At 38.7% G+C, this 144179-nt stretch overlaps 1 long non-coding RNA gene across 1 annotated transcript; it reads left to right on the top strand.

The window, feature by feature from the left end:
* Positions 1–83024: 83024 nt before the first annotated feature.
* Positions 83025–143405, top strand: LOC126061647 (uncharacterized). Its single transcript, XR_007513860.1, has 3 exons — positions 83025–83155; positions 142908–142966; positions 143205–143405. It is a non-coding gene; the product is annotated as an uncharacterized LOC126061647 (long non-coding RNA).
* Positions 143406–144179: the final 774 nt, after the last annotated feature.

The following is a 144179-nucleotide window of genomic DNA, read 5'->3' as shown; positions in this document are numbered from 1 at the left end:
GAAATTTCCTTCCTTCCTTCCTTCCTTCCTTCCTTCCTTCCTTCCTTCCTTCCTTCCTTCCTTCCTTCCTTCCTTCCTTCCTTCCTTCCTTCCTTCCTTCCTTCCTTCCTTCCTTCCTTCCTTCCTTCCTTCCTTCCTTCCTTCCTTCCTCCCTCCCTCCCTCCCTCCCTCCCTCCCTCCCTCCCTCCCTCCCTCCCTCCCTTCCTTCCTCCCTTCCTCCCTTCTTTTCTTTCTCTGTCTCATACTTTCCTTCTTTCTCTCCTCCCCTCTTTCTTTTCTTTTTCTTTCCATACTTCCTTTCCTTCTTCTGGCCTTTTTTATTTCTTTTCTCAATTTTTTTTTTCCTTGTCTCACTTCACCAAGACAAACATTTTTAAGCAAAGGTAGCTTTAGATGGAAGTTGGGATGGCAGAAAAATAACTCATTTATTTATATTTGGGGCTTTGATGTGCAGTTGCTAAATTAGCAATAGAGGTGAAGCATTTGGTTTTCAAGTTTGCTTTTAAAGCTAAGAAAAAGTGGGTTGCTCCTTGTTTGGAAATTTGAACTTCAGCTTCCTGAGGACTTCCTTATTTTTCCAAGATTTTGTAGCACTAACATACCTTATGAGAATTAACTCTAAAGCAAACTCTAAAGCTATAAAGTAAAGGAAGTGATGGGGCCTTCAAGTTCATCCTTTTCATTGTAGGGACATATTTTAAAACCACTCTAGTGTATATTTTACATATCAGTCTCCAAAAAATATAAAAATCAAGGAGTGAAGGCTGAGGGAGTATCCTATAATACATGTACAAAAGCACAAAAATCAATCAGCTTAAATCATTAAACTTTCTTCACTTAAATGTTCCTTCAAATGGAAATACTTGGCAATGATGGTAAAAACACAACTTTGTGTAGTTTCATCAAGTGTAGAACTTGGAATAAAATGTATTTGCCCTATTCCACCATCCTCCCACTTCCGTAGATAAACACGAACTTTCCTTAAGAAGAAATGTCATGTTTTGGAAAGATATACTATTTACAAACATACAAATATACTGCATTTTAGAAGACATCTGTTTTGAATTTCTCAGTATGCTGTGTATATATTTATTTTATTATTTTTTCCAAAATATTCCACATTTGTGATAGTGGGCATACATCTCATTTTAAAATTTGTCCATTCCTATAAGGTATCTTTAGTAACCATAGAGGTTTACAAAAATTGTTCTGTCAATATAACGTTAACTTTAACTAAAATAAAAAGTTACATTTAAAGGCTGTAGGAAAATTGAACTCTTTGCCATTACTTCTGCCGTATGCCTCAGGCTATTTCCCATAATAGAAATGAAAGTTTATTTGTTGATATCTTTTGTCTCCAGTAGATATTTCCAGCTGTTTAGTAGTAATTATTTATCCTGAAGAAATGATAACATTTTTCTGGAGCGCCCCAAATGTTTTTAGTATAGGATGGGAAAGCTGCTGTAATGCAAAAGTGCCTCCTGAAAGATATTTCATGACACTAATCTTGCCATTAGAGATAGAGGGTCTAAAGAATTGTGTACTTTTGTGGTTGCTTTTAAATCAGTATAAGTTAGTAAAAGTTTATATCATTCAGGTGATTTTAACATAGCTGGGCAGAGTGTAGAGATGAGAATATGAAACAATCTATTTTTAAATGAATATTTAGATTAAAACCTTCCATTTAACAAACTGTTCTTGTTATCCTAAAAAACTGAAAGTACTAAGGGGATTTTTTGACAAATAATTGCCAAAATTATTCTTTTGGTCAGAAAATAAAGCTGAAAATAGACTGAAGCAAAGTACAGTTTTATAGCTCTCCCCAGAATGGCAGAATTTCTTTTTAAATCTCATTATGTAAAATACATTTTCCCATGGTTAAGTGTGAGGTATGGAGAGAGACTAATTGGGATTGTGTTTTAAACTACTTTGGGAATACTTAGCATTTTAGGTGACGATATAATTCCATTTGTTATTTTCTGATCAGTATTTTTTTTGTGTGCAACAAACAGAAATCCAATATAACATTAAGGAAGGCAAATTTAGGCACAGTACAACCAAAACCAAACCTGTTACCGGTGAACTGATTCAAACTCATAGCAACCCTATAGGACAAAGCAGAATTGCTCCATAGGGTTTCCAAGGAGCAGCTGGTGGATTCGAACTGCCAACCTCTTGGTTGGCAGCTGAGCTCTTAAACATGGCACCATGAGTGCTTCAGGCACAATATGTTGTTGTTGGTGTTGTTGTTAGGTGCTGTCAAGTCAGTTCCAACTCATAGCGATGCTATGTACAACAAAACAAAACACTGCCTGGTCCTGTGCCGTCTTCACAATCGTTGTTATGTATGGCACAATATAATGACCGCAAATTACCACAATGTCAATAGGTGTCTTGAAGAGAAAGTTCTACCAAAGATAAAATGAGAGATTACATGACAATATAATTATCAGCTTTTCAGACATTGATATAAATTGAATTTCATAAAAGCAAAAGAAGCGTTGGAAAAAGAAGACTCTAAAAACTGTTATTTTTATGGCATTTTTTAGTGGTGTTTCTAATGGTATCATTACATGAAAAAATCTAGCTAAAATTATTTCAATAAAAAAATTCAAATAAAAAGAATACTAGGACATTTCCCTTAAGAACATTATATTTGGCAGTATCTTCCTTCACGTCTAGTAAATAAGCCTCTGTGTTTCTATAATTTGGCTGTGGAACGAATTTTTCTATTTGCTGATTTATATATATATATATATATATATATGTCAATGTTTATGATAATATGACTGGTTTTTGGGTAAACTTATCCCAACACATACATCCACATAACAATGAACTCTCAGAGGCAATTGCCTTGGAAGACAGCACCATATGCCAGGGAATCAACCCCGAATCACAACTCTTTGTAACTGTCTTCAAAGAAGCCAACTTCACACTTCTTTTGTTAATCCCACTTTTTAAAGATACTCAGTGAAGAATAGTCTCCATTCTTTGAGAATTATTCAGTTTTCAAGAATAGCTGAAAATCCCTCAATGTTACAACATTTGATGAATTAAAGTCATTGATCAGACTGGTTCACAAAGATTAGAATAAAAAATAAAATAAAACTGATTTTTATTTGTGATTAATGAAATACCTCTGAATGTCATCCCAATGACCAGGGCCAGATTATCTGGCTATCTGTCCTGAACGCCCAGGTATAAAAACAAACAAACAAATAAAAAAAAAAAAAAAAAGTTACAATCCAGTTGATTCAGACTCATATTCACCCTATAGGACAGAGTAGAATTGCCCCATAAGGTTTTCAGGGATTAAATGGTGGATTCAAACTGCCAACCTTATGGCTAGCAGCCAAGTTCTAGGAATACAAAAAGCAATGCCATGGGATTTTTTTTTTTTTTTTTAAATCAGGCCTTACCTCAATGAGAGAATTGTTTGTGATTAAAAGTAATCCTTAGCTACCTTAGCAGGAATGAAACCCACTACCCAAGTTATGTTTTGGTAGGGACCAAAAAAAAAAAAAAAAAACCCATTGCCATCAAGTCAATTCCAACTCATAGTCAATCCTATGGAACAGAGTAGAACTGCCCCACAGAGTTTCCAAGGAGCACCTGGTAGATTTGAACTGCCAAACTTTTGGTTAGCAGCCATAGCCCTTAACCACTACACCACCGGGGTTTCCTTGCTAGGCGTAGAAGTAGGTAAAGCCATTCTGAGGAGAGCTTTGTTTAGATGGAGCGTAACACTACCTTCTCTGCCCTCCTGACACATAGTATTTTCTCTAAATAAAACTTGGAACAGCTAATGAATAAGTATTATTTTGAGTGGACTCCAAATGATTAGACTTTCATAGTACTCATGTATCCTGATCAACAGAGATAATATAAAAATGTTTTCAAAACTGAGGTTATTATCAGAAGGAGTATTAAAAAAAAACCAAACCCACTGCCATCGAGTGGATTCTGACTCATAGCGACCCTATAGGACAGAGTAGGACTGCCCCATAGAGTTTCCAAGGAGCACCTGGTGGATTCCAACTGCTGACCTCTTGGTTAACAGCTGTAGCACTTAACCACTACGCCATCAGGGTTTGCAGAAGGAGTATACAGTCTGTAAAAATCAAATGGCAATAATCATTTTCATCACTGTAGATTTTAAACTTGTGGTAAATTTGATCATATAATTAGAAGAAAACATATAGTCTAAAAGAGTAAAATTAGGGATTTTAAAGAATTGAGTCACTTCGTTAAAGAACAAGAGTTGTCTTTAATTTGACCCTGCATGTTGCCATATATGGATGATTCTGGAGGTGAAGTTTTCCATGTCTGAGACTTTGAGGATAATTAGATTCTATGACTCAGACTTTAGATTCCAGCACAACCAGATGCATAGGGCTCCACCAAGAAAGTTAGCTGGTTCTACACTTTTCCACATGAAGTCAGTTAAATGGGGGGAGGGGAGTTACAGGGATATAGACTGTGTCCAGTTCAGTGTCTAGCTATTGATGAGTGCCAGGGAATCAAAGAAGAATCACATTTTTCAACAAGCACACATTGAGCACCGTCTGTATTCTAGGAAATTTATGAGATCCTCAAGGTTCATAGATGACTAAGAGACAGTCTCTCTGACCTCAAGGATTTCATAGTCTAGTGGAAGAGACAAACAGAAACATAGAAAGTAAAAAAAAAAAAGAGAAAGTACTTTAGTAAAATTACTGGTGTAATTATTTTTCATTTTTAGAGAAGATTTCACTAAAAAAAAAAATTATTCTAAAATTCAATATCCTGTCTGTGTATATGTATTCCACTACCTTATTATTCCCTTATTTTAAAGATAAATGGGAAATATACGATGGCCATGAAGTCTAATGATGTACAAATGGAACAAAAAAGTTTATTCTCTTCTTGTGCAATTTTGAAAAACTTATTCTTTGCTAATAATGAAGGAGTCCCTGGATGGTACAATGGTTGACACACTTGGCTGCTAACCAAAAGGCTGGTAGTTCAAGTCCACCCAGAAGCACTTCAGAGAAAGAGCTTGGAGTTCTACTACTGAAATATCAGCCACTGAAAACCCTAGGGAGCACAGTTCTACCCTGACACTCGTGGAGTTGTCGTGAGTTGGAGTCTACGCTATGGCAACCAACAACAGCAGCAACAGATAGCAATTAAGAAATAAAAGGGTTGAAGAAAAAGCTAATACATAATATGCATAAAATGATGAAAAGAGGAGTCCCGAAAACCCAAAACCCATTACCATCAAGCTGATTCCAACACATAGCCACCCTATAGGACAGAATAGAACTGCCCCGTAGGTTTTCCAAGGAGGGGCTGGTGATTTGAACTGCTGACCTTTTGGTTAGCAGCCTGAGCTCTTAACCACTGTGCCACCAGGGCTCCAAAAAAAAAAAAAAAAAAAAATGGGGGGGGGAGAGTGGGGAGCGGGAATAGAATTCTGTCACTGTCTGATAGTTTGTCACAAATCATCAGTATTTCTGAGTCTCTATCAATTTGAGTGGGAAACCCTGATAGTGTAGTGGTTAAGCACTACAGCTGCTAACCAAGAGGTCGGCAGTTCGAATCCTCCAGGCGCTCCTTGGAAACTCTACGGGGCAGTTCTACTCTGTCCTATAGGGTCGCTATGAGTCAGAACTGACTCAACAGTAGTGGGTTTTAGTGGTTTGATCAACTTGAGTGTACAATTTAATTTTTTAGAGAATAAATATTTCTTTTCTGCATTCTATGGATATATGATCTGTTTATTTCTACAGTAATAACCACCTTCTTTTCCATAAAATGTTTAAACTACTTATGGGCATATTTATACTCCTCTGGCTGAAGAGCTTTGGCAACCAAGCTTTTTTCAAAATCTCGGCATCTCTAGACCTTTTTCCAGATGAAATTTAACTGTATTTGCATTTGTATAATTCACTCATCACTTAAAAGCATTAGCCTCACGGTTGGAATGTGGCAGCTGTTTAACAGGTTCCAGGCAACACTAAAAACTAGCTTTAAGACAGGAAACTGGGAAGAGTAGCAAATTTAATTGGAGTTTCAGAGGGGATATAAAAAAGCACCAAAGTTCATTTGATCCAAAATTATCTGGTTAGTACCCTCGCTCGTGCTGACTTAAAAAATAAAAGACAAAGCCACTTGGTTGGGAATGGCAAATAACAAATTGTTGAAAAGAGTTCTACAAACGAGTCACTGTGTCTGTTTCTTCAGCATTCATCTCCCATAACCATTTATAATGAATACAGGAGAGCTATTGCTCATAAATTAAATTCAAAAGGAATAATTCTGAAAATTAAGATATATTACTGTCTTTGCAACTAGGTGCTGTCTAGTTGATTAGTGGTGGTGGGAGGGTGTGCTTTCGGGTTTGTAAATAATAAACTCATAAAGATCACTTAATTCAAATTATAATTTTTCTCTTTTATCTCATAAAATCAAAGATGATTTATCTTCATCTCCAATAGATTTTCATTTATCAATGGTACTTTCTGAAATTTTGTTAAGCCATAAAAATTTCTGCAAATATATAAATATTCTTTTGTATTGTGAAATCCCTTTCTCATTTATCTCTGTCAGTCTATCTTCTGTGTACCTATCTATCCATCCATCCATCCGCCCATCCATCCATCCATCCATCCATCCATCCATCCATCCATCCATCCATCCATCCATCCATCCATCCATCCATCCATCCATCCATCCATCCATCCATCCATCCATCCATCCATCCGTCTATCTTCTGTCTGTCTATGGAAACATATTTGAACATTTAACAACATTTCATGTAACGTTTCTGGAGGAGAAACAGTTGTAAAGCATATAATGAGTGGCTTAAAATTGTTAGACTATCTGGATTATTGGTACACATCTCATAGGAACATTCTTATGCTGACGTTGACATCATCTCTGAATGAAGTCCTTTGTTTTCTCTTTCCTCAGTTATGATTTCATGTATCAAGTTGCCACATGGTCCTATTGTTCAAAGAACAAACAGACCTATTAATATTTTTAAAAAGACAAAGTACTATGAAATGTTAACTAAATACCAGAGTTTTTGCCTGTTTGTTTCTTCTAAAATGTAGAAATGAGGACATGTTAATAAAGTCCTCTAGAATTATTCTAACTAAGAATAACTAAAAATAGAATAAAAACTATAAAAATCATAGACTCTCTGGGCTAGAAATGTAATTTAACAGGGTCCAAAATCAATGCATACATCTTTTAAGGAGCCCCAATATATCATACCCATTGTTGTCGAGTCAGTTCCAACTCCATGTGTCATAGTGGCACATATTTGATGAGTAACCTGAGATGAGATATTGTATTTTCATAGGATTTATTTAGAAACATAATGTCTAACTGCAAAGGAGTCTTATCTTCTGACTGGAATCCTTCCTCAGGTCATAAGTCACCCACCTGTGAAATGACATACTAGATGGTTGATTACATTGGGTGTTGCGTAGAAGATCTTCTGGCATGTCCGAATCTACTATAGATTATCCATTCTTAGATGAGAAATTCTTATAAGAGTCATTTTTATGGAGTAAATAAAAATCCATGTAATATATATTAGAATTCAATATTTTTTTTAATTTTTATATTTTCTAAATATAGTGTCATATAGAGTATTAAAGCCACAAGAAATACTCTTTTATTAGAGAAGCAGCTTTGAACTAGGAAATTTGTCGAGTTCTGCTAATCTCATTGATTTTTACATTACTGTGCAGAAGAGGCAACTAGAAAACTGTCATAACTACTTTTATATCACAAATTCCACTCAAAAATTCCCACAGTCATGCACACTTTGTAAAATATATTTTTGTTTATTTGTTTTCTTCCCTTTTCTACCGTCCTAACCAGTACTTACTCAACCCTCATGGGAAATAAAATAGTGTTATATACATTGCTTCACACAGATTGATGTAGAAAACATTTGGTACCCTGTTGATTGAAAGAACAGATGCTCGTATAATTTATGAAGCCAGAAATACATTCACAATATCTTCCAAAAATAGAAAGATAGTCTAATAACATAGCTAGTGGAGAACGCAGTCAGAACCTTGGGAGACTCTAAGGGGCAGATTAAGTTTTGAATGGAGTAGAGAAAATTTGAAAGATGTTATCAATTTTCTGAAAATACGATTGTAATCACTCTGTATACTAAGTAATAATATTTTATTGTTTCTAGAATATGTTTTTTGATTACGCATTTCGGGTCTCCTTCTGGTATGTTTTGTGCAATTTTTGTAAGCAAGAGATCTGCCTTTTTTCAAAGGCTGATAGGTTTTCCCCAGAAAATACTTATTTTCTCTAACACACATGTTACTCCTACTTTTCCAAGATTAATTTACATAATACTTGTCAGAAAAGTTTAGAGACAAATACAGTATTTACCTGGGGTTAATTTTAACATTTTTCTGAATATCAACCAACATGTCTATCCTTTCCAAACTGACAGATTAATGTAAAATTAATGCAAAGTCTTGGCTCAAGGGTATCTATAGTTCTTTGATAAGATAAAACAAAACAAAACACTGCCTACTATGGTACCAGATGTGAAAGTCAAGACGGTGATACTGTTGTCATCATGACTCTTCATTATGAAAAAAAAAAAAAAATCCTAGCTTCAACTATGATTTAGATTTTCATTATAATCAATTCATTCCAAATTCACTCTATCAGCAAAAAGACAATTTTTCTATAAAAAACACTATATTTCTTATAAATGATTCCTTTAAATGGTTAAAATTACTCATAAAAGAATACTTTTGATAGTCCAATATAATTTATCTACAAAACCAACTCATGGCTTTTGAAAAAAATGTAGTAATATATGTATTTTCTTTCCTTTCTTTGTTTCAGATAGAAGGCTATTTTTCAGAATAAAGAAATGCTGAACTATTTCCCCAGTGGACAAACCTTGAAAAATACCAAAAATGAGGACTAAGCTAAATTTAAAACAGTACCAAAATATTTAAACACGAGCCTAATTCTACATAGAGCCAATGGCATACTGGTTTGATTTTAAATGATTCATGACATCAGCTCAAAGACAAACTATTTTAATTGGTGAACACATAATCATCCCATCATCCTGAAAACTCTGTAGTCCTCATACTCTACATTAATGTTGGAGATTAAGGCAGGGATGCATTAGGTTAATCAAGGGTTCCTAACTTGAAGAAAGTTTAATTAAGGTTAATTGCAACTTTTAAGGAGACACCAATCCTCCTTAGAACTATCTGTCTTGGAAGAGTTCTCCCAGCCTGTCAGTCAGTACCACCTACCAGGTAAGAAAGCAGAGTGCTGTATTTCACTGGGAATGCTGTTTGCTTTTTTTTTTTTTTTTTAATTTGATATATTTGGAGGCTATTTAAGAAAGAAACATTCTTTTTTTGTTGTTGTTTGTTTATTTTAAATTTTAGAAGTGGGAAAGCAGCTGCTCTTAAAGGGACAAAGCATTAGAAAATTAGAACTGGATTAAAATCTCTGTTCCTTAAATAATGTTGGTTTTCATTCTAATCCTTACTGACTAGCTCTTACAAAGAATTATTTGGAAATTAAATGTACTGGAGTATATGAGGATGATTTTATTATCCAGATTTTGAAATGAGGAAACTAAAGCTCAGAGAGGTTATGTAATCAAGCAAGTTACTGGCACAGCCCAGGTCCATTGACCTAGTTCTGTTGCTCTTTATGTAGCTGTTACACCACGCTGCTCAATATAATGCATTTCTTAAAATGCCTCAATTTACCATGCACAGAAAAGTTTTATACATGTAGAGACAGTTTTTATGTTTGCATTCTCTACCGAAAAAAAATTCTAATATAGCTTGTGATAATAAATAGTTAATATAAGGAAAGTAAGATAAGGAAAACTATCAATAAATCTAAACTATTATTGAAAGTGACCTTCGTGTTAAAATTATGGTGTTTTGTTTTGCTTTTGTTTGTTTTTTCCTTCTCGACTGGATTAAGCTCTGTAAATATTGGAGGCTATACATGGCTTTTAAATAAACAACACAAAAACATTTACATCTATGAACACTTACAATAACAAACACCACGAAGAAGGATAGTACATAGATTTCCAAATCTTCTCAGAGCTTAAAGATGCTTTCAAATTTGTAAATGCTCAATAAGTGTCAGTTGGGTTGATTTGTCTCTGGAAAATATTTTTGTATGACTTACAGTCTGTTTTGGAACAGATATATAATGTGGGTTTCTGAGATTAAACCCAGTTAGTGTGTATATTAAAATAAACCCATGATTATTTTTCAGTTGCTAATAACTTTGCCAAATAGTGCAAAGGTTGTACTGGAAATTCCTCTCTTCTCCAAACTAAATTCATAAGATTTTAACAAAGGGACTAATTTAGAATCATTCCCGCAGTTTTGGAGGGAAATTTTGGGGAGAAGGAAAGCCAGAAAATTTTCAAGCCCTTTGCTGTCAATAGGTGTAACGGCTGTCAGTAATTATGAAACTTGTAAAACAAAATCATAGTCCCTCTCGAGTGTCTGTTCTTCAGTAGTAAAAGACGTGTACTCTGAGCCAAGCTTTGGCATAACCGGCCTAGATTTTTCTTCTTGTTCAGTGGAGAACCATGTCCAAGTACTCAACATGACTCATAGTGCATTTAGTCAGTTTCTGATACCTTCAATACTTTAGCTCTTTCAAGTGAAGTAGCCAGAAGCCCCAGTAATTACAGTCATAGTTACCCAGAACGAGCATTTCCGTGGTAGGCACTTAACTGGTGTAATTCAGCAGGTAAAAGTGCCAGTGTGGAAACATTTCATGAGATTTCATATCCTGAACAGAGGAAGAAATCTAAAAAATTAAAAAAATGGAGATGGACCTGAGAAAGACATCTTGGGGCTACCACCCCAAAATACCGGTTAGTCTGGAATCTCATTTCTTATAGATGTTGTTGTTGAGTGCTGCGGTGTTGATTTGGACACATACCAACCCTATACAGCAGATCAGAACTGCCCCATAGGACTTCCTAGCCTGTAATCTTTACCTGAAGAGCCCTAGTGGCTAGTGGCACAGTGGTTAAGAGTTTGGCTGCTAACCAGAAGTCTGGCAGTTCAAATCCACCAGCCTTCCTTGGAAACCCTATGGGGGCAGTTCTACCCTGTCCTAGAGGGTTGCTATGAGTCAGAATTGACGGGTTATGGAAGCTGATCTTCAGGCCTTTTCTCTGTCCGAGTAACTGTTGTGCCACTGGGGCTCCTTATTTCATAGATAATGTTATTTTATTTCTTTTTAAAAAAAAAAAAAAAAAAGGCGGCTAACAGCAATGACTTTTTTTTAATGTAAAATTTTTCGCTTTTTAATTTGAAAAAAGATTTATTTCTATGAACAGAAAGTAAGCTGATTATAAATCTGTTCCTGGATATATGGCACCACCAAAATGTTCAAACTGACCAGCATTAAAGATGAAACTACAATGGCAACAAAGTCTTAGTCCCTTTCATTTGTCCAGATCAAAGCCCACATGCTCAATTTAGGTCAAGCATCAGGCAGAGGAAAGGACTAGAGGCTGGCATTGAGATGCTCTATTTCACACACTTGCCCTTTGGAAGAACTGGCAGAGGCAGTCACTTAAATTAAATCTAGGTCATCAGACAAGATATGTAATCTATTCCTAAAACAGACAACTTCAGCATCCTGAATCCCTATGGCCTTTTATTGAGGCTCTCTGTGCTACTTCTTCATGCTCCTCTGTCAATTCAGGTTAGGGTTTGTTTTGCTTAAAAGTAGTATTTCGTGTATTCTGTGACTCTTGCTCATAGCAAATAAATCGCTTTGGTTTATTTATGACCTACTAACTTAAGCAAAACTGAGATGCTTAATCTTCCCACAAGCCTAGGGATGAGAAATAAAGTTAAAATAAATCTGCCCTTGATGCGAGTTGGTCTTATTCTGCTGACAGAACCCTCCAAAATTAGGGGAAGGTGGATCCAAAAACCAAACCCATAGTCCAGTCGATTCAGACTCATAACAACCCTAAAGGGCAGAATAGAATTAGCCCCCAGTTTCCAAGGAGCACCTGGTAGATTTGAACTGCCACCCTTTTGGTTAGTTGTCAAACTCTTAACCACTATGCCACCAGGGTTTCCTGAAGGGGTGGGGGCTTCCTGAAGGGGTGGGGGCTTCCTGAAGGGGTGGGGGCTTGAATAGGGGGTATTTATTCATAAATGGTTTATCACTTGTGGCTCTTTTGATTCAATGAAAACTGCAAGAATACAGACTGCTACCATTAGCTTAGAATTTTGGAATTACAATTAGTGTGGTCTAAAAAAAATAATGGTACTGCACATTTTCTTACAGAAAATGTAAAACCTCAGGAGTGTTGATTCTCAGTGTTTTAAAGAAAAATATTGTATAGCCAAGGATTAAGACATGAAAATAAAGTGGTGGGAAACAGGGTTAGAAAATACAAAACACATGAAAGAATAGAAAACTGAGTTGAACCAGAAAGTGGAGTAATTTCTCTGTATGGAACATAAATAATCTTGACTATAGACCCCCTAGAAACTCTGGTGGCATAATGGTTAAGTGCTATGGCTGCTAACCAAAAGCTCGGCAGTTCAAATCCACCAGGCATTCCTTGGAAACTCTATGGGGCAGTTCTACCCTGTCCTATAGGGTCGCTATAAGTCGGAATCAACTCGATGGCAAAGGGTTTGGTTTTTGGTTTGGTAGAGACCCCTGAAATTTATTCTCTTCTCTGACACTAGGCTAACTGCAAGCAAGAACCCAGAGATCCTATTTCATTCAAGTTGTGGAGAGCTCGGGCTGTTCAGAGATGAAGTTTTGTCTTCAACAAACTATGGCTTCATAAACTATGATTTTATTCTGAGGGAAGAAGAAAAAAATAGTAATTTTTTATGTGTAAATGACAAGACATTTAGTGCAATTTCTAATTATTATAGACTACTTTTATTTATACTTTTATTTTAAAATTTTTATTTTATTATTACATGAAAGAATTTAATTATGATCTTCAAAGGACTTCTAGAAAAAATATTTTTAGAAAACAAATAATAATATGGTTATTCATTGAAATAAATTGAAACTTCCCTAGAGCTTTACTTATTAGTAAGCCAAATGCATATTTTGTGTTAATGCAAAATACACAGCTTAAAGTCATTTATCACAGAGCATCCTTATTATACAAATGTTAGTAGATGTAACAAGAGATGAAGAGGCGTGATTGAAAACGGTTGTATATTGGCCTGACACTAATAGGCAGGCAACAGAACAGGAATGCTAACGCCTTCAACTGTACTTGGCAATGCAAACAAATGAATTCCCCAACTCTGCGATAGTACCCTTTCCAGCAGCAAACACAGAGAAGACTGCTTATACAGAGTTTTATTCTGTAGGAAAAGTTTGTTTATTTCAAAATAATTAGATAAACACTGCAGAATTCAGAGTCATCGTTTTTTACTCTGTGACTGTCCCCTCAATACCTACTTCCTACAGATCACTAGCCTCTCTTTCCCCAAATGATCTTTTAATTAGAGTAAACAGTTTGTCTACAAGTATTTAGAGGTCTTAAAATTCTCTAAGTATATGAAATGTCAGAATGTCTAAAAATTTAGAATATCAATTTCACTAATATTTCAAGAAGAATTTTCTTCACTTGTATAGACCGTAGTCACCTTCAAAGTAGTATTCCAAATCATCTTGGCTTTGTCTAACTTTCAGATAATTAAAACCACATTGAGTGCCATTAAGTGTATGAAATAATGACTTTCAATCCTGGTTTTGAAACATCCAAAGTGGCTTCCCTTTTTAATTGATGATTGAAAATGGTTCTAAAAATATGTGTAATAGTGGTCACAATAATTAAAAAATAAGAATAAATCAAAAAACACTCTTGAAGAAAGATCTGAAAAGAATCAAAAGAAAAAAAAGGTATTATGAGTTTCATAACTAACAAAGTTGGAAATGAGTAGTAGTGGACATGCATAGATTATATTTATCTTTCAGAGTATTAGTGAAATCTTTGTACAATAAGCTAAGGACAATGGATTGTGCTGGTTTCTTTGTGTGTAATTTGTTTAGTATTCAGTATTTCTCCTGTAAGAATTATATTTTTGTGTAAATTATAGTAATCTTAAAACTTCATTCTAGAAAAAAATTACATTAAATATGAAAACGTAACAAAAGACCAAATCCATTGCTGTCGAGTCGATTCCCATTCATAGTGACGGTACAAGACAGAATAGAACTGCCCTATAGGGTTTCCAAGGAAGGCCTGGTAGATTCAAGCTGCTCACCTTTTGGTTAGCAGGTTAGCTCTTAACCACCACACTGCTCAGGCTCCAAAAAGTAACGCTGAGCAATATTTACTTAATTTGAGGAAATCTAAGAAAATTCTGCTAAGTTGTATAACCTACATACCTCATGTTTACCTATTATAAGCATACCCATTTCCACCGAGTCAATTCCAACTCATAGCAACCCTATAGGACAGAGTAGAAGTGCCCCACAGAGTTTCCAAGGAGTGGCTGGTGGATTCGAACTGCCAACCTTTGGTTAGCAGCCGAACACTTAACCACTGATCCACTATAAGCATAGCAATGTTTAAGTAATGAGATATTGTTTGGATTTGATACCTCAATATACTTTGAATATCAGTTTCTCCCTGTCACTAACAATGAGATAATCCCATTTTGAGGTCTACACTAAGATACGCATTTTTTAACTCAATGAAATAGATCCTTTTCTCTCATGCCATGTGATGTGGAGGCTTGCCAAACCCTTCGTTGGAAGAATTATGTTTCTTCTGTCTTATTCTTACGAAATGGCTTAAACTGCATGAAATTTATGATGAAAACTACTGTATTGATCTCCCCTCACCCTTTCAGATACTTACAGATACTAAAAAGTCAGCAGAATTCTGAGTTTAGAGGTTGCTTCAGTGAACATTCAACGCTGTCGGTGAGTTTGGAATTAAAATCAAAACCATCGACCGTTGATTGTACCCTAAGGCTAACCAACATCTACTCCATGACACTCAAAATCTGCTGAAGACAAGAAACCAAGGCAGGACGCACCCGGGATTTCTCTTCTCTGTGCAGAGATTTCTTTTTTAAAAGGTCACAATCAACATTCATTGCTGTCGGTGGGTTGAACTGTATGGACAAGCTCACTGAACAATGAATGCAACTGTGGCCCCGCTTTTTGCAGTCACCATCAAGAGATATCGCATCTTTGAAAGATGTATTGACAGTTGTAGCAGTGTTCTTAACTTTAACTTTTCCAATGTGTCAGAGTCTTCAGGTTTCTGTGTTCAATGTATAGCATATGATCACATTGCAATGAAAAAAGCATCAACTTTAACAAAAATAAGACTTCTCTACATTTCCATGAGATATAAATAGAGCATTTTTTAAAAGGTAAATGGTTTTGTCTATGAAATCTACAAAGTAACCACAGAGGATAGCATCGCTTCCTCCTGCTGCAGTGTAGGTGAAAGTGAGGACGCGAAGGGAGACGACAGCAGCACCCATGCCCGGGCCACCTCTGTCGTTAAAGCAACAGCCCCAGTAGCGGTAGGAACAGCGTTTAGAAATAGCTGTTCTCTACATCTTTTACTAGATTTACTGGTCAAATAAACATCAGGTAATTTTATCTTTTCTCAGAGTAGGTGATCTTTTTCTTACCTTTTCTGGGTGGAAACTCAACTAATACTTCCTATTGCTATGACATTTGCCAAAGAAGGAAATGTGTATAAATAGCTACGTAACAGATCACTTGATGACAGTCATATAGTAGATTAATTTCCTTTATTTCCCACTTTAAGGCAAAATTCTACCCACTTTCTCTGGGGTTAGCCTTTCGAGAACCTCATCTGCATCGTTAGACTTGTATCTGTGGCCTGTTACGTTGCCTCGTGTTACTCATCTGAATTTTCAGCTAAAAGGCTGTGTATATCATGGCTTTTCTTGCCTGGTTTGGCTCTATATTTTTATAATATTTGTCATTGAATTTGATCATTTGTAATAATACTACTCATATAATAACATCATAATAAAATGCTATGGAGAATCTAATTATGGTTGGAGTATTCTGGGAGGCTTCATGTTCATTTTGAAAAATCTATCAAATACATTATCCTTTCAGTTCCTTGATCTTTTCAAACCCACTAAACTTTAACTTCCATTGCAGAAATTCAGTCATGGGACCCTGCTCTAGACCTCAATATGATCCTAAAATGTTGTACCATGTCTAAAATCCAAAGTATGATACCGTATTCCTGACTATTACTTCCTATCATCCTAGATTGTTTTTTTTTTTTTTTTTTCATTCTCTTGTATCCAAGACAACTGTCCTTTCAGCTTCAGTGGGTCTAAAAAAGCAAAATAAAAACCTCACAATTATACGGATGGGTGTTAGTACATAACTTCATTACTTAAAAAAACTCATTGCTCTCGAGTCAATTCTGACTCATAGCGACCCTATAGGACAGAGCAGAAGTGCCCCATAGAGTTTCCAAGGAGCACCTGTTGGATTTGAAAGGCTGACCTTTCGGTTAGCAGCCGTAGCTCTTAACCACTACACCATCAGGGTTTCCCTTTGTTACTTAGGTCTGCTGTAATACAAAACCCACAACTGAGTAGATTTTAAAGGACAGAAATTTATTTTTTCACAGTTCAGGAGGTTAGAAATCCTAATTCAAGCCTTTGGCTCTGGGAGAAAATTCCTGGAAATAGCTACGATCATTCCTTATTTTCTTGGTTATTCTCACATGGCATCTGTTTTACCCTAATTTGTGCTAGCTTCTGTGTCTTTTTTTTTTTTCTTCTGTGTCTTATCTGCTCTTTTTGTAATTCAGAAGTGACTAGGTTTAGGACACTCCCTATGCTAAAAAAATGGGCTTATTAACATAACAAAGAAAACCCTATTCTCAAACAGGATTATATCCACAGGTATAGGATTTAGGATTCCAACACCTATTTGGGGGACACAATTCAATTCTTAACAATTCGTTTTAATGTCTTCCAAAATCCTTGGTGCCCTCAACTCTCATCTAGCAATTCTTTCACCCTATTCCCCAGTAGTTCATCCAAACTTTTACCTCTTTCCTCAAGTGATCCTCTCCACTCTCCACCACTCCACTTTCAGCAGATGAACTGGCCTCTTTTTTTATTGTGAAGCTTTGGTCAACCTGATTGCTCCTTCTAATTCCTAGTGTACAGCCTACTGTCTTCAGGCCCCATAGTTATCTCACTTCCTCCTGCCTTCTTCAGGTCATGTCTTCCTCTGTGATAGCCCTCTCCTCTTTTCTCATCCTATTGGTTCTTTCTATTTAAACCCATAAGGAGATTCCATTTTCTCTCTTCTCAAATAGAAACCAAATGAAATGTAAGGAAAACCAACACTGTACTCACTCTCATAGCCTAGCTCATCATCCTATTTCTTTCCTTCCTTTGGAAGCTGAGATTTTGGAACTAGTATGTGGTAGCTTGCAAGCACTGTCTACATTTGTTGACTTTCCATTTTTTCTCCCCAGTTACTGTTAACGTGAAATTTGGCTTCTTCTGTCATTCCTCTCTCCCACTCATGAATAACATTAATCTGTTGGAACTGCTCTTGACCAAATCATCAGTGAGCTCCATACTGCCAAATACAAACCACACTTTTCTGCCAGTTTTCCTACTGGAACTCTGCTTGATGTCTGACCCTATTGTGCACTTCTTCCTTCTTTGAGTCCTAATCTCCACTGACTTTTTTACCCTATTCATTTGGATTTCTTTTTGCCTTTATAGTAGTGACTTCCTTTCTTCCTTTTTAGAGGCTTCTCTTAATCTGCCCAATCTCTCAACACCAGTTTTCTACAGGCACATATTTGGCTTTCGGGCTTTCTTCTTTTCTCACACTTCAAAATCTTTGAAGGAATCTCAAGCACGTGCGTGATTTTTGCAGCTACTTAGACATTGCTGATGCTCAAGTCTTATCTCTGGTCTACCAAACCAAAACCCACTGCCAACAAGCGGGTTAGTGACCCTATAGGACGGTAGAACTGTCCCATAGGATTTCCAAGGCTGTAATCTTTATGGAAGCAGACTGCCACATCTTTCTCCTATGGAGCCAGTGGTGGGTTCAAATTGTGGACCTTTTGGTTAGCAGTCGAGAACTTTAACCACTGCCCCACCAGGGCTCCCCATCGCTGGTCTATATACCTCAAATCTATTTATCTGTTCTGCCATGAACCAAGCATATCCATGACCACAATTAACTCATCATCTTTCTCCCCAGGAGCTAATACTTTTCATACACTTGCAATCAAAGGCAGTAACCCTGGAGTCATTTCACGCTCCTCCCTCTTGCTTCCAGCTTTTTTCTGCGTTTATACTCACTGAGTCCTAAAGATGCTCACTTCTCGTTATGCTCAGTGCCTCTTTCTGTGTATTTCTACTGCCTTAGTTCAGAAACTCATTATTTCTGACCTGGACTATTCCAACAGTTTCATCGCTAACTCCCTATCTGTTATCAGGTATAACAGATGCTTTATTAAAGTGTTTTATTTAACTTCCTCTTAGTCCAAAACCTGAAATAAATTAAGGTCCCAAACCTTAAGGTACAGTAAGATAAATATAAGAATGAGGTCGTTTGAAATTTTAAGTAAATTATTAACTCTAAACATTTGTATTTCTTCTGAAGGAATTTAGGAGTGCTTTATATCAAATGACATACTCTTCATTCATGAAAATCCTTTTCAATAGCATAATTTTCATGCACGTATGTTTGCATTACTAACAGAAGTCATTTAAAAAAATACAATTAACTAGTCTTGAACATTGCTTTTAGTTTTCCACAATGTACACATGCTGTTATTATATGAAATAGAGGATACAATGACTAAATTATTATTTCTATAACTTTCTCAATTTTAAAATGTAAGATAGGAGGAAGTAGGATAGAAGTCATATTCTAGCAAGCGTGATTAGGTAGTGTTAGGCAGTCATCATTCAACTGGTACATCAAGATATCAAAAGAAAAATATATGAAAAATTGTAATTATTTCATATATTTCAAGAAATTATTACCTTACAAAGTGGGCAAATTTAACAAATAATTTTCCTTCTGTAGATAGTTTGGAAAGAAGGGCTAATCCAATTTTTACTTTATTTTGTGCATTCTCTCATAACTCATTTACTTAAGGACTTCCTTTGATTTGTAACTAAATTTTTCTATTTTTTTAAACTTATTTAAAAGTTTTCTCCTATTTTGCTTTGCTTTGTTTTGTTGTCTGCTGCCAAAACACACCTAAATGACTGCAGGTCCTGGTTCCAAAAAACCACATCACAAATGATCCTTAACTGTTGGTCAGTTGTAGAGAGACACGAAGTAAGATGTAACTACCATGTACTTTGTGGAGCTCCACTGACTTCTTTACTCCTTGCAAGAACCATTAAGGAAGGAAACGCTGTCTGTATTTTAGATTGGGATGAGACAAAAAGAATATGTTTAATGTTACAGAACTGGTAGAGGGAGGCTAGCTTGATGCTAAAACTATACTGCCTTTTGAATAACTATTTCTAAGAAAATAAAAATTAGCATATTCATTTCAAAACAAAACCTTGCCTCATTATCTTTTACTGGGGTTTAAGTAAAATGTAAAGACATGATCTGAAAAGAAGATATATATCCCTAGACTACATATTTGGAAAGATGAAAGTAGAAGGTAAGTGATTTGAGAATTGTTATTTATTTATTTATTTTCTTGTTTATCAGAGAAAGTAAGCTCATTAAGGCAGAGGCTTTGCCTGTTTTGTTTGCCGCTCTGTACCTGGCATGAGGTACAAGGTCAAGCACATGAGAGGAGCTCAATAAATGTTAGTTGAATGAATGAGTCAGGGACATGCTTATTCATCAGGCAGTGTCTTCAGCAACTGATCAATATAATCACATGCTTCAGGAAAGATGCTATATGCCAAACCTGACTCTTGGATCTCTAGGAGTCCCTGGGAAGCACAAATGGTTAAGTGCTCAGCTACTAACTGAAACACTGGCAGCTCGAACCTACCCAGAGGTGCCTTGGAAGAAAGGCCTGACTATCTGCTTCTGAAAGATCTCAGCCACAAAAACCCTATGGAGCAAAGTTCTACTCTACAACACACAGGGTCACCATGAGTCAGAATCAACTTGACGGCCACTTGTGGCAATGGTTGTCTCGGAGAATACATGCACACCCAGGGCCTCCAGTTCTAGTCTGCAGAGTGGAGTCGCAGCATTTACTTACTTATTCATCATATGTGAACTTAACACTGTATTTCTTTAAATCTAAGACATAATGGCAAGATGATCCATCATTTCATGATCTACTAAGAAAGAAACAAAACAAAGGAACAAGCAGAAAACCCTGACCATTATAATCTTAAAGCTTGTCATCAATGTTAGTACACATCTCAGTTTCAGAGAGTTAATAGCATGAAAAATATACATCTTAAAATCAGTGGAATACAGTATTTACCCTCAGAGCTTCACCCTTGCTGGTTTCATTGCTTATACTAAATAATGGACACAATAAAACCTGAAAAGGTTAATGCAAGTAAGAGGAAATCTATGGAAAGGTTCTGGAAATGATTTTAAGTTTTCCTACTAATGACCACAAATGAAATGCATGGTTAGCACTTTATGGGTGTTTTCAGGATTTTCAAGGGTTGTTTTAGCATATACATAATTTTAATCCTAGATGCTGACTTAAAAACTTAACTTGCCCCCTTCCCCATAGGTAATAATAACTTTTAGATACAAACCAATTTTTCTTAGGTTTCCAAAACTATAAATTACAGCTAGTAAGAACTAGTATTTATTTAGCAGCCAAACTTGTATACTTAAATATTCTTTTATTTTACACGATGCCATAAAATTCTGATACAATTTTAGTAAGCTTTAATCATGTTTTCCATGTCACGCCCCCAACCTCTTTAGAAAAATTCATCGTTCTTCCTGCTCTAAGAAATCAGATTGTAAATACCTTCAGAGTCCCTTAAATTGCCTCCCCCAACCAATGCCAATTTTTCTGAAAAATCAACACCAAGTTAGAGAAATAAAAGATTCCACTGTGTTCACTGCCTGAGTCTCGCCAGGCCCCTGACGGACAGCTTGGACCCATGAACATAAAGCTTTAGCCTGTGGCGCCAAATCGCACAAGGCCGTTTTAAGACGCCTGGTCTCTGCTGTCGGCCCTCGTACCAGCCGTTTTAAGACGCCTGGTCTCTGCTGTCGGCCCTCGTACCAGCCGTTTTAAGACGCCTGGTCTCTGCTGTCGGCCCTCGTACCAGCCGTTTTAAGACGCCTGGTCTCTGCTGTCGGCCCTCGTACCAGCCGTTTTAAGACGCCTGGTCTCTGCTGTCGGCCCTCGTACCAGCCGTTTTAAGACGCCTGGTCTCTGCTGTCGGCCCTCGTACCAGCCGTTTTAAGACGCCTGGTCTCTGCTGTCGGCCCTCGTACCAGCCGTTTTAAGACGCCTGGTCTCTGCTGTCGGCCCTCGTACCAGCCGTTTTAAGACGCCTGGTCTCTGCTGTCGGCCCTCGTACCAGCCGTTTTAAGACGCCTGGTCTCTGCTGTCGGCCCTCGTACCAGCCGTTTTAAGACGCCTGGTCTCTGCTGTCGGCCCTCGTACCAGCCGTTTTAAGACGCCTGGTCTCTGCTGTCGGCCCTCGTACCAGCCGTTTTAAGACGCCTGGTCTCTGCTGTCGGCCCTCCTGCTGCTTAAGTGCTAACACATGCTTTGCACTGCAGAAAGGGATACGGTTTACAGGTTAAAATTAGATGCAGAATTAAATTGCTTGAACACAGCAAAAAAAGAAGGGGGTAGTAGTTGGGGTAGAGAAGACAATTTGGCCATGCCAATACTCACACACACTTAATTCCAAGATTTGGATTTCCATGCATTTCCATTCAAATTCTTGGATTCAGGCTCTGCTTTCGTTCCTGAGACTCATTTTCAGAGCAATAACACATAGAATCTGTCAAAGAATACACAGCCCCATGAAAATGCATGTTCAAATTGTGGAATTGACAGCCAGGAGAGACCGCTGAGTCAAACACCAGAGCTCCTTTGAGAAAGCCAAGCAGAGTAATTTAATGACCACTAATGACATTTGTAACTTTGCAGGCTACTATAATAAGAGTAATCAGATCTCAGGCATTAGGGTGCAATATGATCACCTGTGCTTTTCAGAAAGGCATTTCAGTACACATCAACAGCCTTGCACAGCTGGTCAAGCACACTACTGGCAATGCTAGAAAAAGGGGAGGAGGGAATCGCCTTCCTCCAAATCTCTAAATGCCCCTGCAACTGGTGAACACAAGCTAGCACAGCAGTTATGAAAGGTGCATCTTCATTAAATCAAAAATTTTGGCTGTTGCCCTAAAGCCTAAGACCTAAACCACCGGGAAGCAGTAAAAAAACAAAAAACAAAAAACACAGTATTCACTCTCTTTGTTTAGAAAATAAGGTCATAGAATAAAAAGTAATTTACTCATTCATTCAGCAAATATGTGTTGGGAGGCTACTCATGCGCTGATGCTTTGCTGCATGCTGAGGATACTTGGTAAGCACAGACGTCGCCAGCTTCCCTGGAATGTGATGTCTAGTGACAGAGAAAGATATCAGTCATGTAGTTACAGAATTAACACCTGTTGCCGTCAAGGTAACCCCAACTCACGGCAGCCCTGCGCGTTGCAGAGGAGAACTGTGCTTCCCAGGGCTTTTAAAGGCTGGTTTTTGGGAAGCAGATCGCCAGGACTTTCTTCCAAAGTGCCTCTGGATAGACTCCAAACTCTGGTTACACCTTAGAGGGCTCTAAAGTAAAAGGAGGAGTTCCTGCGTGGTGCGAACGGCTGAACACTCGACTACTAGCTGAAGGGCTGGCAGTACAAACCCATCCAGAGGCACCTCAAAAGAAAGGCTGGGTGTTGTGGCTCTGAAAGATCAAAGCCTTGGAAATGCTACAGAGAAGTTCTCCTCTGCACGCATGGGGTTGCCACGAGTCAGAACTGACTCAACAGCAACTAAAAGCAACAACAAAGTAAGAGCTTGGAGAGTAATATGAAGACCACCAGAACATTAAGGAAAATAAAAAAGATCAAAGCTGAATCTTATTAACTTGCCAAGCAATGGAACATGCGCCAGTGAAAAAATTCATTGAACTGTTCACCGAGGGAGAAGTTAAGAGTTTTTAAGTGCTAATAAAAAAAAAAAAAAGGGTTATTTAAGGGGATGAAGGGCTGAAAACTAGCCCTCTGGATAAGATGAATGACAACATTGGGTAAAACAAGTCTTATAGTTTATTTGGCAGTAAAGAGTCTTCAGTTAGGTCCAGTACAGGCTCGGTGTACTCAGGTCATTCAAAGTTTGTGACCCTTCACCAGCATAGCTGGATAGAGGTAGTTGTGATGAGATTCAGTTTTGGTATCTCCCAAGCAAGTACTCCTCTAGAAGAAAATTTTCTATTTATAAGTGTAAAAGATGACTAGGTGACCCAAAACTAAACCCATTCCCGAAGACAACTCTTCAGACAAAGATTAGACTGGACTATAACACATAAAATGATACTGGTGAGAAATGTGCTTCTTAGCTCAAGTAGACACATGAGACTATGTGGGCAGCTCCTGTCCAGAGGCAAGATGAGAAGGCAGAGGGGGACAGGAGCTGGTTGAATGGACATGGGAAATATAGGGTGGAGAGGAGTGTGCTGTCACGTTGTGGGAAGAGCAACTAGGGTCACATAACAATGTGTATATAAGTTTTTGTGTGAGAAACTGACTTGAATTGTAAACTTTCACTTAAAGCACAATAAAGGAGAACAAAAGGCACTAGGTGAAGGGGTTAAATGTGGAGATTGGGAAAGAAGACAGAGGGTATCCCAAGCAGAAAGAATAGCATGTGAAGACACCCAATAGTAGGATAGGAAATCATTCAAGAAGGGAGAGGCCAGTGAGGTGCGGCTGGAAAGGAGCCTTCAGGGAGAGCACTACTACCTAAAATTGAGAAGGTGGACTATGGTTAGACTATCCAAAGAGGTGTTGAAAAATTGGTCACTGTCTTAAGAGCAATTGGAAACCACAGAAGGATTTTAAATCAAAGAATATGGGTAGAAGGGGTTAGATGGATGATCTGAATAGTATTAAAAAAAAAAAAAATCACCCTGGGGTTGTTAACCAATGTGATAGAGCAATATGTATACTATCTGTTTGATGAGAAACTAGTTTGTTCTGTAAACCTTCGTCTAAAGTACAATAAACAACTTTAAAAAAAGGAAATGCAAAGACAACTCACAAAATGAGAGAAAATATTTGCAAATAGTGTATCTGATAAGGAACTTGCAGGATATACAGGATATATACAAAACCCGTAGAAATCTATAATAAAAAGACAAATAACTCAATTTAAAAATAGGCCAAAGATTTAAATAGAGAATTCACAAAAAAAAAAAAAGATATACAAACGCCTAACAAGCACATGAAAAGATGCCCACATCATTAGCCACTAGGGAAATACAGATGAAAACCATAGTGAGGTACCACTTCACACCCACTTAGGATGACTATTAAAAAAAGGCAGATAATAACAAGTGCTGGTGAGGCTGTGGATAAACTGGAAACTTCATACATTGCTGGTAGGAATGTAAAATAGTGCAGCTGTTTTGGCGAACAGTTGGCAGTTCCTCAAAAAGTTAGTTTCCATATGACCCAGCAATTCCACTCCTGGGTACATATTCAAGAGAAATTAAAGCATACTTTCACACAAAAACTTATACACGAATGCACATAAGCAGCATTAGTTATAAGAGCCCTCCTTCCCCCCACCCCCCAAAAAAAGAAGTCACTCTGGGTAAGGTGTACATGATGACTAAAGCATTTGCTAGTTGAGTTGCTTTTACACTATTTAGGCAGCAATTACCATTGTCCACAGGAAAGATGATGGGATCAAAAACGAAGAGTTCCAGTAATTCTGGATGATTTCTACCACGAAAGAGAATGATAGTGTTGAGGGGAGAAAATAATTAAGACACCCAAATCTCAAAGTGTCCAACCGTAGTTAAACATAAACTTTACCTTTGGTCCAAAGCTTTTCCTGTCTTGCAGACTATAGTAGGCCTCTGAGATGGGCCTCAATGGTCCTCATCTGATATTTATGCTCTTGTGTAATTCTCTTAGCTTGAACGGGCAAGACTTGGTGGCTTAACTCTAAGGAATAGAATGTGGCAGAGGTGATGGCATGACTTTCAAGACTGGGCTACAAAAAAGGCTGATTGCTGTCTTAGCTGTTCTCTTTTGCTCACCCCTGGATCCCTCTCCCTGGGGAAAACCAGCTTCCATGTCTGAGGCAGCCCTGTGGAGAGACCTTTGTGGAGAGGGACCAAGGCCTGCCAACAGCCATGTGAGTGAGCTTGGAAGTGATCTTCCTGCAGTCAAAGCTTGAGACAACTGAAGCCTCAGCCAACACCTTGATTATAGCCTATGAGAGACCCTGAGCCAGAGGGCCAAGCCTATCAGATTCCTGATCCACAGAATTGTGAATCTCTTTCTGTTAAACAACTAGAGTTCGGGGCAATTTGTTACACAGCAATACATGACTAATACAGAGAGCTTGCCAGTTAAGCAAGCAGCTTGCCCTTCTTTATATCACTTAATTTTCTTAAAATCTCCAGATTCACTTTACTCTTCTTGACTATTTTAATCCTCTTCACATTTCTTGCTAAAAATTTTTAACAGTGTTATTTCTTACATCCATCGGTGTACAGACAAAATGGAAGTTTAAATAGTTTAAGTTTGAAGGTTTAGAGATTGATAGCAAGAAAGAATAGGAATCTGACGTCTTTACAAGCAACTAACTGGGAGATAAGCTTCGGTAAATTTGGCACTTGGAAAGAAGAGATACGCTCAAAGTACTAAAAACATATTTATTTCCTCTGTTTCATTAATTTTGACTTAAAAATTCTGTTTGCACTAATTAAATAAAAAATAACAGCCTTTGTATTTTCATTATAATTATGTAATGATAGGAGACATCCTTCTATATATCGTATTCATGGAATTTGCTACTACAAAATAAGAGTGGACAATGGGACTATATAAAATATGAGCTTAACATATTTCCATGAAAGTCTTTCCCCCGGGGATTCTGCAGGGCTTCAGCCTTTAGTAGTTCCCTTCCCATACGCACCCCTTCCCTAAACTATTTCAGAAAAAATCCCAGAAGATTTTGCAACTCCAACAATTCTTTGCAATGCACTGCCATCTCTTCCACTTCTTTCTGTTGAATTATAATCATTCCCATTTAGCATCACTGCTGCTCTGGCTGCATGTAGTCACACCCAGCAGGCACTGCTTTCTTCTGTTGACAGGACAGTCTCATTGGGTAACAGCAACATGGCTGCCAAGTTCTGCCACTTCTGCGTACCACCACTCTGTTGGAGCACTGACTCAAATTGCCAGAGCTTCACAATGTGGAGAATCAGTAGAGAATTTTTGTATTTTACTTTTCTGTATAACACCATGGTAAAAAGATACCAAAGAACTAGTTTTTCCCAATATCGTACAAAGCTTTTAATGGAGTAGTTAGGTTTGCTTTTCTATATATTCAGAGAATCAAGCATAAATCCATAAGGTTGAGTCATAAAGCTAATCTGCATGTCAAATACCTCCCTAAATGTAGAACAGCTGCTCATGTTTATGACTGAGCCAAACCTAAACCTTTTTTTTAAAAAAAAATAAGGTTCTCCGCAAGGAAGTTTTTCAATTCTCCCTACAAGAGATTCTGGGGGAATCATGGCCAGAATCATGGGGATCAGCAAAGGCTGGAGTCACCCTTGGGCTTGGGCTCAACCTGGTACCCAGACCACACCAAATTAAAATAACTTTTAGTTTCTTCCTCTTAACAGCAACAACAATAATAAAAAAGTAAATGCCTCGAGTTTTTGGTGGTAAAAGCGCTGAAGAAAGGAATTGGGAGATCTGTGTTTCAGCCCAGTTCTACCACAAACTACTTTGATGTTAGTCAGTCTGATTATTCTTTCAGAACCTTCCATGTTGGATGATTTCCTCATCTCTAAACAAAGCTTCTGGAATAGTTGAGTCTGAAGTCCCTCTCAATTCAAAATTTCTTCAGTTTCATGGAGGAAAAAAAAAGGAAAAATTTGGCAAAATTATTTAGCCAAAAATTATATAAGTTTTGCTTGAAAATATTGGTTTACATTTGTGTTTATCAATATTGTGATTTTAAAAATTCTCATCAATTTTTAATCACATGCCACTTACTCAACTGAAAAAATAGAACAGAGGTAAAAGCCTCTGTTGATTTGCATTAATATCAAACTGCTAACTTCCAAACATAAAAGACATGAACAAAATAGTCAAAATATGAAATAGAAAAATATATATTAAGGCAGGACTGGTATAAGAGATGTAAAAAAAAAAAAAGATAAGAGAAACAGGAACAAAAGTAACCCCCGATGTTTCCATTTTTTGTTCCATCTCATTTCCACTCTTTGAGAAAGATAGTCCACAGTAGACTATCTTTTATGGTGTTTTCCTTCAGACTAGTAATTCCCAGTGAAGTGGAAATCTCATTCCAGGCATATTAAAAAGACAGGAGACTGACTCACATTCTTGATTCCTATTGCTGACATCCAACTTCACTCCCAATGCTTTTATTGCCAACTAGTCTATATTTCACCAAAAGAATACCTCCAATGCAAATAAAACATGCCAAATGATTATATATGTAAGCTATAGAGAAACACATTTTCATTGCTAAGTATTTATTTGATCTTACATAGGATTTGAACGAGTACATGAACTCTCCCTGGGTAGCAGGCATAAAATATGTCTTCCACTTTATTTGACTCAATGCTCTCAGAAGGCACGGTCAGTCACCTGGAACAAGATGACTGATTCCACAAGGGCTTTCACTGAAATGGCCAAAGAAATTTAACAGTAGAAGAAAACTGAGGCTACAGGGAAGGGTGCAACTTACATTAGAAGATTTTTTTTTTTTTAATAATTTTTATTGTGCATGAAGTGAAAGTTTACAAATCAAGTGAGTCTCTCACACAAAAATCCATATACACGTTGCTAACAAAAAACTTGACAGCCTGCTCTCTCCCTCCACTCTCTCTTTTCATGTCCATTTTGCCAGCTTCTAACCCCCTCCGCTATCTTATCTTATCATGTCCTCCAGGCAGGACATGCCAACATAGTCTCAAGTGTCCACCTGATCCAAGCAGCTCACTCCTCACCAGCAACCCTCTCCAACCCATTGTCCAGTCCAATCCATGTCTGAAGAGTTGGCTTCGGGAACGGTTCCTATCCTGGGGCAACAGAAGGTCTGGGGGCCATGACCACCAGGGCCCTTCTAGTCTCAGTCAGACCATTAGGTCTGGTCTTATGAGAATTTGGGGTCTGCATCCCACTGCTCTCCTGCTCCCTCAGGGGTTCCCTGTTGTGTTCCCTGTCAGGGCTGTCATCGGTTGTAGCCGGGCACAATCCAGTTCTTCTGGTCTCAGGATGATGTAGTCTCTGGTTCATGTGGCCCTTTCTGTCTCTTGGGCTCGAAATCACCTTGTGTCCTTGGTGTTCTTCATTCTCCTTTGATCCAGGTGGGTTGAGACCAGTTGATGCATCTTAGATGGCTGCTTGCTAACGTTTAAGACCCCAGACACCACTCTTCAAAGTGGGATGCAGAATGTTTTCTTAATAGATTTTATTATGCCAATTGACTTAGATGTCCCCTGAAACCATGGTCTCCAGACCCCTGCCCCTGCTACGCTGGCCTTCAAAGCATTCAGTTTATTCAGGAAACTTCTTTGCTTTTGGTTTAGTCCAATTGTGCTGCCCTCCCCTGTATTGTGTGCTGTCTTTTTCTTCACCTAAAGTAGTTCTCATCCACTATCTAATTAGTAAATGACCCTCTCCCACCATAACTCCCTCCCCTCTCTCGTAACCACAAAAGAGTGTTTTCTTCTCAGTTTAAACTATTTCTCAAGTTCTTATAATAGTGGTCTTTAACAATATTTGACTTATTGCAATTTACTAATTTCACTCGGCATAATGCCTTCCAGGTTCCTCCATGTTATGAAATGTTTCACAGATTCCTCGCTGTTCTTTATCGATGCGTAGTACTCCATTGTGTGAATATACCATAATTTATTTATCCATTCATCCATTGATGGGCACCTTGGTTGCTTCCATCTTTTTGCTATTGTAAACAGTGCTGCAATAAACGTGGCTGTGCACATATTTGTTTGTGTAAATCCCAAGGAGTGGGATTGCTGGATCGTATGGTAGTTCTACTTCTAGCTTTTTAAGGAATCGCCAAATTGATTTCCAAAGTGGTTATACCATTTTGCATTTCCACCAGCAGTGTAAAACTGTTCCAATCTCTCCACAGGCTCTCCAACATTTATTATTTCATGTTTTTTAGATTAATGCCAGCCTTGCTGGGGTGAGATGAAATCTCATTGTAGTTTTGATCTGCATTTCTCTAATGGTTAATGATTGTGAACATTTCCTCATATATCTGTTAGCTACCTGAATGTCTTCTTTACTGAAGTGTCTATTCATATCTTTGCCCATTTTTTAATTGGGTTATTTGTCTTTTTGCAGTTGAGTTTTTGCAGTATCATGAAGATTTTAGAGATCAGGCGCTGATCAGAAATGTCATAGCTAAAAACTTTTTCCCAGTCTGTAGGTAGTCTTTTTACTCTTTTGGTGGAGTCTTTGGATGAGCATAGGTGTTTGATTTTTAGGAGATCCCAGTTATCTAGTTTTTCTTCTACATTCTTTAAAATGTTTTGTATACTGTTTATGCCATGTATTAGGGCTCCTAACGTTGTCCCTATTTTTTCTTCCATGATCTTTATCATTTTAGATTTCATGCTTAGGTCTTTGATCCATTTGGAGTTAGTTTTTGTGCATGGAGTGAGGTATGGGTTTCATTTCATTTTTTTCCAGATGGAGATCCAGTTATGCCAGCACCATTTGTTAAAAAGACTGTCTTTTCCCCATTTAACTGTTTTGGGGCCTTTGTCAAATATCAGCTGCTCATATGTGGATGGATTTATGTCTGGATTCTCAATTCTGTTGCACTGGTCCGTGTATCTGTTGTTGTGCCAGTACCAGGCTGTTTTGACTACTGTAGCGGTATAATAAAATCAGGTAAAGTAAGGCCTTCCACTTTGTTCTTCTTTTTCAGTAATGCCTTATTTATCCAGGGCCTCTTTCCCTTCCGTATGAAATTGGTGATTTGTTTCTCCATCTCATTAAAGAACGTCCTTGGGATTTGGATCGGACTTGCATTAAATGTATAGATCCCTTTTGGTAGAACAGACATTTTTGTAATGTTAAGTCTTCCTATCCACGAGTAAGGTATGTTCTTCCACTTACATGTCTCTTTTGGTCTCTTGCAGAAGTGTACTGTAGTTTTCTTTGTATAAGTCTTTTAAGTCTCTGGTAAGATGTATTCCTAAGTATTTTATCTTCTTGGGGGCTACTGTAAATGGCATTGATTTGGTGATTTCCTCTTCGATGTTCTTTTTGTTGGTGTAGAGGAATCCAGCTGATTTTCGTATGTTTATCCTGTATCCCGATACTCTGCTGAACTCTTCTATTAGTTTCAGTCGTTTTCTGGAGGATTCCTTTGGGTTTTCTGTGTATAAGATCATGTTATCTGCAAACAGAGATACTTTTACTTCTTCCTTGCCAATCTGGATGCCCTTTATTTCTTTATCTAGCCTAATTGGTCTGGCTAGGACTTGCAGCACAATGTTGAAAAAGAGTGGTGATAAAGGGCACCCTTGTCTGGTTCCTGATCTCAATGGGAATGTTTTCAGGCTCTCTCCATTTAGGGTGATGTTGGCTGTTGGCTTTGTATAAATGCCCTTTATTATGTTGAGAAATTTTCCTTCTGTTCCTATTTTGCTGAGAGTTTTTATCATGAATGAGTGTTGAACTTTGTGAAATGCCTTTTCTGCATCAGTTGATAAAATCATGTGATTCTTGTCTTGTTTTATTTATGTGGTGGATTACATTAATTGTTTTTCTAATGTTGAACCATCCCTGCATACCTGGTATGAATCCCACTTGGTCACGGTGAGTTATTTTTTTGATATGTTGTTGAATTCTATTGGCTAGAATTTTGTTGAGGATTTTTGCACCTACATTCATGACGATAAAGGTCTATAATTTTCTTTTCTTGTGGTGTCGTTACCTGGTTTTGGCATCAGGGATATGGTGGCTTCATAGAATGAGTTTGGTAGTATTCCATCCTTTTCTATGTTCTGAAATACCTTTAGCAGTAGTGGTGTTAACTTTTCTCTGAAAGTGAAGCCCTCTGGGCCAGGGCTTTCTTTTGTTGGGAGTTTTTTGATTACCTTTACAATCTCTTCTTTTGTTATAGCCCTATTTAGTTGTTCTACCTCTGTTTGTGTTAGTTTAGGTAGGTAGTGTGTTTCTAGGAATTCATCCACTTTCTTCTAGGTTTTCAAATTTGTTCGAGTATAGTTTTTCATAGTAATCTGATATGATTCTTTTAATTTCATTTGGGTCTGAAGTAACATCTCCCATCTCATTTCTTATTTGGGTTATTTGCTTCCTCTCCTGTTTTCCTTTTGTCATTTTGGCCAATGGTTTATCAATTTTGTTGATTTTTTTTTAAAAAACAGCTTTTGGTCTTGTTAATTCTTTCAATTGTTTTTCTGTTTTCTATTTCATTTAGTTCAGCTCTAATTGTTGTTATTTGTTTTCTTCTGGTGCCTGTGGGTTTCTTTTGTTGCTCTCTTTCTATTTGTTCAACTTGTAGGGATAATTCTTTGATTTTGGCCCTTTCTTCTTTTTGGATGTGTGCATTTATTGATATAAATTGGACACTGAGCACCACTTTTGCTGTGTCCCAAAGGTTCTGATAGGAAGTGTTTTCATTCTCATTGGATTCTCTGAATTGCTTTATTCCATCCTTAATGTCTTCTATAATCCAGTCTTTTTTAAGCAGGGTATTGTTCAGTTTCCAAGTCTTTGATTTCTTTTCCCTGCTTTTCCTGTTATTGATTTCCACTTTTATGGCCTTATGGTCAGAGAAGATGCTTTGTAATATTTCAATGTTTTCGATTCTGCTAAGGCTTGCTTTATGACCTAATATGTGGTCTCTTCTAGAGAATGTTCTATGTGCACTAGAAAAGAAAGTATACTTGGTTCCTGTTGGGTGGAGTGTTCTGTATATGTCTACAAGGTCGAGTTGGTTGATTGTGGCATTTAGATCTTCCATGTCTTTATTGAGCTTCTTTCTGGATGTCCTGTCCTTCCCTGAAAGTGGTGTGTTGAAGTCTCCTTCTATTATTGCAGAGCTGTCTATCTCACTTTTCAATGTTCATAGAGTTTGTTTTATGTATCTTGCAGCCCTGTCATTGGGTGCATAAATATTTAATATGGTTATATCTTCTTGGTGTATTATCCCTTTAATCATTATGTAGTGTCCTTCCTTATCCTTTCTAATGGATTTAACTTTAAAGTCTATTTTGTCAGAAATTAATGTTGCCGCTTCTGCTCTTTTTGATTGTTGGTTGCTTGATATATTTTTTTCCATCCTTTGAGTTTTAGTTTGTTTGTGCTTCTAAGTCTAAGGTGTGTCTCTTGTAGGTAGCATATACATAGTTCTTGTTTTTTAATCCATTCTGCCACTCACTCTCTCTTTGTTGGTGCATTTAGTCCATTTACATTCAGGGTAATTATGGATAGGTAGGAATTTAGTGCTGTCATTTTGATGTCTTTTTTTGTGTGTTGACAGTTTCTTTTTCCCACTTGATTTTATGTGCTGAGTAGATTTTCTTTATATATTGTCGTTTCCTCATATTTGTTGCTGTTGATTTTGTTTCTTCTGAGTCTGTATTTTTCCCTTGTATTTTATTTTGATGAATAGGGTAGTTTGTCTCCTTTGTGAAAACCTTATTATTTACTCCTATTTTTCTAAATTTAAAACTAACTTTTATTTCTTTGTATCGCCATATCTTCCTCTCCATGTGGAAAGTCTATGATTACATATCTTAAAAAACCCACCTATCTTATTCCCTCTTAATTATTTTACTGTTGTCTTATTTTATATAATAACATCACCATTACCCTGTGTTGGGCTCTTTTTTTTTTTTTTTAATCTGCTTTGTTTTTTTGGATTTCCCTGTCTGGGTTGACTTCTGGTTGCTCTGCCCAGTGTTCTAGTCTTGGTTAGATACCTGATATTATTGATTTTCCAACCAATGAACTCCCTTTAGTATTTCTTATAATTTTGGTTTGGTTTTTACAAATTCCCTCAACTTGTGTTTATCTGGAAATGTCTTAATTTCACCTTCATATTTAAGAGACAGTTTTGATGGATATATGATTCTTAGCAGGCAATTTTTTTCTTTCAATTTTTTAAATATGTCATCCCGTTGCCTTCTTGCCTGCATGGTTTCTGCTGAATAGTCTGAGCTTGTTTTTATTGGCTCTCCTTTGTAGGTGACTTTTCTTTTATCCCTCACTGCTCTTATAATTGTCCCTTTATCTTTGGTTTTGGCAAGCTTGATTATAATATGTCCTGGTGACTTTCTTTTAAGATCTATCTTATGTGGAGTTTGATGAACATCTTGGATAGATATCTTCTCATCTTTCACATCAGGGAAGTGTTCTGCCAATAAATTTTGAAAAATTTTCTCTGTATTTTCTGTTATCCCTCCCTGTTCTGGTACTCCAATCACTCGTAGGTTATTTCTCTTGATAGAGTCCCACATGATTCTTAAGGTTTCTTCATTTTTTAAAAATTCTTTTATCTGATTTTTCTTCAAATATATTAGTGCCAAGTGATTTATCTTCGAGTTCAGAAATTCTAGCTTCTACTTGCTCAATTCTGCTGCTCTGACTTTCTATCGAGTTATCTAATTCTGTAATTTTATTGTGAATCTTCTGAATTTCTGATTGCTGTCTGTCTATGGATTTTTCCAGCTTATTAAACTTTTCATTATGTTCCTGAATAATCTTTCTAATTTCTTCAGTTGCTTTATCTGTGTGTTCCTTGGTTTGTTCTGCATATTGCCTCATTTCCTTCCTGATGTCTTGAAGGGTTCTGTATATTAAACTTTTGTATTCTGCATCTGGTAATTCCAGGAATGCACTTTCATCTAGAAGATCCCTGGATTCTTTGTTTTGAGAGCCTGTTCAGGTGATCATGATCTGTTTCTTCATGTGACTTGATATTGACAGTTGTCTCTGAGCCATCTATAAGTTATTGTATAAGTTTATGCTTGCTTACTGTGTCATAGCTGCTTGCTTTGTCTTGTTTTGGTATACCCCTATGGGTTGCTTGAGTGAGCTAGTTTGATTATTTTCACCTTTGGAGCTCTGGTGTCCTGTCCCCAGCTGGCTCGAGTTGTTATCAGGTATTTTTTTATATCAGTCTAGGAGTCCATTCAGTTTTCCTGTATGAATTCAGCTCAGGTTTCCAGGTAGCTGATCATCAAATGTGTGCTACAGGCTCTGTCCTACAGTCTTAGAGGGGCAGGGGTGATTGGCGCATATACCAGTATCTGATTGCAGCAGGGGGTCATGCTCTGAACAAGGCAGGGGGCTGAGAACCAACCCCCAAGTGTCTCTGAGGAAAATGAGTCTCTATTCCCTAGAGCATGCTGGTGGGTGGGTTCTGCAGAGGGACCATGGGCACCCAAAGTTTTTGGTTGTAAGGACTGGGAGGTTCCAGTTATCTTTGGACACCTTTCGCGGGTGGCTGCATGACCTGAGTGGAGCTACCAGTCTTTAGGTCCCTGATGTGGATAGGTGAGGACCTTGTTTAATAGGCAAGCAATGTCAAATGTCAAACACCCACCTCTCCACTGCACAGCTGAAATGGTTGGAGTTTGCCAACAAGGGCCTATTCTCCCGAAATAGGCCCACACAGGTCCATGCAGAAGGGAAAGGTGCTCAAGGTCCACAGGCTGTTTACATCTGGACAGGAGCCACTTCTGTCCTGAGCTCCCCCAGTTTATGGAGCTAGCAAATTATCTTTTCCCCCCAGTTGCAAATTTTTTCCTTCCCCAAGGCCGGGAGGATGGCTCTAGGTGCTCACCAGGGTCTATCTCAGGCCCAGGGATTCAGCCGCTGAAGCCGGCTTGCCAGTGCCAGTGAGGCACGGTAAAATATACGCAAGTACTTAGCTTTTGCTGAGAGCGCCGTTCTCAGGCTCCAGAGGTGTGAGTGGGCTGTGTGGCTGGCTGCTTCTCCCTGAAGAAACTGCTGCTAAATGCTAGGACCAGCCTGCCGCTGCCACCGCTGCTCTGGGAATGGTGCCTGAGGGTTCCCCGCGATTCAGATCTGGTAACTCCTCTCTGTTTCTGAACTGCCTCTTCCTCCCCCTGCCCCTCAGTTCATTGTCTAAGCTTGCCTTTGATGCTCAGGGATCCCAGCTTGTCACAAATATACTTGTTTCACTTATTTTTTCGGGTCTTTGCTATAAAGAGGACTTGAGGGAAGTGTCTGTCTATTCTGCCATCTTGGCTCCACCTCCCCCACATTCGAGGATCTTTGAAGAATTACTTTACTATGTAGGTAGGTCAGCCTAGATTGAGGCAAAGTCTGAGATCATCATAGATTGCTCAGGGGTATGCAAAATAGTGCAATTCTTGTGAGTGAGAATTTGGCAACATCTAGCAAAAAAAAAAAATTTTTTTTTTCTAGCAAAATTATATATACATTAGCTCTTTGATTTACCAAACTTACTTCTTGAAATCTACTCCAAGGAGCCACTGGGAAAAAATATATATATATATGAACTGATTTAAGCACGTTATTTGTTACGGAATCCTTGAATAACAAAATATTTAGAAAAACTCAAAAGTCCATCAGTAAAGGACTCAATGAATAAATTTTGACAGCACCTCTTAATGAAAGAACAGGATATATAAAAGGTTGACAGAAAGCCACTATCTACTGAAATGTCATATCTCTTCGATGTTGTATTAAGTGAAAAAGCAAGGTACAGAACACTATATATTTTAAGCTACATTTTGTGTGATAAGGGGTAGTGATATTGTGTATTGGATTATGTTTGCAACAAGAAATATGAGAAGGGTAAACCAAACGGGAATAGTTGCCTATGGATGGAAGGGGATAGGTGTGAAAGTTAGACTTTTCTGAACATGCCTTCTGTAGATATTTTCAACCTTGTAAACATATATATGTGTTTTACATATTTAAATATAAAACACAAATTTTAAGAAGAAATCTGTGAAAATTAAAAGTAAATTAAATGAATGAAGCTAACAGGTGATCCGGTTGTTATACATAGAGAAATTAATTATTTCAAGACTTCTGTGGTGTATGTTCTAGGAACACACAGAGCTGAAAGTAAATTTTAAACTTCATTCAATATTTTAATTTTTTAGTATTTCTGGTATTATTGTGAAACTATTTTATGCATATGGTAGGTTAATGTAAATAATTTATAACGACGTGGTTGTTAGGTGCATTTGAGTCAGTTCTAACTCATAGCAACACTATGTGCAACAGAACAAGACCCTGCCAGGTTCTGGGCCATCCTCACAATCGTTGCTATATTTGAGCTTATTGTTGCAGCCACTGTGTCAATCCATCTTGTTGAGGAACTTCTTCTTTTTTGCTGACCCTCTACTTTACCAAGCATAATATCCTTCTCAGAGAATGATCCCTCCTGTAACGTGTCCAAAGTACATGGGAAGAAGCCTCGCCATCCTTGCTCCTAATGGGCATTCTGGCTGCACTTCCTCCAGGACAGTTTTGTCAGTTCCTCTGGCAGTCCATGATATAGTCAGTATTCCTCGCCAACACCACAATTCAAAGACATCAATTCTTCTTCCGTCTTCCTTATTCACTGTCCAGATTTTGCATGTGTATGAGGCTACTGAAAACACCATGGCTTGTGTCAGGTGCACCTCAGTCCTCAAAGCGATGTCTTTGCTTTTTGACACTTTAAAAAGGTCTTTTGTGGCGGATTTGCCCAATACAATATGTAGTTTGATTTCTTGACTGCTGCTTCCAAGGGCATTGATTGTGGATCCAAGTAAAATGAAATCCTTGACAACTTCAACACTTACAATAATGCATATTATTCAGTAATTTATAATAATGCATAATAATGTTAATGTTATCAGAACAAGATCCTCAGTGTAAGAGAAAAGAGATATAAACATGAAATCAAGGATGTTAACTAAAAATCATGTAATGCAATTTAAATGGAAATATCAATATAAACACATACCTTTTTTTTTTTTTAAGGAAGCATGTATTTCTAAATTTTGTCCATGGAAAAAGCCTAGAGACAATGAAAATACTGGTAAGTTGAATTATTTGTTCAAATATTCCCTGTCCCTTTCTGCTAGACCCATCCTGCAGGGTCCATCTCTGGTGTCCCTCCCTACGGGAGGCATATACTTTCCCAGGAGAGCAGAATCACAGCTTGAGGAATTGTCTACATAACGTGTAAGGTGTTCAGCTCAAAGGGATTCGGAGGTCATTGTCCCTCCCACCCAGAGCCTATAGTCAACATGTCATTAGCATGCCAGCAATTCAGGGGTCTGAAGGGATATTTTGCGGTTTAAAATATATAAAAGGAGGAAGAAGATAGCCCCAGAGAGACATTTTCAATTTTGGAAGTCATACTGTCTGAGAAGGGAGTGTGTACAGATGGTGGTTTGCCCTCAGGGCATGGGAAAGATGGTGCTACCACTAACCCCTTGATGGGAGATTTCTCCCAGTAGAGCTTTAGAATCACAGGTGGTGAACTCTGATCATATGTCTCTTTTCTGCTTTATCACCAACCCACCCTTCCCATTTCCTTACCTATAACATGAACTTTCTGTCAGGGCCTATGGCTGAGTTTAGGTTGTATTATGTACCGGGCTCTGGGAATATCACATTTGCTTGATAAATATTACTGAGGGAATTGGTACTTGGATTTTAGGTTGCTGCTGTAGTCTCCTTGGTTCTAGAATTTAACTGTGTTTTCTAAATGTTGGATTGGTGGGGGTAGTTCCTTGCACTCTATTGAACACAAGGACTTTTTAGAATCGTGAACACATTGAAGGAAAAACCCCTGTCTTGGTGGAAGGTGACTGTGGTTCTGTCTATCAAAGAAGAAACCAGAAATCACTTAGGCCACCAAGTGAGATTCCCTTGGTAAAAATGGAGCAGAATAAGAATAAGTGAATGAGAAAAGATGATTTTTTCACATATTATGGGACTTTTTATTCATGGCTATAAAACAAAAGTGATACATATTTTATCAGGCATTTAATTGCTTTGTTAAAGTAAGAAATTTACACCACATATAAGTTGATCCTGAATGTAAAGCAATCCTCCCTTTTATCAGTGGATCAGTCACCAAAATCTTTGGGCTAGCTTAAATACATAAACCTAAAAAGAATAAGTGACTGAAAATGACTAGATACTTATGATATGTAATGTATTACCAAAATGTTGGAGGTTCAAGTCCACCCTGAGGCACCTTGGAAGAAAGGCCTGGAAATCTACTTCTGAAAAATCAGCTATTGAAAATCCTATGGAAAACAGCTCTACTCTGACACACATGAGGTGGCCGTGAGTCAGATCAACTGAACGGCAACTGGTTTATTTATCCTTTTATGTGTTTTACCAGTTCTCAACGGAAAGAAGTATATTAATTTCAATAACTCATGTTTTTATGGCATTGCTCACATTAACTAAAGCAATTCTTCCAGCCCCTCACTCTCCTCCACTCTAAAACTTCACAAAATTTCTTCTGGAGTCCCTGAGGCATTTTGCATGACTCCAATAATACTCATGTCTGCTATCTGCATCCATCTAAAGGCTGTCAATATCAACTATGAACATTCTGGTGCCCTTTCCAATAATGCTGTTGCCAAAGCTACAAATGTCTGGTTTGCCAAGTTGGTGCTAAACAAAGTCGTATAGTTCTTAGGACATAAGTGGGGTAGCTATCCCTCTTCCCTCTTCTGACATCTGTAACTTAAGGTCTCAGACTTCTCCTTGTGAAAATGATTCCTTTACCTTCTGCCTGCCATCTTTCCCTCTAGACAGCTCAGGAAGGAATCTAAAGGGATTACATGGGTCAAACAGTGTTCCTGAAAAAGACCTGTCCAAGTCTTAATCCTGGTACTATGAATGAGACTTTATTTTGAAATGGGATCTTTGCAGATGTAATTAAGATCTTGGCACAAGATCATCCTGGACTTAAGGTGTGTCCTATATCCAATGACTGGTATCCTTAAAAGGGAAAGAAAAGGAAGATTTGAGAAATGGACACAAGGAGAAAGCCACGTGAAGAGGAAAACAGAGATTGGAGTTATGTTGCCACCACAAGCCATGGAGCGCCTGGAACTACAGCCAGAAGCTGGAGGATGCAAGGAAGCATTCTCCCCTACAACCTTTAAAAGAAGCATGGCCTGCCCTACAGACCTGGGACTTCTGGCCTCCGGAACTGTGAGAGAATATATCTCTGTTGTGTTAAGCCACCTGGTCTGAAGTAATTTATCACCACAGTCCTAGGAAGCTAATGTAGGGGCCAAACAGGAAAGTACTCTGGGGAGACACTGTGCTTGCTGCCCTACAGTTTCCAGCTTACAGTATGACAAGGGTGCAGCCGACCTCAGGCACTCAAAAGCTGCTGGAATCCACTGGCTCCTTCGTTTCAGATTCTCTTTTCTGATTGGCTTCATTCTCTCATGCAAGATTTCTCTAAACAGTAGCTACTATGGCCTACTAAAACAAAATAAACCAGTTGCTGTCAAGGGGATTCCAATTCATGGCAACCCCATATGTTTCGGAGTAGAACAGTGCTCCATAAGGTTTTCAAGGCTGCGGCATTTTAGAAGCAGGTTACCATGCCTTTCTTCCCAGGCACCTCCAGTGGATTCAAACCACCAAACTTTTGGTTAGTAGCCGGGTGCTTAACCAATTGAACTACCCAGGGATTCCTAAAAAAAAAAAAAAAACCTGTTGCCGTTGAGTTGATTCCGACTCACAGCCACCCTATAGGACAGAGTAGAACTGCCCCATAGAGTTTCCAAAGAGTGCGTGATAGATTCGAACTGCCAACCTTCTGGTTAGCAGCCATAGCTCTTAACCACGATGCCACCAGGGTTTCCAGTAGCTACCAAAATGCACCTCTACCGATTTTTCAGGAAGAATGGGACTAAGGGTCACTCATAATGGACCCAAAATTCAAAACATTGGGAAAGAATTCTGATTGAGTCAGATGTTCTAGGCCAATCAACAGTCACTTTGGCTAAGGATGCTGAATCCCTAAAATCCACGACTGTGCCGACTGAAACTCTGTAGTTAAAGTGTGGAAAGGATCATTTTTCCCAAAGAATGGCAGAAGGGAGGGGAAAAGGGTGTGCTAGTACCCAGCCAACAAGGACATCCAAGTATAGGAAGCACTCCAGTTACAAAGTTGTGGAATTGACTCTGAGGGGATATAAGTTGAGTGTTTTTATGATGTGACCTTCATAAACAGAAGAGATGTTTGTTCAGATGGTGTAATTTGAGATCAGCAAAGCCAGAACAATATTCTCCCTCAGTCCTATTATGGGGCCTATATTTCCCACAACTATTTAGTGTCTGGTTTAGGTAATGGCCCTTTTCAAATGTAATACAGGGTTGAATAAAAAGTGGGGGACTTATAAGTTATTCCTTTATAAACTGTTAATATCATCACTCATAACAGTTTCTTAGATTAGCTGTATAGTAAAGGAAAGACTTAGAGAAAATGAGTTTTAAGGTAAGAGAATTATGAAGTCTATTTCCATGATGCAATGCCCAGGAAAAACATTAAATAAAATATAAAGTGCTATGAAAAGTAAAGCCATTATCCTTATTAAAGAAAGGGATAACTGAGAAAGCATGAGGCATGTGATTAGACTCAGGATGAACAGATGTGGTTATAATGCCACAAGAGCATAATTAGTTAAGTGTCAGGCTTTAGAGTTAGACTATTGTTCTATACCATCGACTCGGTTCGAACTCATAGCAACCCTATAGTACAGAGTAGAACTGCCCCACAGGTTTTTCTAGGCTGTAAATTTTTATAGGAGCAAACCACCAGGTCTTTTTTCCCACAAAGTGGCTGGGGAGTTCGAGCCCCCGATCTTCTTGTTAGCAGCCAAGCGTTTAACTGTTGTGCCACCAGGGCTCCTTCCGTTGGGTTTGCATTCTAGTGATGTGAGCTTGGGCAAGCTGCTTTACACTCTGCTTCAGTTTCCTCACTTCTAAGCTACTAGTAGTTTTGAAACCTAATCTCAGGAGGTTGCTGTGAATTTAAATAAAGGATATATATAATACACAGAGAGGTGCCTGTTACATAATAAGACTAAAAAATATTAGTTGTTATTATAAGTAGGAATCCTTGGAACTCAGAAGCAGGATAGTGAGGCACTGAGTTTCTAGAAGTAATGGAGAAACTAAAAGAGAGTAGAGAAAGTTAAAGAGTCTGAACAGCATCAATGATAATGTTTATCTATGGTATATCATTATCCCGGAGAACCCTAACAGCTGTGAAATTGGCCCATGTCCTCTGGTGTCCAGAGTTTATGATGGAATTTTGAGATTGTGGGTATGATGCCTTCTTAGAGAGCATAAGGCAGAGCTATAGTTTCTTCTAGATTGGGCATTATTTCTTCAGAGTTTACTCAATAGCCGATTTTAACTAAAATCTAAATGCTACTGTTATTTGGCCAATATGTAAGAACTTGGTGTACACCTTTTAAAAGCAAAAAAAAAGTGCAGGATTTCCCCACTGTTCCATCATGAGATAGAAACTGTGGTATAGAGAAAACACACATACCCACACACGCACAGGACTTGGGTTCCTAGAATAGATCTGAGTTCAACCCTTACTAGCCATGGTCTTTGTGTGACTGTGTGTGTGTGTGCGTGTGTGTGCATGCATGTGCACTTGCAAGCATTAGGTGAAAGTTCACAGCTCAAGTTAATTTCTCACACAAAAATTTATACACATATTGTTTTGTGACATTAGTTGCAATCCCTGTAATGTGACAGCACACTCCCCCTTTCCACCCCAGGTTTCTTGTATCCATTGTACCAGATCCTGTCCCTTCCTGCCTTCTCACCTGCCTCTGGACAGGAACCACTCATTTGGTCTCTTGTATCTGCTTGAACTAAGAAGCACACTCTTTAAGAGTATTTTTTTATGTTTTACAGTCTGAAGAGAGGGCTTTGGGAATCCTTTTAGTTCTGGTTTAACAGAGCATCTGGGGACTATGGCCTTGGAGACTCTTCCAGTCTCAGTCAGGCTATTAAGTCTGGTCTTTTTATGTGAATTTGAGTCCTGCACCCCACTTTTCTCCTGTGTTATCAGGGACTCTGTGTTGTGTTCCCTGTCAGGGCAGGTAGTTGTGTACCATCTAGTTCTCCTGGTCTCAGGCTAATGGAATCTCTGGTTTATGTGGCCCTTTTGTCTCCTTGCATCTTTGGTGCTCTTCATTCTCCTTTGCTCCAAGTAGGTTGAAAACAATTGATGCATCTTAGATGGCTACTTGCTAGCTTTTAAGACCCAGACACCACTCACCTAAGTGAGATGCAGAACATTTTCTTAATACGTTTTGTTATGTCAATTGACCTAGATGTCCCCTGGAACCGTGGTCTCCAGACCCCAGCCCCAGCTACTCTGTCCTCCAAAGTGTTGTTTGGGAAGCTTCTTAGCTCTTGCTTTAGTCCAGTAGTTCTAGCCATGATCTTGAAACAGTCACATACCTTTTAATTTCTAAGTTTTCTTGTTAGAAAAATATAAAAAATAGATTATTTTTAGTTGTTTGTGAGATACTTTCTTCAAAGAAATCTTACCAGGAAGCCCTGTGTAAAGGATAGAAAAGAGTGATGTTTCTTTGGTTAAAATGGGGAAAGGAAAGCAGAGTCCTAAAAATACAGACCCCCTCTCCTTGTTTGCTGAGCAGTTCCCTGAGGTACAGTGGGATAATTGCTGGACAAGAGGACTTTCTGGGCCCTTTCTGCTTTTAGTCATATATTTTGACTATAGTACCCTCGTCTTTGAAGCCAAAATCAATTAACATACCATAGAAGTTATTTTGATTAAGCACTTGACTATTATTACTTGACTGTTAACCTAAAGTAGGCAGTTCGAACCCACTGGTAGCTCCACAGGAGAAAGACAGGGTGATTTACTCCCATAAAGACTGCAGCCAAGAGAACTATATGGGGCAGTTCAACTCTGTCACTTGGAGTTGCTATGGGTTGTAATTGACTTGATGTCACCTAACAACAACAGAAGTTGTTTACTGCATTTTCTGGTTGGTAGCTTTACATTTTAACCCTTCCCCACTTTAAAGCTTCTTCAAATATATCCTTAAAAATATGGCTTGTACATGAACCAGAGACTTACACCATCCTGAGACCAGAAGAACTAGTTGGTGCCCGGCCACAATTGATGACTGCCCTGACAGGGAGCACAACAGAGAACCCCTGAGGGAGCAGGAGATCAGTGGGATGCAGACCCCAAATTCTCACAAAAAGACCACACTTAATGGTTTCACTGAGACTAGAGGAATCCCGGCAGTCATGGTCCCCAAACCTTCTGTTGGCCCAGGACAGGAACCATTCCTGATGACAACTCATCAGACATGGAAGGGACTGGACAGTGGGTAGGAAAGAGATGCTGATGAAGAGTGAGGTATTTATATCAGGTGGACACTTGAGACTGTGTTGGCATCTCCTGTCTGGAAGGGGGATGGAAGGATAGAGAGAGTTGGAAGCTGGCAAAATTGTCACGAAAGGAGAGACTGGAAGGGCTGACTCATTAGGGGTAGAGCAAGTGGGAGTGTGAAGTAAGGTGTATATAAACTTATATGTGACAGTCTGACTTGATTTGTAAACGTTCACTTGAAGCTCAATAAAAGTTAAAAAAAAATGGCTTGATTCATTTTAGAGAAATCAGTAAATCACTATCAAGAAGCTATTTTAAAGTATGATAAAAGTATGAATGTGTTCATATTAAGTAATCATCAATAGATTAGTCTCAATAATCAGTAGATTATTTCCTGGCTTGAAATTGGTCTTAAGGTCCTTGTTACAGACAAGAAAGCTCTTTCCTCTTGGTACTCAAGTTTATAACATTTATTACGTGTGTAACGACTATGCCTTATATGAATTTGGACTGCCGACCTTTTGGTTAGCAGCCGAACACTTAACCACTGTGCCACCAGGGCTCCCCTTATATTCTAGGCTTCCTAAATTTGGGAAAAAAACAAAAAACAAAACAAACAAAACCTAGATTTGGAGTCAAAAGAGTTGTATTTAAGTCCAATTTCTGCTATGTACTAATTCTATGAAATTTAATCAAATTATTAAACTTTTTGAGCCACATCAATAACTAAATTACGTTCTTCATTTCATTAAATTGGCTTCTAGAACACCATACATTCTGGTTGGTCTTTGTAGTTTATCCCTCTACCTCCCTCATCACTCCTTCCAGTCCTTTGATAGTTCCTCCTTTTCTTCTCTACCTCTTACTGTTACAGTCCCTCAGTCTCAGACCTTGAAAGTCTTCTCTCTTTGTATCTGTTCCCTCAATGATCTCAAACTGAAGGCTTTGAATTCCATCTATATTCCAATGATTTCCAGGTTTAATCTTCAGCTCAGCCCATTCCTTGTACCATATTGCATACTTGACATCTTTGGAATGTCCAAAAGGCATCATACTTTCAAGATGTCGAAAATCAAAGTCCTTAATCTTTATCCCAGATCTGCTCAACTTCATCTTTTTCCCATCCCAATGAAAAGAACTCTATCATAACTGTTGTTTAGCCCCAAACCTCAGAGTCAGCCCTGATACTGCTCTTTTACCCATAAAAGCAGGTCAATCAGGAAATCCTAATGGCTATACCTTACAACAGCTACCATCCTCATCAGGACCATCATCATTTCTGCCTAAATCATTGTAATAGACTTTACTTCCCCTCAGTGCTTCAAATGGCTTTCTATCATCTCTTCTTAATAAGGTAGAGACAGGAACCATTTTGAAATATAAATTGGTGATGTCACTCCTTTCCTCAGAACTTTGCGGTGGTGACCCATGTTACACTGAGAAAGAGCCAGAGTCCTTTTAATGACCTGTAAGACCCAACATGACACTTTGGCTTCATCTCCTATTGCTCTTCACCTTGCTTACTTCTCTTCTGCCACACTTACCACTGTGCTGTTATTCTAACAGTCTAGCTTTAATACTGATTTATGACCTTTGTACTTGATGTCTTCTACCTGGAGCATCTTCCTAAATATTTTCATAGCTAACTTCCTTGACTCTTTTATGTCTGTTATGGATTGAAATATGTCCCCCAAAAAATATGTGTCAACTTTGCTAGGCCATGATTTCCCCGGATTCTGTGGTTGTCCATCATTTTGTGATCTGATATGATTATCCTATATGTTGTAACCTCAATGATGGTAATGAGGCAGAATTAGAGGCAGTTATGTAATTGAGGCAGGACTCAATCTACAAGATTAGGCTGTATCTTGAGCCAATCTCTTTTGAGATACAGAACAGAGAATTGAGCAGAGAGTAGAGGAACCTCATGTCATCAAGAAAGAAGAGCTGGGAGCAGGGCATGTCCTTTGGGCCCGGGCCCCTGCACTGAGGAGATCCTAGGCTAGGGGAATTTTGATGACAAGGACCTTTCCCCAAAACTGACACAGAGAAAAAGCCTTCCCCTGGAGCTAGCTCCCTGAAGTTGAGCTTCTATCCTCTTAAATTGTGAGAGAATAAACTTCTGTTATTTAAAAACAACCACTTGTGGTATTTCTGTCATAACAGCACTAGATAACTAAGACAATGTTTTTAACCAAATGTCCCCTTCCCATGAGACCATAGTGACTATGCTATTTTAATAGACAAGTTTCTCCCCCCTCTACCTCCTAATCTCCCTTACTCTTATTTATTTCACAACAACTAGCCTTTTCTAATGTATTACATAATTTATGCATTTATTGTGTTTGTTTATTCCAAATTTCCCTCTTCCATTACTAGAATATAAGCTCATTGATAACCAAAGATATATGCTTTCTTCACTGTGGTATCCCAGTTGCCTAGAATAGTGCTTGGTACAGAACAGGAGCACAATACACTTTTTTTGGGAGGGGTGAATAAAGAAATGAATGAATGAATGAATGAATACATATCTTGAAGTTATTTTGTGAGACTTAAATAAGATAATCTAGCTCACATCACCTACCAGAGTCTGTGGTTCAGAGAAAACTCTAACCAAATAGCATTTATATTCTTAAGCAATTGCTCAGAGTAAATTTTGGGGGCGTTTGATCACTACATCTACTGTCTTCGTCATGTGGAAGATGCTCCCTATATAACGCATTATATGAATACTAGAAATTATTTTGTTTCAACAAGGAAACACAATTTGAGGAATGTTTATTTATATAATTCCATGCTGGTTTGCATGGTGATAAATTTTTTTGTTGTAAAAAGACATTTCATGAGCATTTTCTCAGACCAAGAGTTGGTTGTACTGTAAATTTGCTCCTTGGTGGTGAGCAGTGCATTGCCTTAGCTGTCTTGCCAGCTGCCTTTATCTAAACTTATTTAAGGGACAGTGTTTCTGGAGAAATCACTCCACTTTATTTTGAAGATGTATGTGTCACAGATTCTCCAAAGGTATTTCATTAGGAACCTAACAAAGGAAAAACTTCACATTTTGTAACTAAAAAAGATTTTCTTGAAGTCAAGACAATTATCCAACTCTTTTATGACAACTGCTGGGATGGGCAATACTTGTCAAATCATAGGAGTCCTTGTAACCAGCAGTTCTGGAGTCTGCAGGCCTTTGGCTTCCAAGTTGGAAACATACGGTTACACCTCCTGGCATATGCAAGACTTTAAAGAGTGAATCCAACTCCCATGTTTATTTTTATGTATTAACAACACAGACCGGGCAGATAAAAAGATGTAAAATCTTTGCAGCTCCAATAAAGACATACGAAAAAACAACTCACTATGGCTTTTCTGTGAGTGTAAATGTTTACAGCTGACAGCACACATGGAACCAAAACACAAAACAAGACTCTGATCTAAAATACCCTATTTTAAAAACAACGTTTATCATCAGTTTCCAGAGTAATGAGTTAACAAGGGTCCAGTGTGAACACCACTTTACCAGGGGTGGAAGGTTTACAGCAGTGTCACTTCCAGCTGCCAGCAGGTGCTACTATAGATGTCAGTCCAAAGACTTGATTCGTTAAGTTTTGCCACTCCAGTACTGTACTCTTTATGACAAGAAAAACAAGAATGAACAGCAAGTCTCTGATATATGACTCAGAAAACTTAACACTCTGACCTCAGTCGTATAAACCAGAAGTGAAAGAGGCAATTGCAAATCTGACCAATAAAACTGGTGAAGCACTTACCTCCTGGCGTTAGAAGAATATGTGTCTGTGTACACAGAGAAAAGAACAGTTTGCCAATTCCTCTGGAGGAGAGATTCCAGAACAAGTGGAGGCCGCATTCTCTGCAGCATTTCAGATGTGTGTATGTGCTTTGCAGGCTGCTGGGTGGATCCACCAGGAGCCTGTTTAGATGAGGAACTGAGGAAGACTCCTGGGTAGAGAGATGTTGTAAGAGAAGGGACAGTAAGACAAGCAGAGCACTCCACTAAAGTCTCCACAGTACGGAGGGAGTAGATCCTCATGTCTGTCAGATTCCTTTTGGGGGGTTGGAAAGACCCATATGTATCCTAGGAAGAAAGAGACCTTTGTGTAGAAATGACGTAAATGGGCACAAAGCAACAGTAGCTTGGATCACATGACAGAGCATCAGGGCATGGAAAGTAATCTCCCAGGCTCCTTCATGGCTTTGGTGCATCAAGAGCTTCAGTTTATGGTATTTCACCATTGGGGATGACAGTGACTTTTGTTACATGCAAGAAAACAAAAAGATTTACCACCCCTAGAGCTTCACTCTAGAGAGTGTTAGAATAAATTTTTTTCTAAGGTTCCTTATGAAGTTGTGTTAAGGGCAGAGAAAGAGACTTTTGCTGAAAGTGAGAAGATACCTATAGATGTGCTTTTTTGGTTTAAGAAAACTCCAGGATATGTGTTTGGATGGTTTAGGGTTGTTTAGGGTGAGTAGCGAACTGTTACATAGTATGTCAAAGAAAGTCACAGGTAGCTAGCGAATGAAAGGGAGAGGAAAATGTCTTCAACAGGGAGACCAAATTCTAAGAAGATAATCATAGACCAAGTACTAAGGACTTCACCAGGAGGAAATTTTTGTAATTTCTAGTATCAACTCTTCATTTTTTACATTTATTATGCACTAATGTAATTTCTCACCAATACCCCAATTGATAGTAAAAATGTGCTACACGCAATAGTTTTCATGTATTATACTTTTGGTGAATTATGGCAGAGAAGTTTTATTTTCAAAGTGGGGTAAGGTAAGGTGAGAAAAAGGAGAGTAGAGAATAAGAATTCAGAAGAAGCAAGCTCCTTGAGCTGGAGTAAGCCTTCTCAAAATACCTGATGTGGTAGACAGCAATTTAAGATGACCCCCTGTGACTAAAAGATACTCATTAAATGGAGAAACAGATTTTTCAGATGTAATTAAGGTTACTAATCACTTGATCTTAAGATATGGGGGTTCTCTGGGTTGGCCTAATCTAATCACATGAGCCCTTTACAAGCAAAGATTTTCCACTGGCTGGTAGCAGAAGAGAAGGTCAGAAAGATTTGAAGTTTGAGAGGGATTTAATGTGAGGGAGATTCACTACAGAGGTGGAGGGGTACAGGGGTAAGAACCTGAGAACTAGGATTCTATGAATGAAAAACAACCCTTGGACAACAGGCAGCAAGAAGACAGGGACCTCAGTCCTACAACCACAAGGAACTGAACTCTACCAATTGTTTGAAAGAGCTTGGAAGCTGATTCTTCTCCAGATCCTCCAAATAAGATCCTAGCCCAGCCAACACCTTGATTTTGACCTTGTGACGCCCTAAACAGAGAACCCAGCTGAGGTCATGTGTGTTGTTTTAAGCTGCTAAATTTGTGGTAATTTGTTTTGCAGCAATAGGAAAGTAGTACACCTGGAAAGACTAGAATGAGAAAGTACTGGCTTCTTTTAATAAGTGGCAAAGATACTCGTTTGAGGCTATTAAAACCTGGAGGCTATGACATGATCACAGATTCTGACAATGGGCTCTTTTGAGGTCAATGTTTATTAGGTTTTTTTTTTTTTTAATCAAGGCAACCAATGAATACCAAAATCCTGTGTTGGCTGGTGTGGCAACCATGAGAATGTGCCACTCAACCTTAAACTATAGGGAACACAGTTGGCCAAAGTCCCAAGCTGCTGTTCTTTCAAATCTACCACTGCATTTGCAACTTCAGTGCAACTGAGATACTAAGGCAGCCCCATTCCTGAGCAGACAAGGGACTCTTCTAAGGGTGACATTGATTAAGGAGTCCTTGACAGCTTTGCCAAACCTTCCTTACACTTTGCAGTTGTCTAGGTATATACACCCAATTCCCCTTCTCCTTCTCATTCGTTGGGGTAAGAATTGAATCATGACGTAACTGCTGTCCCAGGCTTTCCTGGCTCCTTCCACCTCCCCAAATTTTCCTTCACATAAGCAGTTAGCCTAATAAATTTTTTGCAAGTTAATCCCATCTTAAAGTCTGCTTCTTGGAGAATCTGAACTAACACAGCTGGTTTATCTCTCCTTCTGTGAAGTCCCTGGAAATAATATGAGCATAAGACAACTATTGGTGACACAAATAATATACTACATCATTAAGTTCTGAGCTCTAATGCAGGATGGTTGTAAACTAGAGAGTATTTCACGACCACCCCTTTTACTTCAGCTAAGCTATCATTATATTAGCCTGAATGGCCAAGGACCAGATGGTCCTGTCAATAAGAAATTGAGTTTCAGATTCTACCAGTGCAATGGTAGGATGAGTTGAGTCAAAGTAACCCCACCAAAGACAGAAGAGAAAAATCAGGGAACAAGACCAAAAGTGTGTTTGCCTTCCAGCCTAGTGCCCAGCTGGCAGTAACTCTGGCCTGGATGCCAAGTAGGTTAAAAAAAAAATACAGGGTCCAAAGGGATGGAGAGTGACTGACTCTTTGGCTGCACTACCTCAGCTACTATTCTGGCTGGATGGAAGAAAGGAAGAAAGAAAGTATGCCTGGTTGGGATTTCATTTTTATCTTCTTTAAAATACTCATCCTCAGAAAATATGACCTGATTAGTGGCCTGGAGACTATTCAAGCTGTCAAGATTACCCGCTCCCCCCTTGGAAAAGAATACAGTGGAGAGAGAAGCATAGAAGAGCCTTGAACTCCTCTCCTGAAAAGTCAGTATATAACTTGAGGTCTCCAACACACCAACGGTCACAGTAGAAATGATGTTTGATGGTAGTAGCATCAGACGACAGGAAATTTTTGAGGAGCATTAGCCTCCTTTCTGTAGCCAACAGCAATGTCAGTGGTGAGATACTCTCATGAAGATTAGCAAGCAGTGGAGATATCATGAAGCTGTCTCCTTACCTGAGAAGATCTGAGGCAGAATGGGAAATTGAGAAATACCATAGGATACAAATATCATATAGTACTGGCACACATAACCCATGCTAGGACCATCTCAATCTTATTGGATGACAATCTAAAGGAAATTTAAGGCCCTACAATAGAAAAAAAAAAAAAACCAATAGAAGGTGAGGTCAAAACCAGTGTGACAAACACATTGAATAACCCTTAGTAGACATAAATGTTTATCTGTTTAAAATTACATTTGAATTTTCTGAATCTCACATTTGAAAACAGACTCCACAAATACACTTTCAAGTGCTTTTGAGCATTAACCAAGCTATCATGCTTGAAATGGGAAATGCAACACAGGCACAGAACTTTCTTTCTCCATTCAGACTTAGTTGGAATTCAGTTCTTCTCCCTAAGATGTTAATTGACATGTTTTCCAATAATGTAGGGACCTTAACAATTGAGTTGGTAACTGCCTTTATGTTTCTAAATGGTAAAGATTCTTGAAGGCTGAGTTATGTTATTGAAATCCCTGACCAACTCTTTGAAAGAAATGCAGTATACTGAACCACTATTTTGTTAATTTCAGGAGTTATCTCTCTTGGATGCTGTCCCTAATTTCCTTATCTTTAGGAGACAGTGTCACCCCATCTCTCAGTTTGTCATACTGTGGTGGCTAGTGTGTTGCTATGATTCTGGAAGCTATGTCATTGGTATTTTAAATACCAGCAGGGTCACCTGTGGTAGACAGGTTCAAGTAGAGCACCCAGACTAAGACAGAATAAGAAGAAAGACCCGGCCATCTACTTCCAAAAATTAGCCAATAAAAACCTTATGTATCATACTAAAACATCGTTGGAAGGAAGAGACAATCCACTAGAGAAGACATGACGTTTGGTGAACTAGAGGTCCAGCAAGCCCAAGGGAGGTCCTAGGTAAGACGATCAACACGATAGCCACTACTGTGGACTCAAACTTGCCAGCAGCCATGAGGATGAGCAGGCTGGTCTGCATTTCATTCTGTTCTGCATCAGGTTGTCATGAGTCAGAATCAACTTGACTGCAGCTATCTATCATCTACCTTTCTACCTTCTAGGAGAGAATAAGACAAAAAGGGATATAGTAGAGTAAAACCTGTGCCAGCATTTGGAATTGAGAACTGGTATCACCACTTAGGAGCCCTGGTGGCACAGTGGTTAAGAGCCCAGCTGCTAACCAGAAAAAAATCAGCAGCTCAAATCCACCAGGTGCTCCTTGGAAACCCCATGGGGTAGCTCTACTCTGTCCTATAGGGTCTCTATGAGTTGATTATCACCACTTAAGACTTATGTGAACTTGGACAAATTGTTTAATCTTTCTTAACCTCAATTTCTCCACTTGTTACTGCAAGGATTAAATATGATTATTTGGTTGATGGCAAACCAGTTGCTGTCAATTCTGATTCATAATTACCCTATAGGACAGACTAGGACTGCTGGGTAGGGTTTACAAAGCTGTATTCTTTAGGGAAGTAGACTGCCACATCTTTCTCCCTTGGAGCAGCTGGTAGGTTTGAACTGCCAACCTTTCAGTTAGCAGCCACTGTGCCACCAGAGCTCCGTAGTTGATGGCGTACCCATTACTGCCAAGTCAATTCCAAATCATAGTGACCATATAGGACAGTAGAACTGCTCCATAAGATTTTCAAGGCTGTAAATCTTTATGAAAGCAAACTGTCACATCTTTCTCCCATGGACCAGCTGGTGGGTTCTTACCACCAAAGTTTTGGTTAGCAGCCAAATGTTTAACCACTGAACCAGGTCCAAGTCCAACCTCTGCAATTTTCCCTTGTGTTATCCATTGTAGATCAGCATTGTTGAGCCTCACTTTGAAAAGTACATAAAATAGTGAATGAACAAATGCCTTACATATCATCCATATGCAATTAATGGTAAATATTGAATTTTTTCCAGTAATGCTATAAATTCTGATGCTATACAGCTAGCTGTTCAGCTGATTTTTAATTCGTGACAATAGGGTCAGGATTTGGGGCCAGGAAGATGGCAGACAAGCAGGAAAAACCTGAATAACTAAAATTGATTGAAACTTTTAAGATTCTCTAAACATTGTTTTTAATGAAGCTTCTTAAGAAAAAAAATAACTGTTTTGTGTTTTATTTGCATTTACTTCACTTTCATTATCTTATGGGGATATCAAAGCACAATCAGGCATCAAACAAACAGAACCAAACCAAACCACCAACAACAAAGAGACAAGAATAATGTGAAAGGAAAAATAGATTTTTTATAGTTCTCAAACTTATTACTGACACCTGGACACTTGAGAATCAACTACATTTATACGATCCAAAGGTGTCAGAAGGCTAACGAGGGTTCCCTGAAGTCAGAGCCAAGATGGCAGACTCACTAAGCCATCCCCCTTTAAAAAAAAAAAAAGTAAAACAGGCACGGATATCAATCCTGGAATCCTGAAACCTTAAATGAAGGGATAAACTATTAGGTTGGAAGCCACTGAGAAGAAAAAATTGATAGGAAATGGCAAATCAATAGAGATACGGAGTGGAAGTTCCTAGCCAACCTGTTGGACACAATGTGGCCATTTTGGAATAAAGTGAAGAACACAGAAAGGCACCTTCATGGAATTCCCAATAGGAGATAGAGGTATGGCATAGACACGCCCAGAGCTAAGTAAGAGCACGTTTGCTGGCTGCAGCTCAAGAAACTGCCCAGACACTCTCACATGGTAACCACAGGAGCACACTCCTAAAACCCCCAGCCCTCTGATGAATAGCAGCAAGAACCACCTCATCCCACAGCTCTGACTGCCAGGTACCACAGTACGAACCCACCCTATCATCATCTGCCCCTCCCTTTGCCCACCCTCCTGCCTCTCTCCTGTGCCCCATCAAGTGCCATGCCCCCAAGTGGGTCCAGAATGAACCCATAGACCCCTTCTGCCCACTTGCTGCCTCTCCCCACTAAGCACAGCACCCCTGAGTGGTACCAGCCCAGACCCCTGGACACCCAGACCCCTCTCTGTCACCCTGGCCCCACCCTGCTGAGCGCCACGTCCTCACACAGGAGCAGCCTGAACTTCCAGACCCCACAACCCTACCCCTCCACCCCCAGCCCTACCACAATGAAGCCATGCCCCTGTGCAGAATAGGCCCAGACATTTGGACCCCCAAACACTGCCCTGTTGCATGCCACTGCCTTGAGTGGAACAAGCCTGGAACCCCACCCCCGCCTACCAGCCCTAGTTGGTGCTGCAAATACTATCCATCCCTGCACCTCCTCTCTCCCACTAAACCTGCCCTGCTGCACCACAGCTAAACAGCTGGCTCTGCTGACCTGGACAAGGTGTTGAGAATTATCATTTCTACAGATGAGCAAGCAAGAAAACATGCTCAACCCACCGGCCCAGGCTTAGCCAAATAAAAGAAAAATGCAAAATGAAGCAAACAAACCTACAATCAATAAATAAAGGCAATAATACCTGAATGTCTCAGAGATAGCAGACAGTAGCAAAACATATTTAAAAAAAAAAAAAATCAGGACAAGATAGTTCCAGTAAGCAACAAAAATAATACGCTGAATGACATTCTGGTAGAAGAAAAGGTACTGGAACTACCTGTAGGGAATTCAAAAATCTAATATTCAGCACTCTCTGAGAGATTAGGAGAGAGATCAAGGAAAACTAGACAAAATCATGGAAAATACAGACGAAGTCCATCAAAACAGCCAAAACCAAGGAAAATACAGACAAAGCAAGGGAAGAATTCAGGAAAATAATACAAGAATAAAGTAGCAAAATAAATAGACAACTAGAAATCATGCAAAAACAGCAATTAAGAGATCCAAAAGATAAACAACAAAATTTCAGAAATGGACAAAGCAATAAAGAGTTTTAGGAGCAATTTTGAAACAATAGAAGGCAGAAGGAGCAAAATTGAAGACAAACCCATGGATGCCACTTTGTTGGAGGAAAAATCAGAGAAAAGAATGTAAAAAAAATGAAGAAACCTAGGAACTATGTGGGGGGATACAATTGAGAGCAAAAATTTGCACATGATCAAAGTTCCAGAACGGGGGGAGAAAATCAAAATGCAGAGAGGATCAATGAAGATTTGCTGACAGAAAACTTTCCTAATATCATGAAAGATGAACAGTTGACCATCAAAGGAGCTCATCAAATCCCATTTAAGTACAGAACTTTCAAATGGGGAGGAAGTCAAGATGATAAAAGTGATAAAAACTGGTTCAAACTTAGGAAGATAAGGATAAATTTCAGGGTAAACCCAAAGAAAGTTAGTAAACCTACTCATCAAAATAAAGAAGAAAAACATAAAGTCTCAGTAAACACAAAATCTACAAAAACAAAAAAATGAAAAGAAATTATACAAACAAAAGGAACTGAGTACAGCAGAATAAGCCGAACAAAGAAAATGTCATCACCACAAAAAAAAAGAGCTATAAAATGAGTGCAATAAACTCACACCTATCAATAATTACGCTGAATGTAAATGGCTTAAAAGTACCCATAAAGAGACAGAGAGTGACAGAATGGATAAAATAAATAGGACCTATCAATTTTTTTATCAATATGCAGCATATTGATTAAAAAAAAATTTTTTTAATCAATATGCTGTATACAAGACACACACCTTAAAAACGAAGACAAAAATATATCAAAAAGCAAAGGATAGAATACAGTACATCAAGGAAACAAGAATCAAAAAAGAGTAGGAATGGCAATACTAATCTCAGATAAAATAGGCCTTAAGGCAAAATCCACCATAAAAGACAAGGAAGGACATTATGTAATGAATGATTAAAGGGACAATCCACCATGATGATACAACCATAATAAATATCTACACACCCAATAACAGGGTTCCAAAATACATAAAACAAACTCTAACAGCACTGAAAAGAGAAATTGACAGTTTCATAATAGTAGGAGACTTCAACACACCACCCTCAAGAAAGAAACGCAGCAAAAATACAGAAGATCTAAAGGCCTCAATCAATCAATTTGACCTCCTAGGCATGTATACACACTCCATGGAAACCCTGCTGGTGTAGTGTTTAAGTGCTATGGCTGCTAACCAAAGGGTCGGCAGTTCAAATCTGCCAGACACTCCTTGGAAACTCTGTGGGGCAGTTCTACTCTGTCTTATAGGGTCACTATGAGTCGGAATCGACTCGATGGCACTGGGTTTGGTTTTTGGTTTGGTTCCTAACAGCAGCAAAGTATACATTCTTTTCCAACACACATGGAATGTTTTCCAGGATAGACCACATCTTACGCCACAAAGCAGTCCTCAACGAAACCCAAAACATTGAGATAATACAAAGCATCTTCTCTGATCACACCATAAAAATATAAATTAATAAGAGGAAGAAAAAGGAAAAAAAAATCTAAAACATGGGCACTAAATAACACTTTGCTTAAAAAACACTAGGTAATAGAAGAAATCAAAGATGAAATCAAACAATTTCTAGAATGACATGAGAATGAAAACATATTATACCAAAACTTTTGGGACATGGCAAAGGTAGTAGTCCTCAGAGGTCAATTTACAGCAATAGATACACACATCAAAAATGAAGAAAGAGGTAAAATCAAAACGTTAGCTTTACAACTTGAACAAATAGAAAGAGAACAGCAAAAAAAAAAAAAAAACAGCCAACAGAAGAAAAGAAATAATAAAGATCAAAGCAGAAATAAATGAAATAGAGAATAGAAAAACAAAAGAAATAATCATAAAACCAAAAGTTGGTTCTTCAAAAGGAACAACAAAACCAACAATCCATCAGACAAACTGATAAAAGAAAAATAGGAGAGGAAGCAAATAACTCAAATAAGACATTACAACAGACCTATTTGAAATAAAAAGGATCACAACAGAGTACTATGAAAAATTTTACTCCAACAACTTTGAAAACCTGGGAGAAATGGCCAAATTTCTAGAAATACATTATCTACCTAAAGTAACACAAACTGAGGTAGAAAATATGAACAGACCCATAACAAGAGAAGAGATTGAAAAGATAAAAACAAAAAAAACTCCCAACACACACAAAAAAGTCCTGCCCCAAAATCCTTCACTGGAGAATTCTATCAAACATTCAGAGAAGAGCTAATAACAGTACTACTCAAGGTAGTTCAGAATATGGAAAAGAAAGAGATACTCCTGAATTTATTCTATGAAGCCAGGACAACTGTGATAAAAAACCAGGGAAAGATGCCAAAAAAAGAAAATTACAGAGAAATATGTCTCAAAGATACTGATGATATTGCATCATGAATAAAAAATTGCATCATGAATACAGATGCAAACATTCTGAACAAAATTTTAACCAACAGAATCCAGCATCATATACACTACAATCAAGTGGCATGCAAGGATGATTCAACATTAGGAAATTAATCAATGTAATCTACCATATAAATAAAACAAACCAAAACCCAGTGCCATTGAGTTGATTCCGACTCATAGCAACCCTATAGGACAGGGTAGAACTGCCTCATAGAGTTTCCAAGGAGTGCCTGGCGGATTCGAATTGCTGACCCTTTGGTTAGCACCCACAGCACTTAACCACTACGCCACCAGGGTTTCCATAAATAAAACAAAGGCCTAAATATAAAAACAAAAACTATAAAGATCATGGAAGAAAAACTATGGTCAAAACTAGGGGCCTTAATACATGGCATAAATAGGACAAAAATCAAAACTAACGATACACCAACACCAATAGATAAACTAGATAACTGGGATCTTCTAAAAAATTAAACACTTATGCTCACCAAACACTTCACCAAAAGAGCAAAAAGAGAACCTACAGACTAGAAAAAAAAAAAAAATTGGGCTATTACATACCCAATAAGGGTCTAATCTCTATGATCTATGAGAAAATCCAATACCTCAACAACAAAAAGACAAATAATCCAATTAAAAAATTGTCAAAGGATGTGAATAGACAGTTCACCAAAGAGTACATTAGGGCAACTAACAGACGCATGAGAAAAGACTACTAAAGAAATGCAAACCAAAATTACAATGAGATACCATCTCGCCACAACATCACCGGCACAAATAAAAAATAAAAAAAAAAAAAAACAGAAAATAACAAATGCTGGAGAGGCTGCAGGGAGATTGGAACTCTTATGCACTGCTGGTGGGAACGTACAATGGTACAACCATTTTGGAAAACCATATGCCACTTCCTTAAAAAGCTAGAAATAGAAATACCATAGGATCTAGCAATTCCACTACTAGGAATATATCCTAGAGAAATATGAGCTGTCTCACAAATAGACTTATGCACACCCATGTTCATTGCAGCATTATTCACAACAGCAAAATGATGGAAACAACTTAGCTACCCATCAACAGATGACTAACTAAACAAACTATGGTACATACACACAATGGAATACTACCCAAGGATAAAGAACAATGATGAATCTTTGAAACTTCTCACAGCATGGGTGAATCTGGAGGGCTTTATGCTGAATGAAATAAGTCAATCACAAATGGACAAATACTGTATGAGATTACTATTATAAAAACTCAACTAAGTTGACAAACCATTGGGCAAATTGACAAATGAAAAACAAGAGAGGATACAAATAACCCAAATAAGAAACAAAATGGGTGACATTACAACATAACAAACTGAAATAAAAAGGATCATAACACAGTACTATGAAAATCTATACTCCAACAAATTTGAAAACCTAGAGGAAATGCACAAATTTCTAGAAACACACCACCCATCTAAACTAATGCAAACTGAGTTTGAAAACCTGAACAGACCAATAATAAGAGAAGAGATTGAAAAGGTAATAATAATACTAATAATAAAAGCTCTGGCCCAGATTGCTTCACTGAAGAATTCTACGAAACTATTTGAGAACACAGAAAAGGAAGAGATACTTCTGAATTCATTCTATGAAGCCAGCATAACCCTGATACCCAAACGAGGCAAAGATACCACACAAAAAAAAAAAAAAAATTACAGACCAATATCCCTCATGAACTTAAACACAAAAATCCTCAACAAAATTCTAGTCTCAACATCATATCAAAAAAATAATGCACAATAACCAAGTCAGATTCATATCAGACACGCAAAGATGGCTCATCACTAGAAAACCAATCAACATAATCCACCACATAAATAAAACAAAAGAAAAAGAATCACATGGTCATCTCAATCAATGCAAAAAAGGCATTTGATAGAGTCCAACACCCATTCCTGATAAAAATTCTCAATAAAATAGGTATAGAAGGGAAATTCCTCAACATAATAGAGGGCATCTATACAAAACCAATGGCCAACATCATTTTTAACAGAGAGAGGCTGAAAATAGTCCCCCTGAGAATAGGAACAAGACAAGGATGTCCTTTATCACCAGTCCTATTTAAAATTGTGCTGGAAGTCCTAGCTACAGCAATATGGCAAGAAAAAGAAATAAAAGGCATCCAAATTGGTAAGGAAGAAGTAAAACTATGCCTAGTCACTGATGATATGATACTATACATAGAGAACCCAAAGGACTCCACAAGAAATCTACTGGAACTAATAGAAAGATTCAGTGGAGTTGCAGGATACAAGATAAACATACAAAAATCAGTTGGATTCTTATGCAGCAGTAAGGTGAACTACAAAAAAGACATCAGGAAAGCAATACCATTTACAATAACCCACCAAAAAAACCAAACCCACTGCCGTTGAGTAGATTCCAACTCATAACGACCGTATGGGACAGAGTAGAGCCGCCCCATAGAGTTCGCAAGGAGCACCTGGTGGATTTGAACTGCCAACCTCTTGGTTAGCAGCTGTAGCACTTAAACACTACGCCACCAGGGTTTCCAACCATTTACAATAGCCCCTAAAAAAAAAATAAAAACTTAAGAATAAATCTAACTAAGGACATAAAAGACCTATACAAAGTAAACTACAAAACACTACTGCAAGAAACCAAAAAAGACCTACATAAATGGAAAAACATACCATGCTCATGGATAGGTAGACTCAGCATTGTGAAAATGTCAATTCCACCCAAAGCAATCTACAAATACAATGCAATCCCAATCCATATACCAACAGAAACCTTTAAAAAGATGGAAAAACTAATCATTAACTTCATTTTTAAAGGAAAGAGGCCCCGGATAATTAAAGCAGTATTGAAGAAAAAGAATAAGGTAGGAGGACTCGCACTGCCTGACCTCAGAAACTACTATACAGCTATGGTTGTCAAAATAGCCTTGTTCTGGTACAAAGACAGACACATGGATCAATGGAACAGAATTCAGAACCCAGATGTAAATCCACGCACCTACAGTCACCTGATCTTCGACAAAGGCCCAAAGTCCATTAAATGGGGGAACAGTCTTTTTAACAAATGGTGCTGCCAAAACAGGATGTCCTTCTGTAAAATGATGAAACAGGACCCATACCTCACACCATACACAAAAACTAATCCAAAATGGATCAAAGACCTAAATATAAAACCAAAAACTAAAAAAGATGATAGAAGAAAAAATAGGGTCAACGCCAGAGACCCTAAATAGGATACAGACAATAACTAACAATACACAAACACCAGAAGGTAAGCTAGATAACTGGGAGCTTCTAAAAATCAAACACTTATACTGATCAAAAGACTTCACCAAAAGAGTAAAAAGAAAACCTACAGACTGGGAAAAAAATTTTGGCTATGACAAATCCGATAAAGGTCTAATCTCTAAGATCCAGAGGAGAATCCAACATCTCTATAACAAAAGGCAAATAATCCAACTGAAAATGAGCAAAGGATATGAACAGGCACTTCACCAAAGAAGACATTCAGGCATCTAACACACACTTGAGGAAATGCTTGAGATCACTCGCCTTTAGAGAAATGCAAATCAGAACTACAATGAGATACCATGTCACCCCAACATTACTGGCACAAATCAGAAAATAACAAATGTTGGAGAGGCTGCTGGGAGATTGGAGCCCTTATGCACTGCTGGTGGGTATGTAAAATGGTACAACTGCTTTGGAAAAGTATATAGTGCTTCCTTAAAAATCTAGAAATAGAAGTACCGTAAGATCCAGCAATTCCACTCCTGGGAATACGTCCTATAGAAATAAGAGCTGTCACACGAGCAGACATATGCACATCCATGTTCATTGCAGCATTGTTCACAACAGCATAAAGATGGAAACAACCTAAGTGCCCATCAACAGATGAATGGATAAACAAACTATGGTACATACACACAATCAAATACTAAGCAACAATAAGGAACAATGACGAATTTGTAAAACAAGTCATGACATGGATTAATCTATAGGGCATTATGCTGAGTAAAATAAGTCAATCACAAAAGAACAAATACAGTATGAGACCACTATTATAAAACTCATGAAAAGGTTTACACACAGAAAAAAACAATCTTTGATGGTTACTTAGGGAAGGGAGGCGTGGGGAGGGAAAAACACTAACTAGATAACAAATAAGCGGTAACTTTGGTGAAGGGTAAGATAGTACACAATACTGGGGGAATCAGCACAACTTGACCAAAGCAAGGTCATAGAAGCATCACAGACACATACAAACTCTCTGAGGGGCCGAATTACTGGGCTGAGGGCTGGGGACTATTGGGGAACAGCTAGCTCAATTGGCATAACGTAGTTTACAAAGAAAATGTTCTACATCTGACTATGGTGAGTAGTGTCTAGGATCTTATAAGCTCGTGAGCGGCCATCTAAGATACTCCGCTTGTGCCACCCCATCTGGAGCAAGGGAGAATGAAGGAAATGAAAGACACAAGGGAAAGATTAGTTCAAATGACTAACGGACCACAACTACCACAGCCTCCGCCAGACAGCGTCCAGCACAACTAGATGGTGTCCGGCTACCATCACCAACTGCTCTGACAGGGACCATAATAGGAGGTCATGGGCTAAGCTGGAGAAAAATGTAGAACAAAATTCTAACTCACAAAAAAAGACCTCACTTACTGGCCTGACAGAGACTGGAGACTGGAGAAACCCTGAGGTTATGGCCCCAGAAACCCTTTTAACTCAGTACTGAAGTCATTTCTGAGGTTCAACCTTTCAGCCAAAGATTAGACAGGCCCATAAAATAAAATGAGACTAAATGGGCACACCAGCTCAGGAGCAAGGACGAGAAGGCAGGAGGGGACAGGAAGGCTTGTAATGGGGAGCCCCAGGTCAAGAAGGGGAGAGTGTAGACATGTCGTGGAGTTGGCAACCAATGTCACAAAACAATATGTGTATTAATTTTTTAATGAGAAATTTGCTCTGTAAACCTGTATCTAAAGTACAATTAAAAAAAAAGAAAAAACTGGGTGAATGGAAATGAAGAACCCAGGGTGGAGAAGGGGAGAGCTTTGGTACATTTCGGGGTTGGCAACCAATGTCACAAAGCAATTTGTGTATTGATTGTTTAATAAGAAAATAATTTTTTCTGTAAACTTTCACCTGGAGCAGAATAAAATAAATAAATAAGTAAATAAAGAGGGTCCCCTAATGTAAGCTGTTGTTGTTAGGTGCTTTCGAGTCAATTCCAACTCAGAGCAACCCTGAAGGACAGAGTAGAACTGCCTCATAGGGTTTCAAGGAGCTCCTGGTGGATTTGAACTGCCAACTTTTGGTTAGCAGCCAAGATCTTAACCACTATACCACCAAGGCTCCAATGTATAGCTAGTCCTATGCACCTTCACAATTTTTATGGGGGGCCAGGATTGATGATCCAACTGAATGTCTTCTGTCCAGAGTGTTAGACATTGCCAACTTTTGGTTAGTAGCTGAGCACTTAATCACTGTGCCACCAGGGCTCCTGTAGACATGCGATAGAATTGTTTAATTGTAAAACAGTAAACATTCTATGAGGTTTAATTCCATGTTTTCGTAAAAGCCAGTGTATGCAGTGGAAATGACCAGTTCTTGTACATTCCATTATAGAGGAAACTGTAAAGAAGTTTAAACTTTCTGCCCTCATATCTTTCTCATGCATGAATGTTATTGTGTTTTAGGGTTTCATAATAATGTTTTATATATATATATAAAGGATTCCTGTTCCTTCCTTCCAGGTATTTTAAATGGCTTTATTTACAGTTCGAGCAATTCCAGAACTGTTCACCTGTGGTTCATGTATTGAAAGGTCATGCAGTGCAATTTGCAGGGTGATTGTGAACCTTCCATAATTTCTGAGAATGCTCTGCTGTTTTTGTAGGTGTAGAGGCTGCCCTGTCTCTATTTGATACTCATAAAAGGACAACAGACATGGATACAACAGCAAGTATTCAAAAAGTCATGTAGAAACAGGAAGAAAAATGTTTAAGCTAAGAGGTTTCATGTGGGAATGATGCACAGGAGAAGATAACAGGATGGCTGAGTAGTTGTCACCCACTCCAAGGCAGCTTCTGACCCATACTGATCCTATGTAGACATGAATCTAAGTTCACAGTAGGAAATCCATTTACACATGGGCTCTTTCTCCCTCTGACAATGGTGGTAGGTCTGGTTGTCAAATCCAACAATTGTTCTTCGTTGAGCCCAATAAAGGATTAAGGATTTTTTCTTAAAATGGGATTCTAACAAACCACTACCAAACAATAAAAACTGGAATTTGTAATAAATGATAAAAACTTGACACCGTCCTGGTGTAGTAGTGGTTAAGAGCTATGGCTGCTAACCAAAAGGTTGGCAGTTCAAATCCCCCAGGTGCTCCCTGGAAACCTTGTAGGGCAGTTCTACTCTGTTCTATAGGGTTGCTATGAGTCAGAATTGACTTGACGGCAACAGGTTTTGGTTTGTAACATAAGCAGTCTCTAGGTGGTGCAAACGATTCATGCGCCTGGCTGTTATCTGAAAAGTTGGAGGTTCAAGTTCATTCAGAGGTGCCTCTGAAGAAGAGCTTGGTGATCTGCTTCTGAACAATCAGTCATTGAAAGCCCTATGGAACATAGTTCTACACTGACACACATGGGGTTGCCCTGAGTTGGAATCAACTCAAAGGCAACTTGTAGTGAGTGGTAGGTAGTTGTAGCATGAATATGGTTCTGAGTGATCTTTTATGTGGTTCATATACAGGATTCAAAGTAGATTTGGAGTCAATCAGAAGTAGGACCTAATTTCTAAAGGAATGGTGATATGTCCCCTCCCCACAGTTTATGTTAACCCAAGCTATCTTGCAAATTGATACAGCTCCTGCTGAGTCTGAATTTGCCAACTTGGACTTAGCTACGTATGCACTGATTTATCAACATCCTTCTACTTTAATGGGCTTTGAAAATTCACAAAAACCATTTGGAATTAAAGGCACTGCTAGGGAACAATAGAGACCCTGGTGGCATAGTAGTTAAGTGCTATGGCTGCTAACCAAAAGGTTGGGAGTTCAATTCCACCAGGCGCTCCTTGAAAACTCTATGGGGCAGTTCTACTCTGTGCTATAGGGTCACTATGAGTCGGAATCGACTCGACGGCAATGAATTTTTAGGGAACCATTGGACTGAGATTTACAAAGCAGTGACTAACTGATCATTTATTTTATGCTTTTGATATTCATAGACTCCACCGAGAATAGAAAGTGTGCCATATTTCTTGAGGCACTTTAAAGGCAATTGCTCTTTAGCTTGGGATATCTTATTATGAGATGTGCAGTTACAGGCTTGACATGCCAGGGCTAGGAAACATCTGGTTAATGTATAGTCCAAATAATGCTTAACGTCACATTAACTGTCTAACAGAGAAGTGCGTATCGTCAGTAGTTGATAGCACTGAAGAGCACATTTAAAAGAACTCGGAGCCACTTATGTGGAGGAGGCAACTTAGTATTACAATTTGAAGAATTAGAAGAAGCCAAATTTCATACCTTATTGAAAAATATTTTCACTTTTTGGAACTAATGTAACATGCAAATTTCTTATGTTATCCATCATGCATACTTCATAGTGTTAGTGTGTGTGTGTGCATGCATGTGTGTGTGTTTTGATGAGGAGGATGCATTAAACATTGAATTATGATCCCCAGACCTTCTGTTAGCCCAAGACAGGAACCATTCCCAAAGCCAACTCTTCAGACAGGGATTGGACTGGACTATGGGATAGAAAATGATAATGGTGAAGAGTGAGCTGCTTGGATCAAGTAGACACATGAGAATATGCTGGCATCTCCTGTCTGGAGGGGAGATGAGAGGGCAGGGGGGTCAGAAGCTGGCTGAACGGACCCAAAAACAGAGAGTGGAGGGAAGGAGTGTGCTGTCTCATTAGGGGGAGAGCAATTAGGAGTATATAGTAAGGTGTATATAAATTTTTGTATGCGAGGCTGACTCAATTTGTAAACTTTCACTTGAAGCACAATAAAAATTTTTTAAAAAATTGAATTATGAAATTACAGCTCCTGCTAAAATACAAATATTATTAAGAAGAGTTGACTCCCTAAGCTTTATACATCACCATCATGCTAGGTATGAATTTGTAGGACTCAGCTCTTTGTGCCACCCAGGGGCTCAGATAGATAGCTGCCCTCAAGCCAACTCTGACTTATGGTGACCTATGTACAACTGAAAGAAATGTGACCTGATCCTTACAATCATCAGCATGTTTGAGTCCATCATGGCCATTATGCTAATCCATATCACTGAGGGCCTCCCTCACCCTCACTGGCCCTCTACTTCATCAAACATCATGTCCTCCTCCAGCAACTGATCCCTCCTGAGGACATGTCCAAATCAAGCAAGTTCACCAGTGTTCTATTGTGGTCCATAAGGTTTTCATTGGCTGATTTTTGGACGTAGATTGCAAGGCCTTTCTTCTTAGTCTATCTTTGCTAGGCACTCTGCTGAAACCTGTCCACCATGGATTACCCTCCTGGTATTTGATGTACTCTGGCATAGCTTCCAGCATCATAGCAACACACAAGCCACAACAGTTCAACAGACAGATGGGTGGTGGGATAGAACTTAGAGCTGTTATATTTTTGATATACTAAATATAGAACCAATTTGGAACAACACTCAAATTTTAAACTACCTTATTGGCACTTTCTTATGGCTCAAGAGCACTTTAAACTCAATATATCTGAAAGCAAAATCATTAACTCTCCCATCAGACCTTAACACCTTGCTTACAGCCTAGTGCCTTCTCAGTCACCTAGGATAGAAACCTCAGGTTTTCTCAGACTCCTCCCTCTTCCTCACTGCTCACATGGTATTTGTTGGCTGGTTCTGACATTCAGCCAGCTCGTGTAGACGTTGCGCTGGCCTGCTCAGGGAACTTCTTGCATACAAATTTGTTTAGCTGCCGTCTCCTAGATTAATTGTGAGATGGTCCGCTGGTAAAGACCATCTTTTAGTCACATTTGTACATTGATTCTACAATGTCTGACAAAGTCTGTTGCCTAACATGTATATAGATATGTTTGTGTTCATATTTATGTTTATTTCTGTATTTTTTGTGGCAAGGCGTGTGTGTGTGAGTGTGTGTGTTCTTCAGTAAAAGCCAGCACCACGTAAATTGGACCAGCTTGTAAACCCAGGGGATTCAGGTGACAGCAGGAATAATAATCATTATTGTGTTTTGAATACCTACATTGTACCGGGTAATTAAGGCACATTTTATAAGACCAGCCCTGCAACCTTCAGAGGCAGGTGTTATTAGTCATGTTGTCCAGATTGCCAACTAAAGACTTCAAGAGGTTAAGTAACTGTCCATCTAACTCCAGAGCCTTTATATACCTAGAGGGAGATGCTCTGAAAGGAAGGGGGAGGTGTTATAAAGAAGAAATAGAGAGCTTGATGGTAACCTTTACCTGCCTTATGTTTCGCCCAGAATCTCAATCTTTCCACTAGACTCCTCCAGGAACACTATCAGAATTCATTTTATATTATAAGAATTCTATTTGGAGGAGAAAACAATAAAAGAGAATACAGAGTATAGACTCCCAAAGTGGATCCTTGCGTATAAAATTGCTTTCTGATGGTAGGGCTATCATTTTAAGGTTGGATGTGCATGAGACACAGAAAGAGAGAGAGAGAGTTTTTTAATGTCTATAGAGCCAACATTTGGACTGTAACCGATTTAATTATAAGTTCCCTGGAAGAGAGAAGTCAGTGCTATACATTTAAGAATAGGTGTAACTTACTATAATTTGATAACTGTACTTTGAAAAGCTGCAAATACTTTCTATTTTTTCCTTTATCTACAAAACCAGTAACTAATGCTATTTGACTCTGGAATATTTAAAATACCATCCTTATGTCTGGTCAGATACGGTAAATGCTGAGAGTGACAATTTGAGATTCTTAGATGGGAAATTCCCTTCAGAATCAAATATTGTCATAAATTCCCACGTAGAACATAGGCCTGAAGAGAATTTGATTAAATTAATTTGTAGCATATCTTCTTGGAAAAGTGTCATACCTGAGGTATATTTGCTGTGTAAAGATTTATTTTAAAAACAAAGTTTAATTTTATAGGTATCCCCCTGTTAGCATTTGGGATTCATTTTTTACTTCTTTGGTGTTGTGGATTGAATTACATCCACCAAAAATATGTATTGAAGTCTTAACCCCTGTACCTACAGATATAATCCTGTTTGGAAAAAGGGTTTTTCTTTTGTTGTGCTAATGAGGTTATACCAGAGTAAGATGGTGCGACCTAATCACTTCTGAGTTTCAAAAAGAGCAGAATAGACACCGAGACACACAAGGGGAAGACAGAGGCCAGGTGAGGATCATCTACAAGCAAAGCAATGAAAAGGATTGCTAGCACTCACCAGAAACCAGAAGAAAGCCCCACAGAAGGAACTGGATGGTTGAGACCGTGATTTGCAATTTTAACCTCCGGAACTGTGAGAAAATAAATGTCTGTTCTTTTAAGCCACTCACTTGTGGTATTTCTGTTATGGCAGCACTAAGTAACTAAGACACTTGGCTAATAAGAAAAAGCTCCAACTCAGATATAAGAGTTGTCCCCATTTCCACAGAAAGCTTTGCTGCAACTAAGCTAATGCCCCTCAAGTGCTTTCCATATGCCAGGAACTATGCTATACCATTTTAACTTACTTAAGCCCCAACAACCTTGTGAGTTGGGAACCATTGTTTATATTTTATGGGTAAGGAAGCTGAGACCTAGAACACATAGCAGACTGACCAAGGTCAGGCACTCAGTAATAGTATGACTCCTGCCCTGGGCTTTGAGAACAGAAGAGAATTACATAGATGGCTTCCCCAAGTCTCCAAGCCCACAGGTCATTATATATATTCTACTTTAGCAGTTCCTTGAGGTCTCTAAAGTGTAAAGACCATAATATCCAGAGCACCCTGCAAAGTGAATTAAGCCAGATCCTCAAACAACTAAATAGACTAGAGATTTGAGTGAACATAGCATGCTAGTACAGATTAGAAAAAAAAAAAAAAAAAACTTTGAAGTAACCCAGAATATGTTTAAAATGTTTCATTGATCAATGATCAGCATTAAACCTTGTTTTCCAGTGATATGAAAGAAAGCTTTTAACTGTACAGTTTCCATTAATAACAGGCTATAGAGTCAGAAGCTTGGGAGAACACCCTGACTTTAATACTTTTTAACTTCGTGACCTTATGCAAGTTTCTTAACATCTCTAGCTTCATTTTCTTCTTGAATAACATGGAGAATAAAAAAAGTACTTATGTCATAGAATTATTATAAAGATTAAGTGAATGCTCACCGAGAATATTATCATCATCATTCCTTTATAAATTTGAAAAAGTAAATTAGATGATAAAGCTTTTCTAAAGGTTTTTATTGTGCTTCAAGACAAATGATTGGAATTGAGGTATAAATCATCTATGTACTGCACTACTTTTTACTTATAATTTATGTTGCCTAGGAGATGAATGAAGAAGCCCTGGTGGCACAGTTGTTAAGCACTCAGCAGCTAACAGAGAGGTCGGCAGTTGGGACCCACCAGCTGCTCCGTGGAGAAAGATGTGGCAGCCTGTTTCTGTGAAGATTACAGCCTTGGGAACCCCATGGGACAGTCCTACTCTGTCCTATAGTGTTCTTATGAGTCAGAATTGACTCTGTGGCAATGAGTTTGGTTTCATATGCGATGAGGTAAAATAATTAAACATTTATGGGAAACTTAATGTAAAGCAATCTTCTTAACTCTAATAATTAAGGTTTTGTAAACTATTTTAAGAAGTCAGTAGTTTCCCATAATTTATATAAAAAAATCAAACCTACTGTCTTCAAGTCAATTCTGACTCATAGCAACTCTGTAGGACAGAGTACAACTTCCGCATAGGGTTTCCAAGGCTGTAATCTTTACAGAAGCAGACTGCCACATCCTTCTTCTGCAGAGTGGCTGGTTGGTTTGAACCACTGACCTTTGGTGAGTAACTGAACACTTTAACCACTTTAAGGCCAAGGCTCCTTATAATTTATATATAGCTCTTAAATTACTTGAATGATTTTTTTTGCATACTGTAATTTATATTTGCAACAACCCTGTGATGTTGGGAAACTAAATATTATTACCAGTATTTGCAGAAGTAGAAAGCTTCAGCCAAAGGAGGACTGGATATTGTGTCTTTGAATTCTCAGAGCCTTGTGTCTTCCTCTGCACCAGCCTGAGAGGAGGCAAAAATAAACATGGCTTATTAGTAAACAATTATATACATGAACTGGACTGTCAACTCCTAGTACATTCCAGCTAGACATCTTCCTTTCAAAGGAAAAGAGAGCACAAGGAGAGAAGATGGAACCACCTTTAAAACTACTGGAACTTTTCTCTTTTAGAATTTTCTCAAGCAAACAGAGAATCCAGTTGCAGAAATGAGAGCTCAGTTTGTTAACTCTTGAGTTATTTTCTCCTCCGAATCATCATTCACAACCCCTCCTCTTACTGACTGCAGATTGAAGATGAAACTAAGCTTACCCAGTCAATCTGAAATAATTCCGCACAAGCAATGGCGTTCTGGAGTTATCCTCACTTGCCCATTTTGTATTTGCATTATGATTCAGTTTCAACCTGATGAGCTAAAACACTTTAGAATAAAACATCTCTGACAGATTGCTGGTTTGGCAGCTTGCTATATTCGGTAGAGCCTAGATGCTGTTGGACAATATTTTTAGCTTTAAAAAATAAACAATAAATAAACACACAAGCAAAAAACCACCTAAAAAATTAAATTAAATTAAAAAAAAAAAGCCCACAAACATTCCAGTGTCCCATAGCAACCCTATTGGACACAGTAGAACTGCCCCATAGGGTTTCCCAGGAGCAGCTGGTGGATTTGAACTCCTGACCTATTTATTGGTTAACAGCAGAGCTCTTAATCTCTAAGTCACCAGGGCTCCAAGGGTAAGGACAGTCATAATAGTTTTGCCAATAAGAACTGGCATAAGCATCTGGGTGGATTTTTCTGAGAACTTTTCTAAGAGAACCAGTGTGTGCTGTTTTCGGTCCTTTGCTTTCTCCTTCTGTTTGTTTGAAATGTTAACATGATGACCGAATGTGCAGCAGAAATGAGGGAAAGTCCAAGAGAATCCAAATGTCTTCAGTCAGGATACCCTTAAGCCAGTGCACCGGCCTTGAATGCCTACCTCTCAGTTTCTTGTTACAGAATAAATAAATTGAATGAACAAGTGAATGAGTGAAAGAACGGATTTCTATTTTACTAAAGCCTTTATTATGTAGTTTCTGTCATATACAGCCATACACAATTAAGGGAAACAACATCCTTAGGGAAGAAGGGACTATACATGAGCTCAAGTAGTAACTCAAATCAGTGAGTTGATCCCCTCCCACACACACCCACAATCCTGAAAAAGTACAGCACACATCAGGCCTTGCGAGAGGGATAAAAAGATACTTTATTGATTTAAAATAAGAACAATTATATATGTGTTTGAGCATGTGTGTATACACAATTACAAATTTATTTCATTTTTCCCAAGTTTCAGTCAGCTAAAAAAAAATCACTGATTAAAAATGAAAATAATATCACAAAATCCTGTGCAACCCACGAAACTTAGAACAGAAATAAATTTAGTAGAGCGGAGGGTCTGAAGTAATCTAATAAGCCTGTACAAGGTCTGTAGTCCCTAGACCTAACTAGCCAGTGGCTCAGCTTCACACACACAGGTGATGGCTGAGTCTCTGCATTTTCCAGCGAAGCCTGTACTTCATGCTAGTACTACGTGTTTCATGACAGCAGCTAGAGGGAAATGAGGCATTGAAGCTTAACCATGTATACCCAAGAGCAGGCGTTCTCACACCGTCAGCCTATCCTGTGGTCTGTGAGCTATTCCCAAAGACATTTACAACCGGTTTCCCACTAAAAAAGAAATCCTTTTTAAAACTTGCATTGCCTGCTTCCTTTTTTTTTTTTTTTTTTAATAGCTGGCTCCGTAATGGCTACTTAGGTTAAAACTTAACAATTAATACCATAACAACCCTATCTTGCTATGAGTCAGAATCGACTCGCCAGCAGTGGGTTTGGTTTGGTTTTGGTTTTTGTTGGTTTAAGTAAAATACGGCAGAGAATAGGTCCTTGGGTGATTTTATTATACTAAAAACAAACATTTACCGCAGAGTCACTTCCAACTCATAGCGAGTCAGAGTAGACCTGTGCTCCACAGGGTTTTCAATGGCTGATTTTTCAGAAGTAGATCTCCAGGCTTAGATCTCCAGACTTAGATCTCCAGGTTTTTCTTGCAAGGAGCCTCTGGGGGACTCCAACAACAGACCTTTCGGTCAGCAGCCGAGTACTTTAAGGATATGCATAAGTCAGAGACACCTTTTATTATGTTAAAGTGATATAACTACATATATGCTTGAGAAACTCAGCACTGAACCTGAATTCACGTTTATTATTTGCTAAGGGCAAAAGTTGAACTTGGCCGGTGGACAGTGAAGACAGTGTTGGAAGGCCCTGGCTCTGCAGTTTCTCAGTTAAGATCTACTTCAACATGCTGCCCCAGGATCCGTTCCCTAACTGGGGGCATATCCCATTTCCACAGCAGATAGAAAAGCTTGAATGTGTTCTTCAGTTTTATCATGGTAAGATCTGATTATTTTCTTGTCTCTTTTGAGATCCTGCCTTAGTAACAAAGAGATTCTACCCTCAAGGTTTTTAAAAGAAGCTAAACTTCATCACAGATAAATAATAAAATACTCTGGTTAATGACAAAAAATTGACTCCGCTGTCAATATTTTATTAAAATGCATCTCACAGATGGTCTATTTTGTGTATGCATTATAGGTGGACTATAGATCTACAAAAAAATTCAAACTAATTCCATTGCCATTGAGTCATTTCTGACTTGTAGTGACCCTAACCAGCAAAGTAGAATAGTCCCATTGGGTCTCCAAGGAGCGGCTGGTGGATTCAAACTGCTGACCTTCTGGTTAACAACCAAGCTCTTAACCACTGTACCTCAAGGGCCCCACTATAGATCTAAAAAAAAAATTAATAGATCTAGGTGCATTGAATTATAAACCAGAGGTAATTTTTTTGTATATTTGATAATGAAACATGAGGATGAAAGTACTAAGAGGTAAAAACACCTTAAGTCATTCAGTGGTCACCTTAGTAGGATTTCAACAGGTAGTTTTGTTTTAACCCTATTCCCCGTGAGATGGTTTATAAATTAACTTTCTAATTAAATAAACAAAATGGAGCCAAAAATGTAAAATGTCAGGGAAGAGCTCTTTGGGGATTGTGGGTGGCAGAATAATGGCACCCCAAGATACCCGCATGGCAAAAAGGACTTTGCAGATGATATTAAGTTAGGTATCTTGAAATGGGAAGATTATCCTGACTTATCTGGGTAAGCCCAATCACAAGTCTCCTTGTAACCAGTTGGAAAAAGGCAGTCAGAGTCAAAGAGAGAAATTTGAAGATGTTACTGCACTGACTTTGAAGATAGAGGAAAGGATACATTCACTCCATGAGCCAGAGAATGCATGTGGTCCGCAAAAGCTGGAAAAAGCAAGGAAGCAGATTCTCCCCTAAGAACCCCAGAAGGAACGCAGCATTGCCAACATCTCGATTTTAGCCCAGTAAGACCTATTTTACCCTTCTGACATCCAGAACTGTAAGACAATAAATTTGTGTTGTTTTATGCCGCTAAGTTTGTGGTAATTTGTTCCAACAACAATAAGAAATAAATACAGAAATTATGTTTTATTTGAATCTTGAAGCTTGAGTTCAGGGGAAAAAACAGGGAGGGTGTATATTCCCATCAAAGGGAGCAATAAAAGCCAAAGCATGAAGATTAGAAAGAGAATGACAAGTTAACCTAGGTGAAATGCAAGATACATGTAAGAAGACACAGGCACTGAGATTAGATGATAGAAGGTGCTCATCATATCCCCAAAGAACTTACCTGCCGTTCTAATGAGTTTGAACAATAGAGAACTACCAGGAATGAGCTAATTGGATTGGCATTTGGGAAGATTTAAAAAATGTCATTTACGAGAAGAAGAGCGAGACTGAAAAGAGATGAGTTTAATGATACTAAACTTTAAGGAGCATAGTACCTAACAGGAATGGTACATAGTATAACCCAAAAACCAAACCCACTGCCATCGAGTTGATTCCAACTCATAGCGACCCTATAGCGACCCTATATTCTTTATAGGTACATAAGGATGGGACAAGGACATAGCAAAAATGATGGCTGGTACCAAAGGAAAACTTGTGTCTATATCAACATTGGGAGACCAAAACAAAAAAATAAAAACCCACCAAACTCAGTGCCTTTGAGTCAACTCCCATTCATAATGACTCTATAGGACGGACTAAAACTGCCTCATAGGGTTTCCAAAGCAGTAATTTTTTTTTTTTTTTTTGTGCAGTGTTTCAGCAGAAATTTATTATTTTTTTATAGAAATATGCCTGTAGTAGTTATAACAACAAGAACATTTTTCATAAGCCCAGCTTACATGTGTCAATATGCCTTGAAGGATAAAACTATGCTAATTTTCTTTTTTTTTGAATTGTATTTTAGATGAACATTTACAGAGCAAATTAGTTTCTCATTAAACAATTAATACACACATTGTTTTGCGACATTCGTTGCCAACCCCACGACGTGTCAACACTCTCCCCTTCTCAAACTTGCGTTCCCTGTTACCAGCTCTCCTGTCCCCTCCTACTTTCTCATCTCTGCCCCTGAACTGTTGTGCCCATTTAGCCTCTTTTTGTTGTATGGGCCTATCTAATCTGTGGCTGAAAGGTGAGCTTCAGGAGTGACTTTAGTACTGAGCTGAAAGAGTGTGCGGGGGCCATGTTCTTGGGGTTTTCTCCAGTCTCTGTCAGACCAGTAAGCCTTGTCTTTTTTTGTGTGAGTTAGAATTTTGTTCTACATTATTCTCTAGCTCTGTCCAGGACCCTCTATGGTGATCCCTGTCAGAGCAGTCAGTGGTGGTAGCTGGACACCATCTAGTTGTGCTGGACTCAGTCTGGTGGAGGCTGTGGTAGTTGTGGTCCATTAGTCCTTTGGACTAATCTTTCTCTTGTGTCTTTGGTTTTCTTCATTCTCCCTTGCTCCAGATGGGGTGGGACCAGTGGAGTATCTTAGATAGCTGCTCAGATGCTTTTAAGACCCCAGACACCAAAGTAAGATGCAGAACGTTTTCTTTATAAACTTTGTTATGCCAATTGAGCTAGATGTTCCCTGAGACCAAAGCTATATATCTTTATGGATGCAGACTGCCACATCTTTCTCCCACAGAGCTGGTGGTAGGTTGAAACTACTGACCTGTCAGTTAGCAGCAGAGCACCTTAACCACTGTGCCACCAGAGCTCCTGAATATTGGGGGAAAACATTGCAAAATCAGTGGAAAAACTGCTACCCAAGGGCTTTTAGGGAGCCTCTCACCTTTCTATCCCTGCCAAGGAGATACTTAGTAAGAATATTTGTCATGGATTGAATTATGTCCCCCCACAAAAATGTATGTATCATTTGGGCTGGGCCACGATTCCCAGCATTGTGTGATTTTCCTATATGTTGTAAATTCTGCTTGTATGATGTTAATGAGGGAGAATGGATGGCAGTTGTGTTAGTGAGGCAGGACTCAACCTACAAGTTTGGATTGTGTCTTGAGGCAATCTCTTGGGATATAAAAGAGAGATGCGAGCAGAGAGACAGGGGGAACTCATACCACTAAGAAAGAAGCACCAGGAGCAGAGTGCATCCTTTGGACCTGGGGTCCCTGTGCCTGAAAAGCTCCTCGACGAGGGGAACATTGAGGACGAGGACCTTCCTCCAGAGCCAAAAGAGAGAGCTGTCTTTCCCTGGAGCTGACACCCTGAATTTGTACTTTTTGCTTACTTTACTGTGGGGAAATAAATTTCTCTTTGTTAAAGCCATCAACTTGCGGTATTTCTGTCGTGGCAGCACTAGATGACTAAGACAATATTTGATAAGCTGGGACCTCACTTTGCAAAACCAGTCTTAGAAGAGCACAACCTAAACCTCTACTACTGTCCAAGAGCAGTGGTTCTATTTGTGATTAGAGCTCATGCATGAAGAGCAGTAGGCAAATCTTAAATTTTCTATTTGTTTTCAAATTTAATTTATTGACATGCAGAGTAGGTTAATTCTCTCAATTTTAATACTAATATAAATAAAATGCCATTTTGACAAGATTTTAAATGCTCAGTTAGTTAGCAACAACAATAATCACAACCAGCCTTCCCCATAAAAACTTGTTACCGAGCCTGATACAAATGAAAATGGGAAGCTGTTTATTTTCATCATATAACAGTCTGAATCTTCCACAGATTTTCTGTTGTTGAAGAAATTCACAAGAACACAGTATGGGTATTTTTCGTTGTTGTTGCTAATAAAGCATTTCAAATAGTTTATAACTATCTTTTTTTTTCCCCCAGCCTCTGAAGCCCACATCGTTACTTTCAGTCTCTTGCTGAGTTCCTCAAATATTTTGGCATGCCACAAACATGTCCTCAACTTCCTTCTCTGGACCTAACCTATGAATAGATATATTTGTGACAATCTGAGTCTTTAACCCTCACTTTGAAAAATGACCTACAAAATGCAATACATTATTCAGTATTCCCACCTATTCACTTTTTTGTATAACTCAACATGTCTTTTCACATTTAGCAGAAATATGGAGCAGCAATTTGTTAGACTGTCTTAGCATTTGATCCCCTTATGTGACTTACAAAAAGGGTGTTGATGGAAACAGTTTACAATATCTGAAAAAAAAGTACATTTTCCATTCTACCAATCTCTGTGAACCATTAATGAAGCAAGTTCTCTTAGTATATTTTATTTAGTAAAACAGTCATTATGTCTACATAGACTTAATGACAGAACTATAATAAAATGAGTTCAGACCTACTATGATAATTTTAACCTCATAATCATGATGTAAAAATGATTAGACAGAAAATTGAAATTGAAAACATGTGGGCACAATCTGGTCCTTGGATTAATTTAAAATTTTCTAGGAGTAATACTCAGCTGAGGGCTCTCTCTTTGTAGTCCTAGGACTGTTAATATCAACAAACACATCACCACAAGTAGCAAAATCAAACTCATTTCAACACTCCTTCAGAGGATGCTCAGACCTGAAAAGAGCAGAGATGCACTTGAATTTGACATGTAAGAGCTATTTAGGTAGCTTTACTGGGAGTGAACAGAAGGATTAGCCACTGTGCTAATAAATGGATAGATGATGATGATTTTTGTTTTCTTTATGTTGAGGTATAATCCATACTGAAGGCTGTGGTCTTTGACCTTCATCAGTAAGTGCTTCACGTCCTCTTCACTTTCAGCAAGCAATGTTTTGTCATCTGTATAACCCAGGTTGTTAATGAGTCTTCCTCCAACCCTGATGCCCTGTTCCCTTCATATAGTCCAGTTCTTGGATTATTTGCTCAGCATACGGATTGAACAGGTATGGTGAAAGGACACAACCCTGAAGATAGATAGATAAATCATAGATCCATAGATTCACAGGTGTTGTCGAGTCGGTTCTGAGTCATAGCACAACAGAACAAAACATTGCCCAGTCCTGTGCCATACTCACAATTCTTGCTATGCTTGGGCCTACTGTTGCAGCCACTGTGTCAATCCATCATTAAGGTCTTCCTCTTTTTCATTGACCCTCTACTTTATCAAGCATGATGTCCTTCTTGAGGGACTGGTCCCTCCTGATAACATGCCCAAAGTATGTGAGACATAGTCTCTCTATCCTTGTTTCTAAGGAACATTCTGGTTGTACTTCTTCCAAGACAGATTTGTTTGCTCTTTTTGCAGTCCATGGTATAGTCAATATTCTTCTCCAACGTCACAATTCAGGGCTTCAATTCTTCTTCAATCTTCCTTATTCATTGTCCAGCTTTCACATGTGTATGATACAACTGAAAATGCCATGGCTTGGATCAGGTGCACTTTAGTCCTCAAGGTGACATCTTTGCTTTTCCACACTTTAAAGAGAACTTTTGCAGCAGATTTGCCCAACCCAATGTGTCTTTTGATTTTTTGACTGCTGCTTCCATGGGTGTTGATTGTGGATCCAAGTAAAATGAAATCCTTGACAACCTCAATCATTTCTCCATTTATCATGATGTTGCTTATTGGTCCAGTTGTGAGGATTTTTGTTTTCTTTATGTTGAGGTGTAATCCATACTGAAGGCTGTGGTCTTTGATCTTCATTAGTAAGTGCTTCAAGCCCTCTTCACTTTTAGCAAGCAGTGTTGTGTTATCTGCATAAGCGAGGTTATTATGTGTCTTCCTCCAATCCTGATGCCCTGTTCTCTTCATATAGTCCAGCTTCTCAGATTATTTGCTCAGCATACAGATTGAAGAGGTATGGTGAAAGGATACAATCCTGAAGCACACTTTTCCTGACTTTAAACCATGCAGTATCCCCTCATTCTGTTTGAACAACTGCCTCTTGATCTGTGTCAGATTCCTCATGAACACAATTAAGTGTTCTAGAATTCCCATTCTCCACATGTTATCCATAATTTGTTATGATCTGGTCAAATGCCTGAGTATAATCTGTCTGAGCCTAGTCAATTCCCTGGGTTAGTGTCAACACTGTTGGGGGTAAGTGTGGTAGAGGTGGCAGTGGGGCAGACATTTTGGAAGGAGGAATGAGAGCACAGACAAAACTTTAAAGCTATTAGGGGTCTCATCACTGGTCAAATATTATATTGTACTGTAATTACTTGTGATCTTATTTTTTTTCCTTGTTGGTAGACTATGATCTCTCAGGATAATGGATAAGAAATCAGTTACAAAATGTATCATATCTGACCTTGAGTCCTGGCCTCACCTCTTATCAGCTCTGCAACTTTGGCAAGAGTATTTGACATTTTTAAATCTCAGTTTTCTCTTCTGTAAACCAGGAATAGTAATATCCTTCTGAAGGGTTATTGTGAGATAAAATGAGAGAAAATTTAAACAATAGAATTTTAGCTCAAATTTTCTCTTCCACTGTAGCATCACTCATTAGAGGATTTAAAAGCCTAAGGATGCTTGCTGCATTGTCATTTGAGGCACCTTTGCCACTGCTGGTGACCAAGGATTGTATGAACGTGGAGGCCACCAGAATACCTGACAGGCATCTCTACATTAGTGCTATGCAATGTAGTAAGTAACCACCCAACTGCCAGTTTGTGGCATTGTGATGAATTGCAAGTTGCCATGATGCTGGAAGCTATGCCACAGGTATTTCAAATTCCAGAAGGATCACCCATGATGGACAGGTTTCAGTGGAACGTCCAGACTAAAACAGAAAAAGAAGAAAGGACTGGTGATCTACTTCTGAAAATTAGCCAAACAAAACACTATGGATAACAATAGAATGTTGTCTAATACTGTGCTGGAAGATAAGCCCTTTCGGTTGGAAGGTACTCTAAATAATAAGTGCTACCACAATGGACTCGTGCGTACCAGTGATTGCGAAGATGACAAAGGACTAGTCAACATTCCATTCTGTTGTACAAGGGGTCACCATGAGTTGAAGCCAAATGGACAGAAACAAACAATAACGTTATAATAAGTAAACTAGGCATGCCATTCAGATATACTATTAATGTGTAGACAATAATCTTAAAATACAGGTAAAGAATCTATAAATAACTTGTGTTGAAAACGTCTTTATTTATTTTATATACTGAAATTCTATTGATCAACAGAAATATAAACACATACTTATTGCTTCAAGAGCAAATGTAAAAATGAATGATGATGTGAAAACTATTAATTTTATGTGCAAAAAATAAAGAACTTTTGACTGGTTTAATAAATAGAAAACAGGCTAATAGTTAATATAAATCTTAAGAGCATTGATTAGTAGATAATTTAAAAAACAATTGAAGCCTTTAAGCCAACAAATTGTATATGCATTTAAATAACAGTGCAAGACAGAGTAATAGAGAGCAGATAACACTCAATAGGAATAGCGTAGAAGTGTTTGATGTAGCAGCATTCGTAATATATAGCAATATACTTTCAGGCACTATATTTAATTTTATTTAAATGCATTTAGGCTAAGAGCCTTTAATGAATAAATATCACTTGGGAATTTTTCAGATCTTACAAGGGTGAACAAAAAGCAGAATGTCAGCTTTGCTATCTTAAAATTTCATGAGGAGAAAAAGAAACTTCCAAAATTATGTACAACATTCATGATATATAATCTTTTATTAAAAGATAACAGAATATAGAGAATATGAAGAAAAGGTAAAAGCATTAAAGATATGTACCTCCTAAAATAATGTCATTTTACCAAGCTCAGTTGAAATAAGCACCATTTAGTATCAGAAACAAGAAAAACAATTGAGAAATCATTGTCCTTCACCTTAGTATCAACCTTCAAATTTTGTATTTTTAAAAATTTTAATAAAAAATAATACTTATTTTTTGATAAAATTTTGTATTTAATTTTGATTCCGTGCGAAGCTAATATTTACCTTGTTGTCGTTAGGTGCCATCAAGTTGGTTCCGACTCATAGGGGCCCTATGTACAAAAGAACAAAACACTGCCTGCCCAGTCCTGCGCCATCCTCACACTCATTGTTATGCTTAAGCCCGTTGTTGCAACCACTGTGTCAGCCCACCTTGTTGAGGACCTTCCTCTTTTTCACTGACCCTCTACTTTACCCAGCATGATGTCCTTCTCCAGTGACTGATTCTTCCTGACAACATGTCCAAAGTATGTGAGACGTAGTTAATCACTTTTTTAACACTTATCCATTCAATGTTTCCTCACAAACCTTATTCAGTGTATGTCTCAGTTTGGGTTCTCTCAGAAGCAATTCCTAACACAAGGATTAGAATGTAAGTAGTATTTGGGAGGCAATCCTAGGAAACACAGGAGGGTGATTGGAGAAGTAAGATAGGGAGTAGAAGACAGTCAATAAAAGGCGTGTATCTCACTGGGAAGCTCCGAATATCAGTGCAATACATGGGCTTCAGAGTTACCTCACCCAAGGCCCCAGTGATCTGGAATATTTACATGCCAACTCCCATCAGTCATTGATTGAGGGCTAGTAGGGAGGAGTGGGGATATTACTTATTGGGACTTCTGCCTGGAAGATGAGTAGCACTTCAGGGGTAAAGTCAGAGAGAATATGGTTGAGCCCCTAACAGTCTCTGCTACAGTGTGGCCCTTGGTTTCAGAATTTTTTTGTATGTAATAAATGCTCCATATCCCAATAATTGCCTCAAATTCTGGCTAGGAATCTTATGTACTTTTTTCCTACAAGGATCTAAAGCTACCTGTCTTTCTTCCTCCAACTTCATTTCACTATGTGGAGACAAGAGCCAGAATGCAGGGTCGGCCAGGCTGCTCACATGCTCTAAATTTTCAAAGAAGCAGTTTACTGTTGATAATATGCTATAATTTTCTGAGACAGCCTTATTCACTAATGTCTACTTTATAAATGGGCAACACCATCTATATCAGGAGCCCTGCTGGCTCAATGGTTAAGCGTTTGCCTGCTAGCCAAAAGATCAGCAGTTCAAACCACCAGCCGTTCCTTGGAAACCCTATAGAGCTGTCTACTCTGTTCTATAGGGTTGCTATAAGTCCCAATCAACTTCACGGCAACTTTTTTTTTTTTTTCAATTGGAAGGAGTATATGAGATAATCTGTGCAAAATACTAAGTATATATCTGACCCAACTCATTTATTCATTCAATGATTGTTTATTGAGTACTTTTTATGTGCTCAAACAAACAAAAAAACCAAACCCATTGCCATCAAGTCAATTCCTACTCATAGTGACCCTACAGAACAGAATAGAACTGTCCCATAGGGTTCCGAAGGAGCAGTTGGTGGCTTGGAATTGCCAACCTTTTGGTTAACAGCCATTCCCTTAACCACTGTGCCATGGGGGCTCCTTCTATGTGCTAGGCACTTTAATACAAACTGAGGGGCTGGTAGTAAACAAAACAGACAACAGTCCTTGCCCCTATGAAAATTACTTGCATCCTAAACCAAAACCAAACCCCTTGTAGTAGAGTTGATTCCAACTCACAGAGACCCTATAGGACAGAGTAGAACTGCCCCATGCAGTTTCCAATGAGCTCCTGGTAGATTCGAACTGCCAGCCTTTTGGTTAGCAGCTGTAGCTCTTAACCACTATGCCACCAGGGTATCCGCCTACATCCTAGTGGACGTGATGTTAGCTATAAGTGATATCGTTGTTGGGCTGCCATTATTATGCAGTTATTACTACTCAGACACTCTTTTACTACCCCAGAAAGTGGTGCCATGAAGACAGAGCACTCTGTGTTGGGTCCCCAACCCCATGCTATATAGTAGCAAAAAAAAAAAAACCCTGCAGTCACTTGGAAAATATAAAAGTATTTAATGAACTTTTGGATTTAGCTCAGAAGACATTCAGGTAGAATATTGAAAGTGTCAGCTGATTTCTTTTAGCTATGGATGAGAATATGTAGAAAGAAATGACATAAAAGAAAAAACTGAACAATTTACAAGAAGAATTTAGAAGAAATATAGGCTCTGAGTGGTGCAAACAGTTAAGCACTCAACTACTAGCCAAAAGGTTGGAGGCTTGAACCCACCCAGAGGTGCCTTGGAAAACGGACTTGGTCATCTCCTTCTGAAAGGGCACAGCCTTGAAAACCCTATGGAGCAGTTTTACTCAGCACACTTTGGATTGCCATTTTTTGTAATCAACTTGATGGCAACTAACAACAGCAATGTGGAAGTGAAGGAGGAGTCCCCGCGTGGTGCAGATGGTTAACACAGTAACTGCTAACCAAAGGTGGGAGGTTTAAGTCTACTCAGAGGCATCTCAAAAGAAAGGCCTGGTGACCTACTTCCAAAAAATGGCCATTGAACCCCCAGTGAAGCACAGATCTGTTCTGACACACATACGACGGCTATAAGTTGAAGTTGACTTGATACCAACTGGTTTACACAGGAGAAAAAATTTGTTGGTTTGGAAAATAGAACTACTTTTATCTCTGGCCTCTTCATCCAGCAAATGATTTTAAAAGTAAAATACAGCTTAGAGAGGAGATCAAATAAAGTGTGTGTTTGCAAATTTCTTTATAATACTTCTGAAACAATTTAAGTGGTTCTTAGTGGTTCCACTCAGCTAGAAAATGGAACATTCAGAAATCTTAAGTGTATTTTTTTCACAGGGTCTTGGTATGACCTAACTGGTTGTAATCAAATCTAGAAAGAGTGGCCGATTTCTAAAAGAACTGTAGATGTGACTTTTATAATTAGAATTTAATGGAATCAGATTCATAGAAAACCCAAAAACTTTTTAAGAGAGTTATATAGATAAGATTGCTGATAGCCTGAACTAAAAGAAAATGAGACTCTTCAAAATTCAAAAACATTCCTAGGTTTCCAATTTTTTATAGGCAAGAAAAAATTGAAACACTTCTCAAAGGTCATATTCTCTAGCCTTGTTTTCAGAAGTAATAAGGGGAGAAATGCTAAGGCTGCTAACCAAAAGGTCCGTGGTTTGAATCTGTCAGGCGCTCCTTGGAAACTCTATGGGCAGTTCTACTCTGTCCTACAGGGTCTCTATGAGTCAGAATCGACTCGACAGCAGTGGGTTTTAAGGGGAGAAAAGAAGTCTCAGAGGGCAAAGTCAAGAGCTCAGAGATGAAGCCAAAAGCCTTAGAAAATAGTGGACTCAGGAACCACTCCCAGGGAAAGAACCAGGGTCGAATCAAGGATTATTCCCCATTGCCAAAGTAGGGGGATCTGGCAAAAGTTGCTTAATGGAATTTCAGTACTCAGTGGAGCAGTGACTGTTATGTCTCTTATTTATCCACTTTTCAAATAAGAGTATTTGTTATGGTCATCATGCTCATTTTCCACTTTTGTATATTAGGAGGATGTGGGACAGATATCTTGTATCTTCGGTTCTTAAACCTCTGGATCAAGTGGAGTCATATCAGCATCTGACGTAAAACTAAAGATTTTGAATTCTAAGACTCATGCCACAATTGGATAATACTTTGAGAATACAGGGAGGAGGTGAGTAAATTTTGCATGTAGAAAGCATATGAATAAATATGGTAGAAGGTGGACTATTGCCTGGTGAAAACAAAAAATGCCCACAATTTTTCACCCCACCCTGTATCCAGGTGGTTTGCAATGTGACTTTTCAGTCCCTCCACCAAGAGCCACTTGAATCTGAGCAGTCCTTGTAATTTGCTTTGTCCAAAAGGATGCCGTAAAAATCATACAATTTCACTTTCAAACCTGGGCCTCAAGAAGTCTTGCTCACTTCCATTTTCTTTTTTTTTCAACCTTTTTCTCAAAATACTTTCATTTTTTGTAACAGCTTTATAGAGGTATAATTCTCATACCATATAACTCATCCATTTAACCTGTACAATTCAGTAATTTTAAGTCTGCTATTCAAAGATATGTGCAACCATCACAATAGTTAACTTTATAATGTTTTATCATCTCAAAAAAAAAAAAATACTGTTTAACTATCACCCTTCATCCCTCCATACCCCAGCCCTAAATATAAATATCCACTAATCTACTTTCTGTGTCTATAGATTTGCCTATTCTAGATAGAAAATGAATCATATAATATGTGGTTTCTTGTGACTGGCTTTTTCACTTAGTGTTTTCAAGGGTCATCCATGTTGTAGCATGTATCAGTATTTTATTTCTTTTTATGTTCAATTAATAGTCTATTATATTGGTTCTCGTTTTTGGCTATTATGAACAATGCTGGTATAAACATTCATGTCCAAGTTTTTACGCGGATTATGTTTTCATTTCTCCTGGGTATGTCCTTAAGAATGGAATTGCTGAGCCGTATGCTAACTTTATGTTTGACCATTTGGGGAACTGTTGAACTATTCTCCATAGTTGCAGCACCATTTTGCATTCCCACCAACATTTATGAGGGTTCCAATTTTTTCATAAACTTGTCAATACTTGTTATTATCTGAATCTTTTTTTTTTCAGTGATCTTAGTGTGTGTGAAGTGGTATATCACTGTGGTTTTGATTGACATTTTACTGATTACTTACTGATCTTGAGCATCTTTTTATGTGCTCGTTGTCCTTTATATATATTCTTTGGAGAAATGACTATTCAGATCCTGTGCCTAGATTTTAATTGGATTATTTGTCTTTTTATAATTCAATTGTAAGAGTTCTTTATATATTTTAGATAGGAGTTCCTTATCAGATATATGAATTAAAAATAATTCCTCTCATTCTGTGGGTTGTCTTTTCATATTCTTGATCATATCCTTTGAAGCGTGTAAGGTTTTAATGAAGTCTGATTTATCTACTTTTTCTTTTATTTATTATACTCTTGATGTCATGAAGATTTACATCTATGTTTTCTTCTACAAATTTTATAGTTTTAGTTATTACGTTCAGGTATTCAGGTGTATGATTCATTTTGAGTTAATTTTTTAATATGGTATATGTAAGGGTTCAATTTCATTATAGTGCCTTTGACTATCTAGTTGTCTCAGCACCGCTTGTGGAAAAGACCATTCTTTTCCGATTGAGTGGTCTTGTCATCTTTGTCAAAAAGCAGTTGACTATAAACACATGGATTTATTTCTGGACTCTCCATTCTATCCTCTTTATCTATCCTGAAGCCAGTGCCACACTGTCTTCGATTACTGCTGCTTTGTAGCAAGTTTTGAAATCAGGAAGTGTACCTTCGAACTTTGTTCTTTTTCAAAGCTGTTTTGGCTATCCAGGGTCCCTTGCAATTCCATTTGAATTTGAGGATAAACTTCTCAAATTCTACAAGGAGGCCAATTGGGATTGTGACAGGGATTGTGTTGACTCTGTAGATCAGTTTTTGAGAGTGTTGTCATCTTTAACAATGTTTAATCTTCTCGATTCATGAAAATGGGATGTTTTCCCATTCATTTAAATCTTCTTTAGTTCAACAATGCTTTATAGTTTTAAGAATATAAGTTTTGCACTTCTTTTGTTAAATGTACATAGTGGATAAGTGCTATGGCTGCTAACCAAAAGGTCGGCAGTTCGAATCCGCCAGGCGCTCCTTGGAAACTCTACGGGGCGGTTCTACTCTGTCCTATAGGGTCACTATGAGTCAGAATCGACTCAACGGCAGTGGGTTGATCCCCAAGTATTGTGTTCTTTTCACTGCTATTGTAAATGAAATTGTTCTTAATTTCATTTTTAAATTATTCATTGTAAGTGTATAGAAATACAATTAATTTGTGGATGCGGATCTTGTATCCTGCAGCCTTGCTGAAACTGCTAACCTACTTGCTTGGAACTCTGGCACTACAAATGAACAGCTTAGGTTAGAATGCCGGTCAATGAAACACCTCGTAGAAGAGAGCCAGGCTGGCTGAGCTGGGGCCATCCTAACGTAGCTCAGAGTCACATGACCTCCAAGCAGGTGCTAAACCTCAGACACATGAGTGAGCCTATCTAAGACAAGAAGCACTGGCCAGTTGCCACACAGGCTAATAAAAAAAAAATGTTTATTGTTTAGAATCACTGAGTTATGGAGTTATTTATGCAGCATAAGCTACTTAGTGCAGGAATCAAGATTTACAATAATTTTATTTTAAATTCCCAGGGCAATTTGAAAAATTGGATCTGTCATTTATTAAGATAGAGAATACTGTGGAAGGAGTAGCTTGGGAGTCAAGAGTTCGATCTGGAACGTTTTAAACATTTCCATGGAGATGTCAGAGAGACAGTTACATAGGGAGTGTGGAGATAGAGTGTGTCATTCTTTATACAAGATCTATTTTTCCGTGCTTTTGGAAGGTGCATACTGCAAATTTACCTTCCCAAACCATTGGTTTTGAAGCAAATATTCTCTATGCCAGGCATAGGAATTGATGAGCAGTCTTTACCTTTTTTTTTTTTTTTTTCCTTCTCTGTTTCCCATTGTGGAATCCTCTCCCAAAGATACTGCTCAAGTCTGGCTCATATTTTATTACAATGCTGAATCTTTTCAATGGTTCTCCACGACATGTCCTTCCTGATACCGCTTGCCTAGGCATTGCGTTCAGTGCGGCCCTCCTCCCACACCCTCTGGATGCTGTTTGCTGCCCAGTGCTTTCTCTCACTACCAGGAAACCGATGAGTTGCAGCAGAGTCACTTCCAACTCATGGCAGCCCCATGTGTGTCAGGGTAGAACCGTGCTACACGGGGTTTGCAGAGGCTGATATTTCAGAAGTAGATAACCAGCTCTTCTTTCTGAGGTTCCTCTGGGTGGACTCAAACCTCCAACACTTTGGTTAGCAGCCAAGCTCATTAGCTGTTTGCACCACCCAGGGACTCCACTAGACAATCACCTCCCCTTAAATTCTACAAGTCTACTGTGTTTTAGAACTGAATTTCAAAGAATCTTTACTATGATCACGCATATTATCTGTAGATTATTTACTGCCGGTCAGTATTTTACATATTTTTAAAGCCCAATTCTTGTATCTATCAAGCAGATATTATTTTATAAATAAACTTACTGGGAATCCAAAGCCTGTGTAAGTTTACCAATGTTACAGTGGTGCTAAAAAAAAAAAAGCAGTAAGGATTAAACATATTTCCTCCTGATTCGAAAGTTCATGCCTTTTTCACGCTGCCACACCTACTCTCAAAAGTATCGACTGGATTTGATTGAGTTACAATCTAAATACAATATCCACAGCATTTAGTTAAAATGGAATCAAAATCAATTCAGAAATATGTTAATTAGCATGGCCATAAGTAAAGTCTGGTACTTTCCTGGTAAATACTAAAGTGCCTAGCACAGTGCCAGGTACATAATACCTGTGTAATAAAAGTTCATTCTCATTTAAGCCTGCTTTCTTTTCACACACAAAATGGTATCTTCAAGTGTAAGATAGATTATGGCAGCTATTAGATATTTTTTGTGTACAGGTTTTAGATAATGGGTTTCATGGATCGAATTATGTCCCACCAGAAGTTTGTGTGCATCAATTTGGCTGAGCCATGATTCCCAATATTGTGTGATTTTCCTATAGGTTGTAAATCCTGCTTCTATTAATGAGGGAGGATGGGCGGCAGTTGTGTTAGTGAGGCAGGACTTAATCTACAAGACCGCATTGTGTCTTGAGGCAATTTCTTGAGATACAAAAGAGAGAAGTGAGCAGAGAGACAGGGGGACCTCATACCATGGAGAAAGCAGCCCCAGGAGCAGAGCGTGTCCTTTGGACCTCGGGTCGCTGCACCTGAGAATCTCCTCGACCAGGGGAAGATTGAGGACAAGGAACTTCCTCCACAGCCAACAGAGGGAGAAAGACTTCCCCTCGAGCTGACGCCCTGAATTTGGACTTTTAGCCTACTTTTACTAGGAGGAAATAAATTTCTCATTGTTAAAGCCATCCACTTGTGGTATTTCTGTTATAGCAGCACTAGACAACTAAGACAATGGGATTTTCTATCTTCCGATGTCATACATAAGCATAAACTCTAATGAAAAGTTTGAGATCAGAAAGTTAAAAGGTGAGGATCTTGGCAAAACAGGGTGGGAACTTAAATCATTAGAACTAGCTGCACAGTGACCCATGGAACAGTGCAGGGTCAGATAACCACAGCGCTGACCCAGCTAGAAATTATAATGTCTGCGCAGTGGGGTTGCTTCGCTTGTCAATGTGGCACTCCAGAGAGGGCTTTCAGGCGTTTTATGCCTGATGAACTGTAGAGCAGCCCCTGCTTCTCTGACTGTATTTTTCCAGACTGGGATGTGGGGAGATAACAGAGACTTAAACCCCTGGCACCTTGATTTAGTGGCCTGGAATGCTGAGTTTCTTCCTAGTCTGACTTCAGGTATTGCCCAAATTTCCTAGAGAGACAAAGGGCCACTAAGATCCGTCAGTTCTGTCAAAGGGTTTTTCTTGTTCTTTAGATTCCGCCTCTCACTCCCACTTTTTGGGTCAACTTCACTTTTCACATTTGAACCTTTCACTGTTTTTTTTTTCCTGCTTTTCCTCTCTGTTTTTATCACTGTAAATCCCCTGGCCGCTTATTTTTTCTTCTCACCTACACCACACCTTCTCCTAATCATCTTCTTTTTGCAAAGGATCCTTGGAAAGGGATGTACTTATAATGAAACTTGAATAAAATAGAGAAAATTTCAGACAAGAGTCCGATGAAAAATATACTTTTAGTAGCTATTATATTCTAGGAATTTTGCTAACTACAGAAGACACATTTGTGGACAAGATGGACACCTCCCTCACCACATCATTAACAAATACTTATGTATGTGATACATGCACGAAGAAGTGTAAGGTTCTATGGGGTGAAGCACTTGGCCAGAGATGCCTAGAGGAAATTCAGACCTAATGTTAATAATAATAGCTTTAAAAGTAGAGATTGATGAAAGGAACACTTCAGCCCAAAATAAAATAAATAGCACATGGAATTCCCTGGGGTGGGAAGGAACATAGCCTGCTTGAAGAACTGAGAGAAATCCAGTATGGCTGGAACTTATAAGAGGGAAGGAAAACAAAGTTATGCTATTGAGAAGGAGATACGTTAAATCACTACTTGGAGACCACACATAGGACTTTAATGGCTAGGAGAAGCTATTGATGGTTTAACCAGAAGGCTGACATGATCAGAGCTGCATTCTCCAAAGATGAGTCTATAGTTTGGGGATGTATTAGAAGGGAACAAGATTTGGTGTGGTTAGGAAATTATTTCCCTAATTTAGCAGAGAAATTGCAGTCCTATAAGGTAGTGTCATGCAATTGAGTATGAAGACAGAGGGATAGATTCTTCAGCTCTTTCAGAAATATCAACTGCAAATATAGGGATTGTAAGTGCAGGAATAATTGAGGGTGACACCTCAGTTCTAGCCTGAGAAAGAAAGGATATATAAAAATTTGCTATGTCCATACTGTGAAGATCCCAGAATTCCAGACTGAGAACAGTACACTGATTTTCATAGGCAGGTGGAGTCATTAACAGTTTGGGCTGTGTGATGATATGACATGACCGGAATAATGCTTCATGAGAGGAAAGCACACATTTTGAAAATTCCTAAATATTAAATTATGCTGAGTTTAAGCTTTTGCTGAGTTAGAAATATTTTTTCTTGCCTATCCTCATCTTACACTGGACTTCAGTAGAATGGATCCTTCATTTGGATAATAAAATCCAGTCCGTTTTGCTTGTACAATCTGAGCATGTCTCCTCACAAGGCACAGGCCGAGGAAGGAGACAGCATGAACCAGTGTCCTTGAAGAGACTCAGAAAGCTGATGACTGAGGCAGCCTCTGAAAAACACATCAATTTCTGTTTTTACCTCTACCCAGGACTTTGGGAAGGAAGGCAACAGGACCGGGGTGAGCCAGAGTGATGCCCTTCACAGACAAGGCTTGAAAGTTACGGACTTTAGTAAACCTGTCGTAGTAATTCTCTTGTTTTGATTCTGTGGAATAGAGCCCAAAATGTGAGGGCAGTTCCATGTTATTTATGAGGATTGAGGAATTGCAGAAAGGTTGAAAAAGTAACAGTGCCAACACATCTATTTTAACAACCAGAGGGGGAAGCTTAGTTTTCCCAAGTGAAGTGAAGCCAGAGAATAGTCCTTCATTGGGACATTGGGAGTGGGCTGCCTCCTTTCACTATCGTAGTAGAGAAATAATTTTGTGCCAGGGAATTCATATGCTCATGGGCTCCATACGGTTTATTCTGATGAAGCTCTGCTGTTTGACCCAAACAAGGGTAGATAGCCAGTATTCCTTGCCTTCATGCCGCCCCAGTGTCTCCTCTAAGTGCTTGAAAACAGAAAGAGAAGTTGTGGTTTTGTTCCCTAACTGCTTCATGCCTGTTTTCCTGCCGTTTCTGTTGTATATATACATATATAATTTTCCAAATGTCTAAAAGACAAAAATATGGTGTCAGAGTTCATTGCGTCATCTTGAAATTCCTTGAAGAAGTCTAAGTTGCTAATAGAGCCTTGGACCAGAAGCCTTGATATTAATTTTCTGGTCTACCCTGTCATTCCTTTGTTGCATTACCTTGGACAAGCTTATAGGCCTGTATGTAATGAGGACATTGAATTAGGTTATCTCTAATCAAATTTCAATGATAATTTTTTTGTGAGGACCCGTATCTAACCCTGTTAGGTATATTCAGGAACAATAAATATAACAGCATACTGGTTATCACTCCAGAGCTGTTCACAGAAAAAAATGGAAAGGAAAAGAGAGAAGGAAGAGACAAAGAAAGTACAGGAATTGAGGCCATGTGACTCATTTTAGTGTCTGAACTACATTTTGACCAAATAAGGAACTTTGTTTAGGAAGTCGTATCTATCAGCTTAAGCTACATTGTGCTGCAGTAACAAATGATCCTCAAAATCTTAACAGATTTTTTAGTTACGCTACATGTCCATCATGGTTTTGTCTTGGCTCTGCTTCGTATCTTCTTCATTCCTGGGCCCAGGTTTAAGGGGCAATCTTTACCTGGGACATGCCATTCTTGAATCAAAGGCAAATGAGCAGTGGTGAAACCACATGAGGCCTCGTAAAGTGGCTGCTAAGTCACATTTCACATCCACCTCCATTTTATTGGCCAAAGCAAGTCACATGGGGCAGGAAGTGCAATCCTCTTACACGGAGGGCTGCACACAATTAGGGACAAGACTGCAATCTACCATAGTAACAGTATTATGAAAATTGAGGAACTTTTAGTGGCTCCCCAAGAAAACTAAGGGCCTCTGAATGCTGACACTACATGGAAAAGCCAAACCTTTACCTATAGGACGAGGATTAATGATTGGTTTTCTTTATACAGGGTGAAAAAAGCAGTACAGCTATCTTGTGAATTCTGGCTAAATTACTCACCAGTCAAAGCTATGGAATGAGCCATATTCCTCTCACGAGATTGCCTCTGACTGTTCAACACCTCCTGCCAAGCCATCCCTCGTTTGGATTTTATGAATAATTTTTTAAACTCAGGGTTTTACAGTGTTCGAATGGTTTATAAACCACTCTATTTGTTCGATAAAGGTGGATGAATCTGGTTTTCTACAACGCAATAACACTTCAGCCCTCGGAAGGCTAACACTCCTGCAGATGGAAATGTATGTGACTTGTTTTGCATATCATGATTTTAGTTTTACAAGACTTGAGTTTCTGGAATATTCACCTGTAATTACTTTAAAAATTAAAATATCTTAGGGCATTTCGGCTTTATAATATTCCGAAGACTTAAACAAGTTACTTAGTTATATGAAGAGAAAAACTGACCTAAAGGAAAATGGACTGACACTTGCTGTATAATTAAAAATGGACCAAGAACTGCCTCGATATGCATTTTTTTGTTTTTGTTTTTTCGTAAACAACGAAGGGCTTTTACATACACACATGCCCTCCAGATAACATTCTTCCTATGATTCCTTAATATCCTTTTACTTAAATATAAAAAGAAACAGCTGCCATTGAGTCCACTCTGACTCGTGATAACCCCATACGTGTCAGAACAGAACTGTGTTTCACAGGGTTTTCAATGGCTGATTTTTCAGAAGCAGATCACCAGCCCTTTCTTCCAAGGCACATTTGGGTGTACTCAAAAGTCCAAGCTTTTGCTTAGCAGCCAAGTGCTTAACCATTTGCAGCACCCAGGGACTTTACTTAAACATGCAAAATCACCTAAATCTTCTATTCAAGCCACATTAAACTATAATATCCTTTAATTGGTTAAGAATTGGGGATGATCAGAAATTAAGTATTTCTATAAAGAAATTACCTATAGGAAGCAGGACTAGAGACCTTCATTAGATAGGCTTGCTCCTTCTTCTCTGTCACCTAATATTAAAAAGATTCTGTGAACAAGGTTCTCTGGAGGGGGTACGTGCCACATTTTGCTAAACCTTCTTCTGATGATTGGGCTGCAAATTTTCCTTTACTGCCTCTTTTCTCATCTTCTTTATGCATCCACTCCTCCTGCGGATATATTTTAAAAATTATCAGTAACCAAAATATGATTCACCCTTTGCCCAGTTTACCCATATCTTTTCATTTACTATTTTCTCAGTATTTGGAGTATTCTGCCCATGAGGCCAATGCAGAGGCTAGCTCACTAGAATAGGCAAATCCTCCCTCCAGTCGAGCATTCCCAACAGTTTGCAACCCTTTATTACTTCTGATTTTATTGTTGTGATTTTTTTTTTTTCAACTTCCAGGTATTGATTTGTAACTCGTTACTAATTAGAGCTGTATGATCTTGGGCCAGTTACTTAAATGTCTTGTGTCTCAGTTTTCTTATCTGTAGAATGAGGAAAATAAGAGTATTTACCTCTTTAAGTTGTTGTCATGGATTGAATTGTGTCCCCCCAAAATATCTGTCAATGTGGCTAGGTCATGACTCCCTTGTATGATTGCATGATTGCCCACCATTTTATCTTCTGATGTGACTTCCCTGTGTTGTAAATCCTATAACTATGATGTAGTAAGGTGGATTAGGGGCCGTTATGCTGATGAAGTCTACAAGATTAGGTTGTGTCCTAAGCCAAACTCTTTTGAGATATAAAAGAGAGAAGAGAGCAGAGACATGGAGACCTCATACCACCAAGAAAGCAGTGCTGGGAGCAGAGCATGTCCTTTCGACCTGAGGTTCCTGTGCTGAGATACTCCCAGACCAAGGGAAGACTGATGGCAAGGACCTTCCTTCAGAGCCAACAGAGAAAGAAAGACTTCCCCTGGAGCTGGAGCCCTGAATTTGGACTTCTAGCCTACAAGACTGTGAGAGAATAAAATTCTCTTAGTTAAAGCCACCCACTTGTGGTATTTCTGTTATAGCAGCACTAGATGCCTAAGACAGTTGTTATGAAAAGGAAAGAAAATATTGCCAATAAAAATCTTGGTACAGAGTCTGGCACATAATAACATTCAGTAAATGTTAATTGCTATCATTATCAAGATGGGCACATGTGATAATGCTGAACTTTAGTATGTGACTTCCGTATGAACGCAGCCCTTTCCATTACTGCCTTTGAAAATAAAAATATTTCAGATAATGCAATAAACATAGATAACAATGTTGTTTACAAAGCATTTTTGCATGTAATTGTTCTGTAAGTTCCATAGGGTAGGGACTTCTGACTTTCTATCTTGATTACTGTGAGGAGCACAGTGCGTGACACTGAGTTGTTTCTTGGTAGCTATCTGTTCACTGAGTTAATAACAAAATGATGTCATTTTGTTCTTGCAAGACTGGGTCTTGTGAAGAAACGGTGATGTAGTAAACAATCTCTCATGTTAGAGCCACATGTGGAGCTGGATTCTCTTCAAACATCAGGTTCGTTTATCTTCCTACAAAATGTATTTTATTCTAGTAGCAAAGGGCAGGGGGGAGGGTTGGCAAGTAGGGTTGGCAGAACCAGGACTAATGTCAGTGTCTGTATCTATTGTCCTTCAAAACTCGGAGATGGAAAGGCAGGGGCATAGAAATTTTTTTAAAAAGCAAGGTCAAAAGAAAGAGAGGAGAAAAAAAAAAGAAGGAAACTGTAAAGCAAAAGGAAGAGAAAAGAAAGGAAAGGAGAAAGGAAGAAAGAGATTCACTAGAAAAATAATTAACCTGTCTTAAGAATATTTTTTGTTTTGTTTTTTAGGCTATTTCCATGCAACACATACACAAAAACAGTTGTTAAATATCAGTAACATAAGAATTAGAGAGAACAATGGCTTTGGCCATGACATTTTCACAACTTTTCTATACGATCAATTCAAAATCTTAATTGTTACTTTAGGATTCCGTTAATTGCATTTATTTTTCCTTCATGCAAATCCGTAACGGAATTGATGCAACAAGAAATATTTATTTATTTATTTAAGTCATATACACAGCAAACTATCAACAACAACAACGACAAAAAAACACCACTAAAGGTAGGGTTTTTGTAACTACTTTGACCTGGTTCCATTTGCGGCAGCTTCTCACAGCAACCACAACCGTCCTATAGCTGAGAGCCTCTGCCCTGGAAGCAGCGTTCCGAACACCACTGCTGCATTAATTCAGGAACTTAATAAGCATCTGTCTCCCCAGTGGTGCCTCACTGTCTAACTGAACTACTTATATCCTGTAAATTTATAGTCTGTTTGACTTCTAGAAACAAAGCAGTCAGACTTGCCTGACCTCATCAGTTTATTCTTAGAATATTGAAACTACTCAACAACCTATGCATCTTTATGCAAAAAAAAAAAAAAATTGGCACAGCAAGAGTTGTTATTATAGCCATGTGATGCCGGCAGTGATCAGAAATTGTTAGTCTTTCTGAATGAACATGAAAATATGCACATAATATTTTAAAAATGAATGTGGCTAATGGATTACTACGTGCTGAAATTACCACAGTCATCTGTAGCATTACGTCACTGGATTCTTAAGTATCAGTTGGAAAATGCATATTCTAAGGAAAATGATTAACCAGGACAGCCCGAGTCAGACTCTGTTAGATAACTCGAGAGACTGAGTGCATTTAAGAGCCCCTTTTTTTTTTTTAATACAGGTCATCCCCACCTTACGACAGGGCTCCATTCCTACTACTGTCTCTAAGTCAGTTCTGACATAAGTCGAATACCTCATTTTGTTTTTAATTTTCATTATTATTGCCTTTTATTAAGAGTACCTTTAAAAATCTGATTTTTATTTGTCTTTGGGGGTTGACATGAGAATGATAATATCAACAAATTATGCCCTGCAACACTGTATGTAGTAACAATAAGATGTACAAAAAAAAAAAAAAATGGTCAAAAGTGTGGTTCATCATAACTCGGATGTGTCATAAGTCAGGATTAAAAAGATTACCTGTGCGTTAATTATACTTTTACGCCAAAGTTTCTTAGTTCTGCAATAGTATATACCAACCATGAGGGATTGATCTCAGGCATATTTGTGAACAAAATTGTACCTTTTCATGGACTGCATCCTTGGTGACCTGCACATTCTTGCTTCCAGACATATAGGTACTGTGTTCATATAATGTTGTAGGAAGGTGAAATATTATAAAAAAGACTTCAGTCAGTATAAAAAAGACTCTGTCTTCTTCCCGTTTTACCATTTGGATAGTACATCAGAACAACCCTCCCTTTATTGTGCTTAGTGAAGGGAAGTAATAACAATGACTAACATTTATCAAATATTTACTGTGCGCTAATACTAATACTTACTATCACTGTTCCAATCACACAAACTGTCAGGTTTAATCCATACAACCACCTTGTGATCTGAATATTGTCACCATCCCCAATTAAAACAAGGAGAAATGTAGGCTAACTAACTTCCCAAAGGTGGCACAATCAATGAGTGGTTGAACTTGATCTCAGGTATTTGGCACCAGAATATTATAACTGACCACTCCAAGTGTAAATTCCTGGTTAGTGAAGACCTCTTCCTAAAAAAGGAAATACTAAGCTGGACATTTGAAATGCCCTGCTTCTCCTACTTCCTGCACACAGTGTGAGGGACTATATGAAGGGGTCCGGGTAGAACAGAGGTCAGGTATCTTTCAAAGGGGAAATAACAATAGTACTTGGTCCTTGAAATAACTTCCTCTATGACCACTCCAAGCGGCGATGAAGAGACTGGTTGGGAGCCCAGGTTTGAAGGTTAGCTCTCCCCCCTCACTCCCTGTGGGACATGGAGCAACTCTCTTAACTTCTGTGAGCTTCAGTGTCTTTGTTATTTACTGAAGATAGCAATAGCATCTATCTTCTACATCCGAATTGGTAATAAAACTTTCTCATTTAGTCTTCTCAAAAAATAATGCAAACAGAATATTAAGAGCCAAATACCTTTTAATCTATTAGACAGGTGAGAAAACTAGGAAGTAAGAAAGTTTAAATTTAATTTAATAGTTACTGAACTGCAAATCCATGCTTTTCCCCCTAAACCACATTGCCTGCTACAAAGCACTTTTTCTAAAGTTCTAAAAACTTCAATGGATTGTTAGGAGATAGTATGCTCTATGTCAGTAAAAAAGTTCATACTTAGGGGGTAGACACCATCTAGCATTTAGATGAAATAGGGTATATGTGAGGGCCTTTTCTGAGCATAAGTTTCCTTGACTTTATGATCCCTTGATATGTTGCCATTCATGTTTCTGACTTCTTGGAAGGTTTGATTCTACTATCAAAGTTCTTTAATGTAAGCAGTGGCCAATTGTTAATAGGTTCTCTCTGTGGCTAGTTAGCTTAGTTGATTATTTTATGCTTCTAATTATGTTGAATTATTGGGTCCAAAAAACCAAAAAAAAAAAAAATCAAACCTATTGCTGTTGAGTCAATTCTGACTCACAGCAACCCTATAGGACAGAGTAGAATTGTCCCATAGGGTTTCCAAGGGGCAGCTGGTGGATTCGAACTGCTGATCTTTTGGTTACCAGCTTGAGCGCTTAACCACTGTGCCACCAGGGCATTAAGTCCAAGAAAACCAAAAAACCAAACCCACTGCTGTCGAGTGTGATTCTGACTCATAGCGACCCTACAGGACAGAGTAAAACTCCATGAAAACTGCCCCATAGAGTTTTCATGGAGCACCTGGCAGATTTGAACTGCCGACCTCTTGGTTAATAGCAGTAGCACTTAACCACTATGCCACCAGGGTTTCCTTAAGTCCAAGAGAACACGTTTATTACACTGTAAGCCAGTAAGCTTTCTGATCTTAGGTTAAATCCTTAAACTCATCAGGATTCCTTAAAACACCAGAATGAGTGGATTAGCTACAATCCATTTTTACTGTTGGAAAAACAGCCCAAGATACTTGGCGGCAATGGGTTAAGGGTACTTTAAAGAGCCCTGGTTGTGCAGTGGTTAAAACACTTGGCTGCTAACTGAAAGTTCAGCTGTTCAAACTCACCAGGTGCATCACAGGAGAAAGATGTAGTAGTCTGCTTCTGTAAAGATAACTGCCTTGGAAACCCTATGGGGCGGTCTGACTCCGTCCCATAGGGTTGTCATGAGTTGGAATCAACTCGATAGCAATGGGTTACGAGTACCTTAACCTCTGTGTGGTACAAATGGTTAACGTGCTTAGTTGCTAACCATCCAAAGGCACCTCAGAAGAAAGGCCCAGTGATCTACTTCTGAAAAATCAGCCATTGAAAACCCAGTGGAGCACTGTTCTGCTCTGGCACATGGGGTTGCGGTGAGTTGAAGTTGATTCAATGGCTACTGGGACAACAACAACAACAAAAGGACACCTTGGTAACCTTATCTTATTTCTGTATCCAAAGGATAGTATTAATCTTTTGGTAGAAGCAACTGCACTACCAAGAAGTTACATTCAATGGAAGGTCATTTCAGTTTTATTAGTCCTAATGTGGAGTCTGCTTTCCTGAAATCTGAACTAGGCCAGCAAGTTTATGAATTTATACTTAAGCTACACCTTCCATGCTAATTTTTTTAAACTAAATGTGTGATTAAATACATAAACATAATACCTACCGTGGGGCACAGCTTTTAATGTGATTTACCATTTTAATACTATCTGCTGCCTTTTGTGGGCATTATAAACATGTGAGGCTGAAGGTTAATTCAAGAAGAAACCAGAATTCCCTTTGAACTGTTTATTTCAACTTTATATTATGCCTCCATTGGTTATGTAGAGTTTATGTAAGCTTTTTTTGGAAGAATCAAGTCCCTTTTGAGAGCTTTATTTTCTTTAATTTGCATTAGTTTTTATAAATAAATGTCCTTGCTATTTTTATACTCAAAGACCACACTCAGTTATCATTTCAAATAAACAAGAAAACAACAATTTGAATAAATTAGAGCAGAGAGGTCTGCACATATACAGGGCTTAACCACTTGCCAATATGTGGTGGCATAAACTTTGCTCCAATTTTTAAGGGAGGTGAAAGCAAGGTCTTCAGGTAAAAAACAAAAAGGGAGGGGTGGTGGGGAGGGCCTAGATAAATTCCTGTGGAGATTTTCAAGTAAATGAGACGTGTAGTGGCTCATGATATCAGTCATAACATCCAACAACATATGATTTCAACTTCTAATTCTGCCATGATGGAGTAACTGCTATTGAGCTTACTTACTGCCCCACCACCTGCCACCCCAAACAATCTTGAAACTGAATAAAATATGCAAGGGAACTCTTTTATGGCATTGAACAACAGAAAGCAGATCTTTGAAACAAGATAACATGAACTCCATGTGCAATCCAGACTGTAGTACCAGGAGATAGAGCTCAAGTAGAACAGAGCAGTCTATTCTATGGAACAGGCTGAGATTGGAGTCTTGGAATGAAAGGGCACATGGAATTTATGGGGCAAAAAATCAGAGAGGAGGGAGCTACCCTGAAGTCTCAATGGGGCTTCAGATAGTTGGCTGGGAGCTGGTTTGCACACCTGCTGGTCAGGATTCCACAGACCAAGCTCAGTGTGGCTACTGGGGGCAGAAAGCCAATGAAGACACTAGATGTTGTACAGGGCAGGGAGACATGAAATGTTGGCCCAGCCAGAGTGAACTAACCTGGCTGAGCACCTCGAACATTTAGTTGAGACCCCAGAAAGACCACACCTTAAGAGTAAAGATCTCTCTCTCTCAAGTAAGGGCTGAACCCTAGGCCAAGGTCAAAATCAAGGTTCAAGATCTTGACTCAGTATAACTCATTACTTACTTACATTTATATAGTTCTCATCATTTTAATACCCATTTTTCACTTTTGATTCCTTTGATAATTAATTCATCATGTATTTAATAAGCACCTATTTTTTGCATCAGGGCACTGTGGTAGGGACTACTGAGTTCTTGAGTGTATAAAAAATATCATGCTAGGATAGGGTTGCTACGAGTTGGAATTGACTTGAAGGCAGTGGGTTTGGGTTTGGTTTGGTTGGGGTTTGTCTTCTTTTCATTCATTTATTCACTCTCTGTCCATGAAGACCGAAAGCAATTTCCCTGAGCTACCTCTCTGTACTCCAACCTGAATATCTTTAGTCTGAGATCACTGCTTGCTAACTGGCATCAATGCAGCAGTCATAATGGCAGCAGGCAGATTCTTTAGCTATGACCAACAAGGAAATAGCCAATGAACCATCAGTGAGTAGATCAGGCATTGCTTGTTATGTGGATATCCCATAACTTATTTCACTACCATTATGGATCACACACGGAAACCCTGGTGGCGTAGTGGTTAAGTGTTACGGCTGCTAACCAAAGGGTCAGCAGTTTGAATCCGCCAGGTGCTCCTTGGAAACTCTATGGGGCAGTTCTACTCTGTCCTATAGGGTCACTATGAGTCGGAGTCGACTCAACGGCAATGGGTTTGGTTTTTTTTGTTTTTATGGATCACGCACACACACACAAAAAGACAGTGAGCATTTTCCTCTCTTGAAGTTATGAAATGAGAAATATCAACCAGTAGTTAACACCATGCCGACTTTAAAACAACATAAGCATGCTGACATTTTGAGTTAACTAAAAAAAAATTATTCTAGGAGTCCCTGGATGGTACAAATGGTTAAATGTTTGGCTACCAACCAAAAGGTAGGAGGTTCAAATCCACCTGGAAGCACCTTGGAAGAAAGGGCTGGTGTTCTGTTTCCAAACAATCAAAGTCATTCAAAATCCTACTCTGACACACAAGAGGTCTCCACGAGTGGGAATCTACTGGACAGAAACTGTTTTTATTTTGTTTTGTTTTCCCTAAATATTATAGTCATTAAAGGGCTTTTATTAAGCTGATGTATTCAACAGTTTATAGTTATTTGGCATATTCTCTCATTGTGTACAGACATAAAAAATAACATTTTTCCTTGATGAGTTTAAAGTGTAACTCACACCTCACAATGATCACCTTACACTCTCTAAATATATTGAAATCAAATAGGTCACCATTTTACAGATGGGAAAACTGAGAAGTATTCTGCAATAAGTAATCAAATCTAGATTTCTCTGGTTCTGCCTAACAATGCACTGGCTTCCAGAGAAGCAGCTGCTTGAATTTAGATTTGAAAAGAGCTATTTTTTATTTTATTTTATTTTCTTGGAGGCTTATATTCAACTGTTGGAGCACTGGTGGCACAGTGGTTAAGAGCTCAGCTGCAACCAAAAGGTCCCATCAGCCACTCCTTGGAAAACCTATGGGGCAGTTCTACTCTGTCCTCTAGGGTCACTACAAGTCAGAATGGACTCAAGGGCAAAAGGGTAAAAGGGTCTTCGTGTACAAGCTTCATCCTTGCTAATGTATCAAGTAGATTTTGACAGAATATGGGATGAAATTTCAGAAGTATTGAAGCTTACTAGCTTTTAACTTAATTATGATGGTAAGATTTAGGGTGGGGTGCCCCTTAAAATGCTGAAAATACAGGTGATACATTTCCATAAAAGAATAATAAATCTAAAAGTGCATAGAAATCAAGTGAATTAAGAGTATTCATTACCTGAAAAAAGCATGTCTATTTTATTACAACAGTTCCCAAATGTTTACCAAACATTGATCATTTCATCTTCTTTACTGAGATTTGCAGATTATAAGATTTCCATTATATACATACATTGAATCACAAGAAATCCTAACTTCTGTGAATTGCAGTATCATTTCAGCCCTATAATTTAATCATAAACCTAAGGTTTAAATTTGGTAACCTAAAATTAATCAGTGATCATTTCTGAAACAATCTATCTGTGAAGAAACCCAGAGACTTTTGCTTCTTGGGATTAATGACATAAGGGATGCAATTAAAGACTTCTCTTTTGCTTTGGAAACCAGTGACCTAAAGAACTCTGGCAATGTGGATGCCGTATAATAAAGAAGAATACCAACATTGAGGACTGAAAAGGAAAATTACATATTAGCTACAGTGGCCTCCAACCAGGGAGTGATTCTCCCCCAGAAGACCCTTGGCAATACCTGGAGACATTTTTTGTTTGTCACACGTCGGTGTGCACATGACATCTAGTACTTCGATGCCAGGTATGCTGTCAAGCATCCTACAATGCACAGGAAAACGCTCTGCAACAAATAATCATCCATCCCAACATGTCAGTATTGTAGAGATTAAGAAACTCTGAATAAAATGAGTTTTAGTAATAGTCAAAACTTTTAAAAAGTAGCCAAGCGTTTGCAATAAATTACTAAGTCTTCTTTGGTGGTGATCAAAGAATGTTACCATATGTGCTATGTAGGTTAGGCATTTTGGAATCTTCCTTGATTGAAATCAAAGAGTACTCTGAACATGAAGATTTAGATAGCATGTTAGCTGTGGCCAAGGTACCACAGCTTAGGACTGTATTTAACATTAAATATTATGTAAAATTTAAAAAAATCAAATCTTGGGGCTCTCTATGATGAACTTTAAATGTAATTTATATCCTTATGATTTGATTTCCCCAACTAACATGCTTTAGGTGGCCACAACTTCCCTAGAAAGTGCCCGGAAATCGATGCAGACTAACCATGCTAAAAGTAAATTATGTTAATTGACAGGTTAGAAATAGATTCTTGCAAAGTATGGGCCCTGTAATGCTGCCACCTGAGCATGTTGCTTGATAATGTGCCAAAAGCGGTGTCCTACTCAATGTCTGTTGGCGAAAACAGTGTTATTGACAATTACTGCTGCCTTTCCTTGAGGAAACCCTGGTGGCGTAGTGGTTAAGAGCTATGGATGCTAACCCAAAGGTCAGCAGTTCGAATTCACCAGGTGCTCCTTGGAAACCTCATGGGGCAGTTCTACTCTGTCCTATAGGGCTGGTATGTATGAGTTGGAATCGACTTGACGGCAATGGGTTTTCTTGGTTTTTCCGTTGAGCGCAGGCGCAAATGGTCAATGTGCTCAGCTACTAACAGAAAGGTTGGAGGTTCAAGTCCACCCAGAGGTGCCTCAGGAAAAAAAGGCCTGGCGATCTACTTTCCAAAAATCAGCATTGATAACACTAGAGAGCACAGCTCTACTCTGACACATATGAGGTCACCATGAGTCAGAATCGATTCAACTGCAACGAGGATTCCCTGAGAACAATTAGATATTACCTATTACCCCCAGATCAAGTATTGCACAAGTCAAAACAAAGCCAATGGCCTTAACAACATTGTGGAAATTTTTGAAAAACTGCTCTAAATTTACGCAGACTGAACGAACTGATATTGATGCTGAAGATAATAGTAGAGACATGAAATCCCTGTGAACTACACACAGCTTATGAATACTGCCGAGGGAGGAGCAAGGTGAACTTTTTTTTTTTCCTGGACTGGATGTGTACATCCTTGTTTTTCCTTTGAGGAACAGATTTTCAAGGGCTGAGCTAAAATGATAACTTGCTACTCAATAATATATTTTGATTCACAGAAAACCAGCTATTCAGTCATTTTGATAAATTACTGTCTCACTCTCTAAATATGAAGTGTGAATAGTAATGCGGCTTTTCCCAGATAATTTGAGGGCGAAAGGCGTTGCAAAAACACATAGTATTTATCAGGAGATTGACTTTCTAACTTCCATGGTGATTTCATCTGGCTTAGCTAATGGCTTTTCCATTCTGGCTGCATAGCCAGTAGAAGTGTGTTGGACCCTATAGGACCACCCAAACTGGAACAACCGAAAGGGTTCAAACCACCAAGGCACTGTGCCAGAATCCTTCTGAGGACCCTGTGGGCTGTGTTGATTAATCATCTTCCGCTCCTAAGGCTTTATATTTAGTATCAAATGTTTTAAATAATCTCTTTCTGAAGTGATTCCAAAACTCATGCCAGCTCTAAAATGCTGTGATTCTGTACAAGTAACATTGTTTCTCTTTTTCACAGCACACTTTCTCCCTTATAGCAGGCACTGCCAGATGAATCACTTCCTGATATATCATCAGTGCCATAATAGAAATCGCCCTGTCGCCATAAATTCAAACAGAAGAACGTCATTCAGGGTAGTATCCACAGGATCATAGCTAAAAAGAAGGGACTTTTGAAAGACATTTAAACACAGTGGTGTGAAGTGTTAGAAGACAGTTAAACATAATGAATCTGTTACCTCTTTTTAAAATAGTTACGGAGCCCTGGTTGCGCAGTGTTAAGCATTCAGCTACTAACCAAAAGGCTGGGAGTTCAAACCCACCAGCTGCTCCTTGGAAACCCTATGAGGCAGTTCTACTCTGTCCTATAGGGTCGCTATGAGTCGGGTGAGTTAATTTGAGAGTTAATTTGTGAAAGAACACATTAAGGGAGTTGCAACAATAAAAACTGGAGTTATTTATAACTATTATTTCTAATTTATGGTTATTCTTTTCTAGAGCAATTTAGGCAGTCTAGGAAACTCTCAACAGTTACTGAATTCCATTCTATCTGTATTCTGAGGTCAGAACCTAAAGATACTTTCATGATTTCTTTAAGAAGAGTTTACAAAACCTTTCACCCCCAAAGATGGATTTTATTCTTACACTTGCATTGGGGAATGAAGGCTATTGCATATATTTCTAAATAACTTCTCATTAAAATTACATTCTGCTCGACAATAAAAATAAAAAAGAACGACAAGAGAAGAAAGGAACAGAAAGGGAGGGTGAAAAGGAAGAAAAGAAAGCAGCAGCCATTCAAAATATTCATGGACTGCAGAAAAAATCTGAAGGGCTCTGCTTTTAATACTCAACATCTGTCTTTAAAAACATATCAATCACATGATCACTAACAGCTGTTGCATTAGACTGTTAATCAACCATGATGTTCAAAAGGAAGGAAGAATGCTGTTGGATCAGTTGATGGAAAGTTATTGCTTAGAAGGCACCAGCTTGGTACTGGCAACAGGATTCAAAATTTAAAGAGACAAAACTTTATCAAGGACCGTAAACACTATTCATGTGTAAAGTGCTAGGCTCTGAACAGCATAAATGGTCCCACATGTTTGGAAGCCTGAAGAAAACAGTGCAGGTTATGACATGTATTAAAACTGATACATTTAATGTGATATGAAGTATATTAAAAAAAAAAAAAGTCCCTATAATCATGACTAGGCAGCCAAACACGAAAGCATCTTATATTTTTATAATACTAAGCATCGAACAGGATGGATCCTGTAAGTTTTAAGGGCTTGTTCCTTCCTAGGAATATGTAACTTCCATGGATGGTATCAGACATTAAAAATTCATCAGGGAGTGAGGACATTAAGAAAGTGGTAATTTTACATGTATTAAAGAAGAAGTTACTCTTCCTGTTTTGAATTAACTTCAAGCTTTCCTGGAGGCAGCTTGTCAGGTCTTTGCCCTTTACCTTTGCAGACTGAGATTTAATGGCAAAACGCTAAGCATTCTTGCGTTGAAATAGAGCTTATTGTTTCAAAATTAAAGAAAAAAAATGTATTTACACCCAGGACAGAATATTTTCTAACTCGTCACCATTTGCTGCTAGAGTTGGTCACAGAGGAATCACTGGCGTCCAATTAGATTGAAAAAGAATGAAATTTACATGTGACTCTGTCTAGCAAAATAACTCTATTTATACCACTCCAGGAATGAGTAAAATGGGGGAGTTTCCCCCAGTCTTGGTGGTTTCGCATGTGATAGCTAAAATAAATCGCAACTGAATTCCCTTTGAAGGGTAGATTCGCAGTCAATAAGAGTTCCCCTTAAATAACAAAAACGGCAAATTGATCTTTCCCTTGTTTGTCATAAATAGAAGGCCTAGAAGAATTATAGGCATGAATATGGCTTGGTACTTAATTTCTATGTTATAATAGGAAATTATTTCTTTATAATGACACGAAATTATGTGCTATAAGATTTAAGAGAGGCACCATGATGGTCATAGTCTAGAGAACAATGCTAATTTATTGAAGACATGTACCTCTATTCTATATTCAAATATTCTACATTCAAAACAATGGTATACAAAAATGCACAAAGCCATGGTCCTTGCTTTCTTAGCATGCAGTCATAAAAGAGACACAGAACAGCTGCTACTGGGCTGCAAAAGCAAATCAAGAGGAGAAAACATTACCTCTACCTTGGGGGGAGTGGGACAAAAATCTGAAAAAGCTTTATTGAAGGAGGGATATTTGTCCTAGGCTTGGTGGTATGTGTGCAGAAGAGCACCCTAAGTAAAGGAAAACACATAGCCAGTACCAAGTTAGGTAACCAGAGTAGCGCTCTGATCCAGAAAATGATAGGGAGAGGTGGGTGAGGAAACTAAATGCCTGAATTGGAGTTGGGTTATGAATAGCCTTGAATGCCAAGCTTACATAGTTGTAAATTCTCTCTCTCTCTCTCTTTTTTTTTTTTTTTGGTAATATTGAGACTCCATCTGAATAAATCATTTTCAAACTCTCCTCTGAGAAGTCATAGGATTTACATGAAAATTTGTTACAGACTTCAGTGTGTGTGAAATGAGAAGAGGAATGAGTTCCAGAATCACAATCCCAATTCAGATTTCAGCCAGATACAAGCGTTATTTACTGCAAAATAGTATTGAAGAATGGGATCCACTATTTAAGAAAAAAATTAATAAATGAAAGATGGGAGAAGATTCAAAATCACTGTATTAAATACTTTGAAGTAGGAAAGCCCCAGGGGCACACTGTTTCAATCGGTTGGTTGGTTGGTTGGTTAGTTGTTTCTGAAAGCCATTGTGGCAGTTGTATAAAGAATGGATTTAAGACCACTTGTGAAGTCAATACAACAATTAATGAGAGAGATGATGTTGTTGTTAGGTGCCATCAAGTCGGTTCCAACTCGTAACAGTCCTATGTACAACAGCGCAAAACACTGTCTGGTCGTGCACGACCCTCACAATCGTTGCTATGCTTGAGCCCATTGTTGCATCCACTGTGGCCAATCCATCTCACTGAGGGTCTTCCTCGTTTTCACTGACCTCCTACTTTAGCAAGCATGATGTCCTTCTTCAGGGACTGGTCCTTCCTAATAACCTGGCCAAAGTAAGTGAGACACAGTCTCTCCATCCTTGCTTCTAAGGAACATTCTGGCTGTACTTCTTCCCAGACGGATTTTTCCTTCTTTTGGCAGTCCTTGGTCTATTCAGTATTCTTCACCAGCACCATAAGTCAAAGGCATCAATTCTTCTTCAGTCTTCCTTATTCATTGTCCAGCTTTCGTATGCACATGAGGCGATTGAACACTTCACAGCTTGGGTCAGGCGCACCTTAGTCCTTAAAGTGTTATCTTTGCTTTTCAACACTTTAAAGAGGTCTTTTGCAGCAGATTTGTCCAATGCAATGCATCGTTTGATTTCTTGACAGTTGCTTCCATGAGAGATGATAGAAGCTGCAAACAAGCCAATTGAAAATGAGAGGACAAGGAGAAATTTTAGAGCTAAATCAAAAATAGACTAGTTAGCACTTGGTAGCAAATGGGAAGGGGGAGGTGTATGGCAGGGCTACTAAACTGTGGTCTATGGACCAGCATCATCAGTATCGCCTGAGAGTCTCAGCCCCACCCCAGACTTGCTGAATCAGAATCACTGGAATGAGGGTGAGATGCAAAAATCTGTATTATAACAAGCCCATCAGATGGCTTATATGCATGCTAAAGTGTAAACAGTCCCTGAGTGGTGCAAATGATTTATGCTATAAGTTGGAATTGACTAGACAGCAATGGTTTTTTTCCTTACTAACCTAAGGGTTCATGGTTTAAACTCCAAGTGGCACTACAGAAGAAAGACCTGGCAATCTGCTTCCTTAAACATTGCAGCTAAGAAAACCCTATGGAACAATTCTGCTCTGTAACACATGGGGTCACCATGAATCAGAATCAACTAGATACTAAAAGGTTTGATTTTGTTTTGGCATCAAAATTGTAGATGCACTGGTATAGAGGATGAGCCAACATTCCTAGTTTGGTGAATAGAGTGAATGGTGCTTGAAAATGAGAAAGATATGTTTGGAGACCCATATGATTGTTTTGATTTTGGATGAGTTGAATTCGACATTATTAAGGGCAGTCAGATGGATATTTCAAAATTTGGGTCTAGAGCTCAAGACAGGAGTTGAGATGGGATGTTGGTTAAGGTAATCCATGCTGTTAAAGAGATAACCTCATAAATTTCAGTTTCTTAACCTGTAAACATTTAATTTTTGTTCATGTAAAGTCACAGCCAGGCGTTCCAGATTGGTAGGTAGCAGGTTTCTCCTACTGGTTGCTTCGCCAGTGTCAAAAGCAGCTCATCACTGGTGTAGATTATCCAACAGGCAACTTAAGCATGGTGTTTACCTTGCTTACCAACTCACCTATACTGAGCAATTTCACATTTTTTCACCACATCAAAAACTCTGCTTCTTGGTATTGTTGGCATCTGTCTCTCTCCCAACTCCATAGCACCTTCCTCCTACAGAATCAAAGTCTCCGCACATTTACAACCCCTGACAGGGGCAGGTGACCCATAAGCAAGGTACTCATGGACTTACTTGTGCTTACTTACTAATCTGTAGTGAACAATTTCACATCAAAGATGTGGTGAAACCCATGTGAAATTGTTCACTAAGATGATCTGGTAAACGAGGCAAGTACATGCTTACCTTGCCTGTTGGATAATCTGCCCTTGGCGTTGTCATCAAGCTGTAGCACAGGGAGGGCATGAAGGGTTATGCAGTGAATTACTTAATATGGCCCTTCTAGCCATGGTCTTTGTAACTCCCACCAAATGACTGGATGAGGATTATGCAAATGAGGTGCTTGTGGCCCACCAAGGAGATTGGATAGCTTGCAAGTAATGTAAATAAGATACGTGACACCCTTGTAGGGATATGACCATGTGAATAAGGTGCATGGACCCCTAATGAGGTAATTGGTCAGTTTTGCCATCCTGCTGGGCTTAAAAGAGCAGTCAATCTCAGAGCAGAGGAGAATTCCAACACCACCAAGAGAGAGGAGCCAGGAGTGCGGCACAATTTTGAACCTGGGATCCCTGCACTGAGAATCTCCCAGGTCCAGTAGACAGAGAGAGGAGCTGTAACACAGAAGACAGCAAGAGTTAGCAGTGCAAAATGGCTGAGAGGGGCTTCCCTGCCCACAGAAGACAATAGGTGAGAGCCTTCGGGCACAAAGCTTACTGATTGAGTGGGATGCCTCTGGGCACTTATTGGCAGAACTAAAAGAACTTTGTAACACTTGCCCAAGCAGGGCAGAGGCTGGGCCAAGGAGCCAAGAAGCTGGGGGGCTAGAGAGAGGTGTGCCTGTGAGCACAGCTGAGAAGAGGCTATCCTCATGGAAGAACTGTATTCCAAGTGTTCCTGAACCTGATTTGGAACCTATTACTTCAGGCTGCTAACCAAAAGGTCAGCAGTTCGAATCCACCAGCTATTCCTTGGAAACCCCGTGGGGCAGTTCTACTCTGCCCTATAGGGTCCTTATAAGTCTGAATCAATTCAACAGCACACAACAACACAGTACTTACAGGTGATAGTCATTATTTTTTGAGCCAATTGGTTATTTAGCTACAAGGTGAACTCTGGAGTTATTTTCAGTTCAAGGTCTAAAGAATATCTCAGGGCAATAGTCTCGGGGAGTCTTCCAATCTCCACAGGTCCAGTGGGTCTGGTTATCTTTTTATTTATTTTTTTTAAGGAATTTAAGATTCTGTTCCACATTTTTGTCCCATTCTATAGGGTCCGTCTATTGTGGTCCTATTAGAATGGTAGGTAAGGGCAACTGGGCACCATCTAGTTCTTCTAGTCTCAGAGTAGATGAGGCCGTGGTTCCTGTAGACTATTTGTCCTGTAGACTAATTACTTCTTTGAGTCTTTGGTTTCATTCTTTCTTTGAACAAGTAGACACCAACAGTTGCATAGTGTTGGCCACTCTTGACAGCAATTTGGATATCTGAAGTAAATAAAGTGTTTTCTGAAATCATGGGAAAGCACAGAATTGTCCAAGAAATGTGCATTTGTCAATAAGCTGCATACATAATGTAGTCAGATGTGAGTCAAGAGATGAGGCATAAAATGTGAGTCAAGTGATGAGACATATTACATAAGCATAAACAATAAATTCACAACGCTTAAAAAAACAGGAAACCCTGATGGCATAGTGGTTAAGAACTATGGCTGCTAATCAAAAGGTCAACAGTTCGAACCCACCAGGTGCTCCTTGGAAACTCTATGGGACAGTCCTACTCTGTCCTGTAGGGTCACTATGAGCCAGAATTGGATTGATGGCAAAGAGTTTGGTTTTGGGTTTTTTTCAAAAAGAAGCGTAGAAACTTGGGAAAATAAAAGTAAAGCCAGTCATATTCATTTTAACAGATTTGCTTTAGTACTCTTCAGTGGGATATCTTGTTTACCTAGAGACTTCTTATAGTTTGTTGAGATTGAAGGCAATACATCTAACCTACAACATATTCTTATCCTAAAAAGTGATTGATTGAAAAATAAAAAAAAAACGCAGACTGCTTTCCTAAATAGATACAATATTTCTTTGAGATATTCTTTTTTATAGTTTTCCTCTTACATTATCTCATTCATCTTTCTTTTTTATCACAACATACTAGTTAGCAAGGACAGTAGATGATTTGAAAGGTGAGAAAATAGAGGATTAGCCGAAAAAGTGTTTATCCGAAGGCGCAAGATAAGTGAAAATCAGTCGTATTCATATAAAAGGGGATTGAAATTTCCAGTGCTGATCCAATTTGATAGCTGGAAACCATGACCCACAGAACATTATGTTTTCTTCTTTAGAAAGCATTCAGCTTAGTGGTGAGCAGGGAGCTAAGGAACCTAGAAGAACTCCCTGGTATAGTATACAGAGCATCTTCATTTAATGTCTCTCATAATTGCTGGCTCATGTATTCCCACTGGCATTCTCCCACCACTCTCACCCTTCCCTCAGCGGGCCTTGGAGGGGCTTCCAGAAACTCACAGAGTTTTGCCAGCACATTTGAAAACAACCGAACAAGAGAGGAAAACAGGCGACAAAAAATGCGAGTTAGATTTTGGAAAATAAGTTGGAAATGTTTTCTCAACAGCTTTCCCTTGTAATCTAGATGTCCAAAGTAGTTTATTCCATCTATTTTTTGAAAATTCTCCCTTTCAAAAACCTCTCTGATACATGGGATAATAATATGACCTATTTAGTGTGAGAGTTGTAAGGTTTAAAAGAAAGAAGAACTGAGATAAGACATGATAGAACACAGATGAACCTTGAAAACATTATGCCGGGTGAAGATAAGTCAATCACAAAAGGACAAACATTGTATAATCTCACTGATATGAAATACCTAGAATAGGCAAATGGATAGAGATTGAAGTTGAATAATGGTTACCAAGGGTGTGAGGGAGGGGGACAAAGGGAGTCATTGTTTACGAAGCATTGAGTGTCTGTTTATGGGGATGGAAAATGTGACAACAGGTATTGATGATGATTGCACGACATGATTGGTGATTGATGTGGTTGGTAACACAAAGTTGTACACTTGAAAAAAATATTGAATTGACAAATGTTGTGTTATCTATAGTTTTACAATAATCATAATAAAAGAACTGAAATAAAAACTCAATAAATAGCAGACCTTGTTTCCCTGTTATCATTGTTACTATCCCATGATATCACTAGACGAAACCTCCAAGAAGAGGGAGCTAAAGTTGATTGGAAGTCTGACCCTCCCTTCTCTACTGAGAGAGGGGCCACACTGCTGGCTGTGGCCTCAAGGTTGCTATGGTTATTCTAGGGGCTGCCGAGTTGGGAGGGAATCGTGACAGCTGTTGCCATGTGGAGGGGCCCTGAACCCCTGTAAACTTTTGTGAAAGCGATTTCTTTTGTGATGAGCTAGAGATGTTACATTGCTTACTTTCGTGTTGCCAGTGTATATCATGAGGTCAATAAAGTTTCCTAAGATTGTGTGAGGCTAACTAGTGTTCGTCTTCAATACATTACCTTGGCAACCAGAAGGAGGCCACAGCTACTGAGAGGGGCGGGGGCATAGTGGTGACCTTTTCTCTGGAATGTGTTTTTTCCTCTCTCCCTGAGAAAATTCTAATCATATTTCAAATGTCGCTTCTTTCCTGAAGTTTGCCCTGATCCTTTCCCAATGCTATCTCAGGAAAATTACTTCCCAATCAATGTTCCTGCTGGCTATATGCTTTACTCCATATTGCAAACATAAATCAGTTACCTTAAGCTGCAGTGGTAGAAAGCGTTGCTTAGTAGAGTTGCAAGTAGAATGTCATTCCATCTTTGTCTGTCAAACTCTGGTGAGCATGGGTTCTTTCTGAAAAAGTCAGGGCAAGACAAAACCATTTCAACTCAAGTGCAGGTCATAGAGCTCTATGACGGAGCTAAAGGTAGAAAGCAGAGAGGTGGGGCCACACAAATAGACCACTCCAGTGCTGATAATTAACTAGGGGCAAGGCTTTATTAGGAGCCCTGGTGGTGCAGTGGGTTAAAAGCTCATCTGCTAACCAAAAGTTTGAATCCACGAGCCTCTCCTTGGAAACCCCACGGGGTAGTTCTACTCTGTTCTGTAGGGTCGCTATGAATCAGAACCTAGTGGATGGCAATAGATTTGGTTTTTGGTTTTAGGGCTTTATTAGATTTACCTGAAGAAAATATTAATAGCTAACATTTAATGAGAAATACAATGTGCCAGGTACTGTGCTAAGGGCTTCCCATATGTTATTTAATTCTCACATCAACCATAAAGCTAAGTATTATTATCATCAATATTTTACAAATGAGGACCCTGAGGTGTAGAGAGGTTAAGTTACTGGCTGAATGTTACAAAGTGAGGCCAATGACAAGAGCTGGGATTTAAATCTAGGCAGTAAGGATTCAGAGCATGCTGTCTTCGTGTCACCATTATATGTTACCATGAGGACGTTATATGACGTCTATACACTGCTTGTTATTATCATCATTTATATCCTGGTCAGAAGAGAAAAGCCAGGAGCAAGGTCAGGGCCAAGACACCACAAAGCAATGGGATCACTGATGGGAAAAAGTTCCCGGAGGAGGGACATGGATCGGAACTAAAAGATGATGAGTTGACAAGGGATAGAAGGATCTTCTAATCCAAAGGGAGGAGCATAGTAAGAGAGGCAGCATAAATTAATGCCTTCCTACAGGCAGTGGCTTAGAAGCCCAGGCTCCTTCTACCATACAACTCTACCAGGGTCAGTCCTTTGTTTCCAGCTACACAATTGAAGAAAGGGCATGGAGAAAGCAACCCTAGTCAAGAAATATTCTGCTCAAGGGTCATTGATGAAAATTGGGCACATGTCCGCATTCGTACGTATGCAGGGAGAGAACACATGGCAATTTGGTGACATGTTAAGTTTCTACTTAACAGACTCACTAATGGGTTATGATCCAGTATTTATTTCCTGCCTACTTCTCCAGCCCCAATCTAGCCATTGCGGTCTTCTCTTACTCTCATATGTGACACCAGGATTCCACTCCACAGAGGGCATTATCAGATGCTATTGCCCTTCTTTCTTTAAGTACCTAATTCCTACTTATGGGTCGGAATCGACTTGATGGCAACAGGTTTGGTTTTTTTGGTTTGGAATTCCTGCTTATCCAGCAGAGTGTCATTTACTTATAATATCTTCAGAAAAGCCTACTTGAACTCCCTTTGCTAGACAAAATCCTAGATCAAGTTCTCATCACATCATTTAATATTTTTTGTTACTGTATCAATTTTATATATATATATATAATTATTATTTGACTAACTTTTTATCCCCCTTCTCCAATAGACTGAAATTAAATGAAGGCTGTGTTCTAGTTCATTGTTTTATTTCCCAAGATTTACAATAAGATGGCTCAGCAGCTGACTGACTGACCAGCTGAATAAATAAATATACAATCTCTTTAATAGCATTTTTTCTATCAGTGGAAGTGTTCAGAGATTGGAAAGTCACCTGTCAGTAGTACTGCAGAGGGGTTGGTATCTGGGCTCAATGAATTCTTCATTTATTCTATCAGTACATATGTACTGAGTGTCTTTTTTGAGCCAGGGACTTTATTAGGCACTGGAGACCTATCTAGGACTCAGCAAAGCTTTCCAGGAATTGCCATGCTTGTCATCTGCTGATCTTTGTACACTCTTCATCCTTCCTGAATACTCCTTCACTCCACATTTTATCTCACTCTTAAACACCCTAACAGTCCCAGCTTAAATGAGTTTCATCCAAGTAAAGCTATATGACCCCAAAGTCTGTGTTAAAGGCATTGTGGTTATTGTTGCTGTTGTTGGGTGCTATAGTGTTGATTCTGATTCACGACAATCCCATGTAACAGAGTAGAACTACCCCATAAAGTTTTCTTGGCTGAAATCTTTATGAGAGCAGGTTGCCAGGCCTCCTCCTTTGGAGCAGCTGGGTGGGTTTGAACTGCCAATCTTTAGGTTATCAGCCTAGAGCTTAAACATTGTGCCACCAGAGCTTATTTTATAAGGGCATAACCAAAAAAGCCCATTGCCATCGAATTGATTCCGACTCATGGTGACCCTATAGGACAGAGTAGAACTGCCCATAGGGTTTCTAAGGTGTACCTCGTGGATTCGAACTGCCAACTTTTTGGTTAGCAGCCATAGCAATTAACCACTATGCCATCAGGGTTTCCTTTAAAGGCATAGATCACTATATAATTTAACATGATAGTTATCATGAGGATTATAAAATGGGTGAAAAAAGCATGACAGACTACTAGCAGTCCTCCAGTAATCAATCTTCTCCATTTATATAGTGATATTCTAAAACAAATTTTAGTTTTTTTTTTTTTTAGCCTTTTAGCTGAGCACATAGCCACCCAGTTAAGACTACATTTCCCAGCCTTCTTGCTGCTATATGTGCCACGTGGCTAAATTCAGATCAAAGGCAAGTGAGTAGATGTATGTGTGACCCTTTCAGGTCTTGTATTTATATAATTGTCCATAAATTCCCTTCATCCCCTCTAACTTTTACTGGCTGAGATATGGCAAGAATTGGAGCAGAATCCTTGGACCCACGAGTATTCAGAATGACCCCACCAACCTATGAATCTTTATAAAATAGAAGTAAATATTTTTGTAGTTATTTCGCTATATTTTGGAGTTTCTTTGTTACAGAAGATTATCCTGTACTTTCACTAATACAACAGAGCTCTTATTTATATTGTTGACTTTTGTATCCCCAACTTATTGCCCTGGATCTGGCACATAGTAGGCACTCAACCGCTATTTATTAAATTAATGAGTGAATACAAGAATGAGTGAGTTGGTAATGTCATAATGAGTGGTATGATGATTCAGGCTGGGGAATGGACTATAAACTCATCGCCCTCAAGTCAGTTCTGACTCATGGCAGGCCTATGTTGTTGTTGTTGTTAGGCACCATTTAGTCAGTTCTGACTCATAGCAACCCTATGTACAACAGAACAAAACACTGCCCAGTCCTGCACCATTCTCACAATTGTTGTTATGCTTGAGCCCATTGTTGCAGCCACTGTGTCAATCCATCTCATTGAGGGTCTTCCTCTCTTTCGCTGACACTCTACTTTATCAAGAGTGATGTCCTTCTCCAGGGACAGTTCCCTCCTGATAACTTGTCCAAAGTATGTGAGGCAAAGTTCTACCACCCTTGCTTCTAAGGGATATTCTGACTGCATTTCTTCCAAGACAGATTTGTTGTTCTTCTGACTTTCCATGGTATATTCAATATTCTTTGCCAACACCATAATTCAAAGGCATCAATTCTTCTTTGGCCTTTCTTATCCACGAATAAGGAAGGCACCCTGTAGGACACTGTAGAGCTGCCCCATAATGTTTCCAAGGTTGTAAATCTTGGAATGGAATGGAATGGAATGGAAACAGACCGCCTCATCTTTATCCAGCAGAGCAGCTGATGGGTTTGAACCGCCAACTTTTCAGTTAGCAGCCGTGTTTAGACACTGTGCCACCAGAGCTCCTGGAATTGACAGTAACCTGGTAATAATCTAAACCAAGGAATGAATTATTCCCTGGGTAGACAAATATAATCTGGATATTGTTGTTATTGTTAGCTACCATCAAGTCAGAGGAAAAACCGCTCTATAGGGTTTTCTCTGCTGTAATCTATGGAAGCAATTTGTCAGGCGTTTTTTTCCGTGCAGCCACTGGATGGGTTCTAACATCTAGTCTTTATACAAACCTGTTGCTGTCGAGTGAATTCTGACTCATAGCGACCCTATAGAACAGAGTAGAACTGCCCCATAGAGTTTCCAAGGAGCGTCTGGTGGATTCGAACTGCTGACCTTTTGGTTAGCAGCTGTAGCACTTAACCACTACCCAACCAGGGTTTCCCCAGTCTTTGTATTAGCAGCCAATCTCAAACAGCTTGTGCCACCCAGGCTCCTTATAATCTCCATAAATATGTATAGTGAACCTGCGAGAGCTGGAGCTCAATGGGACTGCCTTGTTTTTCCGGATCTCACAAGTTTTCCACCTTTGACAAGGTGCAGTCTTACCACTTTTCTATTGCTCTCTATTAGTGGAAAATATTTGAGTTTTCCTTCTCTAACAGGTTTCTGCTTTACATAGGTCCAACTTTTGCAGTTTTACTGTATATATTCTTTTCCTCTGGAAAATCAGTCAGTCATTTATTTAAGGGTTGATGAATAAATGGAAATAATTGGACTATATAGGTCAAATGAGAGCAAATAACTGAATTCAACAAGTTCTTGAAGTTTTATTGTTTGGTGATTTTTTTTTTAATAAGTAAACATTTGAGTATGCTCAGTATGGGAATATTGAGAAACATCAATGAGGTTTCTTTCCTCTGAAGGTAATTTGTATTTTCTTTGCCCCATTTGAGACTCCAGCTCTTATTCTGGAGGTCCATGTTTAGCTGCCACAAAATGCTACAGTACCTTGTCTTAGTCTCCCAAACTTAGAGCCAGAATTGGGTATTGTCCATGGGCAGTTCAATGACTCCAGTCTCCTTCATTCAGCTTCCTTTCTGTTTGTGATTTAGACTGAGCTCATTTTTTAATTCTCTCTTACTTTCTTCTGAGCCCAGCAAAGCTTTTAAGAGTATGCGTGCTTATCCAAGGTCTAGTTCTAGCTGATTATAGCAGGAAGGGCCTCTGGAGTATCTAGTCCACTTACTCTTCAGATTACTTTTAATCCTCTGCGTTTAGGCTATACAATCCATTCATTTTTTTTCTTTATAGTCTATCTTTTGTGATATTCAAGCCAATCAAAGCCACTACAACCTTCGTGTAACTATTTCATTCGTCAATCAATCTATTTACTCATTTGACAAAATGCTTCAAATAATAATTTTTCTGATCTGGGCAGGGGATACGCGATAGCCACATTCTTGCAAATTACTTGAAGATTATTACTGCCATGTGGTGAAATACACGTATGCACAACTCACTGCCAAAGCTTTTAGGAAAATTCTTATTTCTCCTTGAGGAGTCAGGAGAGAAAGTCTTCTCTAAGTTGGCATTACTTGAACTGAAGCAAAACCTGTCAGACCTCGAAAGCATGGGACAGGAAGTTCCAGAACATCACATTTTGTTGGTAGAAGCGAATCACAAGATGTCTTAGAGTCCTAGGGCTGCCAAAATAAAATACCACAAAGCGGGTAGCTTTAAAGAACAGAGTTTATTGTCTCAGGGTTGTAGAAGCTAGAAGTCTAAATTCAGGGCATTGGCAGGGCTATCCTTTCTCTCTGTTCACTCTAGAGGAAGATCCTTCCTCGTCTCTCTCAGCTTCTGATAACCTCAGGCATTTCCTGGCATTCCTTGGCTTGTAGACAGATCTTCACATGGTATCTTCCCCCTATATGTGTGACCCTGTCTCCATGCCTGTCCTCGTCTCCTATGATACAAGTCTTATAGAAGTAGGACGTAACATAATGAAGATTGGGAACTCATTGGCTTAAACTGATGATCTCTTCAAAGAAAGACCCTATTTCCCTGAACAAGGTCACATTCACAGGTGCAGGGGTTAGAACTTCAACACATCTTTTGTGGGGACACAATTCACTCCATGGAAACCCTGGTGGCGTAGTGGTTAAGTGCTATGGCTGCTAATCAAGAGGTCGGCAGTTCAAATCCGCCAGGTGCTTCTTGGAAACTCTGTGGGGCAGTCTTACTCTGTCCTGTAGGGTCACTATGAGTTGGAATCAACTTGACGGCAGTGGGTTTAAAGTCAACCTAAATTCCAAGGAGTGGGAAATTTATCTCTTGATGTGAGACATAGTAGGCTCACAAATGAAGGAATGATTGGTGTCCACCTTTGCTGACTACTCACCACACCAAGTGTACCCCAGAAATCTAGAAATTCATTTTCTGTTATTTCAGAAAAAATTGCCTATTCATTCCCCTCTAACTTCCCTCTTTATCTAACCATGCTTTTGTGTTTAATCTCTTGACTCTGTTATGTAACACCAATTTCCCTATCTCTTAAATTATTTTAAAATATTTGTTTTCTTTTGACTCTCATTTCTCTCGCTTAAACTTTCCCTCCGTGTCCCTAATTAGGTTCTCAACTTCTTTTCTGTTTTGGTTCTTGATGGCTTTACTTTCCTCTTTTATTTACTTTCTGGACAAAGCAATGTTTTAAATTTATTTTGCTGGCATTTCTTCTTCAAACCCTTGTTGTTCTAATTTAAATAAAAAAAAAAGAGCCTTAATAATAGATATTTTCATAAATCTCCTTAAGTTCTTGGGGACCGTCTTCAGCCGTGGTATCCATCCAGTCTCTGGTAGTGATATTTTTCCCATCTATGTTCTTCAACTGCTACTTTCTTTTGTCATTCACCCTCTTTTATTATTAATTATACTAATACATTGGTCCTATGTTCTGTTCACTCTTTTTTTTTTAATGCTTGAATTGACCATGAATTTTTGGAAGATATTGTAAGGGAAAGGTCGGGGCATCAAGAAATTTGCTTGGCTTTTAGTAGAACTTTCTCCAACACAGGGTTTTATGTCCATGTATGTAAAAAAAAAATTAAACTTTTCTTCAGTTGATAGATATTAGCAGCAATGTTTGGCTTATAAATCTCATACTTTTCATTCTGCACCTCAGTTGTGCAGATGGTGCCTCTACATTCTTCCTCTCTGCTCATTGGCACGTGCTTTCTCTGTTATAATTTGGGGTTCACATAGATGTCCACAGGCAGCAACGTGCTCCAACATCATTGTTCCAAGCAATAAGTTATTAGTTTTATCCCTTGGCATATGCAATGCACTTGGACAAACCTGTGTTTTCCCATTTTTTCCTGAATGGCCACTCCCAATGTTCTCACTCACCCTGGTTGTCTTCACATATGCCGAGTTTCAAATTTCTTTTGTTATCTGTGCTGTAATACTTTTCAAAAGGTCCAAATTTCCTCTTTCGGTGTTAGAGATTGTAGTGTCAAAACAATTCCTCTACTTTCTCCTACATTTTTCTATAGGTATAAACTAAATATATTATATTACCAAAGACGGGCACAAAATGCATATGTACAATTCAAAGAATAACAAAATGAACATCCAGTCCCCAACATCCAGCTTAAGAAACAGAATCTTAGCAGTACATTTGATGTCTCCATGTGCCTTTCATCGATTGCATCCTCCTCCTCCTTGTCCACATGTACACGTCCTGAAGGTTTTACCGTTGTTATCTGCTCTTATTTATAGAATATATGTGTCTATACATACAAACATGCAGATGTATGTAATCTGTAAATTGTGTGTTTACTTTTAATGACTTTTAGCCTTTAGAAAAATGAAATGATTCTCTGAGTATTCTTTTACAGTTGCTTTTCCTTACTTTTTTTCATACCTGTAGCTATAGCTCATTCATTTTATTTTACTTCATACTTATGCAAGAGTTTCTCAAATATATATAAAATCAGTGGGTTAAAGAGTATGTCCATCTTCAAATTTACACATTTAAAACCAAGCGTTGGTCAAAGTGGTTGTAGCAAAGTACACCCCAACCACGCCTGAGAGTTCTCCTTGTTCTTTCCCAGAACTTCTGTTTCTACCTTTAATTTTCAGTTTCTTTATTAGTAATAAGAGTGTCTAGCCTTTCACATATTTAGCAGCCATTTATTTTTCCACTTACTGCTGTATACAATCTGTCCAAGTCTTTTATTATTTTGTTTTCATGTTTCACGGAAATTATATGTGTACATACTTGGATATTAATTTTACGTTGGTCATATATGTTACAAGTACCCACTTCAAGTTTGTGGCTTCTCTTTTCATTCTTAGGATGGTATCTTCCAATAAACAGGAGTTCTTACTTTTAATTTAATAACATGTATGTTTTTTTTTTCCTTTATGGTTAGTGCTATTTGTAGCTTGTTTACAAAATCCTCCACTATCTTATTGTAACCAGACTGCTCCACGCCTTCTCAGAGTGGCCAAAGAGACACAAACCAGATGAAAGTGAAAGTAGAGAGGCTTGTGTGGAAAAGGATGAGGGAGTAACATCTCACACTTTGAGGTGAAAAAAGGCCCGAAAGAAAAGATACAGAGCTGTTTTGAGTTAGGAAAGGCTGTTTGGTTAGCCAAGCAAAGGAGCACACCAGGGCTTGTGTCACCAAGATAGCTCCCAGAGCAATAGCCCAATGAGTTTATATAGGTGAAGTAAATCTGGTCTGGGATCTTCAGGAACACCTCAAGTTGGGGCCAGCTTGCTGATTCACCTGGCCTAAAAAGTCATTTGGCCTTTCTGCGCTTGCTCAGTCTAAAAAGGTGAGTCTCTCAGACTGTATCTTAGGCTCAGACCCCTTGCTTCTGAAAGCCTTCCCCAATCCTGGGCCACTAAAGGTTAGTTCCTTTCAGTGGGAGAAGAGTTCCAGGGTCATCCAGAGGATGCAAGTTGATGGTTCTGTGTATGTCAGGTGGGCTAGATCTAGTTCTTGCCAGTTTCACCTTGTCCTGCAACCCCAGTCTCTTGTTTTCCTCAACTTGGCCAGAAACAGGAAGCATACCAAAATAAGGAGGTAGCTTAAAGGCAGGGAGTTAGTTCCTGTATCACAGAAGATGGCAGACACAGCCCTTTGCCTATTCAAGATGGCAGGCAAGCTGCCAGTCTCATTATGACAAGAAAGTTATTCTTCTATTTGTTTATCTAAAAGTTTTCTTTCTTCCTTTTTTTTTTCTTTTGCATTCAAATCCTTAAACTAAGTGGAGTTAAAGTTTGTTAATGATATAAGGTAGGGATAAAATGTAACTCTTTTCCACGTGGACAATTAGTTGCTCCAATGGCTTTCCCCATTGATCTGCATTGCCAGATGAATGTATTCCCTATATATGTGCAGGTCTGTTCCATTAGTCTACTCCTTGTTCAGTGCTATGCTTTTTCAATTTCAATAGCTTTGAAATATATCTTGATACCTGGTGATATGAATACTTTGTCTCAGTCTTTCTGCTATTCATCTTCCTTCTCCATCATTGCCATCTTCCCCTGTCTCCCCTTACTATCCCCCTTGCTCTTTTCTCATCTCTCTTTCTCTACCCTCTTCCTTCCTGTTCTTCCTCCATCTCCTTTCCTTTCTTGTTCTCTCCCTACCCTTCTTCCCCTTAGTTCTCTCCCTCTCCTTCTATCCCTTCCTGCTCTTTATTCCCATCCATCTCATGCCATTTATGTATCCTTGAAATAAATAAGAAATGGCTTGGATCTCAAATAAGCTGTAGCTGAATATGGGAGATTTTTTAAAAAATGGTGAGTTGATTTGAATGGAGACAGAAATTACTTCCAAGAGAGATAAAGCAGAGGGGTGTGATGAGCAGGGATCCAGAAATGGTTCTGGGAGTAGATAGCATTTGAGTTAGGATATCAAATGAATACTCTCCAGGATCAAGGGATTCCAAGTAGGGTATAATACACTGAAATAAGTTCTGGAAACATAAAAAGATAGATGATATTTTGCATGCAATGAATAGGCTAGTTCAGCGTTTCTCATGTCTCCAAGAACCGGTCAATACCTCTTCCCATGCCAGACCATAGCATTGAGGAAGGGGAAGTGGGCTGCTTATGTTTCTAGACCTAGGTTAGTAGCTGTCTGAGATGGGTAGAATCAGTATCGATGGTGTCCTATGCCACACAATTCAAGTATCTAGAGAACTAAATAGAATCACTAAAGTTGGTGATCTAGTGGTTATCATTAAAGTTGGAAAGACTAGTTTCAAAATAAGGATGAGGGTTGACCTTAGATTTTAAAGGCTTGAAAAGTTAGGAAGGGGTGAGGAAATGTATAAAGATGATTTACACTAATATTTTGAGAATTTGGAGTTAATTAGGAGGGAGATATGAGAACATGAGGGTCTGGGGCAGTGGCAAAATAGACATTGTTTTTAGAATGGGAGAGACCTTGTCTGTAGTTCAAAAAGATATTTGAAACAAAAGTTGAAGAAGTAGAATCTGTGGGCAGCAATTAATAAAGTTGTGGAATGGAATGAGGATATGGAACCAAGAATATAGGTAGAGAGGCTTGTGTGGAAAAGGATGAGGGAGTAACATCTCACACTTTGAGGTGAAAAAAGGCCCGAAAGAAAAGATACAGAGCCGTTTTGAGTTAGGAAAGGCTGTTTGGGGGAGCACACTGAATTGCCTTTCTCTCAGTTGAAGCCGAAGGAGAAGTCATCAGCTTAGAGTGATGGTGGATGGAGAGGCCTTGAGGAGTGAGAAATGCAAAGAATTGCAAACAATACCTTTGCAAAATGTGATAGAGATTTAATCGGTGATCTAAAGCAGAATCCCCAGAAACATACCTGTCGTAGTTTTTAGTGCTGCTTTAACAAAAATATGACAAGCGAGTGGCTTTGACGAAAAGAAATTTATTTTCTCACAGTTTAGGAAGCTAAAAGTCTCAATTCAGGCTTTAGGGGGAGGCTTTCTCTGTTGCTCTGAGGAAAAACCGTTGTCTCAGCTTCTCCACAGTTCTTTTAGGTGTTCCTCAGAGCTGTCCATGTGGCATCTATCTTTCGCCTCATTTCTGCTTTGCTGACTTCTATGCCTAATCTGCTCTTTTTATATCTCAAAAATGGTTATGTTTAAGACACACTCCACACAGATATGGTCTCATGAATGTAACAAAGAAAACCCTATTCCCAAATGGGATTACACCCACAGGGATAGGGGTTAGGATTCCAACACATGTTTTGGGGGGACACAATTTAATCCCTAATAAAATCTGTTTCTCTTTGATTATTGTTGTTATTATTGTTATGTTTCTCCTTCATTTCAGAGCTCCTTTCCTAATATTAGCACTGAATGGCTGAAGGAAAGAATTTCGTTTTCTAAGCCTCATTGCTTATATAATATGTTAATAAGCCAAAATAGAAACCAAAGCCATCTTTTTTGTGTGTGAAATTACAGAGTACTAGTTTCAAAAACAAGTTTTCCTTGAACTGCTGAGGCAGATCTAAATCTTGAGGGCTATAAAAAAAGGTTTCACATGGGAAGCTGGACGCTTAAGCTAATGAATGCAACTCTATTTTTGATACTATGCTGTGTGTTTATATAAAATAGAGGAGCATTTTAGGCCAATTAGTGGCTTACAAACCCTATACTTTTTCCAGCAAGGGCTAAGCTTGATGAACTTGAGAAGTTAATACAGAAAAGGGCTGGCAGAGAACCACGGGGTTGGCTTGCTTCAAGGCAACAAAGCCTTAGCATAAATTAGTTTTTTATTTGTTAAAAGAAAAACAAGTTCTGTTTGTTTTTGTAATACAGTTTGTTGGTTCTTTTAATTTGGGGGAAAATCTGGGGAATTCCAGTTCTCAGAGAAGTGAGAGGCTCAGCCCAGCATGAGCCAGGCCCCAGCTTGCAGGCCCTGTGTAAACACCCACATGCATCTTCCTCAATACACTTCGGTCAGAGGCAGGAGGGCGCGCCTGTTATGCCTGGACCTCAGCTGAACCCAGGGTGCCAGCCGGGCGATGATGGGTGTGTGACCCACGCTGGATTATTTAGACCACCAAAAGGAAGCCTGCTGCTCTTTCCCCATCACCCTTACTGCTGACTTTTATTTAATGGTTATGGACACCAAGATTTATAGAATGCTATTGCTTCAATGGAATTTAGAAACCATCCAGTCCTTTCTCTTCATTTTGCAGATAGGAAAAGTGAAGACCAGGCGCACCATTTGGCTCAGTCAAAGCAGATTATTACAATACCTGACAAACCCAATTCCCAAGTCAGAGGTTCTTTGTCACAAACTGCACCGTCAGCAGCCTCCTTTGTTTTGCCGGCCATGTCAGGAGAACTACAGGAAATGAGAGGGTTTTTTAGCCCCAGTCTAGAAACGGTTTTCATGACATACATGAAAATCAAATGACTTGCAGCCCAGTTCATTGGTAAAATCTAAATTCAGAGTTCTGGTGATCATTTGGCACTTCACTCAGCAGCTTCCAGCCAGGCCTCAGCGGCAATTCCCAGATGAAATGAAGCTCAGTGCATAATGTGATTGTTGTTACGTCTTAATCATTTTTCACGAATTAGCAAAAATTCAAGATCTGGGGTTCAAGAGTCTCTTAAGAAGAAAGTTTGCCACTAGTAATAGTTCAATCCTTTTACTTAGGGTTCACAAAGCTCTCTCAGATGTATGAATATACCATGTATGAGACTCATGACAACACTTTGAAGTGCTGGGGCGGAGATTGCTAGTTGTCCCCAATTTCTATTTTCTTCTTGTCTAGGATCACTGTGGGTTGGAATCTACTGGACGGCGAGGGGATTGGTTTTGGTTTGGTCTAGTTATAGAACCCCAGATTTTGGATTCTGTGGGCATGGGATAAAAGCTGCATATCCTAGCCTTCCTTGCATATAGGTATGGCCAAACAGCTAACTTCTGGCAAAGGGGATGAGCGTGGAGATAATGAGATACTGGTAGGGCTAGAGTGTGCAAATTTTACGTCACACCATTCAAAGAAAGCTGCACATTCTTCTCTCCTGGCATAGTGCTGAGGTTCACTAACCTTGTTCTAAGTTTACTATTCACATCAGTGAATAATCAATGCCAAATATTATTAAAATTATACATATTAGTGGTTGTGTGACCTTGGACACATTATTTCACTTTCCCCAATTTAAAGATAAGATGCTTATAGTTATGTTGGCAGATATAATAAACATTACAGAGAACATATGCCAAGTGTCCATCACAGCAGTGTCACTATTGTCCACAGCATGCAGAGCCTGGTTTTGCCTCTGCAGAGTGGGAAGGGCCAGGGGAGAAAGGCAGACAGGATACTGAGGGTGGAGCTAAGAAGCAATGGTCAGTGTGGGAGGTCTTCCTCTTTGTGAGGCTAGTGAACAAGACTAGAGCTCTGTGGTCAGAGCTGGAACTCTTTGTCCTAAGTGAACAGTAACAGGAAAAGTGACTCAGTACTACTGAACCTCAAAGGTTGGAGAAGATGAGTTTTGTTTGTAACTTCCTGCCTGAAGTCAGGATGGGTCTGGGAACTAGAATAGTTGAGCTTAGGTTAGTCTGATCCACAGGGACCAGTGGGCCCAACTAAGGCTGAATGAATGGGAACTGAGGAAAAGGGAATAAGCTGCCTGAAGTGCTCCAATTGCATGATCCCTTGCTCATTTCTGTTTGTGAAGTTTCTCAGCCAAGAGGAAAACCATTAGGTGTCAAATTGCAAGTTGAAAGTATCCAAGCAGCTGCCTATTCCAATATGAGTTTCTGCCAAAGAACCTTAAATAAACTTGGTGGAGGGAAGATGTCTGAAAGTATTCTGTATGCAGTGTTTTTAGTTTGTTAGATTTTTTAGATTAGTAGCTAGAACTTGATTTCATCTAATTAATCAGTTTAGGTTCCAACAGCAGACAAAACCAATAGACTCTTTTTTATTTTCCTTCTGATGCCCTTTGTGGGTTTCTTTTGGGCAAAAACTAGTCAATACACTACTTAGGATAAAAGGAAAATCTATGTAAAGAGTTAAGTAACTATCCATCTTTTTATTCAAAGGTGAGAGGTAAAGTCAAGCAATTTCTCTAAGAATCAATGACTGTGCACAGCAGTAACAGAAAAGAAGATGAACGTGTGAGGGAGAAAAATCAATACATATTAGCAACTATAACTAAACACTTAAAATGCTTTGCCTTCTTTTTTTCTAAGCCTATTATTCCTATACAATGTCTTTTGAAGGGAACTGTTGTTGTTAGTTGCCTTTGAGTTAGTTCCTAGTTACCTCCCCCTCTTTAAAAAAATAAGTATAATAAGATAGAATTTCTTCAAGTTTTACATCATTTAATGAATTTCATGTCACCTGGCTGATGTTCCCATCACATGGTGCATTAACGTAAGTTATTCTCACCAAGCAACAAAGCTTCTTTGCCTTCCAGAGTCCTCCTTAGAAAGAAGATGGTGAGTGGAATCAGGCATTTCCTGATTCTACTACTTAAAATGGAAGAGGGTTGACCAGGAAGTAGAACAGAATAGGATTTGACCTTTTACCTTTAAGCAAATTTATTTTCTCGGAAGAAAAAATACACAGGAGAGTGATCAGGTCTTCTCTATAATCACTTAAATGACCCAGGAGGATTTTTGGAGGAGCCTGGGTAGAGCTCAGTGACAATGCTGAGACTGGGAGAGATGCTTCAGTAAGGAAGGGTCAGAAAAAGCCAAGTCGAGGTGATCCAAGAAGACAAGGCAATGGTTAAAAACTAGAGCAAGGATCAAGCACAAGAGAAGTAGAAAGGTGGATATCTGAACAGTGAGACAAGAGTGTTCTTATGTAGTCTAAAGGAGTAGAGCATTCACTAAGGAGAACAAGCAAAGGGTCAGGAAGGCAAATACATGAATTCTATATTAAGGGGCAAAAAAGTTACAAATGCAAAATCAGTGAAGGGTCCAAAATCCAAGCTGTGAAATCAATTGGTTCAAAGTCTCTAGGTTCACAAATAGTGCATCAAGAAAAAGTTACAGTGCTTACAATTGTTAAAAAGAACATCCTGGAGGCGGAGCCAAGATGGCAGAATAAACAGACACTTCCATCGAGCCCTCTTTACAACAAAGACCCAATAAAAACAAGTGAAATGAGTATATTTCTGACAAGCTGGCAGCCCTTAAAATCAAAGGCAAGCTTAGACAACGAACTGAGGGGCAGGGGAACGAAGACACTGTTCAGAAGTGGAGAGGAGTTACCAGACCTGAACCGCAGTGAGCCCTCAGGCACCATTCCCGGAGGGGCAGCAGCGGCGGCGGCGCGGGCTGGTCCTAGCTTTCAGCAGCAGTTTCCGTAGGAGGAAGCAGCCAGCCAAACAGCCTACTCACACCCCCAGAACCTGAGGAGAACAGTACTCTCGGCAAAAGCTAAGTACTTACGTATATTTTACCGTGCCCCCCCCCCCCCACCCCCAAGCAGGCTTCAGCGGCTAAATCCCTGGGCCTGAGATAGACCCTGGTGAGCACTAGAGCCATCCTCCCGGCCTTGGGGAAGGAAAAAATTTGCAACTAGGGGGAAAAGATAATTTGCTAGCTCCATTAACCGGGGGAGCTCAGGACAGAAGCATCTCCTGTCCAGGCAAAAACCATCCCTGGACCTTGAGCAGCTTTCCCTTCTGCATGGACCTGTGTGGGACTATTTCAGGAGAATAGGCCCTTATTGGCAAAATCCAACCATTTCAGCTGTTTGGTGGAGAGGTGGGTCTTTGACATTTGACATTGCTTTGCCTATTAAACAAGGTCCTCACCTACTCACATCAGGGACCTAAGGACTGGTAGCTCCACTCAGGTCACCCAGCCACCCACGACAAGGGTCCAAAGATAATTGGTACCTCCCAGTCCTTACAACCAAAAACTTTGGGTGCCGATGATCCCTCTGCAGAACCCACCCACCAGCATGCTCTAGGGAACAGAGATGCATTTTCCTCAGAGACACTTGGGGGTCAGTTCTCAGCCCCCTGCCTTGTTCAGAGCATGACCCCCTGCTGCAATCAGATACTGGTATATGTGCCAATCACCCCTGCCCCTCTAAGACTGTAGGACGGAGCCTGTAGCACACACTTGATGATCAGCTACCTGGAAACCTGAGCTGAATTCATACAAGAAAACTGAATGGACTCCTAGACTGATATACCTGATAACAGCTCTAGCCAGCTGGGGACAGGACACCAGAGCTCCAAAGGTGAAAATAATCAAGCTAGCTCAGTCAAGCAACCCACAGAGGTATACCAAAACAAAACAAAGCAAGCAGCTATGACACAGTAAGCAAGCATAAACTGATATGATAACTTATAGATGGCTTGGAGACAACAGTCAATATCAAGTTACAGAAAGAAACAGACCATGATCACCTCAACAGGCTCTCAAAACAAAGAGCCCAGGGATCTTCTAGATGAAAGTGCATTCCTGGGATTACCAGATGCAGAATACGAAAGTTTAGTATACAGAACCCTTCAAGACATCAGGAAGGAAATTAGGCAATACACAGAACAAGCCAAGGAGCACACAGATAAAGCAACTGAAGAAATTAGAAAGATTATTCAGGAACATAACAAAAAGTTTAGTAAGCTGGAAAAATCCATAGACAGACAACAATCAGAAATTCAGGAGGCTAACAATAAAATTACAGAATTAGATAACTCAATAGAAAGTCAGAGGAGTAGAATAGAGGAAGTAGAAGCTAGAATTTCTGAACTCGAAGATAAATCACTTGGCACTAATATATTTGAAGAAAAATCAGATAAAAGAATTTTAAAAAATGAAGAAACCTTAAGAATCATGTGGGACTCTATCAAGAGAAATAACCTACGAGTGATTGGAGTACCAGAACAGCGAGGGGTAACAGAAAAATACAGAGAAAATTGTTGAATATTTGCTGACAGAAAACTTCCCTGATATTGTGAAAGATGAGAAGATATCTATCCAAGATGCTCATCAAACTCCACATAAGGTAGGTCTTAAAAGAAAGTCACCAAGACATATTATAATCAAACTTGACAAAACCAAAGATAAAGGGACAATTATAAGGCGAGCAAGGGATAAAAGAAAAGTCATCTACGAAGGAGAGCCAATAAGAATAAGCTCGGACTACTCAGCAGAAACCATGCAGGCAAGAAGACAATGGGATGACATAATTAAAAAACTGAAGGAAAAAAATTGCCTGCCAAGAATCATATATCCATCAAAACTGTCTCTTAAATATGAAGGTGAAATTAAGACATTTCCAGATAAACACAAGTTGAGGGAATTCATAAGAACCAAACCAAAACTACAAGAAATACTAAAGGGAGTTCATTGTTTGGAAAATCAATAATATCAGGTATCAACCCAAGACTAGAACACTGGGCAGAGCAACCAGAAGTCAACCCAGACAGGGAAATCCAAAAAAACAAAGCAAAATTAAAAAAAAAAAAAAAGCCCAACACAGGGTAGCGGCGATGTTATTATATATAAAAAAGACAACATTAAAATAATAAAGAGGGAATAAGAAATGTAATGATACACCTTCCATATGGAGAGGAAGTTACGGCAATACAAAGAAATAAAAGTTTGTTTTAAATTTAGAAAAATAGGAGTAAATAATAAGGGAGACAAACTATCCTACTCATCAAAATAAAATACAAGGGAAAAATACAGACTCAGAAGAAACAAAATCAACAACAACAAATATGAGGAAAGGACAATATATAAAGATAATCTACCCAGCACATAAAATCAAGTGGGAAAAAGAAACTGTCAATATACAAAAAAAAGACATTAAAATGACAGCACTAAATTCATACCTATCCATAATTACCCTGAATGTAAATGGACTAAATGCACCAATAAAGAGACAGTGAGTAGCAGAATGGATTAAAAAACAAGATCCATCTATATGATGCCTACAAGATACACACCTTAGACTTAGAGACACAAACAAACTAAAACTCAAAGGATGGAAAAAAAATGTATCAAGCAAACAACAATCAAAAAAGAGCAGGAGTGGCAACATTAATTTCTGACAAAATAGTCTTTAAAGTTAAATCCATCAGAAAGGATAAGGAAGGACACTATAGAATGATTAAAGGGACAATACACCAAGAAGATATAACCATACTAAATATTTATGCACCCAATGACAGGGCTGCAAGATTCATAAAACGAACTCTATAGGCATTGAAAAGTGAGATAGACAGCTCCACAATAATAGAAGGAGACTTCAACACACCACTTTCAGTGAAGGACAGGACATCCAGAAAGAAGCTCAATAAAGACATGGAAGATCTAAATGCCACAATCAACCAACTCGACCTTGTAGACATATACAGAACACTCCACCCAACAGGAACCAAGTATACTTTCTTTTCTAGTGCACATAGAACATTCTCTAGAAGAGACCACATATTAGGTCATAAAGCAAGCCTTAGCAGAATCGAAAACATTTAAATATTACAAAGCATCTTCTCTGACCATAAGGCCATAAAAGTGGAAATCAATAATGGGAAAAGAAATCAAAGACTTGAAAACTGAACAATACCCTGCTCAAAAAAGATTAGATTACAGAAGACATTAAGGATGGAATAAAGCAATTCAGAGAATCCAATGAGAATGAAAACACTTCCTGTCTGAACCTTTGGGACACAGCAAAAGCAGTGCTCAGAGGCCAATTTATATCAATAAATGCACACATCCAAAAAGAAGAAAGGGCCAAAATCAAAGAATTATCCCTACAACTTGAACAAATAGAAAGAAAGCAACAAAAGAAACCCACAGGCACCAGAAGAAAACAAATAATAAAAGTTAGAGCTGAACAAAATGAAATAGAAAACAGAAAAACAATTGAAAGAATTAACAAGACCAAAAGCTGTTTTTTTTAAAAAAATCAACAAAATTGATAAACCACTGGCCAAACTGACAAAAGAAAAACAGGAGAGGAAGCAAATAACCCAAATAAGAAATGAGATGGGCGATATTCCAACAGACCCAACTGAAATTAAAAGAATCATATCAGATTACTATGAAAAAGTATACTCAAACAAATTTGAAAACCTAGAAGAAATGGATGAATTTCTAGAAACACACTACCTACCTGAACTAAAACAAACAGAGAAAGAACAACTAAATAGACCCATAACAAAAGAAGTGATTGAAACGGTAATCAAAAAACTCTCAACAAAAAAAAGCCCTGTCCGGACTGCTTCACTGCAGAGTTCTACCAAACTTTCAGAGAATAGTTAACACCTCTACTGCTAAAGGTATTTCAGAGCATAGAAAAGGATGGAATGCTACCAAACTCATTCTATGAAGCCACCATATCCCTGATGCCAAAACCAGGTAAAGACACCACAAAAAAAAGAAAATTATAGACCTGTATCCCTCATGAATGTACATGCAAAAATCCTCAACAAAAATCTAGCCAATAGAATTCAACAACTTATAAAAAAAATAATTCACCATGACCAAGTGGGATTCATACCAGGTATGCAGGGATGGCTCAACATTAGAAAAACAATTAATGTAATCCACCACATAAATAAAACACAAGACAAGAATCACATGATTTTTATCAATTGATGCAGAAAAGGCATTTGACAAAGTTCAACACTCATTCATGATAAAAACTCTCAGCAAAATAGGAATAGAAGGAAAATTTCTCAACATAATAAAGGGCATCTATACAAAGCCAACAGCCAAAATTACCCTAAATGGAGAGAGCTTGAAAACATTCCGATTGAGATCAGGAACCAGACAAGAATGCCCTTTATCACTACTCTTATTCGACGTTGTGCTGGAAGTCCTAGCCAGAGCAATTAGGCTAGATAAAGAAATAAAGGGCATTGAGATTGGCAGGGAAGAATTCAAAGTATCTCTATTTGCAGGTGACATGATCTTATATATAGAAAACCCTGAGGAATCCTCCAGAAAATTATTGAAACTAATAGAAGAGTTCAGCAGAGTATTGGAATACAAGACAAACATACAAAAATCAGCTGGATTCCTCTACACCAACAAAAAGAACATCGAAGGGGAAATCACCAAATCAATGCCATTTACAGTAGCCCCCAAGAAGATAAAATACTTAGGAATAAATCTTACCAGAGATGTAAAAGACCTATACAAAGAAAACTACAGTACAGTTCTGCAAGAAACCAAAAGAGACTTACATAAATGGAAGAACATGCCTTGCTCATGGATAGGAAGACTTAACATTACAAAAATGTCTATTCTATAAAAAGTGATCTATACATTTAATGCAATTCCGATCAAAATCCCAAGGACATTCTTTAAGGAGATGGAGAAACAAACACCAACTTCATATGGAACGGAAAGAGGCCCTGGATAAATAAGGCATTAAGAAGAACAAAGTGGGAGGCCTTACTTTACCTGATTTGAGAACCCATTATACCACCACAGTAGTCAAAACAGCCTAGTACTGGCACAACAACAGACACATGGACCAATGGAACAGGATTGAGAATCCAGACAGAAATCCATCTGCATACGAGCAGTTGATATTTGACAAAGGGCCCAAAAACAGTTAAACGGGGAAAAGACAGTCTTTTTAACGAATGGTGCTGGCATAACTGGATCTCCATCTGGAAAAAAATGAAACGAAACCCATACCTCACTCCATGCACAAAAACTAACTCCAAATGGATCAAAGACCTAAGCATGAAATCTAAAATGATAAAGATCATGGAAGAAAAAATAGGGACAACGTTAGGAGCCCTAATACATGGCATAAACAGTATACAAAACATTTTAAAGAATGTAGAAGAAAAACTAGATAACTGGGATCTCCTAAAAATCAAACACCTATGCTCATCCAAAGACTCCACCAAAAGAGTAAAAAGACTACCTACAGACTGGGAAAAAGATTTTAGCTATGACATTTCTGATCAGCGCCTGATCTCTAAAATCTACATGATACTGCAAAAACTCAACTGCAAAAAGACAAATAACCCAATTACAAAATGGGCAAAAGATATGAATAGACACTTCACTAAAGAAGACTTTCAGGTGGCTAACAGATATATGAGGAAATGTTCACGATTGTTAGCCATTAGAGAAATGCAGATCAAAACTACAATGAGATTTCATCTCACTCCAACAAGGCTGGCATTAATCCAAAAAACACAAAATAATAAATGTTGGAGAGGCTGTGGAGAGACTGGAACACTTATACACTGCTGGTGGGAATGTAAAATGGTACAACCACTTTGGAAATCGATTTGGTGCTTCCTTAAAAAGCTAGAAATAGAGCTACCATGCGATCCAGCAATCCCATTCCTTGAAATATATCCTAGGGAAGTAAGAGCCTTTACACGAACAGATATATGGACAGCCATGTATACTGCAGCACTGTTTACAATACCAAAAAGATGGAAGCAGCCAAGGTGCCCATCAATGGATGAATGGATAAATAAACTATGGTATGTTCACACAATGAAATACTACGCATTGATAAAGAACAGCGAGGAATCTGTGAAACATTTCATAACATGGAGGAACGTGGAAGGCATCATGCTGAGTGAAATTAGTAAATTGCAAAAGGACAAATATTGTATAAAACCTCTATTATAAGAACTTGAGAAATAGTTTAAACTGAGAAGAAAACACTGCTTTGTGGGTACGAGAGAGGGGAGGGAGTTATGGTGGGAGAGGGTCATTTACTAATTAGATAGTAGATGAGAACTACTTTAGGTGAAGGGAAAGACAGCACACAATACAGGGGAGGTCAGCACAATTGGACTAAACCAAAAGCAAAGAAGTTTCCTGAATAAACTGAATGCTTCGAAGGCCAGTGTAGCAGGGGCAGGGGTCTGGAGACCATGGTTTCAGGGGACGTCTAAGTCAATTGGCATAAAAAAATCTATTAAGAAAACATCCTGCATCCCACTTTGAAGAGTGGGGTCTTAAACGCTAGCAAGCAACCATCTAAGATGTATCAACTCGTCTCAACCCACCTGGATCAAAGGAGAATGAAGAACACCAAGGACACAAGGTGATTTTGAGCCCAAGAGACAGAAAGGGCCACATAAACCAGAGACTACATCATCCTGAGACCTGAAGAACTGGATTGTGCCCGGCTACAACCGATGACAGCCCTGACAGGGAACACAACAGGGAACCCCTGAGGGAGCAGGAGAGCAGTGGGATGCAGACCCCAAATTCTCATAAGACCAGACCTAATGGTCTGACTGAGACTAGAACGACCCCGGTGGTCATGGCCCCCAGACCTTCTGTTGGCCCAGGACAGGAACCATTCCTGAAGCCAACTCTTTAGACATGGATTGGACTGGACAATGGGTTAGAGAGGGATGCTGGTGAGGAGTGAGCTTCTTGGATCAGGTGGACACGTGAGACTATGTTGGCATGTCCTGCCTGGAGGCGAGATAAGATAGCGGAGGGGATTAGAAGCTGGCGAAATGGACACGAAAAAGAGAGTGGAGGGAGAGAGCGGGCTGTCTCATTAGGGGGAGAGTAACTGGAAGTCTGTAGGTTTTTTGTGTGAGAGAATGACTTGATTTGTAAACTTTCACTTAAAGCACAATAAAAATGATTTAAAAAAAAAAAAGAACATCCGTCTCCTGGGACTGCAGCAGTTTGCATAAGAGAAAAAAACCCCTGTATAAAGAGCAAGGCTATTTTGCCTCTTTACCATGAAGCTGTGGATAAAGGGCAAATGCTTGTGAAAGAAGTAAAAAGGATCTCAGAGAAAATGGCCGACTTCTCCAGGGGCACATTTCCTCCTGGTGTCAATCTTCTTCTCACCCTGGCCTGAGGGTCTTATAAAGAGTTCTTCTTGGCACACAGAGCGGAGAGGCCAGAGATTCTGTATGACAGAATCTGAATCTTTGAAATCTATGAATCAAAGAGGCCACAGATATGCAATAGTGAGCCTGAAGTCACCTGTGGGTCACATGAATCAAGGCTGTTAAGATGATCTGCAGACCACAAACACTTGACCGAAGTGATAACTGACCATGTGACCAAGGAGCCACATTTTCCCTTAAGGTAGTTCTTCCCAAACTTGTTCACCTCACAAGCAGAGAGCAAAAGAAAGTAATTATAAGGCACACTGCAGAAAATAGTAAATGGGATAAAACGTGATCTTGGCATAAGGATGCTTACCCTTGAAGGTGGCCAGCCTCAAGGTCCCTGTGGCTTCAGGACCCTGTGAGTACGGTGGGGTCAAGGTATAGCAAGGCATTCAACTCACCTGGGTGGGAACCTTGGCCTTAGGATGAGGATGCCTGAATCTCCTGAGAAATTTGCCCTTAGAGGCAGGCAGCCAATCAGTAAGGGAAATGTATAAAAGCAAATGTCAAAGTTAAACAGAAAGTCCAGGAAGCTGTCCTGTAGGGAAACTGAGCCCAATATGTATTAAAGTGATATATCAAGTGCAAAGTACAATGAGTCAAAAGAAATCATTGCTATCCTGATTGAAAAGGTAAAAGTGCTCCCCCCACCCTCCTCCAAAGTAAGTGGAACTTAGAGTGTACAAATGTCAAGAAAAACAAGTAGATGAAAAGAAGTGCGACCTAGCAGACCAGAGTAGTAGTTTCACATGGTGGAAACAGGACTGTTAAAACATACTGCAGAGATGCCAAATTTTCAAGCCGTAGGTGTGTTTTATCAGACCAGAAACATGCTTTTAAAAGAATTGAATTGGAATACTTTCAGGTATGGTATGGGTTTATTCACACACTTAGTATTTTATCAATCCTTTTCTTTCTCTCTTTTTTTTTTTGCTAACTTCTAAAGATATTTGCATTTCCATCCCCCAGCTCATGAGTGATTCTGGGAAGACCTTGAAGCCAGCGCTTTTTTGGAGGCATAACCTTGTAGTAATCAGCCTATTAGAGATAAGCTTGGCCCCCAAGGAAAGGAATATACAAAATGAAGCCTACAGTTACCATAAAGAGAGAACTAATTTCTAGTAAGGAAGTACTGTGATTAACAGCTATTTTAACAGTTTCAAAGATTCTGTAGTTACAAAAACATGAAAATAGACTTCTGTATACATATATTTCCAAAACCTATATATTTCCTAAATTGTCTCTTTATTAAATATGTATTCAGTTTACCAACATATTTTGTTATTTAGCTCTCCTCAACTATTCTCTTATTTCAAAGGCTATTCAAAGAGGATGCTGAAGTTGAAGTACCGACATTTACGTGAGCGCAATCTGTTGTTATTTGTTAGCGGAGTTGGCCCCTGACTCATGTCAACCCCCTGGGTGCACAACAAAACAAAAAGCTGCTAGGGCCTATACCATTCCCATGATTGGTTGTGGATTGGACCATTGTGACCCAAAGGGTTTTCATTGGCTGATTTTTTTGAAGTAGATCCCAGCCTTTTCTTCCTAGAACTTAATCTACCAGCTGATAAATCTCTAATTACTTGGCAGAGACCATCCTTAATTGAGCCTTCCACACAGATGGATGTCAATCAATGTATTTGGTTTTCATAACATTGTCCTGATTTGGGGCAGTTAAAAATCCGATACAGGTAGTCACTCACAAAGAATTCCAATTATAATGAACCACATTTATGACCATCTTCTTTTTTTTTTGTACATTTTATCATTAGTAATAAGTACTACATACAATGTCGCAGCGGGTAATTTGCTGATGGTATCATTCTCAATTGTAATGTTTCCGACCCCCAAAGACAAATAAATATCGGATTTACAAAGATACTGATAATATAAGGCAATAATAATGAAAATTAAAAGCCAAAAAAAAAAAAAAAAAAAGGCAATCAACTTACGAAGGAGACTTATGACAGAGTAGTCTACAGAGTAGAACTCTGTTGTAAGTCAGAAACTACCGGTGTATGTTTTTGCCTAGAAAGGAAATAAAGTCACACAGAATGAGGAGAGGGATATGCCTGAGAAATTAGAGGTAAGAGATCTCCTTGTGGAACTCTGAGCCCATGGAACGCTTCCTTCCCAACATTGCCACTGTCAGAGCTGAGAGAGAGGCATGGAGCCTATAATGAGAAAGTGGATTATTGGCCTGGGACACTTTGGGAAGCTTGGGTGGGTTACAGTACAGAAAAAAAGTCATGTTCCACAGATCGAATATGATTGATTTATCTTAGTAGTACCGTTCTTAAGTAACTGTGAGTAATCTCAGAGGTATAACATATCAGGCACATGAAAACCTGTAATTTAAGCAGATACAAATATATAACAAAGTTACTGAACTAACAGACACTTAAGTGGTTGCATTTAGTATGGCCCCCCATCAGAATAAAACCATTGCAAATGTTTTAGCACAACCTTGTGGTCATTCTACATCTTACAGTAAGGCAATGTATGGAGAGAATCAAAACATAGCTACTTAAAAATACTTCAGTGTAACAAAATTATCCCAGAAAAAAACACAAATTGTCCCATGAAACCTGCTATTCTGTTTTATCTAATAGTAATACATGAACATGATTTAGCAAAATAAAACCTATTTTCTCCAGTTTGGTTTTATTTAGCACTCAGAAAGGAAATAAGTACTTTGGATAAAGTAGTGTCTTTGACTGACTTTTTTTTTTTTTTTTTTTTTTGACTGACTAGAAATCACAGATTTTTTTTTCCTTTTCTTAGATCCCTTAGATAGTTACTCCAAAAAAATAATATTAAAGTTATTGAAAAATTAATAATTTGATCTTAGTAAAAAAAGGAAAAATTGGTGCTTAAAAATAAATGAATAATAATTTGTTTATATGAAGAGAAACTCTCAGAATGTTCAAATTTAAGTAGTAAATATTTACAATTTTGCTTCACAAAGTTACGAACATTCCATTTAGAGTTAACAAAAGTGTATAAACTAATTTTATAACTTAATGATCTGATTTTCCCACCCTAGCAAACAAATCCCACTGGTTTCATCAATATTGAATATAAAGTTCATAAGTTTTCAATTTTCTTCTATTTCCCATAAAGCAAGGATTAGAAGAGCCAGTTCAGTTGAGACAGGGATCAGGCTGCCAACCCAGAGAGCATTCAGGGACACGTTTTGACTGAAGCTTTAAATCATACATGATCAGGGTCAGAACTATTCATATCCAAGAATTTTGAATCCTCTTCCAAGATTTCCTTTAGAGTTATTGAAAATTTTTATCAAGCAAGTGTATAGACAAAGCCTAGAATTGCCACGTGGCATTTACTATGAACTTGAATCATACCTCTTTGGTGATCTCTAGAGCAGTTACCGTCAAGTCCATTCCCATTCATGATGGCCCACCCATGTGTTGCAGAGTAGCATTGCTCCATAAGGCCTTTAAGGATATGACCTTTTTTTTTTTTAATTGTGCTTTAGGTGAAAGTTTACAGCTCAAGTTAATTTCTCATTTGAAAATTTATACACATATTGTTTTGTGACATTGGTTGCAATCCCCACAATGTGACAGCACGCTCTCCCTTTCCATCTCGGGTTCCCTGTGTCCATTCGCCCAGTTCCTGTCCCTTCTTGCCATCTAGTCCTGCTTTTGGATGGGAGCTGCCTTTTGGTCTCACATATTTGATTGAATTAAGAAGCATGTTCCTCACATGTGTTTTACGGGCCTGTGTAATCTTTGTCTGAAAAGTGGGCTTTGGGAATGTCCGGGGGCCATAGTTTTTCGGGGGTTCGTCAAGTCTCTGTCAGACCAGTAAGTTTGATCTCTTTATATGAATTTGAATTCTGGTCTACATTTTTCTCCTGCTCTGTTTGGGACTCTCTGTTGTGATTCCTGTCAGGGCAGTCATTGGTGGTAGCCAGGCCTCATATAGTTTTCTGGTCTCACACTGGTGGAGTCTCTGTTTTATTTGGTCATTTAGTTCTTTGGGTTAGCATTTCCCTTGAGTCTTTGGTTTTCTTCATTCTCCTTTGCTCCGGGTGGGATGGAACCAATAGATTTATCTTAGATGACTGCTCCCAGGCTTTTAAGACCTAGACACTACTCACCAAAATGGGATGTAGAACATTTACTTTATAAACTTTGTTATGCCAATTGACCAAGAAGTCCCCCAAGACTGTGGTCCCCAGGCCCCAGACTTAGGTACTCGGCCTCTCAAAGTGGATGTGTCTAGGAAATGTTTTTGCTTTTGCTTTGGTCCAGCTGGGGTGACTTCCTTTATATTGTGCATTGTCCTTCCCTTCACCGAAGTTGACACTGGTATACTATCTACTTAGTGATTTCCTCTTCTTCTCCTTCCCCACCCTAGTAACCACCAAAGAATTTTTTTTCTCTGTGTAAACTTTTTCTGGAGTTCTTATAATAGTGGTATCATGCAATATTTGCCCTTTTGTGATTGACTTATTTTACTCAGCATAAGCCCTCCAGATTCATCCACATTGTGAGATGTTTCACAGATTCATGATTGTTATCATTGCATAGTATTCCATTGTGTGTATGTACCATAAACTGTTTATCTGTTCATCTATTGATGAGCATTTAGGTTTTTTCCATCTTTTTACTAATGCTACATTGAATATGGGTGTGCATATATCTATTTGTGAGATGGTTCTTATTTCTCTAGGGTAAATTCCTGGGAGTGAGATTACTGAATCACATGGTATTTCTATTTCTAGCTTTTTTAAGGAAGCACAATATCATTTTCCAAAGTGGTTGTACCATTTTACATTCCCACCAGCAGTGCATAAGAGTTCCAATCTCCCCACAGCCTCTCCAACATTTGTTATTTTGTGTTTTTTGATTAGTGCTAATATTACCAGGGTGAGATGATATCTCATTGTAGTTTTGGTTCGTATTTCTCTAATGGCTAATGATCTTGAGCATTTCCTCATGTGTCTGTTAAAGGCTATGACCTTTTGACAGCAGATCACCAGGCCTTTCTTCCCAGGCATCTCTGGGTAGACTCAAACCTTCAGCCTTTTGGTTAGTGGCTGAGCTCTTAACTGTTTGCATCACCCAGGGACACCTTTGGTGATCCCTATGTTCCTTTAAGGGTATGTCCTTAACAATGCCATGATCTTAAAGGGCTAAAAACAAGTTATAGCCTAAGTTAAGGAGTTATCGTTGCTCTTTGAGTCAGTAACTCTAAAGTAGATATGTATCATCAAGCAAACCCTCAGCTTGAATTATAAGTATTTTACTGAAATTGGATGGAATATCTGCTCTGCTGTCTATAATGGGCAGGCCCAACACTGGAGAGCTATCCACATGGAAAAAGATACAATTCCTCTGTTTAATATTACACAGAAATTATACTTTCCTTTGGTAAGATAGTGGTTAAGTGCAACAGCTGCTAACCAAAAAGTCGGCAGTTCGAATCCACCAGGCACTCCTTGGAAACTCTATGGAGCAGTTCTATTCTGTCCTATAGGGTCACTCTGAGTCAGAATCGACTCGACAGCAACGGGTTTATTTATTTATTTTGGTTTTGGTAAGATCTACTTACTTTAGAGCTTATTTCTATGAAAATGAGATATTTCATAATTATAAATGGTTCATTTATTAAAAATGCAGATTCTAATGAAAAAGATCAATGATATTTTACATGTCCTTTCAGTAATAAAATGACCACTCAGATCCTGTAAAATTGATGACACATTACATAATTTATTTTGCTAATCGTGCATCCAAATGGAAGTTAGTCATGTATTTATTTTTATACTTATCTGATGGGGAAAATATCCAAGTGTGATTCTGAGGCATTGTATTTTTTTAGCTGCTTTAAAGTAATCCCTATTTTTTATCTTAACACTTGACAGGGAAAGTGTGAAAAGTTTTTGAGGGACGGTAAGAGAACTAGGCATGAGAGGGCCTACAGCCAGATGCTTCCCTCTGACAAAAGTCTCAGACATCCAGACCTCAGGATGACAGTGCTAAGTATATATTTCATTTAGTGACTTGTTCAAGTTCCTCTCATAATTCCCCTCACTTAGCTCTTGCCTTCTTGTCTGATGACGGGAAGATTCCCTGGTGACTAGGCTGCAGTGTTGCCTGATCAATTAAGTTCTGCTTCCGGGATGGAGGTTCTGGCAGATCCTGAAGCTCCCATGAATGTGCTTCCTTCAGCTTCCTATCACCTTCTCCAAAGTGTCCCAAGACCCTACATGTGCCAGGTGCTTGAAATACAAGTGACAAGCACACTGAGGCATGAGCTCTTAAGGTGAAAAAAGACACGGGGGCTAAAACGTGCAACGACATAGGTGTTAGAAACGGCCAGTGGAGAGCTAAGAATTCTAGAGCAAAGGAGAACAACACAACTTAGTTCTAAAACATGGAACTTAAATGTAGGTGATTTCATTAAGAAAACAACAACAACAACAAAAAAACCGTGGCCGTGGAGTTGATTCCAACTCATAGTGATCTTATAGGACAGGGTACAACTGCCCCATAGGGTCTCCAAGGAACGACTGAGGGATTCGAAGGAATGGCTGGTGGATTCAGGCTGCCGACATTTTGGTTAGCAGCCGAATGGTTAACCACCGCACCACCAGAGCTCCTCATTGAGAAAGCATTGAGGACTATCTATGGTAAATATTTTATTTAAATTGATATAAATTTATACTTAAAAAATCGTTACATTCTTGACTAAAACTGAAGGTGATTTATTCTTATAATAGCATTTAAAACATGCTTAAAGAACACTATTCAAAGTTCCCGCTATTGCAAATTACTACAGGAAGGGTACACAGCTACTTCAGACATAATGTTTGAGTTTGAGGAGCTGTCTCCAGAGAAAAACACTAGTAAAAAAGAAAGTTACAATGGAATGTGAAGAGTCGTCATCAATGTGCTATGGAAGTATGATAGAGAGATCAATAAACTCTGGATCCAGTAATAAAAACATATTTACAGATTTGGTGATATTTGGGATGTGTCTTAAAGGCATAGATGTTTACTAATCAGTGAAAAGAGTTCAAGATATCTCATGAGAAAAGAACAAAAACTAGAGTTGAGCAAAGAAAAAAATAAGCAGACAAAAACAAAGACTATATCTGGAAGAAGAAAAGAACATAATTAATATGCTGAGCATAATATTCCCATCATTAAGTATCAATCTGAGGTGTTTAAAAATAAAATATCTTGAAAATAAACAAATAAGAATTGTTGTAAATAAAATATTATTTTAGAGGGAATGAAAGACTCAATAGAAGGTAGAAAAATTAAGTTGAATGCTCTCTTTGAGAAGAAAACAAACAGGAATGTAAATATAAGAAAAATAGAGAATTTGAAGTTTCAGTACAAAAAGAAAGGTAACCCTCACTCTTCTCCACAGCACACATACACACACACACACACAAACTTATTGTATGCCTGTGAGGTGGGGGGAGAGGAGAAAAAGCAGGAGGAGGAGGGGAGGAATGTGAGGAAGGAGGAGGAGGAAGAGGAAGAGGAAAGGGAAGGTGGGAGAGAGGACAGGAGGAAGGGAAGCTGAGAGAAAAGAAAAGGGTAAGATGAAAATCATCAAAAAAATAAGAAAATGTCCCCAAACTGACTGAACATCATTAGTTTCCATATTGAAAGGACCTGCAAAGTGACCAAAACAGTGAAATTAAAAAAAATAAAAAGCCCACGTCATGGTACCTTATGTTGAAATTTTCAAACATGGATGACAAATAGTAGATCCTAAAAGATCTCAGAAAGAAAAAGAAAATGAACTCAGGTTCAAAATATCAGGAACCAGGTGGCACCAGCGTTCTCAAACGCAACAGTCAATGCTGGAAAACAAACCAGAGATGGCTTTAAAAATCTGAAGGACTCTGGAGGATGTGGAAGTTCAAAAATGTCCCTGAAAAAAACAAATGTATGGAAGAGAAATTTAAAGATAGAATAAAGGAAAAATTTCATGAAAAAAAATAAATATCAAAATATAAAGATTGAAAGCGTACCCTGGGTCCCAGGAAGAATCCATATGAAAAGATCAGCACCAAGATTGAGCTGGATAAAGTTTCTGAATTTCAAACATCAAAAACGAATCATGAGATCATCTAGGGAAGAAAGCACAAATTAATGCTTAGAAGAGGAAAACGTTGGGTTGGCTTCAGCCTTTCCACAGCAACACTGATGGCAGAATTCAGCGAAGGGAAATCTGTGAAACTCTTCGGGATCAAAAATGTGACTCCTACATTTTATATCTCCTGTGTGCTGTCCTTCAAATATAAAGACAATCAGAAACACTCTCGTATATGCAATATCAGAAAGAAACACCATTAGAAATAAAATCTAAAAAAGCCCACTTCATACAGTGAAATTAAGCCAGTGGGTAATGGAGTCGCTATGAGTAGGAATCCACTCGAAGGCACAACAACAAAAAGTGATGAACCAAAAATAGGCCCTTCAGGAATGAAGAAGCCCCAGAAAAGACGGATGATCAAAAAGAAAAAGGCCCGGAAAAGACGGATGATCAAAAAAAGGCCCGGAAAAGATGGATGATAGCTTTGACTAATTTACACTAGATCCAATGCAACACTAATCAGCTTGCTATTGTGAAATTCGTAAAATATAATAAGAGAGGCATGACAAGGTGGAGAGAGGCAATACTGGAGGAAGTGTGGGTTCCAGAATTCATTGTCTTTAATAAAAGGAAGATAAATAACACTAACTAAAGGTAAAACGTCCTGAAGTTGTTATGATTTTTGTGTGCCTTCAGTTCAGCGTGAAACCGTTTAACATGTCATAAGAAAGAACATTTAGCTAGAGACTAAAAAAATTCTTTTACAATTCATTATTTTGAATTGTCCTTAATAAATTCAAATGGATTAAAATAATAAATCAAAAAGAGGAAGATCTGATCTCCCTTATGATCTATATATTCAAATGTTTATTATCCTAAATTTCTCTACATTTTTTTTCTAATCTAAAAAAATCTTTATTTTTGGCCTTATCCCCTCCTTTCTTCTCTCTCTCTCTTTTTCTTCATCCTTTCTACATGGATAGAGAAATGACTGGAATGATATTCACCAAAATTTAATGATGTTTATACCTGAATGATGTATTTGTGATTTTTTAAAATTTTATTTTATTATGTTTTTCAGATAATAGATCCACAGTTTAAAATTCTAAACATTATCCCATTTCCCACCAGTCCCTAGAGGTAAGTTCAAAATTATTTCATTGTCAAAAATTAATTGAAGCACAAACTAATTGAAGCATATAGGGTCTGTTCCGGAACTTAATCTTTGCATAGAGGGAGATCTCTCCCTTCTGAAAAACAGGAAGAGCTCGTAGTAGGCTAGTTACAGAGACCTTCTGAAAGAGAAAGGAGAAAATAGTAGAAAATTAACTTTTTGGCTAACTATAACTTAATTGACTCCTATTTCTCTTCCTTCCAGAATCTACTTGGTGGCACTTGTGGCCTGACCAGTGCTCATTCATTTGACAATAAAGGTATCTCAGTTACTCAGGTAACGCTGAAGTTTTAGCATAATTTCCTCAGAAGCAAGGGCGAAAACCAGATTTCCTTGGGTAAAGTTAAATTCTTGGCACCAGGTAAACTTTAAGCAAGTTCATGGTTAACAAGTGTCTCATCACAAAGGGGAATTCGTACGATTTTAAGACCACTGTTAAAAGCTCAGTGGTCATAAAATTAGGCAGTTTGAATCCACCTGCTGCTCCTTGGAAACCCTATGGGGCAGTTCCACTTTGACCTATGGGGTCACTGTGATTCGGAATCAACTTGATGGCAACAGGCTTGTTTGTTTTTTTAGTGTCTCCTCCATGTCTCCTTTGTTCTTTTTTATCTGTTCCTTTGTACATTCCACATTCCTCAGTGACTTTTGTGACATAGTCTCTCAACCTGGGCCTCAGTTTCTTTTTTTGGACACATTGAATGGAGGCACACAGTTTATTTGACCAGTCACCTATGGATGGACACTTGTGTTGTTTCCAGTAATTTTCAATTTCAAATCAAAGTGTAATAAATAATTGGCACATGTTACATTTGTAACTGTACAGATATGGAAGGGAGCCCTGGTGGCGCAATGGTTAAGCGCTTGGCTGCAAACTTAAAGGTCTGCTATTCTAACCCACCAGCCACTCTGACAATCTGATTACAGCCTAGGAAACCCTATAGGGCAGTTTCACTCTGTCCTATAGAGTCTTTATGAGTCAGAATCGACTCTGCGGCATACAACAACAGATATGTCTGGAAGATAAATCACCAGATGTGGGATTTCCGGATAAAAGTGAAATGTATTTATAAATCTGATAGTTATTACCACATCGCCCTACGCACACACAAAAAAAAACGAACAAACAAAAACACTGCCTTCCAGCTGATTCCTACTCACAGGGAGCCTATAAGGACA

This window comes from Elephas maximus, chromosome 18 (assembly GCF_024166365.1).
Source record: "Elephas maximus indicus isolate mEleMax1 chromosome 18, mEleMax1 primary haplotype, whole genome shotgun sequence".
NCBI classification, from domain to species: Eukaryota; Metazoa; Chordata; class Mammalia; order Proboscidea; family Elephantidae; genus Elephas; species Elephas maximus.
This window is presented reverse-complemented; position numbering and strand designations above follow the sequence as displayed.